At 39.2% G+C, this 144,179-nt stretch overlaps 3 protein-coding genes across 6 annotated transcripts; 2 read left to right on the top strand and 1 right to left on the bottom strand.

Annotated features, from left to right (window-relative positions):
* Nucleotides 1-47,142: 47,142 nt before the first annotated feature.
* Nucleotides 47,143-68,013, top strand: LOC121862860 (GAS2-like protein pickled eggs). The gene is made up of 7 exons (XM_042361202.1): nucleotides 47,143-47,161; nucleotides 50,527-50,634; nucleotides 50,909-51,002; nucleotides 51,704-51,791; nucleotides 58,739-58,906; nucleotides 61,276-61,463; nucleotides 64,536-68,013. The coding sequence occupies exons 1-7, from the start codon at nucleotides 47,159-47,161 to the stop codon at nucleotides 65,552-65,554; spliced, it is 1,668 nt and encodes a 555-aa protein (XP_042217136.1). The 5' UTR covers nucleotides 47,143-47,158; the 3' UTR covers nucleotides 65,555-68,013.
* A 3,436-nt stretch (nucleotides 68,014-71,449) lies between these two features.
* LOC121862858 (PMS1 protein homolog 1-like) lies at nucleotides 71,450-106,765 on the top strand. 2 transcript variants are annotated; one of them, XM_042361196.1, is made up of 16 exons: nucleotides 71,450-71,647; nucleotides 73,212-73,413; nucleotides 73,551-73,671; nucleotides 75,427-75,591; nucleotides 78,435-78,597; nucleotides 79,715-79,823; nucleotides 80,545-80,670; nucleotides 81,142-81,282; nucleotides 83,205-84,434; nucleotides 85,081-85,330; nucleotides 89,473-89,614; nucleotides 94,489-94,572; nucleotides 94,783-95,133; nucleotides 97,199-97,326; nucleotides 102,530-102,696; nucleotides 105,869-106,765. In XM_042361196.1, exons 2-16 carry the CDS (start codon nucleotides 73,276-73,278, stop codon nucleotides 106,094-106,096), a joined length of 3,543 nt encoding a protein of 1,180 aa, XP_042217130.1. In that variant the 5' UTR covers nucleotides 71,450-71,647; nucleotides 73,212-73,275; the 3' UTR covers nucleotides 106,097-106,765. The 2 variants fall into 2 exon arrangements, with proteins under 2 accessions (XP_042217130.1, XP_042217129.1); XM_042361195.1 differs by lacking the exon at nucleotides 71,450-71,647 and adding an exon at nucleotides 71,704-71,938.
* A 1,341-nt stretch (nucleotides 106,766-108,106) lies between these two features.
* Nucleotides 108,107-133,449, bottom strand: LOC121862859 (gamma-tubulin complex component 5-like). 3 transcript variants are annotated; one of them, XM_042361201.1, is made up of 19 exons: nucleotides 133,175-133,449; nucleotides 128,657-128,869; nucleotides 127,680-127,877; nucleotides 126,738-126,776; nucleotides 122,173-122,435; nucleotides 121,377-121,545; nucleotides 120,674-120,878; nucleotides 119,707-119,839; nucleotides 119,337-119,504; nucleotides 119,013-119,111; nucleotides 118,240-118,391; nucleotides 116,824-117,073; nucleotides 116,226-116,454; nucleotides 114,475-114,825; nucleotides 112,531-112,651; nucleotides 112,157-112,378; nucleotides 111,702-111,790; nucleotides 110,620-110,779; nucleotides 108,107-108,712 (listed from the first exon to the last, which is right to left on the bottom strand). In XM_042361201.1, exons 1-19 carry the CDS (start codon nucleotides 133,238-133,240, stop codon nucleotides 108,657-108,659), a joined length of 3,183 nt encoding a protein of 1,060 aa, XP_042217135.1. In that variant the 5' UTR covers nucleotides 133,241-133,449; the 3' UTR covers nucleotides 108,107-108,656. The 3 variants fall into 3 exon arrangements, with proteins under 3 accessions (XP_042217135.1, XP_042217131.1, XP_042217132.1); XM_042361197.1 differs by lacking the exon at nucleotides 133,175-133,449 and adding an exon at nucleotides 132,163-132,297; XM_042361198.1 differs by lacking the exons at nucleotides 126,738-126,776; nucleotides 133,175-133,449 and adding an exon at nucleotides 132,163-132,297.
* Nucleotides 133,450-144,179: the final 10,730 nt, after the last annotated feature.

Here is a 144,179-nt window from a genome sequence, read left to right as displayed (position 1 = left end):
GTGCCGCTAATCTCTGTCTACGTTACCTGTGCTAGCAATTGGTTTATCATTACTCTTCGTAAGTGATGCTCATGTTCAAGATTAATGGAAACAGATTATGATAGTTGTCAGGCCTTGGACGATTAGTTGTTATTATTGTTGTTGTTGTGGTTGTTTTTATTATTGTTGTTGTTCTTGTTGTAGTTAATTTTATTATTATTATTATTGTTTTTGTTATTATTGTTGTTGTTTGTCAGGTGTGGTAAGAAGGATGTTAAGAGGAAGGAAGGATAAATACAGGAAGGATTCAGGATGTTGGTAGACAGAGCCGAGGATAATGATGATGATTTTTTTTTTTACCCACTATAAATTTCTGGCTTCTCTTATGTATCTCACAGGAGAACTTCTCACACATTAGTTTTTTCTTCTGCTGTGAGGGCTCCAATTGTCCCGTTTTTTGTTGTGTACTAAAGTTGAGATTTCCTGAGCTATTATTATTATTTTTTGTTATTATTATTATTATTATTATTATTATTATTATTATTATTATTATTATTATTTATATTATTATTATTATTTAAGTTATTATTATTATTATTATTATTATTATTATTATTATTTTTATTATTATTATTATTATTATTATTATTATTTTTATTATTATTATTACGCGTAAATTTAAACTTATTATATGTTTATTTTGGACACGTGTCAAATCGATTTATTTATGTATTTATTTATTTATTAATTATCAAAATAAAAAACAACAACTATTTTTAATTAATATTTAAGCACATCCTCCAAAAATATTCCATTTACTATTTTTTTTGGCGGATCACAGTACCAATTTTCCTCTCGAATATTTGGTGCGTGTCACAGTAATATATTTTTATACGTATTTCGCAATATTTTTTTTTCACGCACAGTATAAAGACTTCCGAACTAACCTTTCATTAATACTTTTTTATCATATAGCCATTACCCCCAATAAGGTACATCGGTGTGCGTTAGCCGTGGCGATGTGTGAAGAAGTGTGGCATTATGTTGGGTGTCCGGGGTGTTGACGCAGATGGTAACAGCGATGCCTCAAGGACACACCACCCACAGCTAGGAGGATGGGAGTGTCCTACAGGTATAGGGTGGGAGGGGTGCTATAGGATGGGAGGATCATATAGGGCGTGGGAAGGAGTATCCTATAGGAATGAGGATGGCGTGGGAGGATGAATTTGATGGGAGGTTAATTTAATTTGAGTTAGGTTAGGTTAGGAAACAGATCTCTTACCCAGCAGAATTACACAGAGGATGGAGGAGGAGAGAAGGAATGTGAGGGAGGGGGTAGAAGGAATGAGAGGGAGGAAGTAGTGTGAGGGAGAGCGGGAGGGAGAAGTATTAGGGAGGAAGGAAGGAGGGAGGGTAAGGGAGTAAGGAGGATTAGGATGAGGAAGGAGTGTAAGGGAGGATTAAGGGAAGGAAAATGGTGAGGGTAAGGAGTGTCGACGAAGGGGGAAGGGAAGGGGAAGTGGGGTAAGGAGGAGGGAGGGGAAGTAGGGCAAGGAGGAGGAGGGAGAAGAGGGGGAGGGGAAAGGTCGTGTAATATCCAAAATTATGATTGGATGGATTAGGAAGGATTAGAGCTGATATTGGAGGAGCTGAGAGGATTAGGGACAGGGAAAATAAGCAGATTAAAGATGATCATGGAATAACCTGAGATCAGTACAAGATTGGGTAGGATTTTGAGCAATTAGGGTAATATTGAGTTTCCTTTAAATACCCATAAGTGTTATAATAATTCCCGTACTGTAATTATTCCCCCTTAATGAATTGTAATTATCCCCCTTTTATGTAATGACAGCTCACTTAAATGATCCAAACGTCTTAAGTGTAATAAAATCCGTATTGTTATTATTTTAAGTAAATTTAAGTATATATATATTGTAAGTAATGCATAGTATGTATTGTTTTATCAGTAAATATTTAACGTAAGTAATACATAATGTTTTCTAGGTATATATCTAACGTAAGGAAGGCACGAATTCGTTTAGTCATATAAGGGAAATCTGTACCAATAAACCAGGTGTTATATTACGTCTCGGCGGCCCTACAACTCGCGGCGTGACAATGGGGCCGCACAGGTGTCACGTCCAGATGTCACGGGTCCCAGTGCTTCCGTACCTGTTACACGCTGTTACGGGCTAGTGGGGGGGTCCAGACCTCATTAATAAATTCTCTCAAATCGATTATATCATCACAATGCCCATTTTTTTTATATGTAGTGTACAAACAAGCTCGTGAGAATGTGTTGGAATTTCACAGTGATTCAGCTGGACGTCTCGGCGTGAACATTGTTGACGTGAACCAGCTGATTGTGGTGGAGGCGACACTGGTGGAGGGAATCTGAACCTTAAGTCCAGGGGAGCGGAAGATCGTGATTAGCGTAGGATGGTGGGGGCCGTGAGAGGTGGGAGGAGCCGGGGTGGGTTGAAGGTATGTGTGTGTGTTCGCGTGTGTTTGTGCGTGCGTGTGTGTGCGTGAGAGAGAGAGATGACCCACGTTATGTTGGTCACAAGATGATTATCATGGTCTTGACTAACTCTGTTTCATCATGTGGGGTGGTGGGGGGCGACGCTCACTGTCCACTTGCTTCATGTATATGGTCCTGTACACACACACACACATCATGTACACAGTCACAGGGAAACATACACACGCTAGTACATCTTCTAACACACACACACACACACACACACATCATGTACACAGTCACAGGGAAACATACACACGCTGGTACACCTTCTAACACACACACACACACACTTCATGGACACATTCTCTCTCTCTCTCTCTCTCTCTCTCTCTCTCTCTCTCTCTCTCTCTCTCTCTCTCTCTCTCTCTCTCTCTCTCTCTCTCAACGAGTCACTCCTTGAGAAACTCGCGTCGCTGCCATGAAATGTTACGTTACACTCCAGCTCCTTTGTGTGTTACTTCACGTGACGGTGACGGCCATACCTGCAGGCTGCCTCGCCACTGTAACCCCCCTCCTCCTCCTCCTCCTCCTCCTCCTCCTCTTCCTCTTCTTCTTCTTCCTTCTCTTCTTTCTCATCCTCCTCTTCTTCCTTCTCCTTCTCTTCTTTTTCTTCCTTCTCTTCTTCATCATCATCTCCCTCCTCCTCCTCCTCCTCAACAGAACCAAACACTGACCAATAAGACTGTTGCTTCACTCGACAATTTAGATTTTCAAAAGTATTTCCTAGTGGGACAACCTCCCATGGCCTCACTGTTACCTCAACACAAACATTAATATTGTTTATGTTCGTTTCGTCACCCTACCTTACCTTACCTTACCTTACCTTACCTTACCTTACCTTACCTATCCTAACCTTACCTAACCTAACCTAACCTTACCTAACCTAACCTAACCTAACCTAACCTAACCTAACCTAACCTTACCTAACCTAACCTAACCTAACCTTACCTTTATTTCACTTTCTCATATTTTATCTATGTACAGTAATTACCAAATTCCTATTTTTATTTAATTTTTTTCTTCGTCATTGTTGTCTAATTCACGAAGTTTCTCCCCCATATGAGTTGATTATAATCCCGTTGTGTTTTTTTTCTATGAGGTAAAGTTAAAGAATTTTCGTAGGTCTTAGTGATAGGTTAGGTTAGGTTTAGTAAGGCTTTGTTTATTTTAGGTAGCGTTAGGTTAGGTTAGGTTAGGTTAGGTTTAGTAAGGCTTTGTTTATTTTAGGTAGCGTTAGGGTGTTTAATCATCAGGTGAAATACTCCATACTGTTTAATTAATTATTATTTACCTGTATTGTAATCGTAATGTGTTTGTTAGGTGCCTCTATACATACATCTCTTACAGGGTGCAGTCGCGCGTGTGTGTGTGTGTGTGTGTGTGTGTGTGTGTGTGTGTGTTTTATGACGTATCCCTCACCTTAACCCAACGTAATCAGGCTAATAAGACGTTCGGAGCGGAAGCGTGGGTGAGTGGTGGGTGAAGGTGGTGGTGGTGGTGGTGGTGGTGCAAGGGACGGTGGGGGTGGTGGTAGTGGTGCAGGCCGCGGTAGGTTACTATAATGAGTAGTGAGCGAGTGGCTTCCGTGACACAGGATACACCAGGCCAAACACTGACACATACCGACCCACTCACCCACCGACCCATTCACCCACCGACCCATTCACCCACCGACCCATTCACCCACCGGCAATCTCACCAACGACCCATTCACCCACCGACCCATTCACCTGACCCATTCACCACCGACCCATTCACCCCTGACCCACTCACCCACCGACCCATTCACCCACCGACCCATTCACCCACCGACCCATTCACCCACCGACCCATGGCTTATATAATGTATTTTGTCTTATTTTGTAATGTACTCTGGAATCACACACACACACGCACACACACACACACACACACACACACACACACACACACACACACACACACACACAGATATATGAGTTATAAGGGTAAAAGTGTAAACAGGATATATCAGTATAAGGTTAGGTTAGGTTCGGTTCGGTTCGGTTAAGTTACAGTCCAGTGCTTTTTTTTTTCGAACGCTTAAAAATTTCTGGTTAAGGAAAAAAGTAAATATTCTCATCCCCGGTGCTATAATAACTACCTCGTCACACACCAGTACACAACTAACTACCTCGTTACACACCAGTCCACAACTAACTACCCCGTTACACACCAGTACACAACTAACTACCCCGTTACACACCAGTACACAACTAACTACCCCGTTACACACCAGTACACAACTAACTACCCCGTTACACACCAGTACACAACTAACTACCCCGTCACACGCAATTTACTACCCCGTCACCCAGTACACAACTACCCCGTCACACCAGTCCACAACTAACTACCCCGTCACACACCGGTACACAACTAACTACCCCGTCACACACCGGTACACAACCACTACCCCGTCACACACCAGTACACAACTAACTACCCCGTCACACACCAGTACACTAACTACCCGTTACGCCAATTACAATAACTACCCCGTTACACGCCAGTACACAACTAACTACCCCGTCACACCCGTACAACTAACTACCCCGTCACACACCGGTACACAACTAACTACCGTTACACGCCAGTACACAACCTTACCCCGTTACACGCCAGTACACAACTAACTACCCCGTTACACGCCAGTACACAACTAACTACCCGTCACACCAGTACACAACTAACTACCCCGTTACACGCCAGTACACAACTAACTACCCCGTCACACACCAGTACACAACTGCCGTCACACACCAGTACACAACTACCCCCGTCACACCGTTTTGCTCACCCCGTCACACGGTACACAACTCCGTCACACCAGTACACAACCACCCCGTCACACACCAGTACACAACTACCCGTCACACGCAGTACACAACTACCCGTCACACACCAGTACACAACTACCCGTCACACACCGGTACCACAACTACCGTCACACCGTTCACAACTACCTTCACACACGGTACACAACTCCGTCACACACCAGTAAACAACTACCCCGTCCACCGGTACACAACTACCCCGTCACACACCAGTACACAACTACCGTCACAGTACACAACTACCCGTCACACACCAGTACACAACTACCCCGTCACACACCAGTACACAACTACCCCGTCACACACCAGTACACAACTAATCACCCCTGTCACACACCGGTACACAACTAACTACCCTGTCACACACCGGTACACAACTAACACTCCCGTCACACACAGTACAACAACTACCCTGTCACACACCAGTACACAACTACCCCCTGTCACACACCAGTACATAACTACCCCGTCACACACCAAATACTAACTACCCCGTCCACACACCAGTACACAACTAACTACCCCGTCACACACCAGTACACAACTACCCTGTCACACACCAGTACACACAACTACCCCGTCACACACCAGTACACAACTAACTACCCCGTCACACACCAGTACACAACTAACTACCCTGTCACACACCAGTACACAACTACCCTGTCACACACCAGTACACAACTACTCCCGTCACACACTGTACACAACTACCCTGTCACACACCGGTACACAACTACCCCGTCACACACCAGTACACACTACCCCGTCACACACCGGTACACAACTACCCCTGTCACACCGGTACACAACCACCCCGTCACACCAGTACACAACTTCCCGTCACACACCGGTACACAACTACCCCGTCACACACCAGTAAACAACTACCCCGTCACACACCAGTACACAACTACCCCGTCACACTCCCCAAACCTTTGATCATGCGGTTAAAAGGTGGTCGTTATGGGATTCACGGCAGGTGCTAACAACTCAGGTGTAAACGACTCTCTCTCTCTCTCTCTCTCTTCCTACTTCCTCCTCCCTCCCTCCCCTTCCCATTGGTCATCGCCACACTACCTCGTTGGCCAATTAGTCTCGGGTGATTATCAGGTGTGGTCTGGTGAGTGTTTGGGAACAAGGAAGAGCGGGGAGGGGAAGGAAGGGTGTGTGTGTGTATCAGGCTTCAAGAATCTCAAAAATTCGTGAATTTGTTTTTTCTCGTAACAGGAGATGTGGGAAAGGCACCTGTGTGGATAGTTCGAGTTATAGCTTAAAACTTCCTGCTCGAGTGGCATAAAAATTACGCTGAGACTGTACTAGATTCGTCCTGTTATCATAGTTTGTGAGCAGAATTACTGAAATGGATTATGTGATTTTGGCTCATGATTCTAGTAGTATATAATTAACAAGAGAGCATTTAGTTACGTTAGTGCCTGTAATTTCGACGTCATTTTGAACCATGTAAGCATAGGGTTAACATTAATATTAAACAACAAAAATAACTAGTAATTATTAAATAACTAATAATAATAATAATGATAATAATAATTAAAAAAAGTAAACGCAATAGTCCGTTCGTGGTATTTTGGTAACACGACCGTGGGTTCACTTCACACTTCATTGGGTCCAAGTAGTGGTTATTGACGGCGGGGATTAAATCACGCGATGGGGCCAGGGAGCCATTAACTAGGGGGAGATAAGCGTGGTAGAGTGTTTACCTGGGCAGCTACTGATGGCTGTGAGTACTTGGTTTTTTTTAGAGAGGTCCACAGTATAGAGGCGTCTATTTGTTTAAACCTGCGCCATTTGTTGTCTCCCCCTTCCATTTTTTTATAAGTAGTGTGTGTATATTTTTACGCTTTTCCACCAGTCCTGCCTTCCACTTCACCTCCAGTTTCCTCTTCTTCATCAATATAAATTCCAAAATATTTATAGCATCTAATGGGTTGAAGAAAGCAATCGAGTCTATCCATATAAGAAATTGAGACAAAAACAAACATTTAAAAAAAAATAGTATAAATATTGGACCACCTGAAGAATCTCCACCCCAGCTTATTTTCAAAGATTAACCACCCTTACTCTAATTGAGGGGGATGAGTTTAGGTTAGGTTAACGTTAGGATGGTTAATCTATCGGTTAAGCTGGGATGGAGATTCTTCTGACGATCTACTTAAATAATATTAGTACAGGTTTGATCGAATGACTAAATATAATAGTTGATAAAATTATACCCTCGATATAGGATGGAAACAGCCACCTTGTACTCTTATCATTATGGCGCTATATTTAATGAAGCCTTATAAATAACTCCTTGCTAGTCAGAATGAGTGATTTATAAGTCAGAATCAAAATGTCAGGAGGGTTAGAGAGGAGTGTTTGCTGGCGAGTCTTGTGGCATTTAGCGGAGAACTCTTACACACTGTTGTAGTTACCTGGGGAACTCTGCCAAATGTTAATGGATGGCGGACGTTTTCTGTCGTAACTTGTGATTATAAGAATGGAGGAAGGTTACCTCACGCTCCTTGCCACACAGCCTCTACCATTTATACATTTTCACCGAGAATATCGCCAGAGATGTAGTAACTAACCTTTGTGGAATAATGAGCATTGGGTTTGTCGATCCTTTAAAGGTTCCAATGATGAATTTACCCCGTAACACCAAACGGAACTAAAATACATAAGAAAAATATTTTATACCTTATTTTTACCTCTTTAATATGTGCTGGGGACGTTTTTATTGATGGTACAGTCTTACAACCCCTGTTACGAGAAATAGTTACGAATCTTTGAGAATCAGGACCCCGGGTTCTTGAGGTAGGTTTTGTTAAGACTGGGCGCGCGGCGTGTGTGGTCCTGTCAGCCTCCAAGAACTTTCCAATAATGTATGAATCTAATTTTCCTTATCTCTCAAGCAGTCCTGTATTTATTTTCGCCTTTGAAATCTGAAATTACAGTATGTATAACTGAATTATGCATTCCGTTTAAAGCTGTTTTCATATTCATTGAACATAACAGTTAATGAACTTTTGAATGTTTAATGAGGTAATGGTGTGTACAGAAAGCATTAAAGGTGAGTGAAGAATTGGTGTTAGAAAATAGATTGTTTTTCATACGGGTAACTTTAAGGTGGTGAATTAAATGTACTTGATAATATAAAAACGTAACTGTATATAGATGTCCCGCAGCTGATAGTGATAGTATGTACGTATTTTTATTATAACACAAATGTCCTACAGTAGTTATCAGTTTGTAAATTTACTAGAATTATTAACACCATTATTGCAGTAATATACTACAACAGATACTAAAATTATTACACAAATGTACCACAACAAAGACTGGCATTTATATTATTATTATTACATAAACATACTAACATTATCAGCACATAATTTACACCGCCATTAACATTAGCGTTGAGTGCAGTACAAGAGGCTAACAATAAAGTCAAATTTTATAGGGTATATTAACCTTAATGCTAGCCGGTATTACAACACGCCATGGCTCTCGCTGTTACACACACACATACACCAGTAAAAATATTAGTGTTGAAAGTTACAGGAAGTCTTTGGTGTTGTATATTACAGCAGAGGTGTAACGTTGAGCTGTAATGGTAATAGTAGGCGTTACAGTATAATGGTTAAGTCTTTTTGTTAATGTAATGTTTGTTAATCCAATTAGAAAATTAAAAATCTATGAGAATATGGTTGAAAAAATTGTCACCCGTCTTGAAGAAAAAAAAAAACTCCTGAAGAATCCACACCCAAATTTATTTCACCTAAATCACATAAAGATTATCCCTCAACGCTTTTTGGGGTATGAGGTTAGATGGGGTTAGGTTAGGTTAGAATCTTTGACGAAAAAACAATTTAGAACCTTTTCGACTACGTGAGCTGAGTGGGTGAGTGACTTGACTGCGGATCTGATAAACGCTCAACAAATGATGTCCCAAGTTTATATTAGGTACAGAATTTTTTATATAAATACGCTGTTGGTGAGATAATGTCACTTTTGTCCTGATGAATAATGTTCCGTCCAATTTGTTCTTTTGTTCAGTTGTGAAGTTTGACCTTTGAGTAAATTTATTAAAAAGAATGGGGGGCTTTTTTTTTATTATTTATTTCTGAATTCTGTTGATTTTGTATATTAATTTTTATTTTTCTGTAAAATTTTAATACAGTTAAAGTACAGTATTTTATGGAGAATGTTATCATTAACCGTCTCCTACTTGGTGTTCAGTGTATCTTTAATAATTGAGGATGAATCTCTGTGTAATTTTGATGCGTTTATGGACGGAATTTTTACGCCACTTAACTGAACCATTTAGGTGCAGTTTTACGTCTTCTGTTAGGGAGAACCTTTAGCGTATGAACCTTTGAGAACTTCCCCGCAGGAGTGAACACTAGCTACAGTATGCCACCGAAACTCGACTGTGACTAAATGCATTCTCGTATCTCCTGGGGTTGACGAATCTCAGCGAATCGGCCCCAAAATAGACAGAACGTGTCGCCAGTGTCATTCTGGTGTGTCGTAACACGTGTGAGGAGCGACTTGTCGTGTCGTGTTTAGCTGAGGTGATGGTGATGGTGGTGGTGGTGGTTCATGTTTGTGTTGTGAGACGGTGGTCGCTTTTACGCAAGGAGCTCTAGGGTGATATAGTGTGTGGGAGTCCTGCATGAACCTGTGTCTGCATTTTTACACGCACTCTGGATGGGAAAATGGTGTTGGTGTCTTTACATGCTTATTTGTGTACGTGTATGCATATCTGTAATCATATATAAATAAATTTAAACACATATGTACTTATCTGTAAACAGTCATGCATATCTGTCTTTTGTATACAGACCTTCATGCATATCATTGTTATATAATATACATAGTCGTTTATTTACTCTGACAGATCTACTTACGTATACACAGGCAAACACATTCGTCCACTGTGGGTGTATACTTATACAAGTATACGTATGTATAATCATTGCGGATTCAAGTTAAATATACGCCTTGAACCTCTGCTGTTTAAACAAATAGAACTAATGCACAATACAGTATTTCAGAGAGTTGTATAACATAAACATACAGTATGCTCTTGTGTATACGAGTATATCATACATATGCTCTCCCCTCATACTTTCGCACCACAGCACCTGAGTATAACGTAATGTGATGGGGCCGTGTTGTGACTCTCACCTGATGTAATGGGTCATGCTTTCTTACCTTGACTAATGTAATCTCGTGTTTACCTTTACTTTCACTCTTGTTGTGCTCTGAGATGGTGTTTGTGTGGTAAGTCGAGTCTCTCTCTCTCAGACCCTGAAAGTATAGTCAAACATCCTAAACTAAAATAAAAAAAATAAAAAAAAAAAAAATAAATATTTAATTAAGTGATACGCTGTTCTGAAAGTTTACCTGTTACAAAAACTAAGTCCAGTGACCGGTGCTTCATAACCTTGACAGCTGAAGCACCTTAAACAACAACAAATAACGACGTCTATAAATGTATTTGTCTTTTAATTCTGGTTTTCTTTGCTTTCAGGTGAGTTGTGTTTCCCAGTGCAGGTGAACCGTAGTGCAAACAGTGAGTGTAAATACGGCAATGATGGTACAGTTGTGTTAGATTATTATGACAGTGGCAGTGAAAAACAAACAAACAAACAAGCACTGACAACACTTTCGGGTAATAACATGAGAACGAGCAATCGATGTTGTGGGTGGAATAATAAGTAGCCACAGAGTCTTGGGTTGAATTTTCCTCGTAACTGGAGATGTGGAATTACACCTAACTGGCTCAATGTTACAGAAACTATAGTGTGTTACGTGTTATTGCTGGAGAGAAAACAATATTTGAGTTGTTATAATGTGTAGCCTTTTACGTAATAACGCTTGAATTTGGGAGCACTTGAGGATTAACCTTAGTTCATTTCACCTGAAGATTAACCTACCTAAGGCTAACCTAACCTACTTTAACCAAACGCTAACTTAACCCACTTTAACCTAACGCTAACCTAACCTGCTGTAACCAAACCTACCTTAACCTACTTTAACCTTACCCAACCTAACCAAACCTACGTTAACCTACTTTAACCTTACCTAACCTAACCAAACCTACCTTAACCTAACCTAACCTTAACCTAACTCAACACTAACCATTAAGGTGTTTAACCATCAGGTGAAATAAGCATGAGGGAGGAGAGGAAGCTAATTTTCAAGAAGTGATCTAGAAAAAAAAATACTCACTCTTTTTTCTTGATCCAGTCAGTGTTATTACATCATACAGAGATGGTTAGTTTTATAGGCACTCTTACAGAACCTTATGTTATGTCACCCGTGGAAAATGTTTTAAGTTCTCTGGACCGTAACAGAAGGTAGTGTGTTACGCCATCAACTGAGGCCACGACGAGTTACTGTATATTACCCCCAAGCAAGATGAACACACAACAGTCTGGAGGGAAATAAAAACAATGGTCGTGTTTCATAGAGGTGTGTGTGTGTGTGTGTGTGTGTGTGTGGTGATGGGTGGTGATGGTGATGATTAATGGATAGTTTATGTTATTGAAATTGTGATATCATACTGGTAATATCATTTATGTGACGAGAACTGTGTTAACTTTGGCCTTCAGGCATTGTGGTGTTAATAAGAGAGTTTATTGGCGTCATGGTGCATTGGGTTAGTAGTGTCTGTGGGGTAAAAGGTGTCTGGTGTAATGGCGCAGAGGTGTGGTGATATCTGGTGCACTGGTTTAATGGTGCCTGTGGTGTAATGGTGCAGAGGTGTGGTGATATCTGGTGCACTGGTTTAATGGTGCCTGTGGTGTAATGGCGCAGAGGTGTGGTGATATCTGGTGCACTGGTTTAATGGTGCCTGTGGTGTAATGGTGCAGAGGTGTGGTGATATCTGGTGCACTGGTTTAATGGTGCCTGTGGTGTAATGGTGCAGAGGTGTGGTGATATCTGGTGCACTGGTTTAATGGTGCCTGTGGTGTAATGGTGCAGAGGTGTGGTGATATCTGGTGCACTGGTTTAATGGTGCCTGTGGTGTAGTAGTGGCGCAGTGGGTCGACCTCCACCTTAGCAGATAGAACAGAGCGTTGAGTGGAACCAAACGATTATGGCAAAGAATAACACGGCCAGATTGTACCGTTCTGAGCCAACTTAAAGGTTATAGACATGAGATGAGAGACAGAGAGGGAGTCGAGACCAGGGACGGAGTCGAGACCAAGGGGGAAGTCGAGACCAGGGAGGGAGTCGAGACCAGGGAGGGAATCGAGACCAGATTAGTGTGACCGAGATGGATCGAGACCACAAGAATTATGACCGGTTCAGAAGCTTAATAGTACTGATTAAGACCATATTAAAGGGGGATTAGTGCAAGTCTTTAAGAGAGTAAAGACCAGTTTAATAGACCCGAAGGAGTTGAGACCAGATGACAGATGGAGACAACGACTGGGATTTATACGAAAGACCAGATTAAAAAAAAGGATATAAGACAGGATCGAAGGAGATAACAGACCAGAATGATAAGACCAAAATAAAGTGTGGGAGACGGAGGGGCACAGGTGTGAGGTGTTGATGGTGGTGGTGGTAGAGGGTGTTGCCTAGCTAGGGCCACGCCACCACCTGCCCACGCCTTCCTACCCACGCCCTATCTATGCGATATTAGGGCAACCTGTGACTGCTGGTGTCTGTCTGTCTGTTGCTAAGCCAGTACACCCTTTACCTGCTGTCTGTGTTACTGTCTCCGTTAAACAGTCATAACTAACACCAGTATCTCAGCAGGGAAATCCGATGCCTTGGGAACTGGCTAAGACCTGTCGGTATATCCCCTGGGGCTGTGTGTGGTCTCGTAGTGAACTTGTGAAATTTACGTTCGTCTCTGGTAGCATCACTCTTAATTCATTGGTATTTTAGGTGTAATGAGAGACATTGAAAACACTCAGAGTAGCTTGTTACTGCTTAGGTTAGGATAGGTTTTGTCCTAGTAAGAGAATTGGGCAGGTTTGGGCAAGAGGTGGTGACAGGGAAGAATCAGGGGTGGGCAGGGAAGAGCCAGATGGTTGCAGGGAAAAACCATGTGTGGGCAGGGAAAAGCCAGGTGTGGGCAGGGAAGAGCCAGGTGTGGGCAGGGAAGAGCCAGGTGTGGGCAGGGAAGAACCAGGGGTCGCCAGAAGTGCGGCAGGCATTTCCTGGGAGGTCGGCAATGTATGGCGTGCCTCACCGTTGGTTCATTGTGTACGGTATACCACTGGTAGAGCCGCCTGCCTGCTCATACACTAGAAGGCCAACAGGTGCTTCGATATACTCGCTTCTATACCCGGTTTAGGACTCGGATTCTTAAAGCTTCTTATTTTATAATTTATCCCTTTGACAGGTGACAAAAGGATGCATCAAGTTACGATAGTTTTAGTGCGATATTTCAGCCTCACTTGAAGTCAGATCTGTAGGCAAGACTAGAGAGCCATGTGAGATGAGGCATCACTTATTTATCACGGTGATATATGTATGTGATTTTAATGCTCTGTAAATAAAGATTGTATCATTAGTTTTATGGAGATATATTGGTGCTTCTAAATGTTTCTAGTTTTTCTTTCTTTCAAATATTGACAGTTTAAAATTTACTATACGGTATTGTACAGTGAATGTCTATTGCATTTTTGTTTTGAAAGGGTTAGGCTTGGGTGTCTTGTCTGAATTTGTATAGACTAAAGTTTTGTGAGGGTGTGGGATGACGGTAGCTACAAGAGGTAGTAGATTACACCTACGTACACCCACCAGGCAACACCTACACACCTTTGTTGATCATGAGGCTGGGCGTCAGCGATGAACCTCCTCCCTGGGCCCCACACCCACCACGATACAAATGGCGGTCATCCCTCCACCCCAGAGAAGATTAACCTGGCTGTAACTGGGTAGACCTGTGAAGGAATACATGAGTTTATATCTACCTGGTGTATAGGATTAATCGTAGTTAGATCCACCTGATATAAAGGAAAACTCGTAATTCTCTCCCGATATGAATTGAAAGAGCTTACGGGATGCAGAGTGTAGAGGGTTGTTTTCGCGATACAGAGAGAGAGGCTGGTGGTCACAAGTCGCCGTCTGGTTAATCAGGATGAATTAGCATTTTACAGTCCTTGTGAACCTTCATAAATCATGTAAACAGTCCAGTATAATATATATTTACCTGTTGTAACTCCATAAGCAGTAGTAGTAGTAAAACAACGAGCATTTAAACTACAACCTCACTACTAATTAATATTATACCTGTCATTTTCTTCTGTACCCTAAATAATTACACTATTTTATGACGGGCAATAAACAGGAACCTAAAATACAGTAATTATTTAGGGTTCTAGAATACAAAAGTTTCCATGTAGATACAAAATACTGTGCATGTAGTAAGGGCTTCAGTAACCCACAGAAGCAATATTAAAACTAAAAACCTCAAGAGTAAAATATATCTCTAATTACTTAATCCTACATGAAAATAACATACAGATACTCATACCAATTTCTCACGTAGACTATAGCGGTAATGAACAATGTATATATAAATATTTATTTAGTGCACGTACCGCTATCATTCACCAAGCAAGAGGTACAACACAGGCCCTGATGAGGTGTACCCAGGTTGGTTTCCTTGTAGAGCTATCAGGTTAGAGGCGGAGCGCTGGGCCTTGATCACTCGCCTTACCCCTCCACTCTGTTTAGTCTTGACAAGCATTTTTTGGGGGTGTGGGGTGAGGACGCTTTTCTTGTTCGCGCTATGTACACTATGGGCTCAGGTTACGGGATATATATTTTTTTTTCGAGCCTTGGTGTGTGTGTGTGTGTGTGTGTGTGTGTGTGTGTGTGTGTGTGTGTGTGTGTTGTTTTTAATGTAGACAAGCCGGGTTTTTGCTTGTTAGATTTGAATTACTGGATTATTGACCACTTTATTTTGTGTTAGATTTAAATAACCGGATATTTTGGGCGAATATGTACTGAAAATGTCAACTTGATAGAATTTTAGTTTTTAGTTTTGCTTTAGTCGAAAATAGAAAGACTTGTGTGCAGGTAAACAGTTTTTGTCTTGTTTTGTATAATGTAGTGTAATCAATTTCGGTATCTGAATGACGTTACATAGTATATTGTGAACCAGTGAAGAATCTTAACCTAACCCTCGGAGTCTAACATGGAGGACGACTGTCAAATTAGGTCCTACAAGGAAATGATGGTTGATGGTCAGCTAATTTTTAGTGCGTTAGACATTCACATCTGCCAGGACGACCTTCATTATTTTTTAGAAGGATCAGCAAGTTCCGCACATGAGTTACATCTGTCCTTTTGTTGCCTCAATTTCAGTCATACACAATAGCCAGTGTCATTATACAGAGACGTATTTCCTCATACCAGTGTTATTAGTATATTTATGTATGTATTAATGTGTATCCTACGCACGAAGAAATTTTCCGGTTATTAGGTAAACAAGTGTCCTCTCCACAGATGGATAAAAGAATTTTGTACCCGCTGGCGACTATGTAAACAAACCCAATGTGTGTGCTCCTGTGTTCTCTGTCTCGTCCAGGCGGCCTCCACGACCCCACGCCTCGAGAGTCTAAGTAACAGAAAAGCCCTCAAGACGTCTCTGGTGTTTGTGTTCCCGACGGTAATTTGAAGTTGAAATCTTATCTTTTAGAGGAGAACTCTAAAGAGTTTTAGGCTTAAAATAAGAGGGTAAACGGTTGGATCGTTGACTTTAGTAGCTTTGAGACTTACGAATACTTGAAGAGAATTAATGCCTTGAGACCTTGTACTGGCGTTAGTGTAAAGTGGGCTATAGGTGAGAAGGAAATATATATATAGTTTGGATGCTGAAGTAAACCTTAGCTACGAGTAATTGTAAGATAATGGTTATTGTGGTGTGGCTGAGAGAGAGTCCATGGCAAGCGACATGTTCCACCACAAGTGCTAAGATAAAGATCGTGTGGGTGAAGACGAAGACGGCGTAAGTGGAGCGATGAAGGCAGTGACACCACTCTGGGTCCACCATCATCCCGAGATGTCAAGGTTGTTGCTCAACTACCCAAGTAAAGACCGTCATTTTGCTCTTTAAACAGGAACTAGGGAGTGGTGCTCCGCTGTGGCGTGTTGGACTTAGTGACAGTTCTCCAGGATGTAAGACCTACTTGTTGATGCATGCATGCAACGAAATTATCACTGACATTACCTGTTCTTTTAAAGAGGAAGTAACTGAAGAAGAAAATTGACCAAAAATTTATCATAATTGCGTTACTCCCGTCATGGCCACACTCCCGGCTGTGTATACAGTGACATATAAGAAAAAAACTCAAGCGGAAAATTGTCTGTCAGGCTAATGAAAAGACGGACATAGGGTTCACTAACGCAGCTCCTCCCGCAAAGCAAAGAAATATAGCGATGCCATATTTCTGTTGCTACAAAAGGCACAGGACTACTGGTTAATTCTGTACTGGGGTGTACTGTATGCTTGGGGCTCGGGTGGTTGGTGATGTTGGTTTTGTCCTCGTTGCCCGCGGTGTTTGGTAGGTGGGGTGGTGGCTGGCAGCGTTTGTCACTTGACCTCGGTGTGGCTTGGTTATAGAATAGAATCTCAGTAATTTTAAGTCGATATATATATATATATATATATATATATATATATATATATATATATATTACCTGATGAGTCGTGTATTTTAAGAGGATTAGATTATAGGGCACTTCAGAAAAGATGCTTCACTGTGACCTTATCATTAACCGTATTGTAGCGAAAGCTTTTTGAACCTACTGTAGAAAGCTAAATAGTATTAGTTAATAGCAAATCTGAGAAAAGATGTCTTGTGTGGGTGCAATCAACAGCCCTCTTCTTACCTCCTTATATAATTTAACCGCAGAAGAGAGGCCTAAAAAAGACGTGAAAATATGAGGAAGAGACACGTGTGGGTAGGTTATGACCGCTCCATTTATACAACAACAATTAGGTGTGAACAGCTGTAGAGACGTGACTCGCCGCTACGTGACTGAGGGAGGGAGAGAAGAGAGGGAAGGAGGGGGGAGAGAGAGGGGGAGGGACGAGGGAGAGAGAGAGGGTTCAGGATCATTATGGTTAGTTGACTACTAGAATCTCTCCAGGTATATACCAGGTGGTGGTAGGGGAGAGCCTCAGTAATAGCCTACCGCTTATGTACAAGTAACATTACGATAATTATCCAACAGTGGTGAAGGAAAATAGGCTCCTAATTATGCCGAAAAACCGCTCCTTTGTGTACGTTAAACTAATTATCGCTGTGAAGTCCTCATGGCCAATACGGTATATGGAGGTAAATTCAGTGTTAGGTCAATTGGGACATAAATACTGCTCACCTGAGGAAGATTGTGAGCTGGGAAATATAGGAGAGGTAATTAATTCTCTGGTCATCAGGGGAGGAAAATGGGAGTTGCTGGGTGAAAGTGGAACAGATGGCGGTGTATTGTGGTGTTGGTAGTGTGTGGAGATTTGCCGACTGATGTCTCTTCTCTCAGCGGCCTCACTCAGCTGTCTTACTCAGCGGATTTATTTTGCTGATTTACTGAGCGACCATATTAATACCGGTCCATTTTTAGTGTGTGTGTGTGTGTGTGAGGGGATCGGTCCCTGGTTCGTTGGGTGGACCGCACTGGACCATCTCGCCAGCATCTGTCTGCTACCCGCCCGTATATGGCCGTGGGCGTAGTCGCATGGCCGGCTAGACCAGGTGGGCGGGGAGGCACGCGCACCGTACAATGGTACACCTGGTGGGCGTAGAGGCACGTGTATGGTACAGCGGTATACCGAGTGGGTGGATAAGCATGTTCACGGTACAGCGGTATAGCTGGTAGGCGGACAGGGTTGTACACGGTACCTGATGGGCGGGCTGGCGTGATTATATCCACACAATGGCAGGTTGTGGGGAAAACCTAACTTCTACCATACCAATGAAACGAAATAATCATGGCGCCTTTGTTGTTGATACAAAAATTAAACTTACATCAGGATTGTTCATAGATTTTGTTATATATTTTACTACAAGCACTCTGCAGTTTAATAAAACAAATATTACAATTTATCACGATAATTAACATACAAAAATAACAGTATAATATATTAATTAATTCAAAATTCACCTGTTGAAAATAAAATGAGTTAATCCTTTGCGAAAATAATGTTACCGTAAAATAAACGAATACATGAAACCTGAGTAGCATTTATAATGGATGAAGTCAATCTCTCTCTCTCTCTCTCTCTCTCTCTCTCTCTCTCTCTCTCTCTCTGTGCCAAGGTCGGGATAAACTTGAGGTGTGGACCGGATTGGCTCACGTTGATGTGCCCTTGAACATAATGCTGGCAATCATGGGGCCAGATTATTGCCGTGTTCAAGCCTGACGCCCATTGTGAGTAAACGCTGAACTCCGGTGAAAACTTGTTAAGGTGGAGGACTGTGTGTGTGTGTGTGTGTGTGTGTGTGTGTGTGTGTGTGTGATGAGAGAGTTGAGTTATGATGTTTTTATCTTACAGGAGACATCAACAGCTAAGGTGACGCGAGAGTTGCATTCATAATATAGGAAATGTGTCACTCACTTAGATTATATGGACGCAATACATTACATAACGATGGTATATCACAAGCGGATGGATAGCATATAGCCAGAGGGAATTGTGGTATTAATTTTTTTTCTGTATTAAAATGTATGTAATTATTATTGTATTTAAATCCATCTGTAGCATTTACATATTTGAACTGTGGTGGTGGTTGTGAGGTCGGAAGGCAAGGTTGTGTGGTGGTGGTGTGAAAACCTGATCTCAATTTATTTTTTATTCTTTTTACGATATATTATTCTAAAACATATATAGTATATTATTGCTTTTACATTTTATATTGCTAGTAATAAGGTAATGGAATAATATGTAAGTCTATCAATACTCGTCAGATAGATAACACGCATTTAGGGAAGATTGTGATGATCATTGTGAAATTAAACTCGGATTTTACTGAGTATATCATAAGTCTTTAAAAGTATATTATTGTTATTTGATTATGATGAGGTAGGATTAGGTAGTGTATATAAGTCACAAGGAGATAGGATGTGATGCAGGTAAGGCTATAGGAGGGGGGGGGGGAGTGGGAAGTTGGCTGGGGTCGAGTAATGAGGACTAACCGCCGCCATTCTGGGGGGTTATGTGCCTGATAATGACGAGTGACGTCTCTACCACCAACCTTGGCACACATTCCTCAGCCTCACCTAGCATACAAAAGAATAATTGGAAGAGGAGGAAAATAACAATGTGCAGCTTCACTCATACGGCAAACGACTGGGGTCTCTTGTGGGTGTTTTTTTTTTGTGCGTTTAATTAATCTCGATCATAGCCAGTGTCACCGAGTTTGATGTGAAGGTTATCATATTACAATGTGAGTGAGAATTACCCTTTAACTTTTATCGATATTAAGTTTATTTTATGTATCTCTGTTTCTGTATCTACCTGTTTTTGTCATTTCACTCCCAGATGAATATGATGTAAACAGATGAATGAAACAAATATATTTCTAGCTTCTATACAATATTTCAGGATATAAGGGATGAAATTTACAATGCTTGACCGTCATATATGAAAAATAAATAAATAAATAAAACAATTGGATTTTTTTCGTGATTTACAAGAACAGGATTGACATATACTTCATAAACTTATTCTTCCGCTGCTTATTATATTTTCATTTTTTTTTTAAATTAGTAAAGTGAACTGTAATAATTATAACACCGTGGGAAGAAAAATACAAATATAAAAGCGTCGTGTTTTCTGGTTTAATAATGATAAAGTAATAGAATTGCCGCCAAGAAATGGGTCAATGTTTATGTCACGTGACTGAACCTTCCTCAGTGACGTCACCAAGTTAGTAGTTAAGGTAGACTGCAGTGTGATGGATTATACTTCCTTCCTCGCTCCCCTCCCCCCCTCCCCCCCTCTCGTGCTGTACAGTATTGGGGTAATGTTTAGAGTGGACTTCCCCTCCCCCCCCCCCTCCAGGCAGTGCAGTAGTGTGTGTGTTCTTTTGTCACTGGTGGGATGTGGGTCAGTCAAGGAAATGGTGAGATTCGCTAATTATCGAACCCGGAACCAATTCTAATGGGGCCTAATCAAACCTTAGTGAATGTAACCTAAAATTATCTTCCTCCTGGCTTAATTGGACCTAAACTACTCTTAACCTAACAATCTTACCTTAAACACCTGTCTCATAATCTAATGTGACTTACCTTTCCCGCCAAATGTGTTCTTAACCTGTCATATTCTTAACCTGTCCTATTCTTACTACAATTTACCTTATTTAGCGTCCGGTTTCGGTGATTTGTTTAGTCCGGATACGGCAAGGTTGTCAGACGAGGTTAAGTTTGGCTTCGAAAACCTTGGCATAAAGACGAAACTAGGCTGAACTGTGTGTATGTTTGAACAACGATTTGATATTTTATTTTATTTTTCATAAGCTTTATTATGTCAGCTTTTTTGCGAGTTATGTCATAAACTTTTTGCAAGCTATGTCATATAAGCTTTTGGAGAGGTTAAGCTTTTCTGTGAACTAGATTTAAGTAATTTTTTTCTGATTATTTTAACTTTAGACTTGATAAAGATATTAGGGTATGTTTGGTTTGATTCAGCTAAGATTGTCAGCTTCCTCTAATTATGATTTTGATTAAGGTAAGCTTAACTATGCTTAATTATGAATAAGTTTAGATAAGCCTTTTAGATGAGTTATAACTAAGATTTTTCGGTCATTGTTTAGGAGTTAATTTCATAAACGTTTACTGTTGGCATATTACTCGTGATGTTTGGGCCCGTACATACACTATTAACGTCTCCTGTACACATATAAACTGAATCGCGCGCGCGCGCGCGCGTGTGTGTGTGTGTGTGTGTGTGTGTGTGTGTGTGTGTGTGTGTGTGTGTGTGTGTGTTCATTAGTCTGACTGTGTATATAGTTGATGTGTATGTTGTTTATATTAAATTTGTTTTATGTTTGCCTACAGGTGAGTTGTGTTTCCCGATGCAGGTGAACCAATGAAGTACAAACAGTAAGTGTAAATACGTCAGTTTTTAGTTGCAACATCCGGCTCTGTGCGTCGTCTGATCGTCGACTTGGTTACTCACTCACTCAATCACTGACGGAGAAAAAAAATTACGACGCTGCATCTGAGCCAGGCCAATTCAGGATAGTGTAAGTCTATGCTAAGGCAAACGACGTCAATCCTAGATACATTTTAAGTGAATCATCGTGTAACTTTCAGCGGCGACCAGTTGTATCTACCAAGGATAGACCCAACCACTGGCAGCCTCGTCCACGTGATCGATGAGTAAGGAAACCACCCCTCCTCTCTTCCCTCCTCCAGCCTCGCTCTTGCAGAAACGGAAAGCCTTTTACGTCTGAGCTGAGGTTAAAGGGTCGGCAATTTGGGAGAAATACTCCCTTACTTGAGGTCTCGGTGGTTAAGCTCTGGCGAAGGCTAAAAAGACTGTTTTCAAGAAATTACAAAAAAGGCAAATTTTCGTAGAGTTGATTGTTTTATTCTTGGAAGTTTGGTGTTGCTGAGTCTATTGTGATACCTGGATAAATTTCCTCGTGTACCTTGTCTTTGTTTATACGTATTTCTGTGGTTCTGTTCCTAAGATCTTCTAGCACTTATTCCAGTTGGGGCTTCGTGTTTTATACCGAGTGCCTACCACTGCAACACGTCACGTTCGTTTAATCGAAGTTATAGATACGAAACTTAATAGGATTGCTTTTACTAATAGTATTAGGGATGTCTTTTACTAGAAGTACAGTAATGGGGATGTATTTTATTAGAAGTGTTAGGACTAGCTTCTGGTACAAGATGGTGTCATTTTTAAAACGATCATCTTTTTTATCGTATGAAAGTATTATCTGGAGGGTCATGGATGTCAGTACTCTTTAAGTAGTAATTTGAAAATGGTGAAAACGCCGCATCACTCATAAGCCCAACAAGTTGATGTGCCGACACTAGCGGGGTTGAGTTACGATGTAATACCCTAAAACAGGATTTTGATGGAAGTCTAATGTAGTGAAATAATCATCGTTGGGATATTTAAGAGGCTTTAAATTCTCGGCTCCGGAGGAATGACGTCGCCTCTAGAAAATATTGTAAGAGAGTTATCGACGAAAACAAAGGTTTTTTAACAGTACCTAATGCGGAACCGAATTAAGCTATACCAAGTTTGCCCACGACAACAGGGAGAGGATTACACCGGATTTACTAGACGAAAGCGGATCTGAATACGAATTCACAGAGGTTCTGCGCGATAACTTTTTGTGCCATAACTGGTTTTAAGTGAATGTATCTTGTTAAGGTAGTCTCGCTGTAATCTTATCACTGATGAACATGTTATGGTGTAGTGAACGTTTAGTGATATAGTGAAGGGATGGCGTTCGAATATTATCTTTGTACCAGAACCTAAGTCAGCCAGTTAGGTGCATTTTTCACACTTCTAACTAAAGTTAAAATTCAAATGTGAAAATCTCTCCTTGGCTCAGAGACGAATGGTGTGACTTTCCCCCAAAACTTTGTATATTGATTGTTGAAGTTGTTGCTTTTGAGCGGGTGGCGAGTCGAGCTGTAAAGATTTTGTCTTGAAAGTTACTAGATGAGGTAACTAGTCTTTTTTTTTTGTAACCTGAGGATGTGTTGAGAGAGTGGTTGTGTTTGTAGCTGAGTGTGAGTGTTGAAGACAATGTTTTTGTCATGTTTTGTAACAAGGATTATGTCAGCATTAAGTGCATAATTATAACTTGATATCTGTATAAATGTCGTGAGAATGTTTTGTTTTTTCTCTCCTTTGTAACTGTTTTTGAGCTTTGAGAGTAAATGCGCGGTATTTAGTGACTGTGAATATCTTACGTGGGATTGTTTATGTAACGTGTTTTTGTTAATGTATAAGACCTGATGGTTTTTGTACCATACATATTTAAAGAGTTAAAATTAGATTTTTTAACTATAGAATGTAATTAACTAAGAGCCAAGGGGTGTGTAGAGTTCAGTAAGAGAGAGAATGGTAGCAAAATGGCTCTTCTTTTGTCGTTTAAAGTGACCTATAAAAGTTGAGGTCCTAGGAACGAGCCCTCTTCCTGAAAGTAAACCAGAGGCCCGGGATCATATTATTCTCAGAAATTCAAACATTATTTTTTTTTTCACTACAGATATATTGGAACGCAAAGATGGGGTCCAAAATGGCCACCATACTGAGACTATAGGAAATATATGTTGTTTTATCCTAAGTAGTGGTAACAAATTAACGTGGGAATGATTAAGGATTCAGGCTGTAGGTCACATTGGCTGTATATTGAGGATGTGTTTGTATACAGTGTTCGTCCACAATGGCCCTGGAAAGTGGCACTGACGGTCGCGCCTGTGTGTGTGTGTGAGGAGGCCTTGGCGAGTACCGTTTTTGTGCTTATTTTGTTTTCTCTAGTAGATGTTCCCAGCGTCTCTGTCTCTCTAGCAGATGTATTCTAGCGTTTCTGTGCTTATTAATTATTGGGTTGATCTTGTAGCATATAGTGTAGTGTTATGTTTAATTATTAGAACTTTTTTTTATTACTACTATTATCGTTATTTTATTTATTTTAGATTATTAAAGATATAGTCGGGTAACGTTAAATGTATATAGAGTATAGTGTAATACCAAAACAATCGAGTACCTGTATTGTGACTTGGGTTAAGTTTAGCTGAACCGGTCAGATCAACTCGTGTTCCCCACCGGACCATAACGATGTCCCGCGGAGTACCAGATGGCTTTATACTTCATTCACGGGGGAATTAAGTCGTCTATAACCACACTGGGAAGAGGATCAAATCAGGTTTTGGCCGTGGAAAAGAGGATTCGAGCATTTATACCTCTTGAAATCCAGGTTCGTGATTCTCTTTTTCGTTTCTGGGGTTTAGTGAACGCCTTTAGTTATGGTTCAGTCTGGATTTAATTTTGACGTCGTTTTGGTCTTCATTCTTGTGCCGTAGTTTAAAGTGAGCCATTTTGATATCCTCTCACATCTGCCGTTATGAGGGGGAAGATTACCTCACGAGTCTTATAAAAATGTACTCCCAGGGTCTTGTTATTGACCCTGGGCGGAGGATTCGAGCGTTTATAACCCGTGGAATGTAGGATCTGAACCCATCGGAGATCGTCAGCGCCAGGGAGATAACTTACAAAGCGTCTGTCAATTCCACTTACGAGGAAAAAGAATTATCTTGAGAACCTTTAAGAACCCAAAGACATAAATGAGAAACAGGAAGGCGTATATTTTCATCTCAGGAAGTACTAGACCGGAACCCAACTGAGATCGTGTCAATACTGGAAGAAATTACTTAATGGTAGGTCTCGAATCACCAGTTATGAGAAGAAGAATTACCTTATATACCTGGAATAATTAACGGTATTGTTCTTTGTTATATTTGTATTGTTTTTTATACCTTGTTCGACGTATTATTAGACATTTGATTGGTGCATAGGGACTTTTCAATCCCCTTATACATACCTTTCAGAGTTCACACAGGTATAGAACAAAAGAGAGAAACTTCAAATATATAGACCGAGTGAAATGCTAGGTTGGTATAATCGTTTAATATATACCGTAGCTACATTTCACATAGCCAGTTAGGGTTGAAAAACAAACCAAACGAACCTTTTAGAATCCACACCCACATCGAGAAAAAAAAAGGATGATTCGAACATTTATACCTTGTGGAATATTAGATCGGAACCTATTAGAGATCGCCATTGTAGGATAAATTACTTAATGCTATGTTATCTAAGGTGATCAGCCTTGTTTGGTGTGCCGTATGAGGGGAGGTGGTGTGTAGTTTACTTCTGAGGGGGAGGGGGGGTGTGTAGGGGTGAAGGAGGAGGTAAAGGGAAAGTGAGGCTATTGTTGGGGGAGAGGAGGAAGATTTTATTGGGGAGAAGGAGGGGAAAGTAGTGAAAAAAATGAGGAGGGAGATCGAGGAGTATTGGGGTGTGATGGGGAAGGTTTGTGGTGTGGAGGAGAAGTGGAAGTGAGAGGTTGAGGAAAGGAGTAGGGGAGAGGTGTGGGTGGGAGGTGATAGTGAGGGAAGGAAGGGAGAGAGGGAAGGTGGGGTGGTGCTTCATTGTGTTCTTATCGTCTTCGATTATTGGTCTCTCTCTCTGTCTCTCTCTCTCTCTCTCTCTCTCTCTCTCTCTCTCTCTCCACGCCCTACCTACCTCCTTGTCTCCTCCACTGGGCTACTAGCCTGAAGACAGGTGCGTGTTGCCGGTGGCTTGCGTGACGCAGTATCCAATTGCAACTCCCTAAAACTTTGGCGCAGTCCAGTCACCCAGGTCCCCCCTCAACTATATAATGGCCTCGACGCCTTGGGAATTCCCCCTTTCAAGTTTCCCTGATAATGCGGAAAACTCAAGTGCGTTTCTCATTTATTTTGATAATTTTTTTGAAAGTTAATATGGTTAGTTATTGAGTTAAAAATAAAAAGGTTGTTTGTTTGACGTGAGGAAGGGGAAAATGGGAGGGGTTTTAGCCGGCGGGTTGGACCAGAGACGCGAAATGTCTTGGATTCGATTAGGCTGCTACGGGTTTTCCAGACGCTTGGTGGTGGTGGTGGTGGTGGTAGGGTGATCGTGGTGGGGTGATCGTGGTAGGGGTGATGGTGGTAGGGGTGATCGTGGTAGGGGGGTAATAGTGGTAGGGGGTGATGGATGTAGGGGGGTAATGGTGGTAGGGGGTGATGGTGGTAGATGGTAATAGTGGTAGATGATGGTAGTAAGGGTGGAGGTGTGTAATAGGTAGTTGATGAGGAGTAAGTAGTGCAGGGGGGGATAGTTGTTGGTGGGGGTAGATATAGGCGTTGTATTTCGTCCGTATATCAACAAATTCTACCTAATCAGCTGATGGTACAGGTCCGTCTGTCTGTCCGTCCATCCACGTTTATGAGTTGGCCGCACGTTTATTTATCATAAAATCGACGGATTGATTTCAAACTTGGTGGTAGAGTGTTTGATGGCAGACTCTTACTTGTTATTGATGTAGTAGTGATGATAGAGGTTTGGTGGTAGTGGTGTAGTAGTGGTGGCAATGGTGGTGTTGTGGTAGGTGTAGTAAACTTGTAGTGGTGTTGTGGTAGTCCTGGTAGCGGTGTGGTGGTAGAGGTGATGGCCGCAGCCTTGGTATCTAGCGGCTACACCCTGTATTTAATCTGTTAGGTACCGTCAACCTTGGAGGGGTACCAGCTGGCCACACGGATACCATCTGTAGAGTAAATACCACCAAGGCAACCACCTCCTCCTCCTCCTCCACCACCACCACCTTACCTCTTAACGAATTAAATTTGGTATTTTGCTCCATTTTTTTAGCTTCTAGTTTTTTTTTACTTCTGTTCATCTTAACTTCTTATATAATTAATTGTTTGGCTCATTTTAACCAATAAGATTTTTTGGGGCCTCAACCTATCAGTTTATTTTCCTGTGCCCCCGCTATCATTCCTCCCTTTCCCCCCACCTCTGTTCTCTACCTCCCTCCCTTTCCTTACACTCCTCCACTCTCCCTCCCTACTTTTTTTTGTAGAGAAAGGGGTGAAGGAAGATTAGAGGTGGGGGAAGGAAGTTATAGTTCTCCCTACCTCTGTCCCTCTCCCAACACCCTTCCCTCCCTCCTTAACACCCTTCCCTCCCTCCTTACTCCCTCTCTCCCTCCCTCTCTCCCTCCCTTCCCCTTCCTCCCCTTCGTCCCTCTCCCCACACCCCTCCACTCCCCCCTCCTTCCCTCCCTCCACCGAGTACAGTATATTACTGATGCGTCATGGGGGAAACACCTGGTGCCACAGTGCCAGTCATGAGAGAGTGTCACCCTCCGCAGTGCCACTCCTTAACTTCAATAATCGTTAGTTTTACCCTGACTCACGGTATAGAGCTTAAAGTTCACAGGTTTATATAAAGTTTTAACTGGGTTTTCTTTATATAGTATGGAACTTACAGGTCTCAGAAAGCTTAAGAAGGGGGTATATAAAGATTTTTTATTTAATTATCCAACAAGCTTTAGTCTGACAATAAGACCATCTTGTCCACCATTATCCTTAAATCAAGCTTAAGCAGAGAAAGCTTAATTTGGATAATATAGGACCCGATGAAGCTTATTATACTCTTATGCTTTAACGGGGGAGGGGAGGGGTGTCGAAGCTTAAAATGCCCCTCTGACAGATACTATAATGTGAAAGACTATATTACTCGAGTGCAATTGTTTACTATTACTAAAAGACCTCGTTTGGTGTTGTGGAATGGGGAGGGAGGGGAGGGTAAATGGGGTGGAGAAGGGAAGGGAAAAGGGGGATGAGGATGGTGGGAAAGGATAGGTTGAGGAAGGAAGGATGAGGATGGAGGGAGGGAATAGAAAGTATGAGGGAGAGAAAGAAAGGTATGGGGAAGGGAGGGAAAGTAATGAGAAGATGGGAAGAGACAGACAGACAGACAGACAGAGAAAGTTCTCCCAGTGTCATGTTTTAACTACTGGGACGCATCATCGACCAAAACAACTTAAAACTTTCTAAAAAAAAAAATCCCATATACACTTTTCTCTCGTACGTGAAAGTTTAGGGTACAAGCTCTACCTTTTAGTTGTTGATGATGATGATGCAAGGGATTTATTTCATTAAGTATAGACATAGAAACATAATTACTGAAAATATAGGTAAACCAAAATACAAATAAAGGACACTCATAAAATAATAATAATAATGTTTCCCCTCAAAATTAATTATTCTTTTTACCGCTTATTTCGCTCAAATTGACAATATATTCAATAAACAACAAAACTCCCCAGACTGCCAGCATCACCAAGCTTGTCACTAGGAAGCCAGAGTCACCGTCACCTCCGTCACCCACTCCGTCACCCACCTCGTCACCTTCACCTCCATCACCGTCCCAAGGCGTGAAAGTGAAACTGCACAACTCTCTTAAAAAAAATTCTCACATCCAATCGTGAGAAAGATCCCACAGCCACGTCTCTCTCTCTCTCTCTCTCTCTCTCTCTCTCTCTCTCTCTCTCTCTCTCTCTCTCTCTCGGATTGACTTTAGCATACAGACATACGTGAGGCTTAAATTCGAGAGAGAGAGAGAGAGAGAGAGAGAGAGACCCCTCCCTCAAAAGCCTTCTGTGGGCGTGTCTCTGACCAGGTGTGACCCACAGGTGTTTAGGCGGAAGGTGTGATTTAATAACACCTCTTTTAACACGAGAGACCAGAGGAGGGTGAGGCAGTGGTCATAACTGGATCAGATAGGCCATGTTTTCCATACCTCTTATTATGCCTAAGATCTCCTCCCACCTCTTACCTTCCCCCCCACCCCCACACCTTCCCACCACCTTCCCTTACCTCCCCCTCCCCTCACTTTAACCCTCATGTACAAAGATTCGTCAGTTATTCCCTCTATGCACCGTCCTAAGATGCGATAAAATACCCAAGTGGCTTGTTTCTTTAACCCTTTGAGAATCACAAAGGATTAAAAACAATCCTTTATAAAGGGTTGAACCATCGTCGTCAAAGGGTTAAATAATTGCCCTTAGATTGTTAAAATATCGCTTTTAAAGGGTTGGGGCCTCGTTCTTAAGGGGTTAAACCATCGTCCTCAAAATGGTAGTAATGTACAGTAATGGTAGTAGGTGGAGGAGGAGGAGGAAGGGGCCCCAAAGATCCTGTATTTGATGATGGTGAAAGTAGGAGAGGTGGAGTGTATGGGTGTAGTGGTGAAGGGTGTAGTGGTGAAGGGTGCAGTGGTGAAGGGTGTAGTGGTGAAGGGTGTAGTGGTGAAGGGTGTAGTGGTGAAGGGTGTAGTGGTGAAGGGTGTAGTGGTGAAGGGTGCAGTGGTGAAGGGTGTAGTGGTGAAGGGTGTAGTGGTGAAGGGTGTAGTGGTGAAGTGTAGGTGATCATATCGGTGTCAGGCGGAGTTGAGAAACTTGAGAAGAGGGCTTGACAGGTGGATGTCTCAGTGTGGTCTTGACAGGTAGGTGGGTGTCTCAGTGTGGTCTTGACAGGTAGGTGGGTGTCTCAGTGTGGTCTTGACAGGTAGGTGGGTGTCTCAGTGTGGTCTTGACAGGTGGATGTCTCAGGTGGCCGGATACGGAGAGATAGAGAGACAAGTAAACAGAAATATTTTAAGAACGGACGTGGGAATCCGGAGTAGCTAGTCAGATAGTGTTGGAAGGCGAGGTCGGGGCCGTGAAGGTTTTTGTTCGTCATTGTCATCATTGTCATCGTCGTCATCATTGTCATCGTCGTCATCATTGTCATCGTCGTCATCATTGTCATCGTCGTCATCATTGTCATCGTCGTCATCATTGTCATCGTCATCATTATCATCTTCATCATTATCATCGTCATCATTCCTTTTTTTCAGTTTTTGTATTTTTTTTCGTCATACTTCTTATTCTTTGTTTTGTTTACCGTCTTCGTCATCCTCTATTTCCTTCCCTTCCTATCTCTTTACCTTCCCCTTCTCCCTGACAAAGATTGATATTTTGTCCTGATTGACTGCCTCTGCTATCTGATACTGTGCTGTCAATGAGGCTTTGTTGATGTTCGTATTGCCCGTCCTGGAGAGAAACTCGCTTGTAGAAAGTCGCGTCTCAATCTTTATTTTTTCTTCCTACGATGGGCGTGGAGAGAGAGAGAGAGAGTCGTAATTAATATTCTATAGGAAACTCGAGAGACGTGTTCTCCCTGTATCAGACAACCTGAGAGAGGAAGTTCTGACGAAGGTGTGTTGGTTACCTGGACTACTCAGCCCCCCTCCCTTTCTTCTTTCTCTCCATCTCCCCTTCCTTCTCCTCCCCTTTCGCTTCCACTCTCCTCCCCCTCCCTCCCTCCCTCCCCTCTCACCCTTCAACACAATGCAATACAAAATAATACAACAACAACAACACACACACACACACACACACACACACACACACACACACACACACACACACACACACACACACCAAAACAGGATCGTGCCACCTTAAAACCCTGATATGTTCCTTCAGTGTTGATTTCCACACCTCGTTTTGGCTGTTGTCTTCCTGTCGTTAAGTTAAATGAGGTTGTTAGATTGATTTCTTACATACTGCGTTATGTGATGAATACGGCCTATCTCGCTCTCAAGGTGTGTGTGTGTGTGTGATGTTTTGCTATATTATTTAAGTGTTTTGTGAGAGAGAGAGTCACGATAAACCACAGCCACCTCAGGACGTCACATCAACCCCCCACCACCACCACCACCACCACCAGAAGTTATAAAAGGGTAACCTCGCCATCTTAATATACAGGATACTTTCATCTCCCTCACTCCCAGCTCTCTGTCACACCTCTATTACTTCCCTTCCTCTTACCACACACACACACACACTGCCCAGACAAGATTGCGACGCTCCAGACTGAAGGTGTATGAGAGAGGTTATATATTATGTAAAGGTCTGCAATAAAGGTGAATCCCACAAGACACCTGCTCAGGCAAGGTAAGGGGGGGGAGGGAGAGAGGGTCAGAGTATTCCACCTTTATCCTTCCTCTCCCTTCCCATTCCTTCTCCCCCTTTCCCTTCTCCCTTCCTCATAATAAACAAGATATCAAATAAAGTAATATTTATCCAGTCTTAAGTCATCCGTGTCGCTTTAATCTTGGAAAAACCCTCTACCGAAGTGGCGAGAAAGTCGTCATGAACTGTGGTGTATGAAAACATCCTCTCGTCACGGTCAAATAGCACTTCGTTCAGACCCCGAGTGCGTCGTTCACATCCGCGGCAGTGATCCACATTTAGAAAGCTTTGTCTTCACTCAGGAGAGGAAAAAAATACGATTTCCCATATATTCTTTTTCTTAATTGCCTTTTTTTTCTGTTCACCTTTCACGTGTGGAATTTATCTGGGGGCGATGTCGCGATCTTTCCTGTGTCACTTCCGGTAATCGACACAGACCGTCGACTTTCCCGCAAATTAAACAACACCTTTTTACACTTTATATTTTGTCGTGAATTTGTTTAAGTTACGTAAAAGGCTTAATTTTTTTTGATGATTATTTTCGTTTTCTTAAATATTGTTAAAAGTAAATAGAGACAGAGAACATGAACCAGAAATACTACTTTTCATTCTTATACGAGTCATGTATACCCCAGACGTTGAGGGAGAGAGGGGGGAAGGAGGAAGGGGAGCAGGGAGGGAGGGAGGGAGGAAACGGAGAGAGATTGAGAAATGTTAAGAAAAGAAGGTAACAAGAAAGGATGTGTGACATAAGAAGGGTGAAAGGAACAAAGAGAGGAACAAAAACAAGAGATAGTTCCCTCTTCCCTGAGGTAATACTCCACTCCAGGTAGTTCCTCCCTCCTCCAGGTTGTTCCTCCCTCCTCCAGGTTGTTCCTCCCTCCTCCATGCCGTTCCTCCCTTTTTCAGGTTGTTCCTCCCTCCTCCAGGTCGTTCCTCCCTTTTTCAGGTTGCTCCTCCCTCCTCCAGGTTGTTCCTCCCTCCTTCAGGTTGTTCCTCCCTCCTTCAGGTTGATCCTCCCTCATTAGCGACAATAAGATTTTTTTAAACGCCCATAAATTTTACAACATTAGGATGAAATTAATACAAATTACATCCCCGTAACCTAATTAAGTAATAATATCCAATTTTTTTTATATATGAGCACAACAAGGTAAATAGCGATGATGGGTGACCTCTCTTGACATAGCATTGACGTTTTGACCTTTGACCTATAAGAAAATCATCTCTCAGGTCACTGTCAGCTGAGGGTCATCCTTCTTCACCCCATGAGGGAAAAATCAGGTCTGTTGGAGGGATGTAAAATTGATAAGATGTTTCGAGTCAATTTTTTGAGGTAGTTCTTACTGAGAACGTCACTACTCTCACCGGTGTCTTGGTGATTTGAGTCTGTCTGTCTGTCTGTTTTGTCTGTCTGTCTGTCTGTTTGTCTTTCTTTCTATGGCTCTGTCTATCTTTCTCTGTGTGTCTTTCTACCTGTCTGTCTTTGTCTCTGGCTATGTATGTATGTATTTATGTATGTATCCATGTATGTATCCACGGAAAGAACCACAATATTCATACTTGTTATACATCATAAATATAACAACCTCAGAAACTCTTATTTAGTTATTAACCTCGAAGGGTCTTGCATGATTTAAGGTCACAACTTTCAAAAAACCTCTCCCTCTTCCGGCAGTGAGTTGACACCTTCCTCGAGCGCAACCTAACCTAACCTAACCACTCTTCCTTGTTGTCGTCAGTAATATTTTAATCACAGCCGGATATCATGACACGGGTTTATATATTTAATCTCTCTAATTATAGTTCGTTGATTATAGGTAGTTAACTCTGATTAATGTTTTGTTATGTGTTGTTTAAACGAGGTGACATTGTAAATAGATGTAATTAACCTCGAGGTAAAAGATGATTGATTTTGTGTTTTGGTTTCGTTTTTGATATGGGAGTAGTGGATAGGGTGGGTGGTTAGGTGGATGGGGGCGGGTAGGAACCAAGGATAGATAGAATGATGGATGATTAGGGTAGATGGATGGGGACGTTTTGAGTGGGTGAAAGGGACGTGGGATGGGTGGATGGTGAGGTGGGTGTAGAGAGGGAGGGAAGGGTGGAGAGAGGGAGGAACCTTGGGGGAAGAAGTAGGTATGGTTGGTGTGTGGAGAAGGGAGGGAGGGAGGGAGGTGTAAGGGAGGAAGCCACTCCACACATCCGGGGTCAAGGTCACGCTGATCGATACACCCAAGAACTGAACCAATCCTCTTTCTTACTTCTTATATATATATATTTTTTTCTTTAAGTTATCGTCAGTTTCTCTGTCTAGTAGAAAATAAGACACTTGTTTTGTTTTCCACATTGTGTTAGTTGTGTACTTTCACGACAGGTTATATGTTTTGTTTTACATATGTTTTAGTCATTCTATAAGGGTAGAATAATTGTGTTATGTAAGTAGTTTTAATTGTAATTCTGTAAAGGTAGAACTTAAGTGTATTATGTAACGCATGTGCTTCTACGAGAGGTTATATAATGATAAAGGTATATAGTGTATGGTACTCTAATTCGGGTTTATCCCCCTTTACTTGTATCCTTGTTCAGCAAAGAAGAAGAAAATATTAAGAGATATATTTACATTTGTATGAGACTTGACTATTAAAGGATTGGTGGTAGTGGTGGTGGCGGGGTGGTCATCAAGTGCCTAGCAATTATACGACCCTGTGTGTCACCTGATGATTATACCACCTGGGGGAGTGAAGGCTGAGTTGGGGAGGAGTACTTGGGAGGGTAAGGGAGTATTTGGCAGGCGAGGGAGTGTGGGGAGAGACCAGGCTGAGGGAGGACCTGAGGTATACTGTGACAGGTAGATTGGCCTAAAGAGGGAGTGAGCAAGGTCTCTCTCTCTCTCTCAACCAGTTGGTGCATGGTCACCCCCCCAGGTCAATCTATCAGCGACTAAGTGAGATAGACAGTGGGGGAGGTGAGGGAGATAACAGAGTTCGTCTGTCATACCGCGAGGGAGGGAGGGAGGGAAGGGGGGAGGGAGGGAGGGAAGGGGGGTAGGAGGGAGGGAGATACACAATGAATAGGGAAGGGCGTGAGGGCGAAGAAGAGGGAATATGAAATGGAAAGAGGGGAGGGAAGAGTGGAAGGATTGAGGGAGGGAGGTATGCGGATGCTTAGGAGGAAGGGAGGGTGTGAATAAATGGTGGGGGGGTGAAGGGTGTGTCACTCTAGATATTGAAAAGATTGTTTACGGGGCATTAGATGAAGGCGGTAGGGGGAGGGTGGTGATGGTGGTAGTAGTGGTTAGGATGATGGTGGTGGTGGTGATGATGAGGACAGCGATGAGAGTTTTAATGATGATGATGATGATGATGATGATGATGATGGTGGTGGTGGTGGTGGTGGTGGTGGTGGTGGTGGTGGTGCCGCAACAGCGTGGAGATCAGCACTCGTGTGACCGCTTCTCTGTTTCTCAAGCCTAAGAACATTTCATCAATCCACCCAGACTTTCACCCTCGTCCACCCACCTCCACACTCACCTCCACACCTCCTCCACCCATGCTCATCCCAATTCTACTCTCACTGGACTTGTCTATTATACACACACTCACACACACTCACACACGCACGAAATGCACTCAACACACGCCCTCACGCCTTGCAACACCTGGCGGTAATTGGCGTCACTCAGGTGAGGTTCCGACGTGAGGTGTCATGCTGCCCGTCCCTCCTGATGTAGGTGGATGACGCAGCCTACGCTCTCTAAGCTGACTGCGCATTAGTGATACAGCTTGATTGTGCTTCACAAACTCTACGCAGTACGGTTACTTTACCTAAGCCCTACGCCGATTAGTCCTATAGTTAAATTGATCTGCCTGAGCTTTACGCATGAATCACAGAAAGAGTACTTACGCTCTACGCCCAGGACGCACGAGTCACACAACACAGCAGGTTTCCTGTGCATAAGCTTTACACATCAGTCGGTATAAGACTGCGCACTAGTCGTACAACAGAATTGCTCCGCTAATGCTTCTACGCATCAGTGTAGGGTTACTCCAAGCTTGCATCCAAATATACGTAGAGAGCTTCGACTGCAGGAATATGTTCGCCTTTTGTCTTGAATAGTCATCAGTCATTCATCCAAAAGATTGTCTATATTCTCTCTCTAGTTGGCGTTATATAAGTGATGTACGCAGAGGAAGGCCACGTCGTGTGTACCAACTGTACCATCCGCTCATCAGTGACACAGCCCTGTACACTAGTTACGCTTCAGCCGTAAGAGGATTACGCCGCCCTCGCTCTTCACGTAAATTATGCGCCAATTAGCCGTTCCCTACGCCATAATATTACCCTATATACACAATGCTAACTAACACTAAACATACCTACTGTCCTTCAAAGGGTCATTGATGAGTGTGTAACATTAGCCCTTAGCAATTCCCAACTTCCTGGATCCTGTTATTCGTTTATCTTCCGGGAAAAAATATATCCAGGTTATAATCCACCATCTCAAGGACGAGGAAATACACGGGTGATGTATACGACTAACCCGCCTGAGTCACGAGTTAATGGCGAGTCTTCTTATGAAAAGACGTGTTTACGCTCCACTATCCGGGAGTGTCTCGTTGATTCGTGTGTGGGGAGCAGCTAAGATCGATTTATTGGTAGACTGTTGCATAGGGAGACAGCTAAGATTGTTTGTGTACTGTATTTAGAGAGAAGAGCTAAGGTTATTAAGCTATTGTATGGCGAGGAAGGCTAAGATTGCTATATGTAAACTGTATACAACATAGACAGCCAAGAATAGCTGTCTTTAAACTCTTGTAGGACGAGAAGAGTCGAGGCATCTTCAACGCCAAGAGGACTTACACACCGGGATTCTCAAAACTCCTTACGTTGAAATATCCTCGTAACTGGAGGTGTAGGAGCGCATACAACTTGAAGACATCACCTTAAACACATAAACCAAGACCAAAATGACATCAGAATTACACCTAAAAGTTTACCTTAAGATACGTTCACTTAGGACCAGTTAAGGTATTGAATTATGGTAGAGAATGTTTGTGAATTCGTCCACGGGGTTGTTGGGGTACCTGGGGTATTCTTCCTACCCCTCTACCCACCTCTACACACACCTGTAATTACCTGTACCCGCTGCATCACCCTGGAGGGACCACCCATCTGCACCTCCGGCACAGACCTGTAGACGTCTTGGAATGTGGGAGTAGTTGTTGACGTCGCGGCGTGGGGGATGACTACAGTACAGTACAGGTAGATAGGTTGAGCGTTATCTCTACTCAACAGATTATCTTTCCGAGCTCCCGATAACAAATAAGTATTGATTCCAAGTAGTGTTTGTATACTTTTATTACTCTGAGATTTGTGTACTTGTGCTTTTTTTCTATTGAGTGCTTTGTAATGATGCGTATTGTTGTTTGTGTATTGTTGCTACTGGAAGTGAATGACTAACTCGATTCAGAAATTTTATTCAGAAATATCAATGCAAGTACAACTTTAAGGATGAATTACTGGTTAAGAAACACCAATTTGATGACTGTAGCTTGAGAGGTAATTTAACCTGGACATTAAAGAAATATATCTACAGTCATGAACGAAAGGCCCTTTACACACCTGAGACTACCATAGATGGCATTGCATTATCACATTTAGGTTTGGTATTGTTTAGAAAAGGAGTGAAAGGAGATTTTGTTGTACCTAAAACTTGCTCTACCATTCCAGCTTCTTTACCCATTTCAGTGGAATGATGCTGCTTCTGATTCCTGTGGGAACATAAAGTACACAAGTACGGACCAACTTCAATTTCCTCAGCTGGACAGTGCCACAGAGGGTCAGGCACTCCTCATTTGGCGGCACGGCTGAGTGATGTCCCCCTTGTTGCTGGGGCCCCCGCGAGGCGTCTGTAGACCGGCACCCTCCATAGGGGTCATTACTTCGGGCTAGTTACGTCCACTTGCTCGTTCTGATGAGCCGCGGGACCCTCATACTTTGGCTGTGTTGAAGCTCGGGTTTCAAGGCTTCGGTTTCACCACATGAGTTTGTAAATTTAGCCTGAAGCTTCATTTTTTGTAGTTCGGTTTCGAGGCTTCAGTTTTATGACTTCGGTTTTTACGTAATCAGACTTTGATAATTGAATTCGTGTAAGCTCCAAACACCATTTTTTCCCTTAGTGATAGAGCCGAACTTCTAAAAATGACCAACACGTTAATATCCTATACGAAGAAAAGGAGTGTTTTCAGCCTATAAAACCCGCAAAGATACATCCTCATGTAGATCCACAATGGAAACGTGGATAAGATAAATCTTGATAAAATCACTCAGGGAAAGGGAAACAATGGCGAAACTTAGCTTTCGTCTTTATTCAAGGTTAGGATGATATGTACTGGAGACTGGTACTGTGACGTGGTTGAGGTCTATCACCGGAAGGCGTGTTTATTTACGTCGCGCCTGTCGTACTAGGAGACCCCATGGGTGTTCGTCTGTCGCACTAGTAGAGCCAAGGGGTGTCCGGCTGTCATGGGTTGAGGGGGGCGGGCGTGGCCAGGCCGTGACAGGGAGCGACACACACCCTTGCAACACACAAGGGGGGGGTGGGGGGTAAGTCACTGTGGCCACGTAGCGCACATACACACACACACACACGTATACCAAAGTGCATACAGTATATTTCAATATATGACACCGACATGTATAGTTGAATAATATAGAGTAGATAATTAACTTAGACTTGGGAGATATAAGAGTATTAAAGACACCCACACAAGTCACCAAGACAAAGTAAATAGCTAAAAATAATGTGGATAATAATTACAGTACTTAGAAATATGGCTTCCTATTTCCACACAGGGATTCGTGGATTCATGGTTCCGGGATTCGAGGGTTCGGGATTCATGGGTTCGGGATTCGATGGCTCGAGATTCATGGGTTCGTTAGTTCAATAGTGTCAACTAGACCAAATCCTTTCTTACTGTCCCTACCTCCTTGAGACTCGCAAAAACCACCAACAACTCTCTTATGAATGAAGTGTTTAAATCCTCCTCCTCTTCCTCTTCCTGACGACAAATAAAATGAAGTTGGCGCCGTAACTTGTAAGAGAAATTTCACTGTGTGTGTGTGTGTAAGTAAAGGCAATAATGGCTGCTTCAGTAAGTGTAAACAATCTGAACGAGAACTTTTTAAGACTGAGTAAAAGACGTGAGAAAAGGGGTAGTCAGGAGGTGAGTCTTGCTTCTCGTTCCAGCCATCACATAGAGTAAAGTTAACGTCGCCTCTTGTTAATGTGTGTGTGTGTGAATCCTGAGACATATGGTGGTGGCTGATGGGTGTAGTAAGTATAAACAAATGGAAGAAATACGCAAAAAAAATGGATAAAGAAAATGGGAAAAAGTTTAAAGTTTATAGACTCAGGGAAGCAGATTTTTTTAAAGGTTAGTTGTGGATTTATATTGACGTTGATAATGCAGAGAAAAAAAAACACTGAAAATAGATAAATGAAAATTAACATTGAGAGAAAATAAATAAATGAAGTGACTAAAATTCTCCTTTCTCCTTTTAAACCTCCTTCCATCTTCCCCTCCTCCCCAACTTTTTTTTTTAGGGGGAGAGGAAGGGGGGGGGGGTTAAATCATCCTAAGGTCACCAAGGCCAGGCGGTTCTTTGCCTCTAAACTATGAACCCTTTTGAGGACGATGGTTTAAACCGCTTTGACGATTACAGCTCGAATTATCCGTCCTCAAAAGAGTTATGGGTTAAATCATCGTCTATGGGGAGTTAAAGGGGACACCGAATCTTTTATCCCGCTTCACAAAGAGAATCGGAGCTTTTGTCCCTCCTGTCAAAGGGATCCCATAGCCTGTCCGCCGCCGCACATTGAAAAGATTAACCCACTCTCTTTTCTGTCTTTATTTTATATTGATGTCTATGTTTATTGACGTTAGTAGAAGCAGGAATTAGTTTGCTTGTAACAGGTCATGATAAGGTTAGCTGACACGCCCCCCCCTCTGTTCTCTCATCAGCTGACTCCCCCCTCCTCCTCCGATCAGCTGACTCCCCCCTCTCCCCCGATCAGCTGACTCCCTCCCAACTGACGTGTAACCTGCGACTGATTGATCGATCGCCTCTGTTTATATCATGTGTCACAACGACTTCCCCTGACGACTGATAACTTGGGGGGATGGGGAGGGGTGGGGAGGGGTTGCGGATACACGTGTGGGGTGGGGAGGGGTTATAGGGATGGCTTCCAATTTCTCTCCCTCCCCATTATCTTTTTTCTCTGTTGTTTTAGTTTCTCACTTCTTTCTTCCTTTCTCTCTCTCCCGCCTCTCAATTTCTCCCCTCATTCTCAAGTTCTTCCGTCATCCTCTTCCCTCTGTCTCTCCCCTCCCAACCCTCGTCATTGGGGGATGCAACGTCACTCTTACACTGGACAAATGATCCTAGTGGGAACTGTACCCCCTCCAGTGTGTCATCATCGGGCTCTCTCTCTCTCATCACAACTCAAAGATTCCCTTGAGCTCCTCAGGTGAAGGGCAAGACTCCAGTTTGAATTGCAATTTTTTTTTATATTTGTTTATTTAATCATTCCTGAATGGGTACCTAGCGTAAAAGTTTGGGTAGTGAGGTCGGTCGAATGCAGTTCCGGCCACACGACTGCCTTGTGCACCGAAAAAAACGCATAGTGTATAATGCGCACTGTTCGTCTTGCTGCTCATGCACCTTCAGGCCTACGGGTCCCACTTTCACTTTCAGTAGAAAAAGGTGAACTGTTATTTGTCACCGCTGGTGTGCCGTGACTACACACTAGTCAACCTTCAGTTTGGAGAAACGAATCAATGAGGAAAGACATCGCGTGAGCATTTCGTCCAGTAACGTTATGGCATGAACGTGACTGACTTTATCTGTGCAAATTCTCTCTCAGTCAACGTTGCAAAATGATTACGCCATATTTTGACTTGTGGGAATATTTCAGCCAATGGGAGAGTATGAAGTCATGCCATATTAGATGGTGTATTGTGTTGTGTGGTTTGTTGCTCTGTGACCCTGGACCTTATTTCAAGAGTTAAAAGGACAGTAAAGATTAGGTTGGATAAATTGAATTACAACTCGAGTACCCTGAAGAGTTAAAAGAGATTGTGGGAGGAACATTTAAAACGGTCTGGAAGTCGCTGAGAATGGTCAGCCGTGGTCACCAACCCTCAAGTGTTTGTTAGATTGATTAATTGAATTACTGATGTACCTAATGGACGTAGAGGAACTTAGTTATATATGTGTGTGTGGGGGGGGGGGGGTCGCCTATCTTATTTAATGCCATTTAAAGGTTAGATGAAGATCATTAGCTGTACTACAACAACAGCTCCCAGGCGGTGTTTGGGGGTGAGTGGTAGTGCTGGTTTAAGCTTTGTGAACGTTGATGGTTATTATGACCTCTGTTGATGGAGGAAGAAGAGAAGAATAGGATGAAGTATAAGCATTAACAACAAAGACCCTAACCTAACCTAACCTTTGTAATCTGTCCAGTAATCCTCTCCAGTCAACAGCGGAACACATCGACACATACAGCAAAAATTCAATTGGTTTTCGGGAGTAAACCTGATCAAGATGGAAGCGTTTAAGCCGTAGATTTGTGCGGGATTCCGTGACTGTTGCCTCCTACTCTGTGATCCTGTTCCCCTGGGGCATAGCAGAGTAGACCTGAGCAAAGAGGAGGGTAGACAACACCTCAACCAGGCCAAGACGTAGCTTCTGGGCTGCTGCTGCTGTTCTAATAACACCTCCGCCAGTCTGACGTAGAAGCACCTTACATTAGGTTCCATTCCTCCCGATGAAGCTGCCTTGGTCAACTCTCTGGACTGTTGTTGTTATAATGTTTAATATTACTGCGCCTCAACACTAAAGACTTTAAGCGCTAAACATGGTTAATAAATATACTAGTCCAACAACAATTAAGAATTATGAAAAAACTGTTATCTATTACAATGCTACGACTACTACTCCTTCTACTTAATCTTTGCGAGTATATAATAATAAAACAATACCCCTTTATAAATACAAATTGTCAAGGTCATAACACCATTATATTCAATACATTGAACTTGAAATCACTGTCACTTGTATTTCATTTCCGTTTACGTTAGTCGCATTTCCTGTGCCCTTGATAACACAGAAAACGGTTGTGTATGTCGGTAACTATTATTCTGTATACAAGTGGGTTAGGAATAACTCTTAGTCGTTAAAAAAAATCTTGTATATTTTGCCTCTTTTTTTTCCCACCCAGGTTATTATTAACAGGGACTGAGGCCGGATATAGTCGTTGTTTTTAGTTTTGGTTTTTATTTTGAAGTCACTCATAATTTTTTTAGCCTGCAAAACCTTCATGGAATTACGTTGTGTGTTCTCGCTGTTACGAAAGTGTGTGTGGAGAGAGAGAGAGAGAGAGAGAGAGAGAGAGACTGTACAGGTTCAACTGTTGAGAGAAGAGAAAGAGAGAGGGTATGATAATCGGCTGTGTCTGTGTGGGGTGTGATAAACGTGATGCACCCTCGTGTGTTGTGGTGATGTAAGCTTGAGGGGCCAGTGAACTGTGACCAGCATATCAGTCAGAGAAGAGTACCACCTTCACCCACACCACAACCATTATTACCACCACAACCAACCCCACCACCGTTCACACCTGAGTCAAAACAGTGCCTAGTCCACCACCTCGTTAGCCTGTATTCATCACGTCATCAAACACTTTCATAAAAAAATATGAACAAATAGATTTTTCTTCTAAATGTTAAAATATGATGAATTGTTTTCAACTTCAAAATTATTAAAAAGTATAATGGTGTTTTGTCTTCTGTTGAGATATAAAAGTTAAGGTATTTTATCTCCTGTGTTATGAAATACTATCCATTACTTTCTGCAGTGGAAATTGTAATAGTGATCCCTGCAGCAGACGTGTACTTTACTGTAAAGAAATATAGTAATCAAATTTATTCTACATTATCAAGTATTTAATCGACCAATTTTTAAAAGAAATATAATGTGGATTTATTTCTGAATTTACTTAATCGGATGTTATGCAAATCGTATTATTATTTAATATGAAATTGAAGAGAGAAAAAAAAATGGAGCGAGACGAGATGTGTGACTATACGGTGACGTCACGCCCATCAACTTTGCCGACATGAAATTGTGAGGAAAGTGAGAAGCGGTTATTTCGTTGTGCTCTCCCAGGGGAAAGTGATGTGTGCTAATACCTCTCCCCTTCAGGTCTAGGGTCACAATATGCAGGATGAAATTCTACTCAGAAAAGACGTATCGCAGTTTGAGATTTTAATCAGTTTGGGATCATAAGCGGTTTAAGGCCATAAAGGTTTGAGCTTGCCCGTTTTGAGAGACAGAGGGAGTTAAAACGTAACAGGCACACACTCCTGCAGCCATAATAGCCATCACCCATTACGTGACCTTAACACTGACACTGTCTTGTAAACATGTCTCCAAAATACACACGACCACAGGCGAAGGAGAATTAGGAATGTGTGTGTATGTGAGGAGGCTTGTAGGAGGAAGGTGGAGTAATGTAGAGTTTGGTCATGGTCGCTGTGGTTGTGAGGGTAACGATGTGTGACCGCCACGGAGGCACGGACCACTGATGTACTGTCACCGGATTCCCTTAAGTTCCTACGTAACTTACCGTACCGTAGATAACAATTAAGATAATTTTAGTGTCCATTTATTTTGATGTTCTTCATACCGACAGCTGCTTATTATTGTTGGTCTAGTCTTTTAGGAAGTCAAGATGCGTTGTCGCTAAACTCCTTGTTATAGGAAAACTTTGTAAATAAACTCTGGTGATATATTTGAGTCGCTTTCACTCAGTACAAGTTAACGCGTTCAATTTAACTATTCTCTTGTTGACGTGAACAAATGCTAAATGATGCCAGCAATTTGTTATTTTACGTGCATAACAATCGAGACTATGTTTAAATTATGATTTCATTATGTGGAGCCAAATTCTGACTGACTACGAATTCAAGATTTCATCGGCTTGTCGATAGCGCTCTTATAAGTTTTCTTTGAACCACATTTTTAGACGCGTACTGGGTTTAATAAATACCATAGTATGAATTGTTATTTGTCACCAAGAACGTTTAATCTCTACGATATTAAAGGAGAGTCGTGTTTAGTAATTTCCCACCCAAATGTCTCCATGTATGGCGTAAGAATGTAATCGCCATTATTAATTTGCTGGACTCCCGCTGTTACGCTCTTGTACAACCCAATTGCCCCCCCCCCCTCCCCTCACCGTACACACCCATCTATCTTTATTACACGAGAAAAGCTAAAAGAGGGAAAATAAGATAAAACTATATACAAAAAGCAAAAATGCTACGCCAGGGGGCAAACTCATTCAATTGTTACACTTATCAATAATAAAGAAAATGAAAACAATAATACAATATGTACTGGGTCGTTCTGAAATGCGAAAACTAACTAAACTAGAAAAATCAAGAAAAAGGACTTTAGTTTATATCAGTACTCATGATAAGAGGATAATGTTTTGCTTGTGTATATGTTACTAGGACGCCCAACACCTCACGTCTTCTCCACACACTGTCGGTTCTCATATTTATTGTGACAATTATCGTCTGGGTGTTCAGAGTTTTCTCATGGGTTGGAAAATTCTCATATTAATCTTTGTTTATGTAATGTTGTGGGCAGTGTAGGTAGATATTTCATGAGTTTTGGGAAATATGATTAAGAAATACGAGATAGATAGATAGACATTCGGTAAAATCGTTATACAAGTTCACAATAGTTCAGCATGTATACAATGTAAATAGACAGCAGGTATACAATGTACAGACAATTACAGTTTATATATACAGTGCAGATATACAGTGGTAAACAGTAAGTCAATTCGACCAAGGATAGACCACTTAAAGGAAGGGGCTGATTTGTTCATACTATACGCCCTGTTTGACACTAGGCCAGAGAGAAATAATAGTTTATTTGCATAGATCCATGAAATATAATTCTTAAGTTTCAAAATTAACTAGAATAATAGAAAATGAAAGGGAAAGGGTATTGCTGTAGCCTGTATGAATTCACTGGTGCGATGGTCAGCTAGTGCTAAAATGATTGAGTTTACCATAAATATTCGGGCGTTTTCTCTCAACAGCACTAGCATACGTTGATCAATGAAGCAGGTGTTTACGGGTTCCTGTAATGTTTTTGACTTTCTACCCAACGTAAATGCTGGTTTACATCTCGAGTTTTCCATCTCCTCAGAACTGCTTCGTCATAGCCTTGAAAATTTAAGAGCGTCTTGTGCAAACCTCCAAGGCTTGGGTGTCTTTAAGTGAGCAGTAACTCTCAGTGCTCGGCTAACTCGGAGGTTCCAGCTGAGAGTAAAATAGTGCTTTGCCACACAACCAGGACCCGAAGCGTGAAATATGCAATTGTGTTCTCCTTGACAGATATATGTTATGTATAATGATGTAATCGACGGAGCTGTGTCCAAGACCCATTCCAGTGGCAAAACTGTAGCTATGGTCCCACTGTAACCAGGGTCCCACTGTAGCTAGGGTCTAACTGTAGCTAGGGTCTCACTGTAGCTAGGTTCCCACTGTACAGTAGTTAGGTTTCCAATGTAGCTAGGGTTCCACTTTAAGCAGGGCTCCCAATATTAGTTTCTCGTGACCCCTTGTAGATAGCCCTTCCATAATACGGGCATAAAAAAGTTTGATCACTATTTAGAAAAGAATTGACTGAGGAGCGAAGAGAGTTAATGTTAGTAATGGGGAGATTATGCATGATGGCTAGAGAGAGAGAGTGGACCGAGGAGGAGTGTGAAATGAAGAGAGGGGAGAGTGAATGGTACGAGGAGAGGGAAGAAGAGTAGAGGAGGAGGAGGAGGTAAAAGAATAACGTACTCAGGGTGAAGAGAGAAGGATGGGGAAGGAGGAAAAGGAAAATAGATGGAAGAATATAAAGGAGGCAGTGCAAAAGAGGAAGAGAGGGTGAAGGAAGGAGACGATTAGGAAAGTGAAAATTGATAAACCGGGTCAGTGTACATAGAGGGTGAGTATATGTGCAAGTGTGTGCCTTAGCGACGAGTGCTCCTGTATGATAAGCACGTGTGGGTGATGGAGGGAGGGAGGGGAGGAGACAAACACGTATGCGATTGGTAATAAACGTGATCTGATTGGAGCCAAGTTTGAATCCGTTCTGGGAATTAACTTATGAATCCGGATTTATCATGTTATCTTTATCCTAAAAATAAACACACAGTAGGTGATAGTCTCTGTTTGTCGTTTAATAATTAAAACAATATGACCTATTTGACACCGTTGGAACCACCATGACAAATAACCGAGTCGAAGACGTGGGAAGTGAGGCCTCAGTGGTTGTGTGAGGCCTCATTACTCATCAGTAGCGAATCGTGAACCGTACCGTAGGAGGCTTATATTTTCAGCGCTTAAAGACTTTTTCGTGCAAACTGCTTTTTCTTAGAACTTAATGATTCAGTACAGCATGTCTCCCGGGCCTAGACAGGGTAATTCGGCCGCTGTGGAACTGTGGTGAGTTTATCCAGGCTCTGAGTTGACTTCATATTTTGAAAATGAACTCTGGGCAGTGAATTTGATGCATGGCTGAAATTATTGTAGTCATTTTGAGTCGTATGTGTATAATCTCTCTCTCTCTCTCTCTCTCTCTCTCTCTCTCGATCGTTTACCACCACCTGTCTATCTACACTGTTGGCTCTCCATTAGCCGGACGTTGTGTCCTGTTTATTTTTCCGTTCCTCCTCCTCTTACTCCCCCTCCCTGATCATGAACACCATTCTCGCATCTTTTTTTCCATCCATCTTTCCCCTCTCCATCCTTCTTCTTTTCCCTCCAACACCTTACTGTTTTGCTGACCACTTTTCCCGCTCTCTTCCTCACCTTAACGTGTCTTCCTCCGCCATGCATTCACACATCTCACCTCTTACCCCTCCCACCTGCCCCTGCTACCCCTCCCACCTGCCCCCTGCTACCCCTCCCACCCGCCTCCTGGTCTACACTAACCTGCTCTGATCTCAGTCAACTTGTGCCCCCACCCATCGTAGCCCCGCCCTGCCCCACCCAGCAGTGCCTCACCTTGCCCTACCCATTGCCCCCGACAGTGTCTTCCCCCTTACCGTTCCCGCCTTTACTGTAGTGGCCGTTTTATGAGAGCCATCTATAAAGAGATACTCCTCTACTTAATACTTGTAGAACGAATCATATCTACGTTTTTATGAGGACGGTACTCTGATTTATTTATTTATTTATTTATATACATATTTATTAAAAGTTGGGAAAGGTTTGTTGTGGTGATTTATTTGTTCGCAACTTCTATATAGGTACACCACAACTCGTTGACTAATGATTTGAGGTGAAAAGTTGTGAATTTAGTAATTACTGGTTGTGATGACTCTTCGAATAAATTTATTTATTTTGCAACCCCAATTACTCGCCATTTATAATTTATTCGATGGTCATATTAGGGAGCTTTCTTATTCTGGATCCACTAAAGTAAATTACCACGTCAATTTTCAATTCCAGGATGAAAATGTGTTATTAGACGGAGAATTTGTTTTAATGAAAATATCAATATACGGTAGGTACTGTCCTGCACACTCTCATCCCGCCTTACCTTCATCTCAGCCAACCTCCGCCTTCCTTGCCTTGTCTCACTCCTTGTTTCCCTTCTTCATATTCGCCCTTCCCTTCTCTTCCTTGCCCTGTTCGACCTTTCTCCTGACCTGCATTACGATAAAGAGAGGGGGGAGAAAGAGAGAGGAAAAATAGTTAACAGGCATAACCAAAAAGCGGAGTGAAAGTAAGTTTAGTGTATTGTGTGAACAAAACTGCTGAGACAGCGGTGGGTTGCAAGATCACAACTACCCCCACCCCCTCGACCCGCCCTCCATCCCTACCCCATTCTTTCGTGTTTGTTTTCTCTGCCTCGAAGTACTTATCTCCGTGTCTGGGTGAGAGGCTCTTTCTGCCCCGTTACCCATAAAGGAACTACTGATATCCTCACCTTCAACACCACCCTCTCCCACCTCGTGTTTACGTCGTATCGGCTGGGTGCATCTTCGTGGGAGGGAGGAAGGGTGAATGTATCCACGGCTGATCGTCTCACAGCTGATCGTTCCTTATTGGTTGTGATTGTGAAGATTTTCCTGCCTTTGTGCCTTGGTCCGGCAATTCGTCATGGTATCACATATCGTTTTTTCTTCAGTTTTAAACTTTCTTCTCTCTCTCTCTCTCTCTCTCTCGTTCTCGTTCGTTTCTATTTTACATGTGTAAGGGCCAGGTCAAGGGTTCAAAAAATGGCATGACCCTGATTTTTCGGCACCTGGGCACTCTATAAAATTCTTCTGTACACACACAGACACACACACACAATATTGCGTAAACTTAACACGTAAATCAGGATAATCTTGCAGTGTGGGGGTAAGTGGAAATAAAGAAGAATTTAGAGACGAAAATCAAATAAAGAAACTTGAGAGGAAGGGGAAATAAGATAATATAAATTCAAAACCAACGAGAATGGAAAGGAAATGAAAGACTAAAAGAGGAACAGAGAGAAGAAAGAAAAGATAAATACGAAAATAAAAAATAACCATAGTAAGAAAGGAAAGAATTATGAAAAAAAGAGTAAAAGTGAAAAGAATGAGAAATTGGGAAAGGGAAAACAAGACCTCAAGTGTTATTTCGTGAAGAAGAAGAAATGGGGAATCAAGTTTCCCTGGAGGTTGAGTGTGGGATTGGAAATTTATTACGCTGGGATAAAAGGGACGTCTGGAAGTGGGGGGGGGGGGTGATATATATCTGGGAAAGTGATTTTGGCCTCTCCCGAAAATCCTCGACTTTTGCCCGCGGATGAGACGATGGGAGGAGGGGGTGAGAGGGGGTAGGTAGAAAGGGTCGAAAGGTCTTGTCTAGGAGAAGGGGGCGGAGGAGGAGTAGTTGCGATAGTAAGAGAAAGAGGCTTGATTATGAAAGCCCTATTCCTTTTGAACCCCCCTAATCTAACCTAACCTAACCTCATTATTAGAGTTGAGGTTCAGTGCTTTAATGAACCCCAAGTTGACCTAAACGTTAAACATTGAGGCCCTAGGTCTAATGGGGGCCCTTTTAGCCCTTTTCCCCAGAGATCCTCCACCTTTTAATTTTTGGCTCGTAACTGTTGCTAAGTGAATGTGTTTAGTTTACGTAAAGTCTCTATAATTTAGAATCATTTTTTTTTGCTGTTTTAGGACTGTTTTAATTTATTATTTGGATCTTGTTTTTTTACTATTATTATTTTTGTTTTGCTTTGTTTTAAATCACACGGTTCGAGGTATATTATTACATCGTTGTTTACGAGGAACATTCATCGTACCAGCCATAACTTTAGACACAGCTTTCATCAACCTTCGTCTTCAACTAATATTTTAATTGTTTACGATTTTGAAACTTGAATTTTCTCATAAAGTTTCGGTATTTTATTGATTTTAAACGTTAGACTAAAGCTTAAAAACCTCCCTCTAAATATCTAAGCTTGGAAAACGTCGCCTTTCTGTGTGTGTAAGCTTGAGAAACCTTTCTTGCAGACGTTTAGGTTCACCTGAAGATTTGCTCTACTTATTTCACATAACGCTATCTGGAGAGGTCAGGTCAGGTTAAGTGTTAGGTTAGGTTAAGTCACTTTATATTGTGTTAGGTTAAGTTTGTTAGTTTAGGGGTGAAACATACTGAAACAAGCTAGGGCCAATCCTTACCTGCCCAAACGTTTATAGTTAAGTGTGTGTGTGTGTGTATAGTGTTCTCACCGGAGGCCAGTAAGCCGCCAGACCTCGCGATACTGAAGGGCGATAAGAGCTTGATCACGTGAAGATTATCCCCTGACTCCTTTCACCTGATATGAAATACCCTAACACTAACCTAATTTAACCTAACTTTACTCCCAGGTAGCGTTAGGGTGGTTACTTCCAGGTGAAATAACCTGTGGGGGGGGCGAATCTTCAGGTGGTCCTAAGAGCTTGCAGACACCATGATCCTGGTGATTATAAGTTGGCTGAGCCACGACTCGTCACGGGTGGCTGGCGGGCGGGAACACCTCGCCATTCGCCACCCGTCGCTTGCTGGTCACATCTGATGTAAGTCCTGAACCAGCCAACGTGTGGATGAACCAGCCAACGTGTGGATGAACCAGCCAACGTGTGGATGAACCAGCCAACGTGTGGATGAACCAGCCAACGTGTGGACGAACCAGCCAGCGTGTGGATGTACCAGCCCGTGTGTGGATGAACCAGCCAACGTGTGGATGAACCAGCCAACGTGTGGACGAACCAGCCAGCGTGTGGATGTACCAGCCCGTGTGTGGATGAACCAGCCAACGTGCTGCGGGTTGATTAAAATTTTGTAAGAAAGTTTTCCACCTCCAGCAGGGAGATGTATTTTGCAACCGTGCTGTAAATTTAAGGAAATAAATATATATTGTATTTTCTTCGACATGTTGGTTTAACGTGTTTTCACAAAAGCTGATGAATTAAGACACATTGACACCTGGAAACGGGTAGCCTTTGTTCAGGTGATAATGGTGAAGTCACTGATGACATGACAGTACAGATGCGTCAAACACGGCCACTTAACCAAGTAAATCTTTAGAAAATGACACTGCATTTTTATTCGCAATACTCAGAAGTGTATTTTTCGGGGTTATCTATAACACAAACAAAATTATTTCATCGGAGGCCAGTGGAACAAACGCTCGTTGGTCTGACATGAAATTGAAGAATAGTTTAATTTCCCGATAATTTATTTTGTGAAAGACTGGTTTGTGAACGGTGTTTAGAGAAAACGTGAGTATTGTTTCCCGGCGAGAGTTATTTCGCTTTCTCTTAAAGCTGTGTCAAAGGACGTGATGTAATGTGACCGTTATCTTAGGTTATTAAGGAAAGCTGTGTTGTTAATGTAAAAACTAACCCGGGGTTGGCGGAGCACTCATCCGCAACGCATCGCCGGAGACCTGTCGAACGGTTTTATATTTTCCCAGGGAGAAAGTGCTCCCTCAGTTCACGATGTATGATATACTGTACTGTTTCTTAGATGAACTGTTATGATGATGTCGAATTCGATTATTGGAAGATATAAATTGTTAGTGTATTCGAGGATTTGTTAATATACTGTGTATAGCGTTATTTTTTATAGTAACAATTAAGGTTTTGTTTTTATATCAGGCATTAAGGTCTGATAGCCTTGTTGGCGACGTGTATTTTTTAAAGTTCTTTGCAGTTCACAACCCCTGTAGCTCTTTCCTGGACATATCCCCATTAGTCCTGTAGTTGCCTGTTCCAGGATGACCTCAGCTGACCTCCCCCATTGTCTCACTGCATGGGGTAATAGAGATCCCGATCTTGCAACATAGCCTGAAATTAATGTGTATGGGATATGTTAAAAAATGACTTACAGAGTTGAGATGGCAGTGTATATTTATAGTACCTTAACAGCAAGGGAAATAAGATGGGGGAAGAGGGAGACGTCCATGAGGTATTAGTATGTATGAGAGCTAACCAGTGTTGTTTACATTACAGGTGCGGGACCTGGTGGAGCGATGTTCATGTCCATCACAGTTCCCCATGGTGAAGGTGTCCGAGGGCAAGTACCGCATCGGTGACACTCGCGTCCTCATCTTTGTCAGGGTGAGTCCCCAACGCGTCTCTCACACCCTTTCTCTTTGCTTTTTGTACTTCTTTTCATTGTGTGTGTTGGACAGCAAGTAAGCGACTTTCCCTGACACTTTGTAATTTTTTTCTATTACAGGTTAAAAATGTGATACTATAATGAATTAAAGAACACTCGGATCTTAAGTGTATCATTGTAGATTGCCTTGAATAATCCTGAATAAAGTAGTTGTGCTAGTGGGACTGGGTATAGAGGAGGTAGAGTCAACCCAACCAATACTTATATTCACAGATCTTGAGGAACCACGTGATGGTGCGGGTAGGTGGTGGCTGGGACACCCTCGAACACTACCTGGACAAGCATGACCCCTGCAGGTGTCGCCAAGGTCAGTCTCTCCCTACATCATGTCCATATATTTATCATGAAATTTTTTTTCTGTATGTAGCTTGGGCATCACGTTAGATCATCAAACCAAAATTAGAGTTAAGAACTTGACAAGAGAGGCTGCAAGAGTGTGCAGCGTGGAGAGCTGCCAATCAGATAATTACAGCTAACCCACGCACATGTTGAAAATTGCAGTAAAACATGGATGATGATGGTGAATCTCTACAGATGATAAATTAATGAATTTAGATAACTGAGCAGCAACAAAAATGAACACACAATACAGTAATTACTGTATTTCTGCTTGATATTTTGAGATGGAAGTGCTCATTGCTGTAGCAGTGGACCTTTGAGGTTCAGAGTACCCAAATTTTCAAAATTTAATAACTAGTTTTCAGTAATGGCCCTTGAAATAATGACAAATTACAAGACACCATTTATACAATTCATCTAAGTTTAGATAACGTTTTTTTTATGTGTTTCACTATTGATATACAGTACTGAAGACTGACTGAACAAATATGTATGAGATACTTTGAAATACCTGTACTCACTGTTGAAAATGTGAAAGTCTTTAGGGTTCATTTGTTTGTAAAATTATACCTGTTTTCGTAACTGAAGTTGTACTGCCATGGTGTGTTATAATTATGAGCTGTTAGTATCAGTATGTTGGTGCAATACTAATACATTAACACCTTGCAGGTCACAGAGTTGCTGTTGGGTCACGTGTAGGGTTCAAAACCTCCAGTGGTGGTCTAGAGCGTCAACTGATGAACGTTACTTATGAAAGGTAAGATAAACTTTTACAGGATGTGTTTTGGGAGGATGAAACCTTTATATATGAAATTTCCCCTAAAGCAGAGTACAGATTGTAAAACCTAAATATTATGGATGAATGCATTTACAGTATATACTGCACTGTACTGTATAGGAAACTGGCCTTTTTTTTTTATTACAGCAATAATTGCGGAGATATGATCAGATCAAACACGAACACATTAATTACTCTTTCACAATATAACATAGCTTATGCAGCATTACAGGTTGCAGGGGCTGATCCAGGAATGTCAAAGGGGGGGTGGGGGGTGTCCAAGAAGTTGTGGCTGGGGGGAACATGGTGAGTACAGTGAGCCCACCCAGCTAGGGGGTTTTGGAGGGTGCTGTAAGGCACCCCTAACCCCACAAGATTTTATTTTAATCTGAACAATATCATGGGCATTTTGAGGTCATTTTGAAGCCATGTACACTGGATATTAGATGATATTCTGAGGTCAATAGTAATTACTTTTTTACTATACAAACATGCCTGAGTACAATACTTTATGAAGAAAAAGCAATGGAATTTTCTGATGAAAAGGGGAGTCCGGACCCCCAGGACACCCTCCTGGATCCGCCCCTGGTTGAACTATGTTATCCTGAACCCTCATCCCTTCCCCCATAAATGAGACTTACTTTTCTGAAATTGAAGGCTTTCCTTTATCAGAAACTATTAGCAACTAAAATCACTAATCATATAATTCAAGAAAACAATTCAAGATGTAGTGATTCACGAGGATAATCACTTAAGGTATCAGCCTAAACAGTAACAAATAGAGGAAATTCTCTAGATTCTGAAAATTTGTCTCATTTATGGATAACATTTTATGAGTTCTTCCTGAGCTTCTGGGGATATGCAGAAAAATATAAGCTTTTTAATAATATATACTGTACAGGTATATAATTTGGCTTATGCATTTAAACAAACTAAATTATGATATACTTGTACTAAGCTTAATTAACTTTAATCCTGTACAGTATATGAGGAAATACATATTAGATTGCTGTTGTGGGCTGTTTAATGGTTATATGGCAGTAACTTACAGTTTGCTGTTGTGCTTTGGGTGTAGTAATACAAGGAAATTAATACCTATATTAATACAGTGGTATATATTACATATGATAATAAAAGTATGAGGTAAATATACAGTATAGTACTGTAGTATTATACATGTACAGTACTATACTGTAATAGAAAAGATTGTCAGTAGCTGTTTACACTATGTGCTTCTTTTTTGGCTCTCTTATGGTTTTAAAACTGACCTTTCTTGCTGAAATGAATGTACAGTAATTCATCTTAAAATTGAGGACAGTATTATTATATGTCATTCAGTTAAAGAAATATTCACATTGTTGATCAGTAAAATAGGACACAGGGATCTGCCACATGGTCTTGTACTCTCTGGCATGTATATATTGTATTTACAATGCATATGAGAATATGTGTCACTTCTTTAAAGACTAAATTGTTTGAATATTTTCCCATAGATTCAGAAAAAGGTCTGCAGGAACCCAAATTATGTCAGTACGATCACTCAGCGATAGAGTGACTTTGCAGCAAGATACACCCAAACTAACATCACCTGTACATAAGGGAAGAGATAAAACTGCAAAGTCTCATACATCTACCAGTTCTTTACTGGAAAAACTACCCAACCAGGAAATAGCAGATAAAGGAAGGACAGCCAGTTTATCAAATGTGATAATCCAGACAGAGACAGATAACTTGGGAGAAACAGACAAATGTGAAAATGTTGAACAGGCTACATTTAATCAGCAGTTAACTCTGACATCACAAAAGGCTGGAGTTCAAATTAGTAACAGTTCTGAGGAAAAGATGTTAAATGAAACAGCATCCTTGCAACCTGTACAGAAAGATATGAAGATCGTTCCATCAAAGGGCAGTCATATAATGCCACAACACAGTATTCAAAGGCTGAAAGTGTCTTCTGAGAGAAGTAGGTCCTCATCACTGCCAATAATAAATGAAGCAATAGGCCAAACTATAAGAAGTAGAACAGCAACACTTGATCCACTTGAATGTCACTCAAGGGGAAAATATTTAGCAAAGAAAGCAACAGATATTATACATCCAGAAATTGACAGTAAACAAACTTCCACAGAAAAACCCTTTGGTTATCTGCAGAAATGTAGGGAAGAAATTAAACTAGAAGACAAAACCAAAAAAACAACTTTGAATTGGATCGAAAAAAAAAATCTGCATACATCAGGGGAGTATATGAAACCTGCCAGAGAGGAATTGAAAGACAGTTTATCCGTTCCAGCAACAACAGACATTTTGGGACAGAAACCAGAGTCCAGTCAAGTTATATGTCCAACCACAAAACCACAAACATTACTGTTCAAAGATGAAATGAAGACAGGAGTATCACAAAGGTCCCTAGTAAGTAAGATACCTAAAACATTACAGAAGGCAAATTCTGAAACTTCTCAGGACTTGACAAAAAATAAAAATGCACAAGTGTCAGTAGGTAATAAAACACTACAACCCCCTCAGGTAAACACATCTTCACTGAGTTCTCCTAAAAAGGGAAAATTACCAATTTCATCTCGAAAGGGATCAATAAAACACTCCTTAAGAAAAGACATAGTTCACAGATCACCAAAAATGGAAATGCAAGGAATGCCTAGAAGTAAGGGGAACTTGCATAATTCTCAGTGTGAACCAAATCAATCCATTAAACCAGGGCAATCACAGAACTCGCCAGACAAGAAGTGTTCACCGTGTTCTCCTAAGAAAAGATTACCACATTTATCCCCAAATAAAGCAGCATCAAAACATTTTCCAACTGATGGGATAAGAATTACACAAAATAAACCAGACTCAAAAATACCCATTCATATCCATTCACCAACAGAAGCAGCATCACAGAAATCAAGTAAAGAATTTCTACAAAATGTTTCTCAGGGGACATCAAGTTTGTTGTCAAAGAAGGGACCATCACCACACAGGGGAATACCAGTGCCAAGTACAAGGATATCACATCAATCACACAACAATATTTCTACTAACAGATTAACACCAGAAACATTGTCGAACCCAGCACCAACACTGAACAAGGATGTACAGCATGAATTACCACAGAATAATGCATCGCAAGATTCAGAAGACAAATGCATATATCATGGACAGGTGAAAAATATTTTGGAGGAATCACCAACCAGACTTATAAAGCAGTATTCAAAAGAGAACGTAACAGTATTTTTATCATCTGATGTGGATAAGTTACAATTAACAGTCGACTCTGAAGTTGGAGCTACACAGCAAGATTCAGGAGGCAGGGATACAGGGAAAGTAACAAGTACAGTACCAACAGAAGATCTCATAAATCAGAATATAGAAAGCGAGTCATTTCATCTAAATGTATCACAAATCTTAACAGATGAGGGCCTATCACAGGAGTTAAAGGACTCAAACAAACCATTTTTATTATCACAAAGTATCCAGCCAAAACCTTCAGTATACTGAGTGAATAATCCTGCTTTAGAAAAGTTATGTGTGTTCAGATAATGACTAGACAATGGAATTTTATTTATGATTCACCAGATATCACTGAAAAGTATTTTATAAAAGGCATTTTGACCTAAGTTTTAGTTGATTGAAGAATATATCAGCAGATATCAATGCATCAGAAAACCTGAGAGTGGCTCACCTTATTTGAACAAAACAATATTAACACTTTGAACACATGAATACAGCAAGAAATTACAGTATGTACACTGTATTAATGATTACTAGTACTGTATATAACATGTTTTGATGTTTGTAAAAAGAAAAAGATTAAATCATTAATCTATTTTAGTTCAGTAGTCACACACACACATATATACTGTACTTTATATAATCTCAAGGCATATTACAATGCAGTAGATAAGGATGCCCACTTAGGACTGTGTGAATATATATCACAAGATAACGCCAAAATGTAAACTTCTAATAATTCTATATCTGTTGCTCTTGATTCGTATCATATCCTTATCAAAACTAAAACAAAAATATCAAGTCATTACAGTATTTAATTACATTTTAATGACATATTAGAGAACAGCCCAAGAAATGGGGATGGTTCAAAGTAGTCAGCATGTGTGGTATTGTTGGGGCCACAGACAAGGTGATCAAGTACCCATGTGTGAATTAATGTGCATATAGTAAACATGTTAGGTGTAGTGATGCCAATACACTTTGAAGAACTTCTTGAGGAATAAAATGGATTTACAAATTCACAAACTTAATTCCAGAAAATAATAAATAGAAAAAGAACTATTTTCAAGGTTAAGTTAACAATAGTAAAAGATAAATGTATAGTTTTTAAGAAGACCTGAAAGACTATTTAATATAGTATAATATAGCATCCCTTTCAGGGAAAATTAGCTACATGTGGCTGAATATGAGAAACCCAAGTGACTAGGTAAGAACCAAAATAGAAAATTACCAAGTGGCTTGTCCCTATGGAGACACAGCAAGAAGCATGATAATGATACTAAATATTTTATCCGGAAGAAAGGGAGGCCATCTCTTACGGGTAAAATGAATTAGGAAAATGAACACTGAAGCATGGCGTCAAATACATCTTGATATTATTCACTCATGGACTTTAAGGGGAGCCATATGGTCCTCCTGCACAAAGACTTTAGCTATAGATTGATGCAGTGGCTGTAAACAAGGGATGCAAGGGATGTTAATTTGAAATGGAACACAGTATTGTACAAGAATCCTGCAAAAAGACACTACTTTCAATACAAGAGGTGTCTATGATGTGAGGTCACAGGACAGAGTATGATAAGGTTAGAAATTGACGTTAATGCAAATAAAAATTCTTAAGCAATTGATTTTTGTGGCATTTCTGCTGAATGATCCATGTACTTAAAACTACAGACCAGTGATTTTAATATGGTTTGGAATGTTAAATCTTGATTTGTGGTTTCTGGTGAATGTATTGCTTTATGGGATTATTATTTTTGCAGGAGAATGTGCACAGATACAGTAGTACAGTATGATTAAATTGTGTTTGGTTTCACTGCCAAGTTATGTGATATGTTGCAATACCTGTTCTTCCTACAGTGAAACCTCCATATAATGGACTTCTCTTTTAATATAATCCGTTAGGTTGGGTTTTCACATCTAACGGACCCTCAATATAATGGACTTTGATCTCTATAGTATAGTCCGTTAGATGGAGGTTTGATATTTAATGGACCCTCGATATAACAGACGTTCCTCTACATATAGTCTGTTAAATAGAGGTTTTACTGTACTGTACTGTGAATTGTCTACAACATGAGATATTTAAAGACACTTGCCTTAAATGATAATGAAACCCACTGTGACAACCTGGATTACACAGTACAGTACTCTAAGCCTGAGAAAAAGGATCATCATAAGAGTTCCACAAAATGCTTAGATTGGCTGTTGCACTCCAGTTTCATGTGGTGGGTTTTGGGGACAGTTTGTTAAATAGTACTATATGATTTATTTGTGGTTTGTGCATCTCCCTTTGCTGTGAATGCTTAGGTTTTGTTATGCTAAGAATTGAATGATGATTTTTTGGGGCTTAAGCATTTAGTACTACAGTCTCATAAAATTCTGATTTTGAATGCAGTACATGTACAGTATTTGGACTCTGATAACTTTTTCATTAAAGGGGAATGCAACTCACTGTATCTCTTTTAATATTTACTCAATATATAAGGCAATCGTGTTTTATTTTAAACTTGAAATGTATGATTAGATAGACAGGGTGATTCAGCAAAGAGTACAGTACATTAAATTGGAGGATGAAATCCTTGGATAATTCTAAATCACAATGTCTCTACGGTAAAATGTCAGATTCTGCATAGTTTCCATGTTACAATATATTTAAGTTGTATTAATGAGAGTGAATTTGATGTGAATCCCCTCCGCCCTGTAACTGCCTTTATCTCATTCGGTCGTACACAGTCCCTGTCTCATTGCACCTGTGTTAGACATCTGCATCACACGGTACTGCTGTACATAAAATATCTGTGGATAAATGATTACAAAAACCTATGGGGGGGTTTCTCATCAAATTGACTCTCATTAATACAACATCTTATATAAAGAAAAAGAAAAGTAGCAGAGACGTGACCGATCGCCGAATCGGCTAACGAGCCGATTAGTGGTGAAGAGGACAAAAGTAAAAGTAACATGGAAACAATGCAGAATCTGACATTTTACCATAGAGACATTGTGGTTTAGAATTATCCAAGGATTCCATCATCCAATTTAACGTACTCTTTGCTGAATCACCCTGTATTAAAGGGAGTGGTAGGACAAGACATTATTTACCCAGACTTCAGGAAAAATAATCCCATTTTTCCTTGAACAATCACTATTCTCTTCTCTTAGGTGAAGGGTTCTTTAAACATAACCAACCAGAGGCTGTATCCCCTTTTTTTGATGGGAATATATTGAAAATTTTTTGGACATTTTTACAAAAGTAAACTGTGTTTCTTTATAAAATTGGAACCATTATATAGTGATGCATAAGAAAAAGTAGTTTGGGTATGTCTTTGAAGATATTTGTTACATAATTTGAAGCCATGTACATAACTTTAATACTGTACGTACTTGATTGTAGCATTAATGGTTTAGCTTTTGCTTAAAGTTAATGTTAAGTGTATCCTGTAGCTACTGTACAAAGAAATTTTTTTAGTTTAAGAAATTTATAATACCCCTGTACCTGTATAAAGATGCCAATCATACAATATAAACTGTGGTGTTAGAGTTTATTGTCATAAGATTGTACCATATACTGTAGCTATATCCTCCAGTGTTAGGTTTCTTATTGAGTTTTTAGGTGTATCCAGTTTGTAGCAATTTAATGTAGCAATTGTGTTTTTATTAAACCACTTATTTGACGCATTATGAATATATTGCAGGTGTGAAGATGGCCAGATACCAACCTCACCATCCCCACGTCGTAGGTCAAGTGCAGGTGCAAGAGGATTAAGGAGAGACTCTTTGGAAAGTAGTTATTCCATGCGTCAAAGATCACAATCACCTGCAAGCCGGGACCCTGCTGCCTTTGCGCGCTTAGGACCTGGGAGGTAAGCTTTATGCCAAATACAGTGCTGTAAATTGTAAACATACATTTACTTTTTTAACTTTTATCCTCTTCACCACTGATCGGCTTGTTAGCAGCTTGGGTGGTCGGTCACGTCTCTTTTACGCACTGTTGGCAAGTACTGTACTGGCTCCTAAATATACCTGAGCTTGCGCCAGTGTTGGCCATGTCTGGTTTTGAAAGAGCTCAAACTCAGTGCCGTCATAACACTCTTTGGCAGATTGTTCCAAGAGTTACAATTTGTACTTTGAAAAAGTTTGCCTTCACAATTTTCTGGACTTGTGGCTTCTTCAACCTTGAGCTGTGACCCCTTGTGGGGCGGACGGTCGCCAGCTTCAGATATGCTTATAAATTTCAATTTGGTCACCCCTTACCCATCTATAGTATAAGCTAGGCAGTTGCAGGTGTTCTAATCTCTGGATAACTGAGGTGCCTTAGTGCAGGCACCAGTCTGGTGGCCCTCATTTGGACATTTCAATCAACTGACAGTCTCTAGCATATCTTGGGGACCAGACGGGGAAGCACCTCACTCTTAAAGAGCGTTATGAGGGACAGATCATCTACTTATCTGAATGGCCTTCTTATAAGACCTCGATTCACTTTCTTCTCACAATGGCCTGAGAACTTCACTTCATTGTCAACATTCACGCCAAGGTCCTTTTCACATTTGGGCTCTATTAGTGCTGTTCCTTCATCCCGTTGGAACGTGTGATACGCCTCCTTACTGTTGGTATGACCTAGGTGCATCCTTTTACACTTAGTGACATTGAATCTTAACAGTCATTTCTTTGACCACTCTTGAAGCTGTCAGAGATCCTTCTGTAGCTCTTAATAGTCTGTTTGCTTCTTAATTTCCCTGAATAACTTGGCATCATCCGCAAACATTTGCATGGAGGAGTGTATAGCTTCTGGCAAGTCATTTATAAAACAAACAAACAATAACAGGCCCAGTATACTGCCCTGTGATACCCCACTTGTCATGGGTAGACATGACGATTTCATGCCATTAATCACCACACACTGCTTGTGGTCATGAAGAAAGTCTCCAATCCATGCTAGGGCACTTCTCTGAATCCAATACCCCTCCAGTTTAATTCTCACCCTTTCATGGGGTACACTGTCGAAAGCCTTGGCAAAATCCAGATATACACCCTATATTGTCAATATTACCACCCTGTTCCAAACATCCAGCACTTTGAGTAACTGTCAAGCAGGAACGTCCCAGCATAAAACCATGTTGGCAGTCTTTTACAAGGTTGTTTCGTAGTAGATATTCCATCATGGCATTTCTTATAATGCTCTCAAGTACTTTATATACTATGCTGGTCAGACTCACTGGTCTATAATTATTTGTGGAGTGATGATCGCCCTGCTTGAATATAGCACTCACATAAGCCATTCTCCAGTTACTGGGGACCTTTTGCTCATCCAGGCATTTACAGAACAGGATCTTAAAGGGCTCAGCAAGCTCGTTGCACAACTCCCTTAGCACTCTGGGATGCATCATGTCAGGGCCGGGACTCTTATGAACCTTTAGCTTTGACAATTTATTTCTTATACCCTCTTCTGAGAACACAATGTGGGTCAGCACTGTGTCAAACCGTCTTTCCTCAAACGCAAGAAGATTGTTAACATCCTCTCTTGTGAACACAGGAAAATAATTTATTTAATGCCTCTGCCTTGCAATGGACTGAATCTCTGTAATTACCATCTTCAAGCCTATACACGTTTTTAATTTCGATTTTGCATAATGGTAGAATGGTAGAAAGCCTTTGGGTTTAACTTGACCTTGCTTACAATCTGCCTCTGGAACTCTGTTTCAGCTCTTCTACACTCAGACTTTGTTTGGTTCCTGGACCTGCCATACATCATCCTCCTGTCCTGCTCCTCGATTGTCCTAACCCATGTCTTGATGGCAAACTTAACCCCAATTTTGCTGACATCTAATTCTTTTGTGTAGTGAATCTGCATCAGAGCCAGCACCTGTTATCATCTACCCTAACTTCCACCCCCCCCCCTCCCATAATCTGGTGTCAGTGGTGGTACCCTTGTCATGTGAGGTCATAACTCTTGTCACCTTACATCTACAGACTCTCACTTGGCAGTTCCTTTAAAATGTTGATAACTTGACCAGAGGCAGGTGCTAATGTAGAGGTAAATTATCTGCACAGATCATAAATCAAGTGGGTCTTATGTGAAAAGGGGTGTTCGACTGAATCTCTCTCTCTCTCAGATCCTCCACTGATTTTTTAAGTTACTGAAACACTAGTTTTTATAACTAGTATTTACTGTGGTAATTTTTATTTTTAGTTACATAAATTTTATTGTCTCACTTATTTCTATTTATTACAGATTGAGTACAGGCAAATGGGGACCAACATCAGGATTTAGAGATGAACAAACAGCATGGCGTGATGACTCCTCAGAGGTTAGCGATGAGGGTTATAAGAGTCAAGGAAATACTGCTTGCCGTTCCTTACCCAGAGCTCGTAAACCCACACCCAGGAATAACCTAGAGGTGGATAATACTGACATAATAGGTGAGTAATCTATCAATCATTAAGTAAATAATATGAAAATTTCTCTTTAATTGCCGAATATAAACTATGATTTTATTTGTGGTACATTCCATCATGACTTACATTATATTTTTGATATGTTAACATACAGGAGAACCAAGACATTTCTGGTAGGAAGAATTCCTTTGTCTATAATACAAATTAAGTACAACTTTTTATATGGCTATAAGTACTAGCATGGACCGGTGAGGTCTGGAAGGGTCTCAGCCTGCCGTTGGCACTGACTTGTGAAGTTTAGAATGTCTTCAGACCACCATTGGTGTGGACTGTATTTAACCCTCTGAACTCAAACAGTACAGTATCTCCCTTGAGAGAACCTCCTAGATGACAGAATTTTGCTATTTCCAAGGTTGATAATAATAATAATAATAATAACAATACAGTAATAATAATAATAATAATAATAATAATAATAATAATAATAATAATAATAATAATAATAATAATATTACTATTTATTCAGTAAAATTGTCATACAAGTTTACAATTGAAAAAGCATGTTCGTTATAGGATTAATCCGTTCCAGGCCCCCAAATACAACCACTTAACACTGAAAATATAATATAAAATTGTAAAAATTTTAAAAAAGTGCATAAATATGCATCTAAACCCCTGAAATAAAGAATATCATTAATACTTGTAATATAAAAAACAATAAATTAGTAAAAAAAAAAAAAAAAATTTGCTGTTGGAGTTTCGTTCTTTATAGCATTCTCAATTTTATAGGTAAAACCGTTCGTTATAGGAATATTCGTAGTAGAATCCATTCGTTATAGCATACCCCACTGTATGTGGTGCATGATTGCACGTAGACCATAGGAGCATACAGTTTCTTGTATGGCGAGACAGTGCAGGTAAACAACAATGGTAAACAGTAAGGCAAATTGGTCAAGGATAGCTGAAAAAGCTGTCAGGTGCTATTTCCAGGAGGGTCCTTTACTTAGGCTTATGCTTGATCTCTAATCAGTAATGGTACATATGTCTCTAAGAGTATTAGTGAAAGCTTTTGGGTAAAATTCAACAAGCATTACATTGCGCTTGGACTATCCGACGCTGATGGATTACTACTACAGTACAACACTCTTTGGTTATCGGGGTAATAATATAGAAATTCACTCTCTTCTCTTGCTGTAGCATCATCTGCTATGTATTTCATTGTTTTAGGTTTGAATTGTTTAATACCAAAACTGATTTTGATGTAGTCTGGTAACTTGTTCCAATCTGTTTTAGCAGTAAAGAAGAAAATATTTTTTGCCTGACTGTGGACACCAGATACAGTACTATAAAATTATGTTCACTCCCTCTATAATACTTGCAAAGTTTGTTGTTAGATACTCTATGCACAGCCCATATAAATCCAGTTAGCATGATTCATCATCATTCATTCTATGTGCCACACTTAACATATTCAGTGATTATAGAACGTTATGACCAATGTGTTCTCGTGTTCATGTCGAGAATGAATCTCACCGCATTGTTTTGAACAATTTATTGCTTAGATTTTAGATTTTGTGTTGAGGCAGAATACCTTGATGAACAGAAATAGTCCAAGTGACATTGTATGAGAGCTAAGCAAAGGGTCCTATGGGCATCAGTTGAGGGGCTTTTAGCATTTCTATAGAGAAATTATATTTTGGCATTACTTTTTTTAACTACCCGGTATGCTGGCAATGATCAGTATACGATGGCGTTAGGGACCTCAAAAACACATCGCTAAGTGATCAATCATACAGTACTGTATATCGATATTAATAACTTACGGGAGGAAATAGGTTCCATTCCTGAGCCCCTGACGAGCCCAAACAAGTTTTATAACCTGCTGCTATATAATGATTGAATAGTGTCTAAATAACTCAAATAGTTTATAAATTGACATAAAATCAATAAATTTATACAAAATATAGAAAAAATATAAATTTTTTCAAAACAAAGACTTATTTTTTTAATTTGCCATACATGATATGTATGTGTACAGTACAGTAGTAAGTTGTGATCCCCCAGCTGTTACTACAAGAATTTTGGATGGACATATGTAATTTTCTTTATTTTTTTTTTAACTTTGTTACATGCACCCTTAATCTCTCATACAGAATGTGTAAAAAATTTAATTATAAAGTGTAGGAGGTCCAATAATAGTGTGGAGAGTTATCTTGTCTTTAATAACGAGATGTCCTTACAGAGAGCGTAGCTTCTAATCACCCCGAGCGCTCGACTCCCACCTCTCAGTCACACTCACGCGGAGTGATGACGTTCCCTCACACGCTGCCGGGACTTAGCCCAGACTGTCATACCGCATCTGCTTCAGTCACGCCTACATACATGCATACATACAAACCCTACATAAAGTAAAAAGCATAAAGGGAATAAACATTTCTTACATGCACAGAAGTTATCACAGAGCAGGGTAGACATACATAAAAAAAAATTATGTTACATTTTGGTTTTGTTCAAAATCTCAGTATGGTATAGGTACTCCTTAACACTGATTAAATCTCTATGGTAATTAGTTGTAATTTTTAATTTTACTTTTACTTACTTTACTTTTATCCCCTTCGTTACCGATTGGTTTGTTAGCTGCTTGGGCAGTCGGTTACACCTGTGTTATACACTGTTGGCAAGTACTGGGCATGTACTGGCTCCTGAATGTATCTGTACAGTACTGCATTTCTTAAAGACTTGGAAAATTTTAGATAGTTTTTAGCGCTAATTATTGTACTGTAATCATCAACTGAATTTTCAATGGTGATTTTTGGCGTTTGTATTATTCTAGGTGTGCTTAAGTAGATAAACATATTAACTTTCATATTCAAATAATAAAACAGTAACTAGCAGTAGCATATGAATTGAATTAGATTCTTTTGTTATCTCTGACAAATTCTAGAAAGGACAAACAGTGACACTATCTTTTATACATAGGTGTTTCTCAGGATTATTTGGGAAGAGAGTAATAAATTTATAAATGTTTCTCCTATTGATTTTTTTTATTGTGTTTACAAGCGCAATAACGTTTTTTTTTTTTTTTTTTTTTTGCAGAACGTCCAGAATCTTCCATGACACACATGTCATCAGAAGGATCATCAATGTCAACGGAGGACTCAGTTAACACTCCACCACGTTCACCAACAAACCCCACAACCACTCCTCCACACTACCCTCTGTCAGACACAACCAACACCTGGTCACCTCCTTCACAAAATAAACAAAAGCATTCCAGCAGTATACCCAAATCAAAAATACCTTTCATTGATTCACTGAAGGGTCCATTTATGGGAACAAAAAAGTCAAAGAAAACTTCAGTCCCCGAAGAAAAATCTCCATCAAAACCAGCATGGAATTCAGGGCCTGGATTACGTCGGAACAGTGAAGATCGTGGAAGTCGTATCATAAGTCGCAGCCGCAGTGCTACCAGTGAGGGCGGCCTTATGATGTTAGGTAGAGAATCTCCTTCACGCCAACCCCTGAGGCCAACAGCAAGACGTCCATCAAGCTCAGGCGGACCACAAGGAAAGAATACTTGGAATGGTAGAGCTTCACGGGAACGTCCAAGCCTCACAACTGATACCTATAAACCACCAACAACCCCTCGAACAGTACGTTCAGCATCAGCATCCCCAGCTACCACAAGGCGACATTTTGGACATTCGGCTCCAGTTACACCTCTAAATCGTTCCCCAAAACGTTCAGCACCAGGATCCACCCTCACATCACCAACTAGCAGTGGGCCAGTACTTAAACAGCTTGCTGACCTTGACCCAGATGAAAATACTCTCCTGTGTATCAAGGATATATATGATTCCCTCAGGGCAAAAGTATCTGAGAGCTTAGCAGCTGAAGGCAAGTCCCTACCACCAGAACTAGCCCAAGAGTACACAACCTCCTGGGTGAATGCACATGTGTCTAGTAGTGGAAGTCAGAGTTTAGATCCAAAAATAAATGTAAATGGTGGTACTAGCAGCCCAAATAGTTCTCATAAAGTTGCCCCAAGAAAGGCCGGTGTTGGGTCCCGTATTCCTGCACCAACATTCTTTATGTCCCGCCAAACAGAAATATAGCAGTGGGATAAAATAAAAAAATAAGGCTGTGGAGGTGGCATAGTGTGCTTGATATAGTGCCTGCAGGAACTTTGATGAATTTCACCATCTGTGAACCAAAGAACATTACAGATTAGGTTCACAGATGGACTGACAACACAAAAATTACATGACTGAGTGCAATTGTCAGGAATATTCATGTTTTTAATACCTAGCTGGTAAAACACTAATGCCACCTACAAAGATTGGCTCGGAAGTTTCCCTACCCAAATGTGCCTCTGTAACCACACTAACATGAATGGTGCTCCTTACCTAACATGTGATATGTTGCAATTTGTATTATTTGATATTATGGAAGAATAACATTCCGATATTCTTATGTGTTTGATATCGGTTGTGTCATAACGCAAATACTAGTCGACTGTAGAATAGAAAAATTAGAAATTTATCAAAAAATATTTAAGATATAATGTTTTTAATTCAATTTGATATTACTGTTGACACATTTTAGTACAATGGTATATAGCTTTACAGCCTTGTTTCATCCACACTTATGATGTGCTTCAATTTAGCTTTTGATTGTACTGTAATATGTAATATTTTTTTGCAATTCCTCAGATTATGATGTAATTGTTGGTAATCTTTTATTGTAAAGCATAGACTTACACCACTTGTGATCCACGAACAGGTTACAATATTTGTTCAGATATGTCATCCAGTAATCAATGGATATCTGTGCAGCACACCATTATATAATCCACGTCACAACATTGCCACCTGAGAGGATATTTGTAACACTTTATTTATGTTGCTGTCAATGTTACTGGTAGTGAAGATGATTACTGGAGTCCATAGAATAATAAGATTAATGTTCTCACCTCACAACAGTTTCTAGATGGTCGTGTCCGCAGCAAATAAAAAAGGAAGAAAAGAAGAAAAGAAAAGGGGCATTTAAAATTACTTTTTCTGAAAAGATTATCAGAAGGGATTATTCATAAACTGAATTTAATGACCTAGTGCCCAGCATTTAATATTATTATAGACTGGTGGGGAATTTGGTATTTGTTATTCTTCATGTCTTACCACTAAATTGTTTTCTGTGTTTTAAAAAGAAACCTGTGTCAGGTTTTGTTAATTTGTAGATAAACAAATTTTAAAATATATTAATTGATGGTTGTTAATTATAATTAGATATTCCAGAATTGTTACCCCTTTTTTTATATACGTACAATTGAAATTTTTGACGTTAGTGTCTATAGACCTATTACAGTTAATATGAGACATTAGAGTTGCAAATTTTTGCCAGTGTCAGAAATTTGGTGCTTTCTTTTTCTTTCCCCATCATTGTTATATTATTTGCTACATGAATTCAAGTTTCCCTAGCACAGAGTAACTCTAAACTCTGATGCAATTGCTGACCAAATTTTTTAAGGTTCTGTTATATGCATTATTCCTTATTGGTATTACTAGATTAGCTTTACAAAAATAAGAAATTTGTATTATGAATTATGGTATTGCCATGTTATCTAGTGTGATGCATTCCTATCTGGAGTGCCAACAATTTAAAAATTAATGTAATTATATCACGGCTGTCATCCCACATGCAAGGTGCTGTTCTACACTGGTGTTGCTTGAAGCTTAGGCCAGCTCTAGTGATTGAAAGCTGCCGAGAAAAAAAGTGCTTAAAGTTTTGCTCACACTGCTGTTATGCTTCCATCTAGCACTTGGGCACACAGTAATTTGCAAATACTGGTATGCTAAACTATCATACTGTACTTCATATATTATTTTGTTTTGTTTCCTGCACCTAATAATGATTGATATAATGGCTTATGTTATAAGTTAAAAAATCATGTATACTAATCCTAATTTTGGTTGCTTATTTCTTTGTTCAAGGAAATTCTGGGGGACCCAAGTAAGCAACAGAGGTAATATTAACAAGTAAAACATTTATTCAATACAACACGGGCTCATATAGTTCTGTGATGGGCATATGTAAATAATAAAACTATGGAGCTTTACACAGGGTATCATGAGACTCTGTTTCTATGAAATGCAAAAAAAAAAAAAATCAATCTTAATTTACAGATTTGCTGATGTACAGTCACCTACTAAAGTCCTGTCGCCTCTCTTGCTGTTCATGAACCCTGAGATTCAGACTCATGAACCCGAAACAGTAGACACCGATGCATTATTCTGTTTTTAAATGCTTCTGGTTCATGAGTTTGAATCTCAAAGTTCTTGGTTCAAGAGGAGAGGAGACAGGACTTTTGTGGGTGACTGTACCTACACCTCTCTTACTTCAGAAATCTTGTCCCTTTTCCCTTCCTTTACTTCTTCCTCCCCGGCAACTTAGTTAACTGCTGTTCTCCACTCCCAACTATGTATACTCTGTTGGTCAGCTGAACAGACATACTCCAGTCACCTGATTCACAGAGGTTGTTATCATAATCTACATTTTTAATAAAGACATAAAAGAATAACACCTTTTAATTCATGCCTTCTATCATATTTTTTTATCGCTATAACGAAAAGTGGAGCAAGTTTAACAGGCTTGAAATAGGTGAGTCAGTTGTTGTTTGCTGAGGATATGTATGCTAGTCTCTGAAGCCAACCCATGGGATGTCTTGTGTAATCGCTAACATTACCTTAATGATTCACACCTGTACACTACATGCCTGAGTCTTAACACAATATTATCAAACCCTGTACAGTATTATAATGTTCCCCACACACACCTAGGTTAAGTATATATATATATATATATATATATATATATATATATATATATATATATATATATATATATATATATATATATATATATATATATATATATATATATATATATATATATATATATACATATATATATATATATATATATATATATATATATATATATATATATATATATATATATATATATATATATATATATATATATATATATATATATATATATATATATATATATATATATATATATATATATATATATATAGTAGGTAGGCTACCAAACAGGGAGGTACTACCTGGGAAGATATTGGAAGCATAATGTGTTGTCTATGGTAGACCCTGCTGCCATATGGCATCACGAAAATTGTGACCAAGTCCCAGGTTGCTGATCTGACTTTCTGCCTCATTTACACACAATTGCTGGGTCTCAATTGTTTCTCTTACTTTGACAACACAACATACATATATTGTTTCTCACCAATGATCTTTTTTTTCGTTTTAGTATATCTTTAAGGTTCTTTATTATTATTATTATTATTATTATTATTATTATTATTATTATTATTATTATTATTATTATTATTACATTTTCGCCCCCCAGGCCCCGATGTGGGTCAATGACCTGTGCCCGGGTGGGCTAATCCCCGTAAAAAAAATGCAAATAAATCACACAAGGTGTGTTATGATCCATGTTTATGCTGATAACCACATTGGAAAAGAGAAAACACGGAAGTTCCCAAGCCATGTAATTCACGAAAGTAATTAATTTCTACAATACAAAAACGTATGAGTACAATACTGAATTAGAGTGAAAATATTGCAATTTTCTGATAAAAAGGGGGATCTGATACCCTGGATCAGCCCCTGATTATAATTAAATTGCGACAGAAGTGTATAGAATGAGTTAATCAGAATGATGAGATATATATCTATTGCAGGTGTTGAAAACCCTAAAATCGCTGATAGTCCACTTGTAAAATATTACCGGCCAAGGGACGGTCTAGACTCTAGATATCTGAACGACCTTGATTCACCTGTCATATGACAGCTAAAACATAAAGCATTTTTGTATTAAGATATTGCTATTAAAACAGTTTATTTAGCCAATATAATGCAAATACAATGTGGGGGACCTGTGTTACTGTATGGAGAGGTTAAACTACTTTGACACGCCTGTGACGCCTCTGATATGAAGATATACAGTACAGGTACTATACTTATTTAAATATCAAGAAAGAGGTTATGAATAATATTAACGACATGCCAGTGGTGTAATAATTTGTTTTTATTGCTGAGTTTGGATAAGGTATTCATTTGTTGCGCAAATGCTTCATTTGGTAGACAATTAGGCAGGCTAGCACTAGCGGCACTACTCATCTTTCGTGGTGATAATAAGGTAATGCGGCCCGATCCAGCTTAATTTTGTGACTGACTCTTGTCATCCCCACTCAGTGCTTGTATAGTAATTGTTTGCGAGCCAATCTGTTCGGACTTTCACATCCACAAAAAAATAAAGTTACACCATATCAAGGTAAGTTCTTTCTGTTTAACGGCGAGGCAATTAGGTATAGTTAAGTAGGTTTCTTTGGAGGTTGGTGTGGTCTTCTATCAACGTTTCTTTTACCTAATTTGATCCTCTTCGCCAGGTCAGCCACTCGGGCGGTCGGTTACGTCTCATACGCTGCTACACACTGTTGGCAGGTACTGGGCATCATGCACTGGCTCCTGAATATATCTGAACCTGCTCCAGTGTTGGTTAAGTCTGGCCTTGAATGAGCTTACACTTGGTCTCACACTCTGCCAGAGTGTTCCAAGAGTCGCAATTCTCACTTCGAAAAAAATTGCCCTCACAGTTTTCTGGACTAGTGGCTTCTTCAACCTTGAGCTGTGAGCCTGTGACCCCCGAGATGTTTATACACCGATTAGGTCGCCCCTCGCCCGTCAGTAATATAAGCTAGGTAGTTAAAGGCGCTCCAATCTCTGGGTAACTGAGATTCCGTAGAGCAGTCACCAGTCTGGTAGCCCTTCCTTGAACATTTTCAATCAATTGACAATCTCTAGCACACCTCGGGGACCAGACGGGGAAGCACCTCACTCTTGAAGATCTTGACGAGTGACAGACCACTCATGTCTAAACGACCTTCTTATAAGACCTACTCGATTCGTTGCCTGATTCACCTTCTCACAATGACCCGAGAATTTAAATTCATTGTCGACACCTACAGGGGAGTAGGTCCTTTTCACATTCGGACTCAATGCAGTTTCTTCGTCCTGTTGGAAGTTGGAACATGTGATACGCCTCGGCAGCTTGGGTTTCTTATCAACAAAAGTTAGGTTAAGTTTAATTTGGAAATAAGTAAAATAACCCCATTTTATCACATTTGCCCAGACTATGATAATGTCCACGGCAAAACAGTGAAATTTTGGCATTTTTAAATTCATTTTTTATGAAAAATCGGCGACGTGTATGTCGTTATAAGGCATTGTAACATGACAAATAATCAAAACTACAAATGATTCACACCCGGCCACAATATATATGTATTGGCATGCTAAAGGTACAGTCAGAATTTATGATCGTAGATAGCGAAAAACTAAAAAAAAAAAAAACTATATACTTTACATAAAAATAAAAGGTTATCTTCCTCGCTGGAAGGAAGGCGAAGCCAAGGTTGAAGAACTGACACTCACTATGCCAGGGGTTCACAACCAGGGGGGAATTTCCCCCCCTTAGGTTTTCAGGGGGGGGGAAAACTGATACTAATATGGAAAAAATAAAGGATTTTCAGTATTATATGCATATTATTTGGAATGCACTTTTTGAGGCAGACAATCTTGGAAAGGAGGGGGGAATGACATTCTGACATATGGTGAAAGGGGTGCATGGAGCAAACTAGGTTGAGAACCACTGCACTATGCTTTGTGCTGGCGTAATTTATCAACATTCATAAAATAAATATAGCCCTACCAACGTACCATATCATGTCAATGTTTTGAACCATATTTTAGACTTGTGCTTGTGTGTTTTGTTGTGGTGCTGTCAATGTGAACCCTGCCATCGAGTTGAACGAGTGTATTCCGTTCGCCTGGCCTTCAACCTTGGCTTCGCCTTCCCTCCAGCCAATGGGGGGGGGGGGGCGTGTTAAGACACTTTGGATTGTGACTGTACTGTACAGTCAAAGACAAAAGTCGTGTCGCGGTTTTGACCGAAGATTATATATAACTCATGAAACATTATGAGAGCCCTCTTCCACAAGGCAGAGCTCACCAAAAGTTTTAAATTTCATGACACGACTTTTGTCTTTGATTGTACATACACTGCAAGACCAGTTTAGGCTCACTTTAAACTCACCATCCAGTATATATAAGTTTCCTGTAAGTTTAAAACTATTTGGAATTGTGTAAAAAATAAATAAAAAAAAAACAAGGAAATTTTTATACCCGGCGCACCGTAACAAGTTAACAACATATTTACCTACCAAACTGTTAGAATTACTTAATATACGATATGATATAGCAACTACCGGCCTTACATTAAAATATATATATAAAATACTCAGAAATAATATTTATAAATTAATAACAATCATAAATACCTTCTAAAAAAAGAAATAAGTGTTGTTTGCTAGAGGTACACAAGGCAGGGAGGCTTGAACATAGCGTGAGGTACTTTGACTTTATTTTACTCTACATTTGCTTTATTATTTATTCTTTTTATCCTTGATAGGTTTGTCAGCTATACTTGTGCAGTCGTTCATGTGTCTGTTACGAGCTATTAGTAAAGTAGTGGGTATATAATAGCTCCGGAATGTATCTCTGTTAAGGGTAGTGGATATTTTCCCATGACCGGCTAAGTTCCTACTAACGCTATTTTACCGTGAGTGCGCTCTGATTGTCTAATCGTCCAATACTGCATACATTATTTTGAGATGTTGTTTGGATGGTAGTGAGGAAATAGAAACGACAATGGGAAGTTTGGTGGGGTCCGACTAATTACCCAAATGTAGCCAAATACAGCCGGAATGAAGTCAAATAATGGTCCTAGATGAATAAATCGGACTGCCAATCACTTCTTGACTAGTATTTGGTGTCAGAAAGTCACACAAAATTGGTAAACTTAGTATACTGTACTTACTCCGGAAAAATGAACGAAATCAAGCAACTACTTCTGGTGGTAGTACTGTTCTCAGAAATTACCATTTGTTTTGATGGATCTTTTCTTAATACATTTTCATCACTGAGTTTGGATATGATATTCATTTCTTGGGCATATTCTTCATTTGGTAGGTAATTAGGCCCCTCGGCTCACAGTACTTCGTCTTTCTCGGCGATGAAATGGTATGGTGGCCCGATCCACACTCACTGTAGTTGTCCGCTCTCACGTCCATAAAAAATGTCAAATTACACCCAGTTAAATTAAGTTATTTCTGTTTAATATGCCTGGCCAGAAAATTGGGTAGGTTGGTGCGATCTTCTAACATTGCTTCGGCCGCTTGTGTTTCTCGTCGGCTAAGGTTAGGTTTGATTTAGTTTAGAAATAACCCCATTTTAACACATTTGGCCAAACTATGGCCATGTCCACTGCAAAAAACAGTGGATCTAAACCCCCTATCAGAGTTGTCATATTTTATCTTTACTTGGCCTAGAATGTTTTATTTCTGTGCTATAATACCTTATTATGCTTACTGTTGTATTGTCCCTCTTTTATTTCATATTTCTTTTGCATTATGACGAATTAACATTAATTTTTCCATGTTTTCTCACAAATGTATTTCTATATATTTGAATAAATTTATCGGTGACTAGCTATCCTATCTGCTATCTAGAAATAACGTGGCAACCTCCTCAACCTAAATTTTACTAGTTATTGTATATACTGTAGAGATTTATTTAATAAGGAATAATACATCTTTATTACAGCAGTGCATTTTTATTTCAGACTCCCAGTGAATAAAGCAGTATTAAGAGTAGCTATAAAATAAGTATAGTAATAGGATCAGAGAATGGCCATGCACGCACTCCCTCAAGACACTGTGCGGCTCATCAAGAGTACACAAGTCATAACCACACCAGCGTCTATTGTTAAGGAACTTGTAGAAAATTCACTTGATGCTGAAGCCAAGGCAATCTCTATTAAAATGGTTTGTCCGTTTAGGTTAAGCAATGTTGGGGAGTCTTTGGTGTAAATAATGTTAATATTGAGTGAAAAGTTAAAAATATTACTGGTACAGGTACTGTGATATTTTTGCATGTGGTATACAGTATCTTTGTTTCTCAGGAAGACCATGGATTTTCTCGGCTTGAAGTTCGCGACAATGGAAGCGGTATTGACACAGGAGATGTCGAGTTTATTGCCAAGCCACATTACACCTCTAAGATTACCTCCTTCTCTGACCTGGGTACAGTATATCATAGTATAAGTGTGGTTATTTCTCATGTATAATATTAAATGCACCGAGCAAACTTATGCCTCAGTGATTTTTGCTTTAATTTTTGCCATCACCTTTTTCTATATACAATGGAACTAAATGTGGTCTGATTTAACAGTGGTAGTTTTTTCAGGGTTGGCAATTAACCCCTTCGACCCCACAAAAAAGGTCAAAATGGGTTTTTCATTAGTTTGCCAAAAACAAAATACAGTACAGGTTATTTGCTTTGTGCTATTCCTTACGAACTCTATTCAAGCATGCTTTACCTCGTGCTCGTTACTTTTATGTTCTGAAGGGAAAGAAAGGCCATTAGCTTTAGTATTATAACAATGAACTAGAGATGTACCGATACAAAAAGTTTTGCTGATACCGATACTCGGATATACTTTGAAATATCCGATAATTTAGTGATACAGGTGTACTGATATTAATAGAAAATTAAATATGTATGAGATATATCAACTGATTCAACAGAAACCTTAATTTTATTTGGAATGTAAAATATATACAGTACATCTTCTCAGGACTCAGGGTGTGCAGTAAGACAAATGAATCTCCTTTGCAGAAAGTGAAAATCATTTGGAAATATAGTTTATTTCGTTAGCAAATTTAATTTGAAATTGAAAAAATACACATGCAGTGCCATGCCACACAGGTGTAAATAATACACAAATGGCATATTTCAATTTATTGATGAACAAACTAGTTCAAAAACATCTACATTATCTATGAGTAAGTATGAATTTCTGCTTCTGATATAACTACTGTATGTAACTGTCAATATTCCAGTTTTTTAGTCCATTCAAATAAAAGTATCTTAAAGCCAAATAAACCAAACTTGTAACTCTGAGCTTTGAAATTTATATACCGGTACTGTAAATCTAAAGATATACCCGGTAATCCGTTTTATTTTTTAAAACCACATTTACAGAACAAAGACATAGCTAAAACACAGACAGTAATAACCTTACTACAATACTAACTTACATAAGGATGCACTGTACGAAGTTTGAATAAAAATAACATACATTTTCAAATCTTATTCTATTTTAGCAAATTACTGAAACCAATGTAGTAGACTAGCAGTATTTGAACTAGTACACACTTGTCGATATGCCTTCCAGCATGACTGTGAAACTGCCACCTTCCGACACAATCGGTGTTCGTGCCTGATCATTGACAGTTTTTCTGGTGTTCAATCACCACACAATCAGGACGCCCTTCTGGACACCACAAATGTCAGTGTCAGATGGCTCTGCTGTAAAACTATTATGTGCATATAATAGGCTATTTTGTAAACGTTGCTATGTACTACCAAATTGCTGTTTGTTTATATTATACATATGTATAATGCCATTGCTTGCAACACCATTGGCAGATAACGAATGAGAGTTGCTGGTATGTACAACTCATCTGGCAAGCCTGACAGACACTATCGGACAGAGTTCCCAAGTCAAACTGCATGTCGACAGGTGTGAACTAGGCTTAACCCTACCATACCTAACCCAATCCAACCCTACCATACCTAATCCAATCCAATCCAACCCTACCATACCTAACCCAACTTTACCATACATAACATGTAACATAACCTAACTCACTCTACCAATAACTAACCTAACTTAATCTAATCATGTCATCCAGTGATAATATATGTTGCATGACACTCATAAGAGACCTTGACTCAAGTTGTTAGCGGTAATACAATCCCACAATATTTTGCAGCATCTCTGACTTCATATGGCTTTCGGGGTGAGGCTGTGTCATCGCTGTGTGCTGTAGCTGACGTCACAATCACAACAAAAACCAAGACAAATGCAGTGGGACATATTTACTCCTTTGACCACCAGGGGAATATCAAGGACAAGAAACCAGCAGCTACACCCAATGGTAGATGAAGATGAGTTGTGCCTTTTTGAGATTTTCTTGTGATTATATAACTGAAGTTTGTACAGTAGAACGTGGATATAGCATGAGACAGGTTCCAATAGGGGTCGCTTTAAACCGAATACTCACTAAATCGGAGTGTTGTTTCAATGGAAGAATTTAGTTTGGTACTTGAGAGAAACACAAAATACTAAAAAGACTGAATGTCTACCCAGATGCACCTCAGCCCATCTCCTAGAATAAACAAAACATTGTTTTTTTGTAGTATTATGTTAAAACAAACACTCATAAATCAACGCAGATAAAATTAAGGGTTTCGAAATGGGGGGAGGGGGAGGTGAGGTGATATGTTTGACAGTTGATGCCAAGGCTCTAGTGCTTATTTATTTATCTGTCCTTAAGAGTGACTTTTAAGTTTTTCTCTTATAAAATGTCACTGAACTGTCCTGGGAGAATATAATTAACATTGCTGGAATTCTTATAAGATAGTGATTAATTTGAATATAAACATGCTATAGCTTGCATTAGACATACAAATTTTAGTTCTAATTTAAGGATTTTATTACAAAGAACAAAATTTTTTATCGTACAAAATATATGACGTTTATGTTCAAATTATTCTCTGTCTTGCAAGGATTCCAAGCAATACAAATTATATTCTCCTAACTTTATTCTGTGATATTATATACGATAAAAACTTTAAGCCTAAAACACCAAACCCTGGCTGGGAAGATGGGGGGATGGGGGTGGGAGAGTGACAGTGACATGTTTGACAGTTGGCACTGAAGGTCTAGTGAAGTATTTATTTGTTTATTTGTCCTTTAGCTTGAGTTTATGTTTTTTGCTTATAAAATGTCACAGAAGTGACCGGAGAGAATATATATTTTACATTGCTGGAATTCTTTTAAGATAGGGATTAATTTGAATATAAACGTGCTATAGTTTGTACAAGACAAAAATTTTAGTAATCATTTAGTACTTTATTTTGAGTATATGTACAGTACAGCTTTGCCCTTAGGACAGTGTAGCGTGCCCAGAGAAACATTAGGAGCAAAATTTTAAATATGATGCGGCAGATTGACTCGCTTGCAAAATAGGAAAGATTCACTTTAAATTAAAAGTGTCCTTAATTGTGGGTGTTGCTTTAAATCAATAACCATAAATTGAATCGCTTTAAATCGACATTCTATTGTATTTATTTGGGTTTTGATTACTGTACACCCTTTGGAGGAACTCAGGATAAACCTGCCTTTCAGTTTTTATGACAGAGAAGCTTGAAGAGATATGCTATATTATTATTTATATTGAGTCAGAATATGAAAGCTGCAGCTAGCCCGCCTGGTTTGAAATATTACTGTAGGAATTGATCGATTTTGTTAATTTTTTCCACATATTAAAATATCAATTGCGGGTTATCGAAGTTGTGAATAGCGTATTCCTGTATTTGGGAAGTAACATTAGCTGTGATGGTAGATGGACAGAAAAAATCAAAGCAAGAATAAGGCAAGCGAAAACAGCATTTAATAACTCTTAGACCTAATGAAAAGGGTTATTAACTTCAATTTGAGAGAGGGCTGCTGAAAACCTTTATGTGGCAAGGACTGATGTATGGGTTAGAAGCGTGGACACTTTCAACAGACACCAGAAAGAGGTTTGGCAAATGCTAGTAATAAGCTATACTGACAGGAAAACAAATGAAGTACTAAGATTAGTAAAAATTTATGAAAAATATTTTAAATGTACAGAAAAGAAAGCTGAGAAACTTTGGTCATATAATTAGGGATGAGGGGCAAAGTTTAGAGAACGAGAACCAGTAGAAGGCAGAGATAGGGATGGATGAATGAAATTAAAAACCGGATCCCCAGAGAGATACGAAACCTTAGAGGATTGGTAAAAACAGTTCGACAACGTTTAGAGTGGAGGACTATGGTCCTCAGGTGTGTGGATGGTACTCTGATTAATTGATTGATGCTTACATGGGTGAGCATATTGATTTGCTCCTGTTTGTCCTTCCCATATAAATTTGTTTACTGATGATTTGATTATTGAATACATTATAGTCTCGATTTACGCGGTTGGTCATTTACGCGGCACCTGGCCAGACTGGCAATTATTAGTTACGCGGTACATTCCATCATTGACGCGGGAAGCGGTGCGGGCAGGGTGCACACTCGGTCGCCCAGTCAACAAAACATTACCGAGTTCTTCACCCGCCACCCACCACAGCCAGCCCAAGTCAGTGATAGTGAGGATATGGACTTTGAGGGGTTTGACAAAGAGGCCCTGCAAGCCTCTGTGGTGGATAGTGATACAGGTGAGGGCCAATTATCTGCCCTCTGCCTCGGAACCAACCCCCCATCCTCGTGTGCCCAGCCATCTCTTCTACTAACGTAAGTGTTAAAAAACCTAATATTTTTTATATTTCTCTTAAATATTAATTGTGTGTGCATACCATCATAAAATTAAGATGTTATTTTTACTACAACGTACATATTGTGTCAGAAAAAGGGTAGTCTGAAGGTCGGCCCAGTCTCTATTTCAATTAATCCCATATATTCTGTTATTTTGTTTACGCGTTTCTCGTTTTATGCGGACCTCCACGGGTTTAATTGACCGCATAAACCGAGACTACACTGTATTTTATCTTATTATTATTATTGTAATTATTTTTTGTTATCTACGGTTACACAAGTTGCACAGTTTAATACTTGGATCATAGAGTAACTTGATGAAATGTGTGTATGTGTGTTTGTTTGTTTTATTGCCATTCACTTCCAGTACTGTACACTTTCTTGTCGAGACAAATGGGTGAAGTATGCTCTTGAGTTATGGTACTGTATTCACAGGAACAATAATTGTGATCAGCAACCTGTTCAAGAACGTCCCAGTTCGGCGACAGTTTTACAGGAATCCCAAACGCTGCCGGGAGGAACTGAAGAAAGTGGAAGACATTGTATTAGCGATATCATTAGCGGTACCTGCTGTTCATCTTACACTCACACATGGCAAGTAAGTACTGGACTGTAATATTGTATTCAAACTGTTTGGTTAACTTTTTTTAATGTGTCATTTCACCACTAGCTGTTCAGGCGGTTAGTCCAATCTGTATGAACTTTATTTGTCCAATGTTAGTACAGAAAGAAACCGGACAACTGTACCTGGAGGAAACTTATAACGTTTGGAAGGGTCACACTGGATAGCACCCCTCTCACATGTCTCCTGGCCAAGCAGGACTTGGACCCATTATGTTATAACATGTCAGAACAACAGTATATAAGAATCCAAAATTTGGTTTAAAGATAATCACATTTAAAGTTTAAAAAAAAAATGTACCGCAACAAAAACAATCCAATTTTCATGTTTTATATATAATTTTATTTGGCTTGATAAGTCGAAGAAGGAAATGATTGTAGAAAATGGAAAAAAAGGCATTTTAATGTGTTTCCTTAATTAACCAATTTAACCTACACCTGCCATCAATTGTTGACTCGGAGTACTGTATTTAAAATATAATTGTAAATAAGGTCCGGTATTATGAAATTTACAGGAAATGCAAGTTATACATAAATCTGCTTTTTTTATACCCCAATCAATGGAAAGGATTCATTTTGAGGTAATTAGGAGATAATAACAATTACTACACAGGGTGAAGATGTCTGGCGTGAGTATCTGAGTGCACCGAAAATGGGAAAATGACAGATTGGCAACTTTGCCCTTGTTGCATGCCTCATATGGCAGTGTTCATCATTTTTGTCATTGGTGAACAACCTCACAGGACTGAGTCATATTGTTTCTACAATTTACTGTTTAGTTTCCTAAAACAGAGATTATGCTTCACTAGAATCAGAATCATTATTTCCTCATCTACTTCCTTCAGTATCACTGTCATTTCTAAAAAAAAAAAAAAATTCTGTACTTCATCCGTACCCCAGATAATTTTATTATTAACCCCTACAGGGAGGCCACTCTTAAGATTTTATTTGGCTAAATTCAGATCATTTTATTCAGGTGTACACAGTGACATACACAGTGACAAGGGGTTAATATTTTGAAAGCCATAATTTTTATAAACCTGCAGTCTTATAATATGTATAAAAACATATCTTTCTGTATTTCTGGTAAACAGAGCCAACATTATCCAGAAGAATCCAGCTCAAGACATTCGTACTGCTCTCATGAACACATTCCCAAGAGTGTTTAAAGATTTGGTGTCAAAAGTCAAAGCACTTGAAGATGTAAGTATATAGTTATAGAACCTGTGTTGTGTTGTATTTACAGGAGGACAAAGGTATATTATACCCAACTCATTGAAGGAATCATGGGTGGGGGTGATGAGTTCCTTCTTTTCTTTCTAACTCGGCTTTATTGCCGTGTTGCATATGAAAGGGGGGTGTCTCTGAAGTGGGTTGAGGTGGGTCGTACTTGCCATGAAATCAGATGAGACAGGGAACTTGTTTGGGATATAGTGGTGATAAAGGGGAAAGAATATGCCTTGCCTGTGTGTTATATGTTAGAACAGAAAATGTGAAGGGAAAGGTAGAACTTGTGTGTGTTCCCTGAGAGTGTGGAAATTGAAAGAACCAAATGTAAAGGAAGTATTTTATGCCGAGTCGAGAAGAGTAGAAATGGCCAGTGTGAGGTGTTGTGAAGGGAGTTGGTGGGTCACATAAAAGGAGGGTCTGTTAAGTGCGACTGACAAGGTGTATGGCTGGATGAAGGGCCCAACCAGGTATGCAGTAACATAGTGGTAGAATGATGAAGTGGACTGAGTGATAAAGGAGGGAAGAAGATATTTTAGTGCCTGGAAAGTGGGTTGTGAGGTCTTGATGACTATAGTTTAAGGCCTGGAAGATGGATGGTGAGGTCTTGAGAATATATAGCTAATTAGCTACTTGTAAAATATTAACATAAGAATATAATTGATGATATAACCTATTGTAAGTGACTTTTCATCAGATGCAGATAGAGGTGCATCTACCAGACCCGAGCCATATCTCCAATCAGAGCTTCAGTCGAGCTACTTCTGATCGTCTCTTTATTTTGGTCAACCGGCGGCCAGTTACCCACAAGGCTATTGAAAAGGTAAGTACTGTACAGTTTTCAGCTGTAATATTTATTGTATCTACATCACGGTCCATCCTTTCTACTGCATAACTTTTGATATCTTATAAGGGATATAGTACAGCTCCCTCATATTCACACCACTGCTTTATATAAAACTTTTTGGATGTGCTTTAAGTTGATGGGGAGGGTGGGGGGGGGTCACATGATGATAAGACACTTCAGCTTATTTCACATGATGATTAAAAACCTTAACCTAAGCTAACCCAACCTAACCCAACCCAAGTTAACCTAATCTAACCTTTCCAGTTAGCATTAAGGTATTTAATCCTCGGGTGAAATAAGCTGGGGTGTCTAATTTTCCGGTGATCCATTGATTGCCTGTAGTAGATACTGTATCTATAGATAAACTATATTGAGGGGTATTAGTCACTATTTTATATTGTTTTTCTTTACTGTGGCTTTTATGCATTAATTTACTCTCTTCCTCAGTTGGTCAAGGCTCACTACAGCCTGAAAAATGAGGGAAATCATGGTCGTTATCCTGTGGGTGTTGTGGCCTTAACAGTTCCTCTAGATGCTGTAGATGTAAACTTGGAACCCAATAAGAATAAAGTCCTTCTACAGGAAGAGGTGTGTAACATACCAGATGTCCCTACTTAACATAATCTTTACTCCTCTGAGTCTCTCCCACTCTAGTGTGAGATGGAGGGAGGGAGGGAAAATGATAGGGAGAGTCTTTTAAGTGTGTACTGTATATAGCAGGGGTGTTAAACTCATGTCTGTCCCGCTGGCCAAATGTGGCCCTTGGGATGGCAGTAAAATTTATCAGCCCGTGAAATTATGATAGAAATTGATATGAAGGAAGAAATGCAGATATGAATGAGTCAGTAAATTCCGAAATGATTTTTACATCATTCTGGCAGTAATTGAATTTATATTGTTAATGCTAGTAATAACACATTGTAAAGGGAAAATGCTTATAAATTGAAATCGCTAAAGAATTAAAAAACGAAGCTACAGCCATTTCTGGCATCTGAACAAAGGCAGCAGCCAAACGTTACAACTGTAGGCTAAACAGATGAGGAGAACTGGTGTGTGCTGTGGAACCCTCTCCACTTCTTTGAAGAAATCGTGAGTTATACTTCTCTTTTTAATCACTCTGTTATCTATAGCTATGACTAACTATATGCAGAATTGATGTGGAGTCAATCCATTGAAATTAAAAGAATTTATAAGATTTGTAGGGAAACTTTGTACACATGACGGTCACATCAAGCCTGCCTTGCGCTAGGCCTCGCCAGTGTACAGTTTCAAAACACAAATTAAATTCTATAATAAATTGTAGTCCCAAAATAATGCATGTTTATACCTTTTGCTATCTTATTATTATTGTTACTCATGTTTATTAAGTAAAATTTATTTTATTTACTTAAGATCAGACAAACCCAAGTGAGGTATTCCTGGTAAGCCAGGTAAGACAATGTGTGAAGCTGTAAACTGCAATCCTGCAAATATGTGATATAGCACTTGTGTTGGCCCTGAAGAGGGTAACTAAAATATGAATTGGCCCTCGGAAGGTTTTGAGTTTGACACCACTGGTATATAGTGACGAGAAGGCTAGAACATGAAGTAGAAATAACGACATACAGGTATATCTATTCATACTGTACTGTATATCTTCAACTTGCATATGCATCTTTGTCTGCAGTCTTATCTTCTCATTCATCCACTTCATCTCCAGTTCATGATGCTGCCTGTCCGTCTGTATATGCGATTGGTTTCTGCACATTAATTAGAGTTTTTTGGATACCGTATGCTGTACTGTACAGCCAAACATGACATAAGTTATTAATACTGAACCACACCATTATCATCTGCCTTTATGCCGTTGTTCCTTTGTATTTGCTATGGTAATACAGTGATATCCCTGTTAGCCGGAACAATTGGTGCAGAGCATTTCTGGGAATGAGAGATTTTCGGGTAACGAGACGACTCTCTCAAAGCTGGAAAAAAATCCCTCATCCCCGTCTCGGAAGTTCCAGAAATTGCCCATTGCATCATCTCTCGAACCCGGAAAAATATCCCTCATCCCTGGAATTTTCCGGGTCACGGGAAAATGTTCTCTGAATTTCCAGAAAATGCACCTGATTCTCATTTCTCAAACCTGGAAAAAACTGCTCCATTCCCGAAATTTTCCGGGTATCGGGAAAATTTTCTCTGAATTTTCCGGAAAATGTGTCCCTCAGAAAATCGTTCTCAAAGCCGGAATTTTCTGGAAAATTTCGGCTCTGGGAACGATTTTCCAAGAAAATTTCAATTCTGGTTATCGGGGAGTTCCGGGTTTGAGGGATTCCGGCTAATGGAGATATTACTGTACTGTAATGCATCTTCGTTGTGAGAAAGACTTCTTTTGTATCCATACTAGAAGAGGTTAAAGCCAAGGATGTGTGGTAATTAATACATAATACTTGTAGTGTTTCAAAATATCCGCATTGAATTTTTACATGTTTGGTGTATACATGTTTTATTTACATTATTTAATTTTTTTTCAGGGTGCTATTCTTGAAACCTTGAGGATGATGTTGACTGAACTTTATGGTCCTGTTGAGAGCACCACCAGGAAATCTAATGGAGAGAAAGGAGGTGTGGTGAACACAGACATCACCTGTACCTTATCTTGCATCTCACAGCCTCAAGAAAAGATAAATTCATGTCCATCTGAAAAGAGTCAGCAGCCTCAGAGTAAATTTGATTCTCTCAATGTAGGAGTGGAGGATATTTTGTATGATATTGAAGAAACAGAAAATATATTTGGCCCTTGTGTAAGTAACAATGTCATGACTAATAAACAGTTTCTCAGTCATGCAAGAAATAGTAAGGGTAAAACAAATTTTAGTTGCATAAGTCATAACTCGGGGACGCCTGATGTGCGCAAGACAGGAAACCTTGTTCCTCGGCCGTCCCAGTTAAATACAGTAATTGGAGTGAGAGAAAATGATAATCATCATTCTATAGATAAAGTAAATGTTGGTAAAACCTTGCAGAAAATGGCCACTTGTGATAGCAATAAAGAAAATAACATTAATGTACAAAAGAATTTAGTTACAAGTACCCCAGGTAGAGAGACAGAGGCACTCTTTCCTTCTGCAGCGGAAAGTTCTATTCCCCAGAATGGAGACAGATGTCCATTTGAAGACACTGATGATATCTTTAGAGTATTTATTTCAGAGGATGATGATAATTCTAAAAGTTCAGAGACGCTTAAAGAACATGTACCAGTAAATGTGCCATCTTCAAGTTTAAGTTCAGGTAGTAATAGTAAGAAATTGTGGGGAAAATCGAAACCTGAAACTGCAGTACAAGTTGAAGGTGATTATACCGGAGTTGATCATAGAAACAGTTATACATCCTCCCAGTCAACACAGGACAGCAGTCACCACCATGAATCTCTCATGGGGTCAGATGGTATACCTGTGTTCAAGATTGCCCCACTCCTTCAGCCTGACGAGGTACTAGTTAATAATACAGGTAATCAGGATTCTCAAGACTTTATAATAACACAAGAAAATGCCCAGGAAACAAATTTTAGTCTGCATAATGAGAGTACTAGTACTGGGGTACAAGCTCTAGATGCACAACAGAGATTAACTCCACCAAAGAATAATGTAGAGGAAGAAGTTAGAGTATTACCCCAAGAAGATGAAGAAGAGAGGCAGAAAGCATCCACAAACACTGGAGGCAGCTGGAGTAGAGGTCACATATCATATGGAAAAAATATTCAGGTTAGTAATGAGTAAATTTAAAGGTGGCTGGGGATACCAGTACATTTACAGTACAGTATTCATACATCTTTTCTATGGTGTGTGTGTGTGTGTGTGTGATAATAATAATAATAATAATAATAATAATAATAATAATAATAATTAGTGGTTTATTGAAAAAGTTCAGCCTGAAAGCTGAAAATATACAGCTGACAGAAATGACTTATTACAGTACTGTACAGTATATACATTGACATGTGGGGGGGGGGGGTTAATTCACAAATGCTTTCATTAGAAGAAGAAAAGGGAACATACAACGAACATACATACTATATAATATTTACAGTGGAGGTCACATAGGCCACGTGCGCTGAGGTGTTGAACAGCAAACACGTACTGTAGTAACTCCCTCACTGATGTTACGAGGGGCCTGATGTGGTGTAGTAATTCCCTCACAGATGGTGTTATGAGGAAGTTGTAATAGATTTTCCAAGATATTTGCACGAATAAAATTTCCACTAAATGTAAATAATAATTCTGTAATCAACATAGATGATACAGTACTGTATCACATATAAAATAACCGGGATTATCATTCATTTGGACAGAGTTCCTTATGTATACTATTCCACTACAATATTGCTGATAAATTCACTTTTTTTTTCAGACTGTTCAGCTTGTTAATGCTGGAAGTGTTGAAGTAAAAGAAGGTAAAAGAAAACTCTCCCTTGGAAGTGGTGTTGGAAAGAGGTTAAAGCCGCCAATTTCTTCAGATATCCCGGGTTCTCAAGCTACGCCACCTAAAAAGCCTAAAATAAACTCCCTAGGACCACCTAGTTATGACTATATCCATGGCACACCTGTCAAGAAACCGTGCAGTCCGTTTATCCTTTTCGCTAGAGATATACGTTCTCAAGGTACTAAGGCAATCTTTTGTATAACGTACATTTTTAGGATCACCTTAGGAGGGGGTAAGGTTATGTTTGCAATACAGTGATGTTTTATAGGGAAATCGTTTTTCAAGGAATTTCAATTGTCTATATTGTTTGGGTTTTTCCCGCAGAGAAGATAATTGAATAGTTAAAATTCATTCAAACTATAATGGAACATGCTTCTCAAGGTCCATTATCTGGGAGACTAGGAAACTGCTTCCTACCTCGAAGTATTATCAAGGCATAATAGTGGAAGTGATGGTGGCAAGGAAATGTAATTAGGAAATCAGAGCAAAAATGGCAAGCAGCTTGTTCCTACTACCGCCTTCACCATATACAGTATAACATCGATTTAAAGCGATTCAATTTAAGACTTGATTTAAAGCGACACCCACAATTTAGGACAATGTTTGAATTTAAAGCGAATCTTTCCTATTTTGCGCGAGTCAATCTGGCGCATCATATTTAAAATTTTGCCCCTAATATTTCTCTGGGCACGCTACACTGTCCTAAGGGCAATGCTGTACTGTACACATACTCAAAATAAAGTACTAAATGATTACTAAAATTTTTGTCTTGTACAAACTATAGCACGTTTATATTCAAATTAATCCCTATCTTAAAAGAATTCCAGCAATGTAAAATATGTATTCTCTCCGGTCACTTATGTGACATTTTATAAGCAAAAAACATACTCAAGCTAAAGGACAAATAAACAAATAAATACTTCACTAGACCTTTGGTGCCAACTGTCAAACATCTCACTGTCACTTCCCCCTCCTTCCCCCATCCTTTCCCCCTCCTCCCCCCATCTTCTCAGCCAGGGTTTGGTGTTTGTATCTTATATAATGTCAGAGACTAAAGTTATGAGAATATAATTTGTATTCCTGAAATCCTTGCAAGGCAGCGAATAATTTGAATATAAACGTAATATATTTTGCCCAAGAGATAAAAAACTTTTGCTCTTTGTAATAAAATTCTTAAATTAGAACTAAAATTTGTATGTGTAATGTGAGCTATAGCATGTTTATATTCAAATTAATAACTTTCTTATAAGAATTCCAGCAATGTTAATTATATTCTCCCATGTCAGTTCAGTGACATTTTATAAGAGAAAAACTTAGTCACTATTAAGGACAGATAAATAAATAAGCACTAGACCTTGGCATCAACTGTCAAACACTATCACCTGAACCCCCCCCCTCCCCCCCATCTTCCCAGCCAGTAAAGAGACCATTTTGCATCCCTTAATTTTAGCTATGTTGATTTATGAGTGTTTGTTTTAATATAATACTACAAAGAACAACGTTTTGTTTATTCTTGGAGATGGGCTGAGGTGCATCTGGGTAGACTCAGTCTTTTTTGTATTTTGTGTTTCTCTCAAGTACCAAACTTAATTATTCCATTGAAACAACACTTCGATTTAGTGCGAATTCAGTCACCTCTTGGAAAGTATCCGTATCTCAAGAGTATCGACTTTATTTATAGTCAGTTAAAGATTCACTCCTGAGTCTCTTATCACAATTTTACCTGGCATTTAAGAGGTTTATAACTTGTGGATCTATTACTGCATTACTGTCAGGATAAATATTAAACAATCCGAAGGTAAAATTTTCATAATAATAAACTATTCATTCTTATTTAAGATCATGAGAAGTATCCAAACATTTGTATATTTGGTTAAATAATGTAGAAATTATATTAATGAATTGGCAACTCAACTTCAACGGGGAACGAGGACTGCGACAAGATTCTCAGACAAAATTTTCTTCATTATCTAAGCAAATATAAGAACATTTGGAAACTTCCCAAGATCTTAAATAACAATGAATAGTTTATTATTATAAAAATTTTACCTTTGGATTGTTTAATATTTATCCTGACAGTAATGCAGCCGAAAATAGATCCACCAATCACAATCACCTTTACATACAGCCTTACTTTATCAAGTATTGCCAGGTAACATTGCCAGTAAGAGACTAAGGGTGGGGTTGCTGGATCTTTGGCTGACAGTACATTATATATATATATATATATATATATATATATATATATATATATATATATATATATATATATATATATATATATATATATATATATATATATATATATATATATATATATATATATATATATGGGCTATACAGTATGTTTATATACTATATGAGGTACAGTACATATAAATTTATGTATGTAACTGAATATATGCGTAATTCACATAATATGGTTGTATACTGTACATAAAAAACATAAAAATGGTAGACACCTCTTTCTCTTCTAAACACTACAGGCTATACAATGCCCTAAAATTATTACAATAAGCCCCATACGTTCAAAAAGAAATTAAAAAAAAAGATTATTGTGATTTTTTGGTATGTTTTTAGCTGTTTGCATTTTTTCCCAAATTTTTAGATGTAAAGGGAAGAGAAAGATACCATTGGAAAGCTCATAAAATTCTGCTTCTATAACTATGATACATTTCATAGATTCGTGAAAAAATGTATGAGATATGGAGTCGGGAACACCCCCCTTCCCCCCTTTTTTTTTACTTTATTTAGAGAGAGAATGTAGTTTTTTCTTATGTTCATTTATTTTATGGCTTATGTTAAAGCCAAAACAATAACAAAGCCAGTGATAAATTATGGAAAAAAAAATTCTTGTGTGATAAATTTATCATTGAATGAAGATGCTCAGATTGCACCTAGTTACTTATTGCATGCGTGAGAGGGTTAATATTAAACGCCCCATTGCTACTCAAACCTAACCTAACCCAATGCCCAGTTACTTATTGTGTTTTTATTCAATAGGTTAAATAAGCTGAGAAGGGGTTAATCTTCAGCTAATCCCATTTGTATTATTATGGCTTTCTATTTTTTTAATTTTATTTATTTTCACTTTCTCATCCATTTGGTGTCTGCCCAGTGATTCACCAATGCCCCTTACCTGGTCGCGATTTTTGGATTAACCCCTTATGTACGGGGTCACCTCTGTGCTGAGTAAAGTCGTATGCCATTAGCCAGGTCAAATATGAAAAGTGGTGGCCCTGTATTGAAGGGGTTAATTTAAGGTGTTGTAAGGAGATCAGGTTCTTCGTATATTTCTAAGGTGTCTTAGCTAATGTACTGTACTGTATAGCAGTTCAGTCAGTGTACAGTATTTACACAAGCCTGAGATTGTGAGATAAATTGCATCATCAGAAAAGTTGTTTGTTTATGAATTCTGGTTAGGCTGTTGTAATACTGTACAGGTATCCCTCGCGATACAAACGTTCAAGATACGATAATTTGCTGATATGAATTTCCTAAATCACCACCTATTTTTAATGTTATGAAAGTTTACCATGCTTTTACAAATTTGAGTTCCAGCTAGATTTCAATTTGCTCACCCACAGAAATGAGCTTGGGCATACATATCCCCCTGGCTGAGGTGTGAGTTATGTTATGGTTATTTTTCAACTTGTAATTTCGGTTAGACAAACTTAACTGTCTCCATTTTTTATTTATTTTTTATTCAGTTACATGTGCACACAATCCTACATAAGTAATGTGCAAAACGGCTATCATAAGTCAAAAACATAAAGGGAATAAACATTCTTTGTGTGTGAGAGCAGGGGGGGGTGAGCGCTGCTAAGCGTCAGCAAAGGCAGCGACCCCAGCCAGGCTGCATTACTTTAGTGAGACTTGAGACCACGCATGACACAGCCAGCGTCTATGCAAATGAAGGTTGTGTTATAATTTCATTTAGGTTTTCTTTAAAAGTTTTACCTGCATATTTTCATCTAGATTGTATTTTATTAACGTTTTTAATGTGTTGGGTAGTAAATTATGGTAGTTTTGTATTATTCATTTATCATTTGGTAGATTTTATTGTTGTTCATGAACCAATTTCATGTTTTTGGATTATAATACGTACAGTATTGGGGTTTTCTTGTTATCAGAGAACTGAACCCTATTTTTCCCATGAGTTCTTTTATTTGCTATATGAAAATTGCCTTAAGGAATTGTATTTCAGGAACCTAACCTTTTCATATACCGAGGTATACCTGTAATATATTTTTTAAAAATTCCAGAATCCTTTTGTAATTCTTGTATTTGTCATGTGGTGATATCCTTGTATATTTACAGTATTATCTGAATACCCCGGAAAAGACTTTGCCTTCATTGGTCAAGAGTTGGCTGCCAGGTGGAAAGTTGTGGATGCTGACACCAAAATTTATTATAATGAAATGGCAAAGGCAGAGACTGAGAAATACCAGGAGCAAATCCAGTGAGTGCTTCTGTCATATCATTATCATCTTTATCATCATCATCATCACTTTTGGGGTAATTTTCTATTCTTGCATTGGTTATCCATGTTACATGATAGCATAGTGTCCCAGTTACCATCAGGCAAAAGTATAAGAATTTTTATGGCTGGATGCCCTTCCTATCACCAAGCCAATTTTGCAGAATGGGTGGGCACTGGGCTTTATATGTAGGACTTCCAAGTGCTCTCTTGGCTATGTTCTCATTTTAACTTATTCTATTTTATTGTTGAATGCTTCATACATACCAGATTATATTCTAACTCTTGTGTACCGGGTGGCATTAGTTGTTTGCTATATTACGACTATTTTTCAACTTGTCATTTTGGGTAGATATGAGGCGTCCTGCATCATAAGGTGCATTCAGACCATCTGGGCGAAACCTGTTTTTTGTTGGAAAGCACTATTTTCGGCCTAGCTCTATACAATGGTAGTTGATAAGATCTCCTTAATACACTGTACAGTACATAAGGTTGAAAGCCCTTTGAAAATAGGGTAGATCATTGATTTATGGCATACAGGAAATTATGGGCTTGGCTTTCGTGTTGTCAGGTGTTCTCATCCCATCAGTGAGTGGGTAAGAGGAGCGGGTGGCCAATCACAGCAGTCAGCCTACAGCTTTCTCCCCCATCTCAGCCAACGACAGTGAGCGTCTGCTATCTACGTCACGGCCCCTCCAGCCGATGAGGCGGAATCCCTCTCCCTCTCCCTCAGTTCTCCTTTGTTGTGTCGGGATCTACACTCTGATATCGATTAAAGTAAAAAACTATAAGCAGCTGGGAGTTTTGGTGCTTCAAGTCAACATTGCAACAACACAGTACATTACTTCATGATGCTAGTACAGTCCTTTAGCTTCAAAATGCCTCAAAAATTGATGCTGTATCTCAAAAAACAACGAAGTTATGCATGTTTGAAGTTGGAAAAACTTTAAGCGCCGTTTTCTCAGTTTCAAATTTTGGAACGAATAACCCATACTATGCGGGGTTCCTCATATACTGTATGTATTTTTTATTTCTTTTTCTTTTTTACTGTTACATGCACACACAACCTTACTTATCTTACTTACAGAATATGCAAAAAAAAAAATATATATATATCATAAGGTGAAAACATAAAAGGGAATAAACACTCTTCGTGTGTTAAGAGTTCACGCTAAACGGGAAGGGGGCGGGGGACCCCAGCTGTTCCTGTGGTTAGTGAAATTATTGACAAATTTTGTCATTCAGCAGCCAAATGGGAATAGAGTATTTTTATTTATTTTTTTAATATGATTTGTATTTATTTATTCCTCACATTCACTGGTATACAGTATCTTATTCCTCATATGAGTTTGTAACTGAAGGGAATTCATTTTCAGAGATGGTAACACTGTTCATAGCTTCAGCTGTTGTGGTGGTGTTAACTCTTAAGCCCCGGGTTAGGGTGCTGTTGGCAGTTAACCCCCCACCCCGCAGAGTTAAATCGAGAAAACAATCAATTTTTCCAAAAATAATAATACAAAGAATGGCGGGAAAATAGGCGGACGTTCTGGAATGTCACCCGAGGCCTAAGGGTTAATCTGGTGTCTTGCTACAAATTATGTCTAGGATTATACCTAATATTTCTCACAAACTAGGGTTGAATTATACAAGAAATGCTGTAGGTAAAACACAAGATTTTTTTACCGAAAAATCAGGGGTCGAACTATACATGAGAGCTGTTTATACATGAGTACAGGACTATATATGGTACTTGTTGTCATAAATTTTGCTCGTCACTCTGTTTAATTTACTATTTAAATTTATTAATGGAGGCTCACCTCCTCGCCCCTCTCCAACAAAAAATACGGTTCTCCTACAGACTGTTAGATACTTAGCTGAATTCACAGGATGGGTTTATGAATCCTTTATGAGGTTCTACTGAGGCTCAGCCAGTGTTGAATTGTATCTATCTTGACTTTTCTCTTATGGTAACATAATTTCAGCTAGACTGAGTTGACTTTTCTAGTACATCTTGTAATGATGGTGGGGTAAACAGCTCTGCCTTCTGTCTTGAGCAAACGGCTCTCTGCCAAAATTTACGTCATTATGTGACACGTCACTCATTATGTTTATTCTTTACTTTGACAGCCTCATTGTTGTTTCATAAATTTAATGTTACAATACAATTTAATATAATATTAGTTTATTTATATAAACTAATTCACTGGGATTAAAGGGATTTAGTAGAACATGTGGTCTCGTCCCAACTCTGTGAAATCATCCGATGGCCAACACCGTTATTATATTTTTATGCAAGTGAATAATGGATAAAATCAATTACACATAAATGCCAAGGTAATATTTAGAAATTACAATACCGTACAGTAATCTTAGGTGGAAATATACAAAATAATTTCCACACTTGTATAATTATCATTGACTTGAATATAGTGAACAGATATGGTGCCACCGCAGATTTAGTTGCAGACAGTAGCCGCAGCCATTATCCAAAATGGCCACCAACAATTACTGATATTATACTTAATTGCCCTCCTGGGTGTGACTGTATGTTGGTAGTGGAGTTTAATTCACTGCAAAATAACTAAAACTACTAAGTGAATTATTTTATTATATTCATATAGAAATAATCGAGTAATTAGTCTAATTAAAGTTAAACAGTATGTTCGAGTCATCTGCCCCACGTCGCCCCACTTTTTGTGGAGAGTGCTCACACAGTGGCCATGATCCGGCACTCCATTGATGTCATAAAGAATGCTGTTGAGCACCTGAACCCTGGACAGGCACCAGTAGTCACCCTCGATCAGCCCTTGTATGTCTTGGCCAAGCAAATTCAATGAACATGACCGGAGTGTTATGGTGAAGACAAACAGTTGATTATGTTTGGGGGCTGCACATCAAGATGGCAGCTCTGAAGATGCTGGGGGACTGGCTAGAAGGCAGTGGCTGGGTGGAGGCACTAGTTCAAGCCGAGATTGCGACACTAGGATTGGCTGTTTCCTTTCTGCGAGCAGCCCACGTCACCTGCAGAAAGAGGGCTCGCCAAATTACTGCTGCGGCACTGTATATTCTACAGAAACGTCATGATCGCTTCTGCTTGTGAGAAGTTGACCATACTGATTATCTGCCCAAGTTCAATGCCTGGTGCAAGAAGAGAGAAGAAAACACCCCTGTTCCAGTACTGGGTAACAGTGCTAAAACTGAGCTGTTGGTACTGGTGTATGTGCGTTCTCTGGGCCAATCCTCGTTCACCATGTACCTTGATGCACTGACGGGACTGGCCCCATGGTTCCATGACCTAGACCGCGCTAACTATGCAAGGTGGGTCTCTGTTCACCTAAGGGATATGGCATAATTTGAAAAAAAGCACCCTGGTGTTTGACAGGCATGTTGCTGATCACTGAAATGTACAGCGAGAGCAAAACGTGGACAAGGAGTCCGCAAATGTGTGGTGGATTCAGCTACCATACCAGGAAACTGGCAGAACTTCCTCAGGGTGGACAGCAGCAAGATGGAGCTGTTCAAGTTCCTGTCAGACGCCCTCCTCACGTGGTTTGACAAAGAAGACAAGCAGCTTGTCATCACTGATGGACAGGCAGTCCTTAGCAAGCCAGTGCCCCCTTAACTGGCATCGATCGTCCCATGCAATTACGAAGAAGCAGACAGTCGCATGTTGCTGCATGCATCCTTTGCAGCCCAGCATGACCACCATAAGATACTGATCCAGACTGTGGACACAGATGTCGTGGTTTTGGCTGTCTCAGTGGTCCAAGGGATGCGTGAAGAAGATGAACTGTGGTTGGCATTTGGCACTGGCAAAAGTTTCCGCTATCTCGCAGCCCACAAAATGGCAGCATGTCTGGGACCAGAGAAGGCACGGGCATCGCCTATGTTCCATGCCCTGATATGGTGTGACACTGTGTTCATTTTTTCTGGTCATGGTAAAAAGACTGCCTGGGCAATATGGGCTGTCTACCCGGATCTGACAGAGGCACTGCTGAGGCTTTCTGCTGCATCAAAAGTCATACCAGAGGATGTCATGCACATCATGGAGAGGTTCATTATCCTCCTGTATGACAGAACCAGCTCATGCATGGACATCAACAAGACGAGAAGGAAGCTATTCGCCAAAAAGAATAATGTGCAGCTGATCCCACCAACAAAGGCAGCCTTAGAGGAGCATGTCAAAAGGGCAGCTTACCAGTGGGGTCATGTCTGGGGCCAAACCCTGGTACCATCACCACAGCTGCCTCCGCCAACCAGCTGGGGCTGAACGAAGAATGCAGAAGGCTTGTCCACACAGTTTTGGACGACATTACCGGAGGTTGCCCACACCTGTTATGAGCTAGTCTCGTGCAGATGCAAGAAGGGATGTGTGAAGGGCTGCAACTGCAAAAAGGCTGCACTTGAATGCACAGTACGGTGTGTGTGTGTGTGTGAAGGACTGTGCCCCCATCATTGACTTCCTAGATTGATGAATACTGCTCCACAACTCGCTGTACTTGCAGATTCACAGGCTGTATTCACCAATGACATAATAAAACCATGTTTAATTTTGGTTTATCTCCTTTGTCCTTGTCTTTTACACCTTAGAATGTCAACTGCACCTATTTTAGTCCCACAATATGTCTTGAAGTGACTTTTTCTGGATGCCGCGATAGTTTTCTGACCGCCATTTTGGAAAATGCCTGCCACGGCTATCGGGGGCAAAATATGAAGTGGCACCTTTTCCAGATTTGTTCATTATCTAAAAGTCAAGAAGTGTGCCAAATTTGGTACATTTATCACAAAATGCACAATAGATTTGCTATGCTGCCCCACTATTAAGACTATACAGGTAATTTCTTTCATATTTCCAGGAGGATTCGGGAAAGTAAAGGACTAAACACCTCTTTGAATTCACCTTCAAATGTAAGAAGTATGACAAAGGGATCATTAGACAGGTAAGATCTTAGTAATAGTCACTGGAAAATTCATTATTCTTTTCTGTGCTACAAAATTCAACTGATCTCGAGAAAGTCGTTACAAACTATGCTGAAGTGATTGGAAAAATCTGTTTCACTAATCTGGTTTGAAAGTGGAAGAAGTTGGACACATAATGAAGGCAGTATATATATATATGTATATTTAATTTTTCATTGGTATTATTTTAGGTACCTTGCTCCCTTGACTCCCCAGATGACCAAGACTAATGGTAAGAGTGTCCTGAAGAGGCAGCTGGAGTCAAGAAGGCCGTGGAAGGACCGCAGTAAGGAAATTATTGTTACACTGGAGGAGGTGAAGAAGATTATTGTTGGGCAGAAAGACAACGATTCACATTCAGACAGCACCATGAGATTACTTGGTCGACTGGCTGATTCTGGTGGTTGGCTGTGTGTACAAGATGGGAGTATCATGGCCCTCAACACATACAGACTGCACGAGACTGTTCTTCTAGACGGCCTTCAAAATACTTTTCGTCTTCCTGTGAAAGACCTTAAAGACTCATTACCATTTAATGCTTGGTAAGGTGGTTGGTGGTGTGTAATCAATACTAAATTGAGGGAAAAATAGTGTCAAATAATTTAATAGCAAAATTTTATGCAGTGATATTGAATAATCTTACTTTGTTTCACATCTGAAGCATGCAGTGTAATGTGAGAGAGAGAGAGGGATGAAAAGGAAGCATGGGTTTTTAAATTTGTTTTTCAATTTATTTTAATTGAGGATACTAAAACAAGTGTATCTAGATCTTTATCTTATGTTCATGGGTACACTGTTTGTATAGGAAGAAATTATAGTTAAGTACCAAGTTCCTGACAAATTATGTGATGTTAGCAGTTGTCCAGCTGTCATTAGAGTGGACCAGTGAAATAGTTTAGGGTTATGTGGCTCAGTTAGCATATGGGCAGTGGTGGGCACAGCTAAACGAAAAGTTAGCTTCGCTAACCGCTAATCCGCTAACTAAAAAGTTAACTTCGCTTACGCTAAACCGCTAAACAACTAAAAAAAATTAGCGGAAGCTAACGCTAACCGCTAACTTTTATTATATGAATTTAGCTTCTTTATTTTTTTGGGCTCTAAAACCCTTAAAAACAGACCTAGAGAGCTGAAATTTTCATATGTTGTCTTGTAGCTTAGACATAGAGCTTTCCAAAAAGGTACAGCATGCCAAGATCAGATGATGATCAAGGTGTACACAAATAATTAAATGACCAAATGAAATTAAACATTAGTTTACATTCAAGTTTCAACATACACTTTATAATCTTTATTTACTGTACGAAAAGACAGAAAGTATTAAACGAATCCCAAAACTATAGTACTGTATAGCATAGGTAGCAAATAGCATCATGCTAAGATCAGATGATGATCAACTTATCAAGGTGTACACTGTACACAATTTCACAAATAATTAATTTGCATTCTCATACAGCCTATCGGCCTTATTCATTATTCATGTAAATGTGCAATACCAACCACATACACATTATATCAGTGCATTTTTATATAACTTATTGTTGGTCTTACTCATTGTACCAGTGCATTTTTATATAACTTATTGTTGGTCTTAGTCATGTTAATAAACAGAAAACTCTAAACTTTAATGAAAAGTAAGTTTTTAGAAAATTTTGTTTGGCGCACACCTTGGATGACATCCTGGTTATGAACTTAGCATAACCAAATATGTTGAAAAAAAAAACCTAATTAAATTAACAAATAAATGAGAAATAAAATTACTGTATACATTAGTTTACAATTACATTCTATGATTCTTTCAACATACATTGACAGTCTTTATTTATTGTAAAAAAAAAGTATTAAACTTTAATAATCGAAAATTCCATTCACTCCGGCTGCAGTGGCTGGGCCTTCTCCATCGCCTCGACGTGATGCTGGTTGCCCTTCATAAACATCAGCCTCTCAAAGTTGCCATCTGACAGGGTGGCTCTCTTGGCCCTCAAGATATGTTTGCACGTACTAACACGCAGTCAGCCAAGCGTGCCTGACTGGCTGTTGGAGAAACGCGTCGCGGCGTCACACGCTTAGAACAGACAGGAACAAACATGTACATAAATTTTGTTAGCGGACTTAAAGTTAGAGGAACTAAATTTAGCGGAAGCTAATTGGTCTGCTAATGGTTCCCAAAGTTAGCAAAAACGCTAATCCGCTAACGAGAAAGTTAGCTTCACTAATTAGCGGTTAGCGGAACCGTCCCCACCACTGCATATGGGAGACAAGCAGATGAGACAAAATTCTGGCAAGAAAAATGTTCTTCAGAGTAGATAAAATGTAAAAGTGGGTGGAAGGTGTGTTACTGTGAAGGAAGGAAGTAAGTGGTTGGTAGAGTGGAAGCTGGGGTCCTGGGCTGCTGTGTTTACCAGGAGAGAATTCCAAAAATTTAGATACCAGTGGAGAGTTGAGCAGTTGTCTCTGATGATGGTGAATGATAGGGTATGTGTGTCACTGAGAGATACATGAGACACCATTTTTATTTAGAATTTTCTCTTAATAAATATAGATTGAAAGATGTATTACAGAGTTACTTATCATTACTGGTCCTGTAGTTTTGATTTTTTTTATCCACAGCACACTCGGAGAAAAGAACTGGAATGTACTTCTAAAACTCCGGCGAGAACAGGTACCCAACCACAATTTTTACACAGTCGTTGATAACAGACTTACGTTCAGTGGCTTCAACATAGCTCTCTATCCAGGTGAGTTGTAGGTTTAAGGTTATTATTGGTGTTCTATGCTTTATATTTATAGTACTCTACAGTTATACCTCGTATAGTGCTGCCTCTTACAACGCTGTTTTGTTATAGTGCTCTTTGTCTTGGGCGTATTTTTTTTTTACATAAATTTTTACATACTGTACTTAGTTTATAAGTAAGAATAGAATAAAAAATATTATTCATAAGTTCTGTGCAGGTTGACACTACACCAACCGGCGCCTGCCTATGTCAGTTTCAAATTCCTTTTGCCTTTTGTGTCGTAACTCTCTTGTGTTCAGCACTTTTTTTCTCTCCTGATTTCATGATTTATGTAAAAACCTGGAATTGAAAGTGCTGGTGGTATGACCAACCAGTCAAGGAAAAGCATCTTGTATGAGGAATACAGTAGAATATCATTTTACCGTGCTTGGGGCGTGGTTCACTTGCACAGTTAAGCCATAAACATGGTTGGAGTCCCTGCAGGAGAAAAAAAATTATATAACGGGCGTCTAACAAAACTCTATGCAAGGGTTGTCTATTACCAACACTATCGTTCTATTCCTGCTTGTTTAGTGGCTAACTATAATACCTTTCAAGCATACAGTCGGCCCTTAACATACGCGGGGGTTACGTAACAGAGATACCCGTGGATGTTAAAAATCCACGTATATGTGCTGCCCCCCCTCCCCCCAAAAAAAACCTGGCCCCCCATGTCCTTATTTACCGTATATACCTGTGTGTAGTTCGAGTTTTTAAGACCAAATTATATGGCAAAAAATTGGGGGTCGTCCTCTAAAAGGGTAATAGTTTCGTTAGGTTGAAAAATATTAACCAGTAACTACCAGTAAACAATGGAAACGATGCACCAACGCACCACCAGCTGTGAGTGTTGGTACAGTTGCCAGGGCAGATCTCTTGCGTCATCATAGCAAGCCCAAAGTAGCCAAATCCATGGTATGGTAGCACAGGACGATGTAAAACATAATGTATTCATTTATTAAAGTGTATTTATAGATACTGTACATAAATTTTTGTTCATTACATTTGAAACATCAATCTTTGTTAATTAAATTTGAAACAAAAGAAAACTACGATACCGTATTTTCATTAAAATATTACATCACAAGTATATTTTACCTTAACTGTGACTGAGTGAATATACGTATTCTCAGAAATAAATATGGAAATATAATATTTTTGCTGGAATGACGTACATATTACTGTGGAAAGTGGGATAAAATCATGACGAAAACAATGACTTTCGCTTTCTTCCGTTATTCAAAAGATTTTACCGTAATCGCTTTTCGAATGGTTTTCAGTTAAAAAACTGTTGTACTCGTACTGTATTACAATAATATTCTATCCTATCATTAGCCTTATAATCCCACAACTGAAAATCATTCGAAAAGCTATTACGGCAACATCTTTTGAACGAAAGAAAGAGAGTCATTGCTTTCGTCACAATTTTATCCCACTTTCCACTGTAATACGTACATCATTTCAGCAAAAATATTACATTTCCATGTTCTCGGAAATAAATGGTAGTTTTGTTGAAACGTAATGTACAGTATTTAATATTAAAATGCAAAAATAGCTATAAAAACAATTAATACACCCGTAATGTACTGGCTGGCATCTCCACTCGTCCCTGCTCCCGCGTCCAAGGTCACCACTCCTCCCAACTCGCTCCCTCCTCCGCCTCCTCCCCCTCCTCACCGTCACTACTGCCAACAACAAACACAAATGTTTTGTGAATAACTGCACCTCCACTTCCTATGTACAGTACTGAACTGTACTGTGCTGTGCATTTTTACAAACAATAAACATGGCAAGAAAAGCTATTAAAAAAAAGAGATAAAAATTTCACTTCACTGTACCGTACCTATCCTCGGCAACAGGACGGGGGTCATCGGGCTCATCGTCACTGAATTTCATAACGGGTGGTGAAGTGGGGGCGACGGTGGATTCAGCTGCTTCCTCACTGCCGCCAGTGATTGATGGTGTTAAATCTCTCCTTCGGTGATCAAAGAACATGGTGATGAGGAGTTGTCGTCTCTTTCTTTCATTTCTTCCATGATGTTTTTGTATGGAGCAAAAACGTCATCCATCCCTCACATGAATTTCAGGGCACGCACCATGGAGGGGTCCATACTATAGGACAGGTTTTTCAGTGCCTCAATATTCCTGGTCATCTCCCCCAACTTCTCCAACATTATTTCTTGGTGCTCTTCCTCTTCCTTATCCTCTTTCCCTTTTGCTTCCTCTTCCTCTTCCTTGCCTTAGTCTACTAACTCCTGTAGATCCTCCTCGGTCAGCTCAGTGTCATGCTCTTCAATTAGCTCCCTAATCTCGTCCTCTGCCATGTCCTGGAAGCCTTCAGCAGCCACTTTCCTTGACAGTGCCAGGGTCTTTCTGAATATTTTCATTAAAATCCATCAAAATCATTTTCCTTGTCATCGTCTTAAGCACCAAACAGCTCCTCCCAGTCTTCTCCTTGAACAGGGCTAGAGGGTACGTGTTTTTCGAATCGTTTTCAATTAAAAAAATGTTACAGCACATGTATATTTTACCTAAACTGTGCCTGAATGAATATATTCTCAGAAATAAATAGTAGTTTTGCTGAAACGTGATGTATTTCTATGTAAAATAGGATAAAATACATGACGAAAACAAAAGACTTTACCTAACCTAATCTCGTTTTTTTAGTAGTTTTCGGTTAAAATACTCTTATATTAGTGATATTCTATTCATACTGTGCTTGATATAATACATTCACAGAAATGTAATATTTTTGCAACTACAATGCTGATGTCAACACAAGCGTGGTTACAGTGAGACTGACTTGAGTGAGGGAGAGCTATGCGTGTGTGTGTGTGTGAGGTTGCGGGAGCAGGCGGTGTCCCGTGTTCGGTGCCGCGCGCGAGTTGAATGGCGCGCGATTTGAATGTACTTCAATTACTTCAATGTACAGAATATTCCTCCGGCGGGGCAATCCGTGTATGCTAAACCCGCGTATGTTAAGGGCCGACTGTATAACTCAATAAATGTGTGTTTGTCAGGGGTGCTGAGTGGTGGTGTTAATGTCTTGGCTGGCTAAGTTGATGAGCTCTGTGGCTGGGTAACATGTGGCCAATTACCCTGCTTACAAATATTTATGGCGTTTGACACACTTGGAATTTTTTTATTTATAATAAATTCAAGCATACTGTTTTCATGCTTGTATGTTTTAAAATACCAAAATTGAGTAGCTGCATAAAGTGCCATAAATACTTATGTACATCAGTAAGCAAAGTTAATTTTTCCAATCACAGTCTGTGCGGCTGGCCAGCTACCTGCTGCAAAGTTGGCTTTTTTTTTTTTTTTTTTTTTAGTGTATCTACCAAACAACTAAATGAAATAGCACAAATATTACAGGTAATTTGGCAAGCCAAACTTTATTAATCCTCTGTAAATACTGTACGAATGTTATGGTACAGGTATATATATTTTAAAAATTTTCCTTTCCTGGAGCATAACTTCGTGTTTAGGACCTCATACACACTAATACAGTACCTCGACATTTATGAGGAATAGATTTTTGGGACACCCGCGAAGGTAAAATTTTGCGAATAACTGACTTTAATGCCCTGTCTTTAATATTATAGTGTACCAAAAATTAGAGACCAAAAATAAATGAAATAGAAAAAACTTTATTTAAGCCCTCTAAATACTACACTGGTATGTACTATGGTGAACAAAAGTCCCTTCCCTCAGCCCTCCCCCTCTTCCCCCCCCCTCTGGCCCCATCCCCCTTTGGTCCCCATCCCCCATCATTCGCACTACACAGTGTGCCATTTGTTGGACGATTACAGCACTTCCCTCAGTTGCTTGTTAGTGTATTGACGAAACATTATATATGTAGTAGTGCAAAACACCAAGTTAACCACTTGTATATGGGATCCCCTCTGTGCTGAATAAAATTGTCTGACAACCCCTGCCCCCCCCCTCAAAAAAAAATATATATATATAAAAATTACCGGTAACCACTTGTGTAGAAAATCATCTGACATGAGTCCAATAAAATATTAAAAGTGGCATCCCCATAGTGGAGGGCTTAGGTCTCTGAAAGGTCAAGTTTAAGCAGAAGGCTTAAACTATGAATGATTACCAGTCAACTTAAGACGGTGTTTGAGTGCAGAATTTTATAGACAATGCAGTACTTACAGTGAGGTATCATTTTACATGGGTCTCGCATGCGATGTTATTGCTTACACGATTGGTTGAAATGTGACCATAGTTATAGCTTATGTGGAAAGTTATGGTTAGCATGGGTAAGGTTATAGAGTTAATTTAGTGAGCTTTTGCTTATTTTGCCCCAAAATTAGCGATTTGAGTCATTTTAGTTATTGAACATTGTAAGTGTGTACTACCTCGAATTGGTTGTAAGTCGAAAATGCTTAAATAATACATAGAAAATCTAATATGGGTGTCTCTTTTTCTTCTGAGCACCACAGAACTCTCACTTTTAAGCTTGCCAGCCATTTTAAAGTGAATTACAAACAAAAATTTTGTCAGTACACAGCGCAATCACTAACGGTGGGACAAAAAAATATGTAATTTGACAAAATTTTGGTACGACTGAGACGGTCGTATGTTCGGGTGGTCGTAGGTCGAATATGTCGTAAGTCGAGGAGTACCTGTATATATTAACTTTTTTATTATTAAAATACTGTATATACTTATTGTCTTTAATGGGGATACTGTACAGTGGCCTAATCAGATTTGATATAGGCCTAACTAGAACTAATAAGTACAAGAAATGATACTTTATATGTAAACATTCTGGAGGTGGAGGGGGCGACTGGCTGTTGCCACGTGTACCAATTACTGTAAATAACATTCTCAGATGTAGAAAAAAATGACCAGTAAAACAAGGAAGGTAATACAGTTATGGAAAGAATTGATTATTCTCTTCAACCACTTCACTTTGGGGGATGTCATTTTTAATATTTTATTTGGTTAACACCAGACAATTTTATTTAGCACACAGGGGAACTGATGCACTAGGGGTTAATTTGGAAAAGATTGACAATGTGAACTTTACATGATAAGAGATGAAAACAGTATTAGTGTCAAACTTTCAACTAACTTTCACAGTCCTCCATTTCTCTATTCTGAAAAGTTAAATACGTTTGTTTATAATAATTCGTGTCCTATTATATTGCAGGTTCCAGTAACAACAACCAGATATCTCACGGGGAGATTATTGGGATGACTGATGCAATTGGTTTTTATGGTATCAATGATCTCAAAGAACTATTGGCCGTATTGGCCACACATCCTTCTTCCACCATCAAACAAACACGTCCGTTGAAATTCCAATATTGGATAAAGGTAAGAATCAGCAGTTTGCCCAGAATGTTTAGTGACTGGTCTATCTGTCTCATAACCTTTTTCACTTCCTAATTTAGTGTGATGAAGAAGAGTAGGAAAGATTGGTTCAACATAAGTGTAAAAGTGACAGACGACACACACTTGGTCATATCCTTAACCTGATTGTTTTCCTACGATACTTGGTGGATGAACCATTGGTTTGAATGCCAGTTATGGGTATATTTAAAGCATCTGTGATTTTTAGTGTTCAGCACAGCATGTATAGTTGCCTCACAAGTTCCTTTATCCCATGTAGGTAGTAGGTAGCTACCAAACAGGGAGGTACTACCGCCTGGGAAGATATTGGAAGCATAATGTGTTGTCTAATGGTAGACCCTGCTACCATATGGCATCACGAAAATTGTGACCAAGTCCCAGGTTGCTGATCTGTCTTTCTGCCACATTTATACACAATTGCAGGGTCTCTCTCACTATTGACAACACAACAAATATAACCATACTCATTCTTGATCTGTTCTATTCATTCTATTCTATTCTCCTATGTCAGTTGATATTAATATTGAAGCGGGGCCTTCTCGGATGGGTCCCACTGGTCGGGAAGGTTGTGGACCCCAGGGCCGACCTGATCATCATCAAACTACTGGGGCCTCCACTGACGCCACCGCGATTGCTGGGGGATCAGTTTTTTTCACACTTCATTTTTCCAACATTTGTTGCCTGAGATCCAATTTTCCTTCTGTGGAGCACCATCTATTAACCTCTTCCCTCGACCTCTTACTACTTTCTGAACTTGAACTGACCAAAGCAGCTTCACCCAAACCTTTTCAAGTCTTCAACTACAACCTTTATACCTCTTTCCGTTCTAAGAGAGTTGTATGCGCGTACTGCAACATACGTACACCTAAAGCTCAACTCTCTGATCTTGAATCTTCTGTTTATGATGTCATCTGGCTCAAAATATCTCTACCAACTATGACTATTTTTCTTTGTTTCCTTTACTGTTCTCCCAACTCTACTAACTATTTGGAACTCTTTGACTATCTCACTTCTTGCCATGAGTCGTCGTTATTCACACACCCCAACACTGATATCCTCTACCTAGGGGATTTCAATGTGGCTTGGCTCTGCAAGGATGACCCAGGTGGAGCTGAGGCACTCTATTTTTCCTTACTTAATGATTTGGAACAAATTATCAAACACCTACACACATTCCTGATTGACACGATCAACTTGCTAACATTCTTGATCTTTGTTTTACCTCTAACCCCTCACACTATTCATACTCAATTTCTGCCCCCCATTAGGGTCTTCTGATCACAATCTTATTTCTATTAAATCAAACTGGGCACGACCACCTCCTCCGCCCCCCTCTAAACGTCGACTATGGCTATATCGGAGTGCAAACTGGCAATCCTTGCGAGAATTCTTCACCGACTTTCCTTGGGATGAATGGTGCTTTTCCACTCGGGATGCCTCAGTGTGTGCTGACAGCATTGTTGGGATTATACAGGGTGGTATGAGTGCATTTATCTCATCTTATACCAAAATTTTCACTTAACAATTATGGTTTAATCTCTCCTGCTCTCTTGCATGCAGGGAGAGAGATAGGGCATATCAAGCTATGAAACTATCTCCTCCTATTACCCACTCTTCTTTCATTCTTCTAGGAATCGTTGTAAAGCTATTCTTCGTAGGGCCAAGTGGAATTTTATAAAAAGAAAGATCGCTGTCCTGACTAATTCTTCCTCTAGTAAATCCTTCTGTTCCTGGACCAAAAACATCTGTAATAACTTCTGCACTCCTTCTTTACCTTCTCTCTTTTGACCTGATAACTCTATAGCCAATTCTCCCCCTGAAAAAGTCAATCTCTTTGGCACCTTATTCTCCTCTAACTCCACTGTAGACAATTCCAACTCTACCCCTGCTCCTCCTACTGAACCTATGCACTTTCCTATAATCTCCACTCATAGTGTTGCTGGTGTGTTATCCAGGTTGGATGTGAGTAAGGTGCATGGACCGGACGGAATACCCCTCGTGTTCTGAGGGAGTATGCTGAAACTCTGGCCCCTGTGCTTGCTCGCCTCTTTCGCCTTTGACTTAAAACCCAAACTTTACCTTCTTGGAAGCATGCCTTGGTTCGGCCCATCCCAAAGAAGGGTGACCATTCTAATCCCTCTAACTATCGCCCCATTGCCCTAACTTCATCCCTCTCTAAGATTTTCGAAACTATCTTGAACTTCCATTTTCTCCTTCACCTTGAACGCCATTCTCTTTTGTCTGATCACCAGTATGGCTTTCGCCAGGCGAGATCCCCTGGTGATCTGCTCTTCTACTGTGCCCATCTTTGGTCATCCTCTCTGGGGGATTATGGGGAAACTTACGTTGTGGCCCTCGACATCTCCAAAGCATTTGACAGGGTATGGCACGAGTCTTTGCTTTCTAAACTTCCCTCATCAATGATTTACTTCACTCTGCAACTAATTCTATCCTTTCTTACACTGATGATTCTACTCTTCACTCGTGACACATGACTTGCCCGCGGTGCCCACCGTTTCTCTGTGGATGTCGATCACACTAGAATAACCTGTTGTAGTGCATCCTTCTTTCCTCACACAGCCAAACTGTGGAATGCTCTGCCCTCTTCTGTGTTTCCGTACTCATACAATCTGTCTCACTTTAAAAAGCTGGTTTTCCGGCATCTTCCCGGTGTAGATTAATATAACCTTTTCCTTTTCGATTTTTAATTTCTTTCTATTCTTATTTTTTCGCCCCCTAGGCATCGTTGTGGGTTGGTGACCTGTGTCCAGGTAGGTTTATCCCCGGAAAAGAAAATGAATAAAAAATGAAAATGTGGTGATGTTTGAGATGCAAAAACATATGATTCCTGGGGGTTTCAATACTATATGAACCATTGTGTGATAATCATGAATTACACAAATTTCCTCATATAGTATACGTTTTATTTGTAAAAGCCTTATTCTTCCTTATAAAAATAAGAATGCGGTAAAGGAACTCTTTGAGGCAACTGTACCTTTCTGACTGCCATGAGTTGTCCCACCATTAGTACTGTGTTATTCTGAATAATAAATCTCTCCTAAGTAGTGGTAGTTTCTGTAAATAGACAAGACATGAAAAGATTATTTCTAGTACAGTGCATGTTTATTCTTGACAGGGAGAAGCAGTCAGAATGATTCGTTCAAGTCCAAGCATAATAAGAAGTGAAGATGTACTTGAAAAGCTGGAAAAGTGGTACAGCATCCAACAACATCTGGTAGGCAATGATGGTATTACAGAGGAACAGCAGAAATGCATCCATGGCAAACCTATCTTGACACCAGTGTACTCGTTAAATGACCTTCCCCAGTCTCAGTCTCAGGTGCTTGATGAATCTCAGACTTGATTCAGATTTGCCCTCTGAGGGGGCTAGTTTATTGGGCCCACCATTGCATCCTGTTTATTGGACACCCCCTTGCATCCTGGTCAAGGCAAAATGCAAAAGTATTTACAGCGGTCAACAGGGAAGCATGCGGAGTTCATGCTTGCCTTCTTGACTCATACCGTTTAGGACACGAGTGCCTGAAGGTTACATATAGTGACAGGATGAGTGTGTGAAGCCATTTCATATCTATAAGACTGTGGTTGATAGACTTGTAAGTCTAATATTAATTGAAATCACTTCTAGTTGAAACTTAATGATGTTTGCCCACATGTTGGTAGCTCTGTATTCATGAGGGTACCATAGGTTGATTTGTAGCAACACCACCTGTCGTACTCTTAATAGATATGTTTGTAATGCCATAAATAGCTTCACCTTCGTTAATCAGTACCATCACGTAATATCTTATCACTCATGGTATCGATAAGCATATCATATGGCATCCTAAATATGTGTAAGGTATGAATACCAGAATATAGGAAATGAAAATGTGATATGATAGTCTCTTTTATTTTGTCAGTATTTGGTGTAAGCACCACCTGTTGCTATGACAGCATTAAACTGCAAGGCATGGATGACACCAGCTCCAATGTTGGGTCTCATCCTTCACGGCCTTGTAGATGCTCCCATGCCTTTAACCCTTTGGATGCGACATGCGGGTAAACCCGCCCAAAATATTATATTAATTAAATGCGACAAGCGGGGATATCCCACGGCCTTGAAAAAACTTCCCCAAATGAGACGACATGCGGACATATTATGTATTGAGGTATAGGAGTATTTCTTGAATGCAATATAGCTTATTTTTGTACTATTTTGTTTGATATTATCTGAATATGTAATACATATCTAAATTTGCTGTTTAGTAACCAAATTGATATAATTTATTTGCCATATACCAGACATTGATTTATACCAATTTCCTGCATTTTTGGGTATAAATGTCATTTTTTCTCTAAAATTTGCACACATATGTGAATTTTTGTTCCAGATTTGGAAAATATACTAAAAGTTCTCTAGGAAAAACATATAGAAAATGTGATTATATGAAATTATTTTTGGCAGGATAATTGACACTTTTCAGGAACCGGCGCGAAATTTAATTACGCACCTAAAGGGTTAAGGCAGTAGTAACATCAAAACGAAGAAAGAAAGAAAGATCGAAAGCTAGAGGAAGGAACAAAATTGGAGGGGTGATTTTTTTCGCCCCTCTCTCCAACCCTACCCCCTGAAGCCTATGTTACTTATATCATTGTGGATGTCATCAGTTTTAACGAGTAGCATGAACTTATGTAATTACTTCATTCATTACATGAATAATCAAATAAGCTTTTAACACCATACTCTATTTTATATTTACTAATTATTTGTATTAGCAGAAAGAATAAACATTCATGCAAACTAATTATCTGGATGAATATTATAATTATCCCGTCACAGTGTGATTAAATATAATAGTCACCCCTAAAACCCTCTAAATTTTCTGTGTTCAAATATAATAGTTACCCCTAAACCGTTTTCTATGATGAAATATAATAGTTACCCCCTAAACCGTTTTCTATGATGAAATATAATAGTTACCCCTAAACCGTTTTCTATGATGAAATATAATAGTTACCCCTAAAACCTTCCTCTCATCAAAACCTTATTCTTCTTCTTCCTCTCATCAAAACCTTTTTATTCTTTATTCTTATTCTTCTTCTTCCTCTCATCAAAACGAAGAAGGAAAGATCGAAAGCTAGAGGTTACTTAATATAAATTTTTGTGACCTGGTAATTAATATGGTCAACTTTTCATTACTCATAAGAAGTACAAGTCAGTGCACATGGGAGTGTTAATTAAGTTATTAAAGATTTAAAAATACTTATCAAACAAAGGAAGTTGATCAGCTGATGAAAACATAAATTGCTCTACCCTAAATAGATGGTAGCATGAGTAGGCATGTCGTCAGCTTGCAGACATTTCAAATTACTGTTCAGTTTTAATATTTAACATTTTATTGCCTTCCGCAAATTGTCAAAGACATGGATACATAATACACGAATAATCAGGGATTACTGTACAAGTACAGTATGTTGATACTATTGATATACTGTACATTAAATTATGTGACACTACCTCCCTTAGTTAATAAAAATTACATAAGGAAAGGAGAAAAATCTAAATTTCCCCATGAGTTCAGTTAACAAAGATTATGTAAGTTTTATTAAAAGCCTTTCAAAGTTACTGGAAGGCCCATCCAACTCAATGAATGCTATGCCATGTATGGGGAAACCCCTGTATACTCAGTAAAATCCAGTTCTGTTGAACTGTAGGCATGGAAAGTGACCATGAAACAACGATGATGCTTAAGTTGTGACTGGACCTCACAGGGGAGTGAGGTTAGACATATTCCTTTTGGGAAGTAGAAAAGTAGAATCCAATTAGAAAACAAAGTGTTACCTATAAATTTACACTTTTCTCTAATGCTAGTCACATATTTTAGGCTAGACACACTAAACTTAAGCGCTAAATGCAGTCTGTCCTACTGCTGGGTGAGAAGGGGTACTGTGTCGACCAGTGTTCGAGTCAGTCCTTCCACTGTAAAGGAAAAAGAGCCATTATTCCTATATAAACAGTTTACTCACTGCAAATCCATGAATTTGTTGCCTATATAGAATTTAAAAAATTTAAGAATCTATCTTTTATACAAAGGAATTCCAAAAACAAAATTCATTTGGGAATAATAATGCCTAAAATGACTGGAAGCCTATAATTTGACAGCTAGTTGCCACTCTCCATGAAAACATTAATAAAAGTTAGCTTTTGTCCTGCTTTCTGGCATAACAGGTGGAAAGTTAAGAAACAGCTACAGTATTACCCCGCTTTACGCGGTTTCACTTTACGCGATTTCTCATATACGCGGTGCCTCGCCAGAACCGAACTTTCACTTTCCGCGGTTCATCTACCCATATAAGCGCAGAGTGTCCGGCTCGATGCTATTTTTAGATTCGCCCCACCCGCCTGGGCAAGCCGCGCGGTAAGGTTGCGCAGTGCATGTCTCTGTTGCGTTATCACTGACGTCATATGACGTATTGGACTGTGATTGGCCATGCATCCCTACCCCCCCTCTGCTGCTAGCTGTAATTGGTTTAAAGTAATATGACGTGTCCACCCGGGGAGGGAGGGAGGGAGGGAGGGAGGGAGGGAGGAAAGACGAAACTTGACCTAGCCGCGGCAGTTTCATCCCCCCAGGCCACACCGCGTATACGTGCATCCATTGTTCTGTGATAGTGATAGTGACAGTGAAGGTGACTTTGAGGGATTTGTCAGGGAAGCCCTGACAACTGTAACTGATAGTGATGGTGATGCACCTAGTAATGGTGATTCACCTGAGGGCCAGTAATCTGCCCTCTGCCTCGGAACCAGCCTCCATCCCTGTATGCCGACCCATCTCTTCTACTAACGTAAGTGTTACACCTAACTTTTAGTTTTCCTAACCTAACCTTTATTTTTCCTTACTTAACCTTTATTTTTCCTAACCTAACCTCTTCTATATTACTTGTTTGTGCATACCATCATAAAGTTAAGATAAAATTTTTACTACAACATAGTTGTGTGTCGTCAAAAAGTGGAGTTTGGGGGTCGGGCCAGTCTCTTTTGGAATTAATCCCATATGTTCTGTTGTTCCATTTACGCGGATTTCACTTTCCGCGGTGCCCTGTGGGTTCAATTGACCGCGTAAATCGGGGCACTACTGTACTTGTTTTCTAAAAGAGTAAGGTTTAGACTTACAAGTATTTTTCAACTTTACACTTTTATATAATAAACAGAATAAATATTGACTGTGATCAGGGCAAACATTATACAGGTACACCACCGATTTTCCGCCACGCTTGGCTCCAAAGCCTAACCGCATAATCCGTTTTGCTGAACCAACCGAGGTCAGGTAATAATAACTCAACAATACACCTGTGGCCCACTAATTATACACACACCATGCCTCTAAAGCACCATGGACTGCTAAAAACTTAAATTAAACAAATGTTAAATGCAAATTAAATGTGAAAAAGCATTAATTTTGAGCAACATATTACTGTACACACTTTGTACTCAAATGTACTACACTAAAAAACTAAAAATTTTATCTCTTGTGCAAACTATGTGATGTTTATACTCAAATTAATCACTATCTTACAGGGATTCCAGAAATACAAGGATTCCAGCAATGCAAGTTATATTCTGCTAAGTCTAGTCTGTGACATTTTATATGATAAAAATTTAAGCCTAAAACTACCTTCACCCTGGCTGGGAGGGAGGGAGGGAGGTTAAGTGCCCAATCATAATTTTGTACGGACTAAAGGAGGTGCCGGACCATCAGTTCCTGGAAAATCAGTGGTGTACCTGTAATTTCTCAAAAAAAAGTTAAAACGTTTACTTTCAAGAGACAAATATTTTTTCTGTAATGGTAAATCTAAGTCTAGCATAGTATTCCAATATGTACTTACTGTGTGGCACAAAGCGTATGGTGACGAGTGTGGTGAGGACGTTTACAAGGTACCTGTGCACTTTTGCATACTTAGTTTCTAAACTCGTCAGTTCATCACTGCTTACTTGACCTATGTCTCGCAACCATAACTGCCCTAAACGCTGAGTTAACCAAAATACCTGAAAAATAATGGATAAATAGTTAAAACTGTGATTCACAGATAAGAGTGAAATAAACTTCAAATGAAAGTTATGTATATGTTAACACAGTGGAAAGTGAACGTGGACCCCATAGGCATAACTACCCAGTAGAGACAGTGTGGATACTGTACACTGTAACTAAGCCTTCAGTACACAAAGAAGCAGCATGGCAAGTACTGCTTTCGACTGCATTCACTTCCCCAAGTTGTAAATTTAGGGACCCATTTACAGCTGGGTGAACTGGAAGTGCCTGGTGATTAAACCACCAACTTTATCCACTTGACCGCTGCACTCTTAACACAGTAATGAGTACTAAATAATAACTCCAATAGGAAATAAAAGAATTACATATGTTACCAGTAACTACACAATCAAAATTTAAGAACAGTGTTCCATAAAAACTGGAAAAGTGTCTGTTCTATTGGTGTTTACAGTAATACTTCTCTGGGATGAAAAGAAGACTAGCATGTCTAAGGAAAACTGAAGTTGCTACTAAGGCAGAGAAGTCCCCCAGTGGACCACAACACAGCCCAAAGAACTATAAATCTGGACAATGAAGACAAAATGTTTATTATTAAACTTGTTTAAGATCATATTGTGATATATCCACACAACAAATTTGGATAAAATACATCACTAGTTGTTCCAGCTATAAGGTTCAATAATTTAGGACAGGCACGCAGACACAAACACAAAAAATAAAACATCATATGTTCTCATTCTTTAACCTCCTTTAACTTGGTGAAGATTGTTCCCAAGTACAGAGTAACACAGTCAGAAAAAAGTTCTACCACCTGAGTTACTAAAGAGGTCATTCAAGATAATGCTTAACTGCTGAAGCTGAAACAAAGGTAAAGCAGTCAATACTGTGCTCAAGATTTTTTCACAGCATTCAACAAACCTTATTCAAAACTATTTGTAGGGGAAGTATTTCCTCACTGTTGCCCATCAGACAGTCAGTGATTAGTTTATTCACCATCTTCTCATGCTCTGTAAAAAAAATAACAATATATAAATAAATTAAAAACATACATACTGGTTGCATCACTCATCAGAGGCACCTTCTTCCCACAAAATCACACATACATACCACTGCTTCCCAGATCTCCATCCCTTTTACTTCTAGTGTGTAATGTTCTGCTCTCCCTCCTACCATCCACCTCTGAGTTATCCAGGGTGAAGTCTAATATAAAACTGTCAAAAAAATTATAATGATGTAGAGTGAAGGAAAATGCAAACACTAGTGAATGATATAAGAAAGATTTCCTAAAGATGCAGCTTTTAGCAATGATTCAAGTGAAGACAGGAAGACTCCTACTATCAATTATATCCTCACAAACATCATTCTTCACTGACCAGTTATTATGGTATTAAGGGATGGCCGAGATGAAAATAATTTTTCTACAGCTTGGTGGTAAGGAAGAAACACAGTGTTGGCAAAGTGGTCATGTAGCTCCCGAGAGAAACATAACAACCACTGCCGAAGCAACTGTAATCGGTGTAGTCGAGACCGTAGTGGCACAGTAGTTTCCCCTGTGGTCCTTGCTGTGCTGGTAATTGTCTGAAAGCTGGCCAGATCTGAAAAATAGCCAATAATGTAGTGTCTACTAATTCTCATTAATATTCAGTACATCCACTCTATCAACTATGAAGCCATAAGAATAAAAATCTGGGATCTATGATCATGTCTAAACAACAATTTCGTTAGTACAGACAAGTTGTAAACAAACCTCTAAACTTCAACCTCTCAAGGCCATTAGTTGCTCTCTTGAGACTCAGACTAAAGTGGAACAGCATGTTGAATTGTCTCATAATTGATTCAGTCAGCAACAAGTTAGCTGGCCATGGTGCCTGAAAAGAAAAAATAATCAACTAAATACTGAAGTCAAAATCTGTATCACCTGAAGATTAACCACACTAATTCAAACCTAACCAAGCCCCAAAATTAAGATGAATTAAGCTGCAGGTGATCCATGTTTTGTTTTAAATCTTGGAAGGTTCTCTTCCCCACTAGGATGCAGGGACTGGAATCAAGAGCAACATACCCAGTAGTTTGTCCTTTACATGCTTTGATTCATTCTTTTAGCTGCTTTACAAGGTGAATTTCCTTCATTATAAATCTCAAGCCATGCTTTTTTACATGGATTGAATATAGAGAAAAATCTCATGTCCTACTATTGGCCACACAGTACTTGATCTTCACAATACTCTTTATAATTAATGCACCCTATACCTACCTATTCTACACAACCAAAGTATAATCTATTCAATATAAGTCTAATCAATTGAACCTAAACCAAAATCTATCATATTTAGTCAATGTCTATCTATTCAACTTAAGTCTGACCAACTGAACAGAAGCCTAATCTATTCAATCTTAGGCTTGTAATAATTTCTAAACATTTATGATGAACAAAATTTGTATGAGATTGAGATTAATTTATGCTTGCTTGATTATTATCTAAGTTTCAGGGATAGTCCAACTAAGATAAAAGGCAATACAATCACACTACTACTGTTAGTATTGTAAGTCCCTGCCAAAATTTATATATCTTCATATATCAAACCAGGACCATAACTCCATTATGCAAAATTACAAAACATGTTTATCAGACTCAGCTTGGATATCCATAATATGAAGCAGCATACCATATTTTACTTTGATATGCAAAGAATTTCTCAAACAATCAAACAGAAACATATTGAGACTGGCAAAGGTAACCCTACATCCCCATCCTCCTCCGTTGCCTTTAAAATATCATAAGTACTACAATTCTTACAATTCAAACTAGCTCCATGATTTTGGGGGGATGGTATAAGGCATTCCAAAAATGTGTAGTATCTATGCCTATTATTCTACACAAAATGACATCTGGGTCACTGGAATTGTATGACTTTTCAATAATTTCTCTGGAAATACAATTGAGAAATAATTTAGCCACATACATTTACACATTTCCCATATAGAAAAAAAAACATGAATAAAATCAACACAACATCCATTCTGCAATTGTGGGATATTACAATGTAAGCAGGCATTAATGAATTAATAAAGAAAATACAAGTTGACAATCCCTTATCCGAAATCCTTGGGGCCAGAGGCATTTCGGATTTCGGAATTCTTCGGTTTTCAGAATTTTTTTTTTTTTTTAGCTTACCCGGCCACAAGTCACTGATCCACACTGGGGCCTGGGTGGCGAACATATAATAACAATTATAATAATAATAACAATTCATAGAGCTAGGTCGTGTTTCTCACTTGATCTTTTTTTTCATTCTTGTATTTCTTTATTATTATTATTATTATTATTATTATTTTATTATTACAGTATTATTGTTATTATTATTAATTTTATTATATATTTTATTATTGTTATTATTATTATTGTTACAGTATCATTATTATTTTATTTTGGTGTATTTTTTATTACAATTTTTATTTACGATGAATAATTATTATAATTACTATTACTATTACATTTTCGCCCCCCAGGCCCTGATGTGGGTCAGTGATCTATGCCCGGGTGGGCTAATCCCTGTTAAGAAAAAAATAAATAAAAATTACCCATTGAAAAACTTTCGGTTTTTAGAGCTTTTCGGTTTTTGGAATTTCGGATAAAGGGTTGTCAACCGTATTTGTATTAATCTATTCTATATACAGTACTGTACAATACCTGATACTGTATGCTGATATCTGGCAAACCAGTTCTTGAGAGTGCCATGTTTGATGGTGTCTCACAAGCCTTCTTTGAAGAATACTCTTTTACATGGTCTCCCCTCAGTGCCTTCCTACCAGACCCTGTAATCTTATCAATAACCAGCATTCCATCGTTCTTGTCAGCATCTAGTTCCAGATCATCTTCACTGTCCTTGGTGTAATCTTCCCATTTTGCTGCTTCAACTGAATATGCTTGTTGTGCAAGAGATACAGAGAAAAACTGTGCAAGGTCTGGGTAAAGACGAGCAATGCAGTATTGCAGATGGAGAGTCAGGCTGATGCCGTCAACACTCTCACCGCTCTCCAACTGAAAATTAAATAAGAATGGTAATACTGTATTGTATATATACTGTAATATGAATGAGTAGCCCTATATGTGTAATAACTAGCAAAATAAACATCCATTCTAAATTAGCCTGTGATAAACTTTCTATTCTATTCTACCTGACTGTCAACTATTACCGGTACCTCTAAAACTATTCATTGATGCATAAATAATATAAAACATTTATCATGTCTGAAGTAACTGTAAATTCCTTATAAAGATAAACTTGTTTTAAAGTATGAAACAATTGACACGTAAATTATATATACAGTATACTCGTACACATATGTACATACCAGAAAAATATTTAAGTTAATACCAATACAACACTCACTTCAAAATAATAAATATGCAAAATCACTGTATTCATAAGATATTCTAAATGCAAATGCTACGGTAAAACTGATTTTAAACAAATTTGTCAGAAACATGGCAACCATGATTTTTTCTTCATGCCAGCAGCTTTGATAATGTGCCCAGGAAATAAGGAGTTAATTTTAGTTTTAATGTCCCAAGACCCCATTCTTACAGCAAAACAATTACCTTCCTTCAGGAACCATAGAAATACTGTATTGACCAGAATAGTCTATAACCGTACCAGTAGTCTTGCATCTCTGCTAGATGCTTATGGTGTTGCCTACCATTTCCATGCCAGTGATACATAGCTTTATGTGAAAATAATAAATGTCGAGGGTATTGCGGAGATAATGCAATCCTTGATGTCCTTTATTAAGATTTGGATGGCTAGGAGAAAACTTAAGCTGAATGACGGAAAAACCGAGATCATCGTCATCCAAGGAAATAGGAGAGGAGACAGCACAGTTGATTTGGGCTCTTTTAAACTTTGGGGACGTACAACTCCATCCCGTCGATCTTGTTCATAATCTCGAAGTGTACTTTGACTCAAAACTGGATTTTAAAGAGCATATAACTTCAGTAGTTAAGAGTTGCAACTTTTATATTCAAAATCTGTTAAACAGTTTGGATAGACAGTGTCTTGTGACACTAATTTTGTCTCAGGTTGACTATTTTAACTCTTTATGGATCTACCTACCTAATTATCTACTGAAGAAACAATGTTCAACAGGGTTGACAGGCTTATATTTGCTCTCCCACCGAGGACTCCCATTACCCCATTCTACATCGAATTACATTGGCTTCCAATTAAAGCTAGAATGGAGTTCAAACTCTGTCTAATGACTTTTAAGACACTAATGTTTGGTGAGGCTAAGTATTTGGCCAACCTACTAATTCTTCTGACTACACATTCCGAAATGATTTTACATAGTAGTGATTATCCTTCATGCCTTGAGGAGCCTAGAGTAGTATGGGAATGTTATTTTGCTAAGAAACAAAAGCCGAGCTATTATTATTAATATTACCTTGGAAAACAAATGTGTGTAAAATTCATGCATGATGTCACCAGCTTCCATAAGTAGTACAGATCGGACAGCCTGGCAGTGGCGATCTAAATGGTATTCTTCTATCAGTACACAAGTGAGCCTGGCACTCAGCTCGTCTTCTTTACTCTTGACCAAAGGACGAAGTGCAGATGTCAGAAGAGATACAACTGATACTGCTTGAGGAACATCACCAATGTCCTCAATCAAACTGTGTATGGAGGACAATAAAGATTTTATAGTGCTGTCTCAACAATGTTATAAATTACTGGTAGGCCTATTCTCATTTTTACAACTCAATAGCTCATGTATACTTATTCTTAAAAAAATCCACTTAAAAGTTGAGGAAGCACATACACAATAAATAGAATCTGGCTGTTAGTGATGATTTCATTGTAAATCTATGAGTACAGTATAGGTACTGGTATTTAAGCCTGAGAGGTAGAAGGAAAACTCTTCACATATAAGGCTAGTCACTGCATTAATAATCACAATAATGCAAATTAATTTCATGTTTTTAATATTTATAAATTTAATGAAATTATGATGCTGAAAATGACAACTTTGGAGGAATACACACCTAGTAATAGAATCCATGGCTACAGAAGAGGTATTCTGAAGTGACTCTTGGAAGGTATCAGTGAAGGCAGCCAAAAGAAGGGGATCTTCTTGTTCCCATCCTGGTGTTAGATAATTGCTAACCTCAAGGACACTATCTGCCTCTTCCTCACTTTCATCACCATCTTTCTCATCTTCCACTTTACTGCCACCACGGGTCTCACACACAGTCTTCTTTATGTATTTTACTACAACTTCTTCCAAAGACTGTTCTATTGGCAGATAAAGGATAATCACATAAAAAGAATGCTACACTATTCTATAGCAATAAACTGTATGTTATTTACAGATGGAAGGATAAGGCTATCCATGTTACTGATAATTTTTCTCAAAATCAAATAACTTCCTGCAGGGTAGGGATGCACCGAAAGTTAGTTCCAGCTCGTTATTTCCACCCAGAACCTTGATTTTTATGAAGAACCGGTTCCAGCCAGAACCGAAACTTTTCATGGTGGTAATGGTTACTCTTTCATAGATTAAAACATAATTCACTGTTAATGCTTCTTATTTCTAATGGATAATGCAGCATAAAAAATTACTGAATGGTTAATGAACAGTACAGTATGTGTATCAACAAATTATTACATCTTAAATCATATTTATTGTACTGATATGATACCTGATGTATTTGATATATAGAAAATCAAAATCAAAATATGCATAATTATATATAATGATGATAAATTTCTGATGCTCACTGAGAAATAAACAGAAAACACAAAACCGGAGAATCTGATGCTGTATATATTTTCTCCATTGAACTATAACACCCTAAGTTCCGGTTCTGGCTGGAACATTAAAAGCTTCATCAGGTTCCAGTTCATCCGTACTGCAAGGTTATTCTAGCAAATTATATCATAACAAACTAAACAACTTTAACCTGGAAAAGAAAATCCATGATACCCAGTAGGTAGTAGGTAGCTATCAAACAGGGAGGTACTATCGCCTGGGAAAATATTGGAAGCATAATGTGTTGGTAGACCCTGCTGCCATATGGCATCACAAAAATTGTGACCAAGTCCTAGGTTGCTGATCTGACTTCCTGCCTCATTCATACACAATTGCAGTCTCAATTGTTTCTCTTACTTTGACAACACAACATACATCATTTCTCACTTTTGATCTTTTTTAAATTTTTGTATTTATTTATTATTATTATTATAATCAATAATTAATAATAATAATAATAATAATAATAATAATAATAATAATAATAATAATACTGTAATAATAATAATATTAATAATAATAATAATAATAATAATAATAATAATAATAATATTATTATTATTATTATTATTGTTGTTTTCACCCCCAGGCCCTGATGTGGGTCTTTGACCTGTGCTCTGGTGGGCTAATCCCATAAAAAAAAATGTACCTTGATCAATTTCTGCCTTCAGCTGTGACAGACTACATGTGATAGAGGAATTGGATAGAGGCTGAACATCTAGAATAGCCAGCAGTTCTCTTGACTTGCCAACTGTTGTAAGAGCAGCCACCAGAGGTGAAAGGAATTTCAAGATGGTTTTCCTGTAAGCACAAATAGATCAGTTGATAAATAAATTAAAACAAAAGGAAAAACAGGCCACCTAAGGGAAAATGATATGCCCGCAACCCTGGAATCATAAAAACTAGAATTTGAAAAAAAAGAGGTTGACCTGTAGTTTCCTATGAAGAACAATATCGAATAATCTGTAGTGAAGAAAGAAAACTAGTTATTGTTTAGAAACTAAATATTCATCAGACTGATTGACTTTGACTTAAAATACCCTGCAAAACTGTGGGTGTATAAAACTTAAAGCAATGATGAGTAGTATATGACACCCTGTTTAAAAAAAGTGAAATCACCTATTGTGGCAAGGGAGAGATGCAAATACACTGTCATTACCTTGACAGGAATAACATATTATGCTACCAATTAGGAAAGTCAGTTGGGCTACTGAGCAACTGTCAACATCAACAACAGCTGAAATTAAAATGATTTGAACTTGTTCATCATGTTTCTTGAGTGATGACTGGTTCCTGTGAACTAATTACTGTACTTATAAATTTTTCTATTACAGTTGAAACTCCACTGTCCCAGATTCTCTACAGACCACTTAAATTACAGCAATTACTGAATTCAAATATTCAATACATACTAATACTCACATGGGGTCCTGTGTATCACAATTCTGATCATCCTCCTCGAGACTAATAGTAAAAGCTCCACGCCAAAATCTTTCATTGTGTGCCTTTACAGATTCATCCCTGTTTTAGAGTATAGAAAATAAAAATATTTTTGTAGATAAACCAGTCCTATATAAGTAAATAGAACAACTATAAAAGCTTACAGTCGGCAATGAATATTAATTACTTGCAAGAAAAATTACACTGACTACACACAGTCTATGACAATTCTATTCACTCTTTACAAACTGATCAAAAAGAAGATTCAATTGACCATCCATTCATATGCTATAAATATATACCCACCTTTGAATGATGAACTCTTGAGCGTGGTCAACAAGCGTGCCATGGAGGAGCCAGCTGTGGATGATGCTCAAGTAATGGCGAAGACTGTGAAGCAGCAGACGTAAGAGCACCCCCCGTATACCTGCCTCACTTGTACCCTCCACACCCTCACACAGAGTACCCAACACCCTGTAAATATTAACAAAATATTAATATGTAAGTAGAATATAATTTTCAGAGTTTCAAGAAGTACATAAGCAAAATTCTTCTATTTTACCATTAAGAATGAATAAAAGATAATTAATTAAGGGAGACTAAATGAAGGTAAAGTGTTTTTTATTTCAGCTACCTCGTGTTACAGAAGGGAAAGGGTTATAAAAGAAAAACTAACCTTATTGCAGTATATTTAGGATTTTTTTTTGTGGTGGTACTAAAAGCTATTGAGTGCATGGCGAAGATGGTAGCCAACGTGCGGAGCCAAGGACGCAACTCTCCCTCCAGCCAGAGCAAAGTACATGTACATTCTGTGAAATGGAAAGACTAAAAATGTGATGTTTCTGGGGTTACTTCCTCAAACAGTCATTATGAAAATTTATGTACTACAATAGAGCAGCTGCAAATTGCATTTTCTCCATCTTCTCCGAGCCACCTTATGGCTTGGATTTTCTGTGAAATCTATGCTCATTAATGGGTTAATTAATGTTCTACAACTATGTCTTTTTCCCACTTCATGCAGGATGAGCAGAATCTTTGAGAAATTACACACATATTCTTCCTTCTTTTGTTGTCATTCATATATTCTTATTATTGTATTAAATCTTCTACTATGGTAATTCCATTCCACAACAAAACCCCAAATATACATCTAGATTACCTCTGTTGGTTTTCACAAGCCAACATCACCCATTAGCAGCACCTCCTTCCCAATAATCACACAAAGCCATTTTCCCTGCTAACTGACTCATGTCTCATACCTCTGCTTCCTGACCATTCTTTAACTCAATTTAACATTGAAGATCATGATTTTCCCAATTTCTTCATCTTCTACTGCCATTTCTCTCTTTTATTTTGTATTGGTTATCCAGTATGTACTGTATTTCAATATTCCAACCTTTGTATTTTTTATTAACCAATTCTCATTTCTTTTTCTATGTGTTCTTTTATGGCCTATGAATCCTCACTGGTGATCTGCAGTAGAAAAAAACGAGTCCTCAACCCCACATCAACCCACACTGCTTCATATAAACTAACTGTACATACTGTAACAGCAGGTTAGCAATGCCCAACTCTGTAAAAAATAAATCTATATTAAACTTAATTAAAAGAGATGAAAGACTATTGGATTATTATCAACCGGCCTTGTTTCTTGATGCAGTCTTCCAAAGCAACTAGATATGACTGGAAGCGGTGTCTCCAAAGTCGCAAGCCAGCTGCATATGCCAAGATGGTGGCCGGTGTAGGAGGGTCCACACTTGGGAACTCGCACTTGTGCATGAAGGCATCTAAGATCCTTAACTGATTTAGAGGTTCACACAGATGTTCCAGTAAGCTTGATGTGGCACCCTAAAATAAATTATAAAGAAAACATAATACAGTACAGTGGAAAATAATTAAAATAAAATAAATAAAAGTAACAGGGGTGGTTGACTCGAAATCAATGCTTGTACTGCAAACATCATCTACGAAACAGCAAAATTACCTCAAAAAGTAGAATTTATGACTGTTCATGCATAACTTCAGATACCAGTACAGTACTGTATTACGCATTGCATGAATGAATAAGCTATTCATATATTATCATCATAAAAAGATATATATTAATTGAGCATGTAACCTAAAGATTTGAAATGGCCTCAACAAGGTGGTCCTAAGGCTTGAAAAGATTAAATGGAAATAAATTATAAAAATTATTAAAATAACCAATTATATGAAAATAATACTACCGGTAATAGTACAATACCAAAATAAAGTTGCAAAGATTTGGATCAATCTATAATTTACTAGAAATGTTGGGTAAAATAATTCAAAAAGCACATCTGTCAAGTTCCAGTTTTTACTTACTGGAGTTAAACTTGCAATTGTGACATTGGACTTCAAGATGAATGAGCCTTTTGAGTTTAGAATGAAAATATGAGCAGGAACAGGGCACAGGAAGACCCACAAGACCTCCCTCATGACTGCCCACTCACTCAGGTGTTGACACAATCCTCTCAAACCTCGTTCAGTCTCCCTAAGAGTAAGAAAGATAAATTTAAGAACATGAGTGTACACTGAGGAGTTAAGATGAAAAACAATGCAAGTTCATCCAATGTCTTTTAAGGTTTAGGTTATCACTAAGACCAGAAATTACATACACAATAGCCCATGGGAGAAATTGTGTTATGCTTGATTCCAGTCACCCTAAACCAGCAGGAGAAAAGAGCTTTTAAGAATTATCATAATGAGTCTGATGTACAAATTATCAAGGTAAATATCAAATTTTCCATAAAACTTTTATGCACACTCCTGTTAATATCAGTGATCAGTGAATCCTGCACCATACATGCAACCATTTTTCTAGTTAATTTCTCTATTACAGTACTTCTTAACACTGCAATTTTAAGTTAGTCATTGTTCATGACTCTACTGTATTTACTCTCACCATTACACTATCATTTTGTATACAAAAAAGCAGCATGAAAGGTTTTTGTTATTGCTACCATACACTTCTTCAAAAAAAAAAAGCAAAGAAATGCTACCCATCGCACTATCAATACACAAATTTTAAGTACTGCAATAGGAAATTTTATGTTACCACAACAATCCACATTTTAAGATAATAATTATCTGTAGAATACATAAAATAACTGCAACTTACCACAGTTTTGCTACATTGGCAGATGGATGATCAGACAAGGGTAACTGGTGTGGCCGTTTTGACCCCCAGTATTGTATATGTGTTTTAGCCGACAACCAGGACTTTGCTCGGTGAACCTGTTCTAAGAGTTCTCGCGTGGTGGGCTGTTTAAGGGAAGGCTCGGTCCTTAAGTTGCTTGAATGTAAATTCTTAGCTGTGTGTGCCTGTTGCTGGAAAGCCTTGGTGTCTTCATCATCACTACACTCACCATCACTTGACCAGTCCTGAAATAACAATAAATATCTCAGCTTCACCTATTTACTTAAAATATTTCACTTTGTCTGTTTTAATAACAATCTCAATAAGAGTGATACTGTTTCAATTCAATTTGAATTCAAGCTTTAAATTTTTTCCGAGACTGTCACTACTTCGTTAATAGATTTGATACTGAAATCCTATTACAAGCTGCTTACTGGGGGATCAGAGGATTCGTATCATTCCCATAATGAAAGCAAAAGATGAAACGCTAACTTATTTTCAGTACACCTTTCAACATCTGCCCTGCCCACCACACTCATGTCTCCCAAATACTGAAAGCATGGTCAGATCCAAAGGCTGCCCTTTTGAAACAGGAATCCATAACAGCCATATTTGTCCAATCAGCACACACTTTGCACCAAAGCTATAGTCCATAATCTTGTTTCAATATCAATCTGCTATTGTGAGATTCAGGTGCAGACTAATCCATCACAACTTAATTCTCTACCAATCAGTCATATGTACAGTACAGTACACAGCACTATGTTTCCTCACTCACTTTACCACCACAAAACTTTGGATGTTCTTATTCAAAATAAAATACACATATACAGCATTTCAATAAAGAAGTGATAACAGGGAGCAAAAACACATGGAACACGGTAAACACAGGTAACACAAGTGTGACAAAAATGAAAACACTTTAATAGTGAGGGAGATGTGCATGTCTCATTAACACAGTGATAAGTTGCATCATGATGTTGATTGGCAGTACAAGACAAAGTGCATATTGGTGGCTGCCTGGCAAATAATGTCACAGCAACCTTACAGTAGGAAAATATAAGGATCAAATTACTTTATTGTGAATGTAAATGCAGTTTAGGCCATCTTCACTGCTGGGGTAAATAAGTGTCAAAATACAGTACAATACATACATAACCCAAATTATCCATGCCAAGCACAAAATGATTCTAACAATCCAAATTATCAAACAGTCCCCAATACAGTACAGGTAGTCCCCGACTTACGACTGACTCAACTTACGTCCATCCACACTTACGACCTGCTCTGACCTTTCGACCGTCAGGACATATGACCGCAGCAGTCGTGACCAAATTTTTATGTTTTTTTAAATGACACGTGCAGTTTTAGAGGATTTAATGAAAATGAAGTTATTTTTGGATATTAGTACGTAACAAGATAGTGGAGTTAGGTAAACAGCTTCAGTTAGAAATTGATAATGAAGATGTTGAACAGTTGGTTGAAAGTTTAAAAGAAGAGCTCAGTAACGAAGATCTCATCGAACTGAAAGCACACAAAGATGCAGAGGAAGAAGCCAGTCTAAATGTAGAAGAAGGACCTGGACCCCCCAAAAAATAGTTTTCAGTGAAGCAAATGGCAGAGGCATTTGCTACAATTAATAAAGGGATGCAAATGTTTGATGGCATGGATCAAAATTATGAGCGTTAGGCCAAAGTTGACAGAATGATCCAAGATGCACTTGCTTGCTAGAGAAATTTAAAATGAAAAGAAAAAGCAAACTGTGCAGTCTAAATTGGACATCTATTTCAAGAAGTCCCCAGTGCTGTCTCCTCACGCCCCAGCAGTGCTGCCTCTTCACTCCCTCAAGATGATCCAATACCTTCAACCAGCAAGTTTCCACCGTACAGAAACCTGTCTGAAGAAAGCAACATTGATGACCCACCCAGCCCAATCTCCTCCTCTGCTTCTTCCAGTTAATGTAGTTTCCATGTATAATTAGAAAATTATTGAGGCTCCGTGTGCATTCAGCTGACTACATTAAAGGTAAGTGCTCAGTCACACTGTATCCATTCCTCATTATTTATTACTTTTACTGTACATACTGTATTTTATTGTAAAAAAAAAATTGAAAAAAAAAAAAACTTTTGAAAAAAAAAACATTTTGAAATTCTTTTCTTATCTATGTCGGACTTACGACCTGGATTTCGGTCCCTAACCCCGTTGTAAGTCGGGGACTACCTGTACTGTACATTAATCTTTACAGGATGGGTTTTTAAATTGATTGGTAAAATTATGCTAATAACTGTACTGTACACAATTATTTAAAAAGCACAAGCTAAAATTAGGAAACATGCCATAAAAGCTGCTATGAATATTCTGAAGGAAAAAAGTTTATTCTAAGTGACAACCATCAATAAAAAGTGGCATGCAGAAGTTATCAAGTGTTTCTGCCACAACCACATACACTTTAAAAGTCGGCGCTCTGTTGGATTTTCATTATATATTTAAAAATAAAGTAGTAAGGAATAAATTTAATATGGCTGAAAAAGGCAAACTGTGGATGAGGGAATGGGGTCCAAGAGAATGCAACCCTCATCAGATAATTCTTAAAAATTAAACAGCACGCATTGCATTCTCCCAAATTTTATAGCCTACTGTACTGATATAAATAATCTTTAACTGTGTACAGTACAGTAGGGTCAGGATTTATCGCAACTTTATACAGTACAGTACAACGATTTTTTTATATCACGGCTACACAAATTATCTAAATTTTCCTATATATAGCGATAATTTTTTTTATTTTGCGAGGGAAAACGGGCAGTAAATATTTCAAATGTACCGCCATGGCAAACAAATGCGTTATTTGCTCACCATAGGCACCACCGTGTCTGCTCACTCAAGCAGTCACGCTCGTCCGCTCAGTCTTTCTGAGTGAGTGACGAGAAAGCAGCCGACTCTGCTGCAGATTATGACTTCTAAGGTGAGTGTAAATGGGTTGCTAGTGATGTGAAGTGTAGTGACGATAATGGAAAGCTTAATGGAAAAGATTTAATACTGTAACAAATATTTTTGGTTTGTTCGTTTATGATTGTTAAGTGGGGGTGGCAGTGTGTCGTCTGTTGTTCTCGGGATTCCAATTTCTAAAGAGAGTGTAAATGGGTTGCTAGTGACGTGAAAAGTGAAGTGAAGATAATGGAAAGCTTAATGGAAAAGATTTAATACTATAACTAATATTTTTGGTGTTCATTTATGTAGGTGTGGGATTGTTAAGTGAGGGTGGCAGTGTGGCGTCTGCTGCCGAGTCTGGTGTTCCCAGGATGGTGCGTCAGCTGCCGAATAAAGTGTCCCTGAGTCTGGTGTTCCTTGATATTGATGTTGAAATAGCCTGTTGTTCCCGAGTCTGGTGTTCATTGGTGCTTTAGTTAGAAAGAAAATGAACTCTTCAAGTCAAGTTTGGTAATTTTTTGGGCCTCCAGAACCTAACCCTACTTTCCCAATTGATTACATGTAATTATATATCGCAATTTAGTATATAGCGTACATCGTTGGACCCTACCTCGTGATATATCCCGACCCTACTATACAGTAATTTTCATTTATTTTAATTAATTTTAGTTTAACTCATCTTAGGTTGCACACAGAAGGCAGGAGAATAAGAAGAGAGGAAGAGAGAGAAAAAATATTATGATTTTATTTTTGCATGCAGTCAACATTGTTTCACTTGAATACTCTTATATATAGATATAATTTTTTTTTATTAAATATACAATAGACTGTAGAGGCAGTCCCCGACTTACAAAAGGGATACGTTCCTGGACCCTGATCGTAAGTCAATTTGTTCAGAAGTCAACAGTGTTAATTCCATAGTTTAGGTTAGATTAAAGCACAACCCTGCCCATACAAAACAATAATAATATTCCATACATAACAAATACTGTAATGTAAATACTGCAAACAAAGTGATGTTAAACAATATATGTAAAAAGTGTGATTTTAATTTTAAAATTTTGTGATGAATATATTGGGATCCCGTTCGTAAGTGACAGTGATCGTAAGTCAGACGGTCATAACTCAGGGACTGCCTGTACTCCTAATAATGTTGTGGAATTTTGGAAGATTCATCAGGTTTCTAACAAAAGGGTTTTGGGGCCACCCATACAAGCTTAAAGAGGCCAAATGTATGAACTTAGCATAATCCTGATTCCTGAACCACCGGTGCATGAAGCTTCAAGGTCACACTAAACTAGGGGTAAAATAGTTTCAAATTTCAAATAAAACACTATATTTGCTGTCCAATAATTCAAACATTCTTAAGCATTTTTGCTTTGTAAATTGGGCATTTTGTTTCCAATTATGATACCATGCTGGCCAGCTACCGATATTTCACCCCTTGCTATGTAATGACCTTTATAGTGAAAAAATAACAGAAGAAGCTTTTCCTTCCTTAAGGTGACAACCAAGAGCCTGATGGTCTGTATTGTATCTATAAGCTGGAAAAGATGCGAGTTTCTACCACAAAAAAAATAGATTTGGAGAACTCTGATATGTACCAAATAAATTACCTTAAACAAGTTACTGGTGATGTCCACAACTTCAGCTGGCTGTTGGATTTTGTAACTTTTTTAAGAGAAAAATTACAGAATACTGTACCAATCTTAATTAAAGTATGGTTCCACGAATGAATAGAATAGGTGGAAATTTTAAGGTTGAGAAGTGGAAAAGTTATAGAATGAACGATAAACTGGTACAGGCTAAGCATGACACAGGAATGATTACCCAAATAATGGCTGGAAGCATGTATAACTTCCAGGCACAGCATAAAGAGCAAGGAACAAGGAAAGAATTAATATAAAAATTACATGGGAATATGAGAATTAATCATGTATAATTCAGAAATACTAATACAGTCAGGGATAAAAGTTCGTTCCTCGTGGTGAAAGTGAGTCACGGGAATGAGTCTCCAAACTGATTTGCCCCGACAACTGTTTCATCTCATTTGGGGTTGATGCTGTTTTACTTGGGGGATGGGGGGGACTTTTGACCCCGACTGCAGTAAATGTGTGTGTGAGAGAGAGAGAGAGAGAGAGAGAGAGAGAGATATATATATGGAAGAACAGGGTGAAGACCCTCCTATCATATAATTATGTTCACTCCTGCTTTCTGGACGTCTGTCTCCTTACTTTGTTATTTCTTCACTGAAAGTAAGGAGACAGATGTCCAGAAAGCAGAAGTGAACATACATGATAGGAGGGTCTGTGTTTGCTCTTGATTAAAGACAACCATTGATTGGATAAAATATATGGTGCCATAGCCTGTGGTCATTTGACGCCAAACATGAAACTCATAATTTAAAACAATAATATAAATAAAATAAAATCCTATTAAGTTTAAATATCAAAATTATAGTACAACTAATATAAAATCCTATATTAATCTAGAATCACAACCAGTTAAGTACCTTTATTGCAATTAAAAATGTACAAAGTCCACCATCAGGTACTTACAGATAGGGGTTCCTCTGGTCCAAGAACATACTTTGGCTCTTCATTCCTAAGATATGTCCCCCAATCAATTTGCTCTGGAAGTGAGTCAACTGTGCTCTCAGGAGAAGATGCCTTATTCTGTACCTCCTGCACTGGCACCTGTGTGGGGCTGTTGCTCAAATGTAACAAGACAGACAACAAGGACCATTCAACATCAGTCTGAAAATTTCAGCCATGAATGAGAACATTAATCCAACATTGTCCTGTAACAATTGATACTGAAGCTAAAGGTGTCACTTACCCCCACCCTTTATTGTCAGTTACGACAAACTCTGCTTCTACTGTACAGTACCCATGCATCCCCCGCGTTACGGAACCCCGGGTTGCGGAATTTCGCTCTTACAGAATTTGTGAATTATGACCAATAATTTCGCGATACGGCCCTTATTCCCCATATTACCCTTATTCAAGATGACTGGAAAGAGGCCAACAAGTGGAAGTGACCGCAGTAGTACAAAAAGAAGCTGCAAAGGTGAGTACAGTACAATATTTTTATTTATTCCAACTGTACAGTATTTCTCTTCATATTACATGCATATCATAAATTATTTAATGTACTGTATTGTATGTATTTATAATTGTTTATTTTCATTCATAAAAGTGCTTGAATTACTTTTTTGGGGCCAAAAAAATTCCTTAGGAATGCATCTCCAGTTTTATAATGGAAGTCACTGGGAAAATAGGTTTCGCGTTAAGGAATTTCGCGATACGGTCAATTTTCCAGGGACGCAACCCTTCCGTAACGCGGGGGATGCCTGTATGTTCTTTCCTTTTTATGGTAATGGTTATGACAGTGATATAAGTTGACCATAAGATTAAATCCCAGCTACATGTACTAATGATGAGGTTTCCTGAAACCTGAAGCCTAAAAATATTGTGAGCACATTAATCACGTCACCAACAGGAAACATTAATTCATAAAGATTTGTATTACTTACTTGAAAGTGGTCTTTGAAGAGAGGAGAAGCAAGAAATTCCGAGGTAAGGGAAGTCAAAAGCTGAGCTCGATGGTGCTGACCATGGATGGTGAACTTGAGTGCAATACCCTCAATGGAACGACGTACAGCATGGCTGTTTACTGCCAAGCAATGATGATATAACAAGTTGGATAAGACAAACTGCTCACTTCGTACAAAATTTTCTTCGCCCTCCTGAAAATTAAATACAGAGTTAATCAGATATTATCTACAATAATAATGACGATGATAATTACAAGTACTGTACAGCCCTTTCCTACCATTGTTTTTCTGAAATTTTTGTTAGGACAAAATTTGGTAGGTCCGTATGAGGACGCCACAATAGCGGTTAAAAAATATATCTCAGTCTCCGGTATTTTTTTCTCCAAATCTCAGTACTGTACTGTATAGGTACTCCTGAACATGCTGATTCCGAATCTATGGTCCACAATTGGATTGCATAATGGCACTTGGAAGATCTTAATTATATTTTTTCAAATGTAATTAGAGTACAGGTACAGTACTCGCAAATTACAGTACAGGTACAGTACTCGCAAATTACAGTACCGTACTGTACTATGTTGTCATCTCAATTTTATTACTTAGTATCATCCAAACAATATTACCTAAAAATTTGGTGCAATTCTATGAAGTCCTTCTGGTCCTAATGGTCTCGGTAATAATGGAGCAAATGGCTAACACCAGAATGCATTGTTCAATTTCATTCATTTTTTCCACAAATGTTCTTTGGGTAATAGTAACTAATAAAAATTATACAGCAACGCACAGAATCTAAAAAAAACTGACCTTACCAACCAAAGAGTCCTACCTAACCTTACCTAACTTCATAGCTGGGGGGGGCAGACCCTCCCCCACCCACCCTTTTAAACAAGGTATTTATTCATTTATATATTTATTTATTTTTTTACGGGGATTAATCTACCAGGGCACAGGTCACTGACCCACATCGGGGCCTGGGGGGGCAAAAATATAATAATAATAATACTAATAATAATAATAATAATAATAATAATAATAATAATAATAATATAAAAAATATAATAATATAATATAATACTGTACAAAGGACCATAAATAAATACCAAATTAAAAAAAAAAATTGTGAGAAAAGATATACAGTATGTATGTTGTGTTGTAAAAGTAAGAGAAACAATTGAAGCCCTGCAATTGTGTGTATACGAAGCAGAAAGTCAGGTCAACAACCTAGGACTTGGTCACAATTTTCGTGATGCCATATGGCAGCAGGGTCTACCATTAGACAACACATTATGCTTCCAATATCTTCCCAGGCGGTAGTTCCTCCCTGTTTGATAGCTGCCTACTACCTACGGTAATACTGTACAGTATTGCAATAAACAGCAACCACAGAATTCCGGAAATTCACTACACTCAATCAACAGAACTATTTTACAATGATCATTTTCTTATATTACATTAGCTTAGGTTAGGTGGTAATGATGCAGGTTACAGCAACCACAGAATTCCGGAATTCACTACACTCAATCGATGGAACTATTTTTTCTATGGTCATTTTCTTATATTACACTTCCGTCGCAAATTAATAAGGAAGTTATTGAATTTTATAAAGAATAAAATCAGAGCACCTGTTGCCCCTACGCTGTTGCTCAAATTGTGTTGGTTCATACGTTCGCTTACCTCCCGCGCATGTGCGGGAGGCAGCCACCAATCAAATCGGGGGTGGCCGTAGCCAATCAAATCTAGGGCGGGGGCGGCAGCCAATCAAATCTAACATAAAATCTCAACTTTTGATTCAACCCATTAGCATTCAATATTCGGCGTGGGTGCTAGGATGTGGGACATTTTTAATCAGCTGCAACATGGAGCCACAACGTGCTGGATGCGGTTTCGATTACTGGAAGTTTATCGTATTATTTTATTCTAAAAATAAGGAAACTTTAGAGAACAGAGGAACCCACGACGCATTCTGGTCTCTGTCTCAGACTCTGACCCTGACTCGGAGTAAGGTAAGAAATACTTGGGGAATTTTTCTTTATAAACCGATCTTTCTCTCGCTGTTATTAATATGTATTTCGTAATGTTTACACAATTCTAAAACCCTTTTCTTCTACGATATTTCAGTTGGAAATTAAGGATAACTGAGATATTAAATTTTCAATATTATTAAATTCGCTCAGTCACAAGTGTCGCCATATTTTATTTACCTTGAGATGTTATCTGCGCATCACACATGTGCAATATTGACTGACGTCATCCAGTCGTGACCAATGATGTATCGATATCATCACGCAATTTTTTTTTGACCAATCATTTTATTTTCTTCAAAGGAAGCAGCCTGGGTAATTTCATTGACCAGTCTCACAATGGCCGTGTTGGAGGTTGGTTGTTATTTGTGCTCCTACGACTATTTTAAGTTTATTGCCGAGTTTTACGAGAAAGACGATCATTCTATCCAATTCTTACGTATACCTGGTACTTCCACTTCTAACTAAGGTATTGTACTTTCGGACATGGCGCGCCCCAAAGTTTTTAACTACTGAGGAGACATTTAGGTTTACTTTAAGCTTGGCCTACCGGGGCTAAGGGTAAGGTTGGGTTAGGTTAGATGATCCGTTTTTGTTTTCTCACCCACCCAAAAACCCCATTTCCCAGGCTCTCCCCCTATTTTTGTTGGGGTGGGGGGGGGGTGGGGAGGTGCAAAACTAGTGATTTCCAGCTAATATGAATATCAAATTAGTTCGAAACTCATCAAATATCATCGGAAAAGCATATTTTTAATATCCAAACAAAACCGGTGCATAAGTAAAAATTAACCAAATACCCTAACAGCAATTTATATTCTCGTGGAGGCTGACCATGCGATTCTAGGGTTATAACATAGCGTTTGAGGATCCAGGGGCAAACCCCCCGGTTAGGGTCACCAGGGATCCGGGGGCAGGGGGTTAAGTAAGGTTTAGTTTGGTTATATGGTATAAGTTAGCAAGCACAGAGCACAGGGAGTTTAGAACACGCAATAAATAGAACTATTATGAGGGGGGGGGGAGGGGGCTTAATCACAAACAAGTGATTTACGACAAAAACGAGTCAGATTTGAACTAATCGCATCAAAATCCATCAGAAAATCACTTTTTGTTTCTACAAATCCCATAGTTAGTGTAATATGCACATTTACCAGTTAGGTTAGGTAACATTTTTTAATCAGATTTTTTGGTTGCTGTAATCTGCAACATTACCCTCCCAACTACCTGTACTAAACAAACCATTACCTTATTTGGTCACTTTATAGTATCACAACGGTCTTTATTTCAATATTAAAAATAGGTTTTTCCTATGTATTTGAGGAGTTTCGAACGAATTTGATATTCATTTCCACCGGAAATCAAGTGTTTTTTTAGAGCCCCACCCCACCCAACAGTCATACCAGAAAAAGTTTAACTTCTTTTTTAGAATAAATAAATTAATTTACCAACCAACCAAGAAAACCTTACAGAGCGAAGACGGAGGCCTGGAGCGATGCGTGAGCAGGGGGTCAGACCACGATCAAGAAGACCACTGTAGAGAAGGATATAGGGGTAGTCATCGATGATAAGCTGACGTTTTCTGACCATCTAGCTGAGAAAATCAACAAGGCTAATAAAATAGTGGGTATTATTAGAAGAACTTTTGTTCATCTGGATGCACCTATATTCAAGGCTCTGTACACTGCTCTGGTTAGGCCACACCTTGAGTATGCTAATCAAATTTGGTGCCCATATCTCATTAAGGATATTGAAGCAGTAGAGAATGTACAGAGGAGGGCTACCAAATTAGTACCACAGATCAAGGATTTATCTTATGAGGAAAGACTAAGGAAATTACAGTTACCGACACTGGAGTACAGAAGATCTAGTGGGGACCAAGCGGAAACATACAAGATAGTGTGTGGCATTTATGACCGGGCATGTACAGCAGGAATGTTCCAGATGAGGGAGGCTGACACTACCCGGGGGAACTCAAAGAAGATCTACAAAACAAGAGCGAGGCTAAATCTCAGAAGACATTCGTTCACGAGTAGGGTTGTCAACAACTGGAATAGTTTACCTTTGTGGGTAGTGAATGTGGAGACGGTGGAAAAGTTTGAAGCAAAATTAGATAAATACTGGAAAAATCAACAACAAGTATATAATTTTAGGGCACAATTATCCGCCACACACAGCCACCGTCTGAGTAGAGAAGAGGCTATTGAGCTGGAGAAGATCATCTGTGAGTATCTGTGAGTAAGTAAGCAAATCATGGTGACACTTGTGACTGAGCGAAAGTAATTACCTTGAAAAATTAACATATAGGTTATCTTAATTTTCGGTGGAGATATCATAGAGGAAAAATGTCCTAGAATTGTGTAAACATTACAATACTTATTATTAATACGGAAATAAAGACCGGTGTGATACTATAAATTCACCCATTTTGCTTCATGCTCTGTTTAATCAATTGTTTCATAAGTCTTACCCATCAACCTACCTGGAAACCTAAAACGTGAGTGATGAGTTCTTTGGTGAGGGCGTCAAACTTGCCCTGACCAGACATAATGTTCTAGACACCCAAAGTCTTCTTATTATTATTTATCACACATCACGATTCTATGCAATACGACCTGTGACCTACTGCGTGTTATCTTATCAGAGAAAATCGCAATTCACAGATTTAAGGCGATATAATTACACTAAATACCGTCACACCACAGACCCAACTACCGACGGGCCATTTAAACAGCCTTCGGTACTCGGGTTGTTGTGTTCCCATAATCTGCTCGGCGATGAGGAGGAACAACAAATAGATCCAAATCATTTCTATTTCTATTTATTTATCATATTCACCATAATTATTATATTATAATTTTGCAGTGCCTTCTATTTTATCATAGCATGACAACTATCATATATTTTGTTTATTTTTGTATTGTTATATTTGTCTTGTACGAGCAACTATCTGTGTGTGAAATACTACTACTACTACTAATTGTCTTTTTTTTTAAACGTGGCCTCCAGCCTCCCCTAATAGCCACACCTTCGCCACCATTTGATTACCTAATAATAATAATAATAATAATAATAATAATAATAATAATAATAATAATAATAATAATAATAATCTTATTTAGTTGATATTTAGGATCACCTCAAGAATCGTCACCCCAGAGTCCACCTGAAGAATCATCACCCCAGGTTGTCCCACCTGAAAAATCATCACCCCAGCCCACCACCTGAAGAATCATCACCCTGTAGTGGATACTCTCCCCTAAAACTACCGTCTGATCACCTGCCGTTCGCTTACCAGCCAATCAGCTTACAACCAGCGACGTCGACAGACTGTCTCAGGTACGGACGTAGGGGTACGATAGCCGACCTAGCTTGGACCTTACGCCCAGGATCAGCGCACCAGCCGTCTCGCGCGTACTGCACGGTGATTGACCCCGCAGAGTTCACACCTCGCGTCTCTGATCCTAAACAGCCGTATAAATACGCGTAGGCCTGGCTACCGAGCTCATGTAATATAATTCTAAGAGATGTGTCAAAAGCATTTGATAAAGTCTGGCATGAAGGATTGAAGTTGAAAATAATCAAATTGGACATGCCTTCAAATATCACAACACTACTATGCAATTTCTTAGACAACAGAAAGGCCAAATTAATCATCGACAACCATCTAGGACAAACTTTCAACCTTCATAGTGTATACATTATACACTGTATACACAGCAGACATACCGTAACCACGGCAATCAGAATATATAGCATATGGAGATGATGTCACACAGATAATCAGGTACACAGGAAAATACAAACAAATGATGGCCATCAGAACAAGTAGAGAAATAGAGATAATAAATAACTATGGAAGATAAAAACCAATGTCCAAAAAATCAAAATAATTCACATCGCAAAAACAAACCCCTACTCCATTATTGTCAATAACCAACAAATACCATATGCTGCCAACGGAAAAATATTAGGACTCAAGATAACCAGAAACGGATTAATCCCCCACATCAATGAAAGAATAGCAATTGCAAAATCACTTACAAAGCTCAGAAGATTCCGCCAATTAAACACCAGCACACAATTGCACCTATACAGAGCACTGATCAGACCACACTTAGAATACCCTCCGACACCTCTGAACACAATCGCAAGAACAAACAAACTTAAATTTCAAGCAGAGCAAAATATAGCCCTCAGAAGAGCGGCAAAACACCAACTACCATACACACAAACAGTACAAAACATACAGTACACTGGGCTTGCAGCTTCTTCAACCTTGCGCTGTGAGTCTGTGACCCCTTGTGGGGCGAGTGTCCTCTAGCTCCAGGTAAGGGCACTCGACTGAGTAGTGCCCTTTGAGATGCTTATACACCTCAATTTGGTGTTGTCATATACAATACCTGTATTTATAAGATTTACGCAAATAAGGATATGGAGATAGAAGTCATTCAGCATGTGTATATACATAATGTAATGGTAAATGGAAATTGATTCACATTGTATAATGATAACCAAGCCAATGAAATTCAAATGTCCATGGGGTATTGTTTGTCTAATAAAGCTGAACACAATAATGCATCGACATTTTGTTATAACTAAATTATAGCAGTATAACATAACTTTTTTTTCAAATATTATAAAGAAATTATGCATCTAATTACTCTCGGTGATTAAGATCCATTTGATATTGATGAGAGTATTACAAGAACTCTGACTCACATGAGGAGTTCTTTCAAGATAAAGTTAAAAGAGTTTATATAGACATGAAATATTCCTTAGTGTTAGAATTTGTAGAATCTATTTAGTGCTTAAAAGTAAAAACAATTATTTTATGCAAGTATTATTGTCGTATGAAATTAAATGAAACTTTTTACACTCATAACATTAAGGTTTTTATTATAAAATTCAAGTAATAATTAAGTATTTCTTTGCCTTAAATATATAATTGTTTTATTGTTGAAATACGTGTACAGTTTTGTAAAAGTATCAAAGAAAACGGAAATTCAGTAGATATTTTAGGGGACACATCATATTTTTAATGGGTGCATCTTCTCGATATTGAGGTCAATTTCGAAACAGAAAGTGCCAAGCTGCAGTCATTTTTTAAAATCTTCCACGACTGGGAATAGAGGCCGAGGCAGGTTATATTTTTTATTATTAATATTTTTTACGGGGATTAAGCCACCCGGGCACAGGTCACTGACCCATATCAAGCCCTGGGGGGCGAAAATATAATAATAATAATAATAATAATAATAATAATAATAATAATAATAATAATAATAATAATAATAATAATAATAATAATAATAATAATAATAATAATAATAGTAATAATAATAAAAGTAAAAATAAAAATAATAATTATTACAATAAAAAGTAAATACATAAAAAATCAAATAGTGAGAAACGATATTTGTATGTTGTGTTGTCAATAGTAAGGGAAACATTCGAGACCCTGCAATTGTGTGTAAATGAGGCAGAAAGTCAGATCAGCAGCCTGGGACTTGGTCACAATTTTCGTGATGTCATAAGGCAGCAGGGTCTACCATTAGACAACACATTATGCTTCCAATATCTTCCTAGGCGGTAGTACCTCCCTGTTTGATAGTTGCCTACTACCTACAATTAGTACCCAATAAAGAAAGATAGATGTATATGTCCAAGAAATCGTCACACAAATCCACACTGGTTGCCTTATTATTTCCCAATATAAACATATAACTTTTTTCATATTACATCAACAAATCCTTTAAAGATGCTTGCCTTTCACTGTGTGTCGTAGAGTGGAGTTATTGATCATTACACAACAATTATCGTTTGTAGAAGAGAATTTAGATCTGGAACTTGACTCGAAACTTACTTGAAACTTGACTTTTTGGACCTCTTGACTCTTGGTGTGAGACAAGACTTAAATTAATACAGCCCTGACACTTGGCAGTCAGAGATGAAAGAATTTTAAATGCATATAACAATGATATATATCTTCATTACACCAGGTGTCTTTATGCTACACTTAAAAAAAATGAAATCAGAATATAGCCTATCACCCACTCGGAAATACTAGAATTGAAAAAAAAAATCTGTAAGTTGCTTTTACTATTTGGTTAATTTATATACTACTGTTAGGTGATATGAGAATTTACCCGCCCGAACTCTTCCAGAGGAGCCAGGGGTTTATGAAACAACTCTTCCTTTATAATCCAGTATTACTTTGAGAGTGAGTCAACAGGTACAATGGCGAACACAGAAAACAAAGTCTATATAATAAGAATTGCATAATTATAAAATGGGTGAATACATCTTACTTATAAGTATAATGAACTATCTAGGAATGTTAAGAAAAATGTAAGGAAAGCAAAGAGAGACTACGAAATCAGGATAGCAAGAGAATCCAAGGCGAATCCCAAGGGATTTTTCCAGGTATATAGAACAAAGGTCAAGGACAAAGTAGGGCCTTTAAAGTCAGGGGGGGGGGAGGGAAGTGATAGATGACAGTGAAGAAATAAGCACAGCATTGAACAGCTACTTTTTATCAGTTTTCGCAGAAAAAATTCATGAGGAAATTCCAGAGGTGGAAATAATATTTAGAGGAGAGGAAGAAGATAAATTAAAGAATATCACTATCAGAAAAGAGGATGTTCTTAAGAGGATAAATAAATTAAAGACAAAATCCCCAGGCCCGGATGAAATTTTCCCTCCAGTCTTGAAAGAGTGTAGGGAACAGATTAGCGGACCCCTCGTAAATTTATTTACAAAATCATTAGACACGGGAGTTGTGCCAGACTTGTGGAAACAGGCAAATGTAGTACACATATTCAAAAAGGGAGACAGTACATCAGCGTCAAATTACCGGCCGGTCAGTTTGACGTCAGTAGTGGGGAAACTTCTTGAATCAATTATAGCAAATAGCATCCGAACGCATTTAGAGAAAAGCAAATTAATCTACGACTCTCAACATGGGTTTACAAAGGAAAAATCTTGTCTAACAAATCTGCTGACTTTTATAGGAAAGTCTTCGAGGTAGGAGATAATGACGAAAATTACGATGTTATTTACTTAGGCTTTAGCAAAGCATTTGACAGAGTACCGCATCAGAGGCTTCTGAGAAAAGTTAAGGCTCATGGTATCGTGGGGAAAGTTTAAAATTGGATAAAATTATGGCTCACCGATAGAACACAGAGGGTCAGCGTAGATGATGTTAAATCTGAGTGGGGCTGTGTAACCAGTGGGGTTCCCCAGGGGTCAGTACTAGGCCCACTCTTGTTCATAATCTACATTAACGATCCAGATACTGGTATCAGAAGTGACATAAGCAAGTTTGCGGATGACACCAAAATAGGCGGCAGATTAATTCAGGGCAGGATGCAAATGCACTTCAGGAGGATTTAAATAAACTGCAGGAGTGGTCAGAAAAATGGCAAATGAAATTCAACACCAGCAAGTGCAGCGTACTTAATATTGGAAGAACAAATACTGTCAATGAATACAGCCTTAACAACATCAACCTAGAGAAGTCGACTTGTGAAAGAGACTTAGGGGTACTTGTAAGCCCAGACCTGCGGCCTAGAAAACAGTGCGTTAATGTTCGAAATAAAGCAAACAGAGTATTAGGTTTTATATCTAGAAGTGTAAGTAATAAGAGTGCAAAGGTCTTATTGCAACTATATCTTGCGCTAGTCAGGCCGCACCTCGATTATGCGGTTCAGTTCTGGTGCCCTTATTATAGAATGGATATCAATTCACTGGAGTCGGTGCAGCGAAAAATGACGAAAATGATTCCGGGACTTAGACACCTTCCATATCAAGATAGGTTAAAGAAACTAAACTTGCATTCCCTAGAAAGACGAAGAGTGCGGGGAGATATGATAGAAGTATTTAAGTGGGTGAAAGGAATCAATAAATGGGATATAGATAAAGTTCTTATAATATTCGAGCAGGATAGGACTCGTAGCAACGGATTTAAGTTGGATAAGTTTAGGTTTAGGAGGGAGATAGGAAGGAACTGGTTCACAAATAGGGTGGTGGACGAGTGGAACAAGCTTAGCAACTTTGTAGTAAGTGCTGGAACGCTTGAAAGTTTTAAAAGGAGGCTGCATCGATTCATGGATGATAAAGAGTGGTAGTAACTCTCGACAGGAGCTGCCAAGCACAGGCCAACCGGCCTATTGCACACTCTTTATTTTCTTATGTTCTTATATGGAAATTATTGTATATGAAATGACTTTCGTCACCAAAATTTGTGATCAAGGTGTCAATCCCAACAGATCATTCAACTTGATGATGATGATTATACGGAGAGAAGAGAGCAGTGGCTCTGAGAGTGGGAGAAGGGTATAGTACAAGGTAAAGTTTAGAAGTGGGAAGTAGAGGAGAAGGTTAACAGCAGGTGGGCTATCCACCTTGCGGAGACGTGTTTTTTGTCTTCCGTAACTGTGCTGCGTTGAGAGGTTCTTGGGGTTAGGGAAGGCCGGTCTCAGCCAAGCTAAGCTAGGTTGTTCTAAGTTGTCCTGAGGGCATATTTTGTTAGGGGGGGTCTCTCCAGGTCCTTGTGGCACTGGAGGGATGATCCCCATCTTATAGTTATTTTTATTGTTATTTCTTATTGTTATTTTGTTGTTATTTTGTATATAGAGGCTCTGGTTCTTCGTTATCATTTTTCCTGCTTCTAGGCCACCATCCGTGCGATGTGTTGTTCAACTTATCTTGACCTAATACGAATCTACACAATATTAATTTTATAAATTAGAGTTATATAAGTTATTTATGTGATAACATCCTCTTTTATTTATTAAACAGGTTATATTTACAAATTCTTATTATATATATTATTTTAACAATTAATTATAAACTCAAAAATGAAAAATTATGTTTATGAGTGTATTTAACTCCTTAGTTTTCCCTTCCTTCTAAACCGTCCAACATACTTAAGGCAAACGAGCAAGAATCTTGTAACTAGACTCAAACAGCGTAAATATAGTGTTATGACAGTTCGTTCATTGGCGATAATAATCTTTGTACGTATATTAACTAACTTTTATCCTCTTCGCCACTGACCGAGCCGCTTGAAGGGTCAGTCACGTCTCTTTTACGCACTGTTGGCAAGTAAGCCTACTGGGCATGAACTGCCTCCTGAATATAAACTTGACGTAATTCTCATTTACTGTGCATATTGGCCTTGTTTTAACTACTCATACAAGGATCAGTCCTCCCCCCAACACTATACACTCACGCGCCATAGTTTCGATGCACCCTCTACCCCTACTCCTAGCTCGAGGGAAGTCGTAGTAGTCAAGGCTGCAAACCGAACGATCCCTCTTGTATAGTGATACTTTTTACTTACTTTTATCCTCTTCACCACTGATCGGCTCGTTAGCCGCTTGGGTGATCGGTCACGCCTCTGATTATATTTCCTTTTCTTTTATCCTTGAAAGAGCTCACACTCGGTGCCGTCACAACACTTTCTGGTAGATTGTTCCAAGAGTTCACTTGCGGTTTCTTCAATCTTGAGCTGTGACCCCTTGTGGGGCGAGCGTCCGCCAGCTCCAAGTAAGGACACTCAACTGAGTAGTGCCCCCTGAGATGCTTATACACCTCAACTAGGTCCCCCCTTGCCCGTCTGTCACTACAGAAGATCCAATAAACTTTTATCTATATTTTAGTATGTCTAAAATATAAGGTAACGTGCTTCTCAAATGATTGTTACAAGTGGTGACAACCCAGGAAGGTTATTACATATATGATAGTTTCACAAGTAACTGTTATACTGTAGTGGATACTCTCCCCTACAACTGCCGACTCATCTCCTGCCGTTCGCTAACCGGCCAATCAGCTTACAGGTAGTAGGAGCTCCATTCCATGTTTAGAAGCTCCAAAAAAGTTGTTGGTAGCGAAAGGCAGAAGCCCCAGCGACATCAAGACTAGGGCTGCACGGTGATTGACCCCGCACATGTCACACCTCACTTCCCTGATCCTGACCAACCGTATAAATACGCGTAGGCCTGGCTGCGGAGCTCTTTCTATTCTACTCTACTCTCCAGAACCAGCAAGACCTCCCAACAAGCTCCTCACCCAACAGGACCTCTGAACAAGCTTCTCACCACACAGCTCAGCACTGCACTGTACATACAATATATATACAAAAAAAGCATTGTGAGTTTCTATTCTTACCTCCATCCTGAGTGTGAGATATCTTACATATACGTACGTATGTGAGCCCATACAAAGAGAAATAGACAAGCAAAGAGAACTTGACAACTGGTCACATACAGTACGCTGCAATACACACTAACAGTCACCTCAACAGATACACAGTTGGTAAAGGTAGAGATATTATATTCTCCCCATTACTGTTGTAATGACCACGGTCGTACACGTCAGTTAACATAAAATCAGACGATTCATATTACGCTCAATAGCTCACAAAACATGTAGCTGTGCCTTCTTTATCGAGTCTCCCATCTGAGGCGTCCGTTTTCTCATCGCTCCCAAACCAGGGTGCCGTCCATTTTCTCTGACTTCCTGAAATCAACCTCTCCAGTGTCGGATTAAGCTTAATAGGGGCCTGAGGCACAGATCAACTTAGGGCCCCCTACCCTGTCACTATCACTGACTTGGGCTGGCTGTGGTTGTGGTGGGTTGCAGGCGAGGAAGTCCTCAATACTACGTTGACGACTAGCATTGATGTTGTAGTGGAATTCTCCCCAACAAACGCTGTTTGTCGCTGCCTAGCCGACCCCACCAATTCCCCAGTGTATGCCTCGTGGTCTAGGTCAACCAGCGCCGCCATACACCACGGAGCAGGGGTCAACTGCTAAGCCACGCCTACCCCCGCTATTTAAGACCTGACCTCGTGGTGACGGTGGTGATCTCTCTCTTTCTACCTACAGCCGCAGCCAGCAACACCACCACCTCCGCCGCTGTCTGGCGGCCTTCGCTCCTCCTCCGCCTGCCTGGCGGTCCTCTCTCCCACCGGCGAGCATGGCGACCCACAAGCTGTCCTTCTCTGAGCGTCCTCACCAACCAGCTCTCTCTACATCACGCTTGTAACCATGCTGCCTTCCCAGCACCAAGCTGCATTGTACATCCAATACAACATGTATATAGAGAGCACATTGTGAGTTTCCTTTCTCCAACCCATCCTGAGTGTGAACCAAATATCCTAAACCCCACAATGTTGTCGAGATAGATCTAGATATATGGCTCCATAACTTTCGTCAGATGGTTATTAGACTCTTCATACCGATGCTTGTCTGGGTCGTTGTCAAGGATGAGCTTAATTTTCTCCCCCAACTCGACGATTTCCTTCATATTATCATGGCTTGATCCAGGTAATTCAAGGTTTTCTCGGGTGGTGGTGGTCCCGCTGAAGCCATTGTGAGGGGAATAGCGGGCACAAGAGAGAACTGTATCTGCTGACTGAGAACAATGAGACAGGCCCAGCTAGGTCAGCGACTTCTACCCTCTGGTGGCAGGGCACGTCATGTTACATTAGACCAATCACAGCTAGCGGCGGAGGGATGTTACATTAGACCAATCACAGCTAGCGGCGGAGGGAATGCGTGGCCCAATCACAGTCCGATACGTCATATGATGTCAGCGATAACGTAAGAGCGGCCTAATGCGCACCACTCACCTCGCCGCTTCCTGCGTGGGTAAAAAATGGCGCGGCAATCTGGACCTCTCCAGCTGCTCGCCGCGTAAATGACCAAATTTACCGTGTAATTATAGCATTTTCATTCTGGCAAGGCACCGCGTAAATAACCAAACGTGTAAACAAAAACTGCGTAAATCCAGACTATACTGTACACTGTGTTTTGCAGGGTGTGGTTAGAAATGTCATTGTTTACATGGCGCTCGCCTCCTCCTGGCTGGTAGGCGGAGCTGGTGCCACCTCCCGGGTGGGGGGTAGAGTGGATGGAGGGTGCGCTGCTGCCCCCTAGCTCTATATCGGCACACTTGCTTCCACTACCCTCCCCCTGAATATAACCCATGTACACCCATCCCAGTTCCTCCTTGACTCCTCCCTCTTCTGCTTCAAGCCCTGCAGGAGCTTCTTGTGCTGTTCCCTCTGCATTACCGCGCAATCTGGGTGAATGAATACACTCCGAAATGCCTTGCTCCTTGCCAAGTTTTTTGCCTGCCGAATAACCTCCCATTTCTCCTCCTACCTCACTAGTGTGATCCTGAGGGGGCGAGGCTTATCCCCTGCTTTTGTCCCAGCCTCCTCACATCCTGGGGGGTTGATGGCATCTTCAGAACCTCTGTACAAATATTCTTAAACTGCATCTTATCGTGTGTTATCCTACTCTGTTCCCTCCGCCTGCCTCTTTATGGACTCCAAAATCTATTACATTGTTCCTGAGCTGGAAACGTTCTAAAATTCTGAAATGTAATCCTATCCCCATGAATAGGCTTCTGTTGATTTTCACTGACTCTGTTCAGAAGTGCATGCCACCTTATGTACTTGTAACCAATATAATTGTTGCATTGCAAGCTCAAACACTGATTAGATTAACATTAACCTTAAGTAATTAATGTAGATCCGTAGCACAAATTTTCAAAGCATGATGTGTACTCGTACAGTGACTGAAATCGATAAACATGTCCATGAAAATCCCAACTAACTCTTGGGGTATAAAACAGTGTGCTACTCGAATAGCCATTCTGATGGATATTTGCCAGACAGCAGCCAACACTCCTGACGACAATATCCAATTGGTGATTAGAACAGCAGGAACATACCTTCCCAATCAGCTAAATCACTTGACCCCAGACTGTACCTCGACAACCTGAAAAACTCTTAGAACCAGCTAAATTGTGTTGATGACCTTGAATAGTGCAGACATCCTCATGGGACAACTTGCCAGATAATGTTGTGACGGCACTGAGTGTGAGCTCCTTCAAGACCGGACTTGACCAACACTGGGGCAGGTAGAGATACATTCAGGAGCCAGTGCATGCCAACAGTGTGTAACAGAGACGTGACCGCCTGCCCAAGTGGCCAACGAGCCGATCAGTGGCAAAGAGGATAAAAGTAAAACAGCTGTTCGTCATATGGGTATTGTGAGTGACCCACACTCCTGCTGGAGGGCAGCTGTTTCTTGGTGACCCACACTCCTGCTAAAGGGCAGCTGTTTCTTGGCCTTCCTGACGTGGTTAGAAGGCTTTTTCTCTACCCTAAAATTTCTTACTACTTACACTGGCCCAGGCACCTGCAATTGTTTTCAGCTTTTTTTTTTAAGCATTTGTGCCGAGTTTAGTGCCATTCCTCACTAGATTAGCGCATCGAGCTGATGTAGAGGCCGTGTGCTTACACTCATGATATTATGCAGCCATTGTTTTTAATCTCTCACCAGTTAGTCATGCACACTGTATGAGTTAGTGATCGCTTTTCCCCCTACTGTGTAACTTCGGGATAGCTGACACACAACCAGGACCCAGTGGGAGTGAAAAATGACCTATAAGTGGGAAACGAAGCCAAC

Source organism: Homarus americanus, unplaced genomic scaffold, assembly GCF_018991925.1.
Source record: "Homarus americanus isolate GMGI-L3 unplaced genomic scaffold, GMGI_Hamer_2.0 scaffold24922, whole genome shotgun sequence".
NCBI lineage: Eukaryota > Metazoa > Arthropoda > Malacostraca > Decapoda > Nephropidae > Homarus > Homarus americanus.
The sequence above is the reverse complement of the archived record's forward strand: the minus strand, read 5'-3'. Positions and strand labels throughout refer to the sequence as shown.

Coding starts and splice junctions, on each gene's coding strand:
- LOC121862860 (XM_042361202.1), top strand. Junction 51,792..58,738: donor ATGAACGTTACTTATGAAAG/GTAAGATAAACT, acceptor AATATATTGCAG/GTGTGAAGATGGCCAGATAC. Junction 58,907..61,275: donor GCGCGCTTAGGACCTGGGAG/GTAAGCTTTATG, acceptor TATTTATTACAG/ATTGAGTACAGGCAAATGGG.
- LOC121862858 (XM_042361196.1), top strand. CDS start 73,276: ATGGCCATGCACGCACTCCCTCAAGACACTGTGCGGCTCATCAAGAGT. Junction 85,331..89,472: donor TAGAGATATACGTTCTCAAG/GTACTAAGGCAA, acceptor GTATATTTACAG/TATTATCTGAATACCCCGGA. Junction 97,327..102,529: donor CAACATAGCTCTCTATCCAG/GTGAGTTGTAGG, acceptor ATTATATTGCAG/GTTCCAGTAACAACAACCAG.
- LOC121862859 (XM_042361197.1), bottom strand. CDS start 132,282: ATGGTCAGAAAACGTCAGCTTATCATCGATGACTACCCCTATATCCTT. Junction 117,074..118,239: donor GAAGGCAGAAATTGATCAAG/GTACATTTTTTT, acceptor ATCTGCCAATAG/AACAGTCTTTGGAAGAAGTT. Junction 114,826..116,225: donor ACACACATTTGTTTTCCAAG/GTAATATTAATA, acceptor TTTAATTTTCAG/TTGGAGAGCGGTGAGAGTGT.